Source organism: Zosterops lateralis (assembly GCF_965231275.1).
Source record: "Zosterops lateralis genome assembly, chromosome: 5".
NCBI lineage: Eukaryota > Metazoa > Chordata > Aves > Passeriformes > Zosteropidae > Zosterops > Zosterops lateralis.
Genome location: NC_139766.1, coordinates 61,353,672 through 61,497,850, shown reverse-complemented (window position 1 = coordinate 61,497,850; position 144,179 = coordinate 61,353,672). Strand labels below are relative to the sequence as shown.

General features: G+C 37.9%; 1 protein-coding gene across 1 annotated transcript; it reads left to right on the top strand.

Annotated features, from left to right (window-relative positions):
* Positions 1–57,493: 57,493 nt before the first annotated feature.
* On the top strand, positions 57,494–132,163 carry HHIP (hedgehog interacting protein; the record flags this gene model as incomplete). Its single annotated transcript, XM_083861022.1, has 13 exons — positions 57,494–57,760; positions 64,697–64,892; positions 72,027–72,183; positions 73,045–73,246; positions 105,804–105,955; positions 106,396–106,569; positions 107,415–107,558; positions 108,437–108,558; positions 110,616–110,739; positions 111,100–111,230; positions 111,822–111,903; positions 122,123–122,271; positions 124,637–132,163. The coding sequence occupies 13 exons, from the start codon at positions 57,494–57,496 to the stop codon at positions 124,828–124,830; spliced, it is 2,094 nt and encodes a 697-aa protein (XP_083717148.1). The 3' UTR covers positions 124,831–132,163.
* Positions 132,164–144,179: the final 12,016 nt, after the last annotated feature.

The following is a 144,179-nucleotide window of genomic DNA, read 5'->3' as shown; positions in this document are numbered from 1 at the left end:
AATCCCATGCCAACCTTCTTTGTGTGTTGCATATTTCAAGAATGATCTCTGTAGAGACTTGCAGAGAACAGTGCTGCAAGGCAAACCTTTTTAGAACAATCTTCAACATCTGGCCTAGGTTTGTACTCTGTGCTGCAGCAGATGTGCTCCCTTCTGTGCCCCATTTCTGAGACAGGTAGGTCACAGCCAGCTGCTTCTGTTTGCTCTCTCATTTTCACGGGCTACTTGAGACAGAGATAGGAGTAGAGCCCAGCACAGAGCATAAATGTTTCGTGCCAAATGGAGCGTTTTGCACCAAAGGGAAATGTGGGATCAGAAGTATAACAAGTCCAGAAGGGTAAGCAAAGAGTTTGTGGCTGAAAGCAGTGCGATGTGTCAGCGAGAGAGAACAGCAGCCTTGCTGGCACTGCTGCTGGCCAGAGCCTTAATCTGTAAATCACTGTGCAGCCAACATGTCAAAAAAGTTTGGCCACCCTGGTGAACAGGCATCAGGCAAAAAAACAACCTACTGTGCAAACCTCCAGCAACAACCCAAGCCAGTGTGCAAAACACTGGCAGTCCTAGGAAGAGGAAAAGCAAAATGGCTGAAATCCAATTGCTTTTAATCAAGAGGCCACAAGTGAAAAGATCCTGTCCTACAATCTTAAAAGAGAAAAAAAAGCCTCAAGAATATAGTCTGCAAATTTCCTCATCTCCATTTGGGAAAGCACTCTAGAATTTTTGGCACTGAGATGAGAAGTCAGTAGCAATTTAACTAAAATGCCAAATGTTACTGCCAAGTGTTGGTAACTATTTCAAGGTACAAATCCATGTTGCTCTAAAAGCCTAAACTGCTACCTTCTTCCCCACTATCATCACTAGTATTTTATAGCAATCATTTAATCATGCCAGAGAGGTTCAGATTTTTAAACAAAACTAGAGATCTGCATACTTAAAAGTTCTTTCCTCCACTCCTGTGTGTGTAGTCAGGCCAAGTTATGTTCTGTGACTCATCACACCTGGAAGCAGCAGACGAGGTGGGGTGCAATCTCCTAAGAGGACTAGTGACTTGCCTTGGGGAAGAACTCAGCATGCTTCACTAGGGCAAATGCCCTAAAGAATCACACAGCGAGAGAAACATTACATAGAATCAGTCAAGATTTCTCTTTTCCTCCTCTCCTTACATAAATTTTGGTTTTCTAATTGAAAATGCCCATGCACTTAAACAACAATTTCTCATGGAAACATACTGAGCTTTCATCAGGAAGTTAAATCCTGGCCAGGCAGAATTTTCCAGCCAAACTGAAAACCTCAAATTTGCACAAAGACAGGATATGGGACACACTGATTCAAACCACTGATTTAATTTGAAGTGACAACATACAACTCACTCGTGAGCGTAAGAGCAGGGGGGCAGGCACTGATCTCTTCTCTGGGCTGACCACTGACAGGACCTGAAAGGGTCAAAGAGTGCTCTAGAGTTGTGTCAGGGGAGATTGAGGTTGGATAGTAGAAAAGGTGGTTGGGCACTGGCTCCCCAGGGCAGTGGTCACAGCACCAGCCTGACAGAGTTCAAGAAGCACTTGAAAAATGCTCTCAGGCACAGGATAGGGCTCCTGCAGTGTCCTGTGCAGGGCTGGGAGTTGGACTGGATGATTCTTGTGGGTCCCTTCCAACTCAGAATATTCTGTGATTCTTGATAACTTAGACTTCCCAGAAGAACATCCTAACTACTCAGACACCAAATCAGTCCCAACAAAATTATTATATTTTGGGAGAAAACTCCAGCTTATTAGCTGCAGTATTTTAATAGTACTAGACCAAACTACGGTCTAGTAGCATGAGAGCTGTCTTTGACAGAAAGTACACCAAAGTTACACTCATGTTTTCATTGAGAAAACTAGTCAAACTTCATGCCTGAGGCCTACTCAAGAACTGGTTTGGTATGGATCACAAAAGTACACCCTGAAAGTTTCTGTTTATATTATTTACTATGAGAAGCAGAAATATTTGAAGTTAAAAATAACAATGTTTTTGGATAATTTTAATATTGGGTAGCTGAATCTGTTTACCAGCAGTAGTAAATCCTATGCCTACTAAAGAAAACTGCAGGTTTGCAATAAAGGAAACAGAAAAAAACAAGTGGGGAAATACTGACATGAAACACCAACCAATTGCCAACTTGTTTCTCATGGGAAATCTTTCTGGAAATTGAATTTGGCTCTGACAGTCTCTTCTCTCATATATACTTGCTAATCTTTATTAATGTACCTCCAGTAACCTGAAGAGACTACGACTTTGAGAAAGTTAGAAAGATGGCTTTGTATTACATGATTTACAAACAAAAAATTTACATCTCCTACTGTGACTTAGGGACAGCTGTGATTTTGTTGCCAGGCATGTATTGGTTTAATTTGTGCCATTTGAAGAAGTCAATGTAAACCTTCAAGAATCAGGCTAAAAAGATAAAACTTTTATTACTGAGGTTATAGTAGTTCTGACTTGATTACTGTTCTTAAAATAACACCTTTCTGCTTATGAAATTATTTACAGAATTACAGTACTTGTTTGAGAGACTGTTTTCTGGCTATTTGCAAGTAAATCCCTTAGTTGGCTGCTGAAGTAAAAGTTCTAAAATTTAACCTCTTAAGAAACAAAGTAATCCTATAGCTTGAGATTGAATAATAGGAAGAAGCCTGCATGAGCTGCTCCATTCTACAAAGCTTCAATGTAAATGCAAATGTGCGGTTAAAAGAATTATCTTTCAGCAGCACCAGCCTCCAAATTTGTCCTTGTTACAGGTTTTTATTATATTCCCTCTCATGGGTGAACTCTGTTTTCTCTTTTAACAGATGACTGCCCAGGGAAATGGCAAGGACAACTCCAGCTCCACTTTTCACAGCAGATAAGGAAAATGTAAACACCATTACTATGACCATAACGGGCATCCAGTGCTAATTTGTAAATGAGATGAGAACCTAAGACAAACACTAAAAGCCAGATGGTCAAGTTGCAGTATTTTAATAGTCAGATTTCAGGCTTTCTAAAATGTATGTGTCATCAAGGTCAGAGCAAGAACACACCTGTCACACAGTGCCAGCATCCTAATAAATACTTTTAGAACTTGGTTCAAAAAATCCCAAAGAGTTTTTTTATTCAAAGTTAGCATGGATAAATAATACTGAGGGAATGTAATTGTTAGTACAGACTTTTTTTCCATGCCAACTGACCAAGATTTATTAAGGTAGGCTCATGCTGGCATAAAAAAAAATACTCTAAAAGTATCAAATAAATAATATTCTTTGAAAAATTTGTAACACCCCAACATTTTGGCTAACATGCAAGTGCACACAAATGAATCAGACCCTGTTTTCTCCCTGAGGAGATATTACTTTAACTTAATTGAAAACCATAGCAGAAATGCCATGAGGATATGTCATTTTTCTCAATTTCAATATTAAGCAAGTGATATTTTAAATTAAGGAGCTGAGTTTTCAAATAATTTATCACATAGTGCTTTCATAAACATTGAAATTTGAAAAAGGAAGGTCTTACTGAGAACCCTAATCCATTGTATAAAGCACAGAACTGAAGAAGTATAACTGGTGCTTCATTATTTCCAGCAAATTCAGAAAAAAGATGTTGAAAGATTCAGATTTCCTCTAGTATAATCTCCTTTCTTAGTCACCTCTCAATGAAGCTTAAATTAAAACACTGCCAGGCTGAAATTACCACTGGCAATTATTTACTGGGGTATGGTTTGAATCATAAGTTTTAAGCAAGACAGATACCAACATAAGGTATCAATTCTGCAAAACTCACATTTGAATAATATTAAAGACAACTATGAATTTTTTTTAAAAATAGGATTTTTTTTGTGCATCCAAAGTCCACACCTGAGTCTAAATGGAGTCATTAACAGGTCTTTTTGGCTGCAGTTCTTTTAGTAGTTGCATCAGAATTCAGCCTCATTTTTACTAGGTTGAACCAAGAGTTTCCATTACTACTAGGTTTTACTGTCTATACTATCAGCTGCATCCACCTGGAGCAGGGCTCCATTTGGATTTATCACCTGTCTCTAACACCTTCATGCCTATGTACACCTACTATTTCCCAAAGGAATTTGATGATCATAATGATATTAATGAAAGGGACTCCATTACATCATAATAAAGGCTCTAATAGACCACTGGAGCCTCATGCAGACTGCACAATGGGGCATATAAAAGATTACCTCGTAATGAGAATTTGAGCCTCTTCCTTAGCCAGAATGCTACACAAAGTGGGCAGCAACTTGCACATTTGGATCCAATATGCACATGTTCCTTTTGGAAATTGTCACATATCCCTGGCTAAACAACAGGAACTGTCACAGGCTCTTCCTACAAAGTGGTCATACAGCTTTTGGATCATTACATGAAAAATAGGAAACAGTTTGTTTCTCCAAAATGGGTTTTGGAATAAATCAAAACCTCTGGTATTGCTTCCTGCCTGTTTTCAGTAATGTCTTCCTCCCTCTCCCTCAGTCATTCACCTTTGACATTCTTTCCTTCTCTTCCAGCTGCCATAAGCAGTTGTCATCTTTCCTCTAGTTTTCCCTGGAAAAGACTCTTGCTTTCACCAAAACTGAAGAATGCAACTACCAGACCAACTTGTTTCTTCAGAGCTGTAAGTCTTGTTTAAAAATCTTCGGAAAACAAGGCAAGGCAGTGAATTATGAAAATCAGGTGTTGGTTATTTCTATTCTGCTGCTAAGAATGGAGTTTGGGTTAGTGCCCCATCAGTTTCTCCCCATTTAAAAGTAAGTCAGAGCATGATCCAGCATGAAATCATTGTGGATGTTTGTAGATCAGACTAAATGACAGACATAATTTTTAATGGTGATCTTCTTCCATACTTAACACCTCTCTTCCCTTCACAGAGACTACTGCATGAATCATTCAGCCTCCTTATCCACAAATTTAATATTCATATGCCTTCCACCATTTCTTGTGGTTTGATGTGTTGTGGGTTTTTTTTTTCTGAACTTTCAGGTTAAAAAATTCTCTTGAATACTTACTGCCTGCAAAGACAAAAATCATATACTACCTCACAAAAAGGTTATTGACTGCACTGTGAATATTATAAGCTTACCTTAAAACAAGTGTGAGAACAGACAGCACTCTAAAAATGGCAGCAGAGGACCCATTGCATAATTTAGACATAAGTCCAAATATAGCACCATGGGCAAGTTTGTAAAATGTTCTATTCAGAAGAGCCATGTGAACTTTCATAGTGTAAGAAGCTGTTCTTAGCACATTATTATTATTATAAAATACACAATCTTTGAAAATAAAGTTTCGATCAAAATGAATGTCTTGCTGGCTCTCAAGTCAGCTAGCTGCCTGAAAAATGCTATCTTTGGGGGCTACATTAGTTGAATGGAAGCTTAGCTAAGAGACTGCAACTAATTTCTATCCTGCTTTAATAAAGGTTTAACAAAAGAAGTGCTTAGTTCCCACACTGTTTCTACAGTGAATATAGTCCAAACGTTTCCTCTGTCTTTTTTACCAAACACAGAGCAGTGGCTACAAAGCATAAATCAAAGTGTAAGTTCTCTTCAGAGTTTGGCTGCTCAATGTGTTCACTTCTAGACCAGCCACTTTTATCCTTCCTCCTCCCTAATTTAGTGTTTCCCCTACCTACCTTGACAAGGTATTAACACAGAAGTTCTTTTACCCCCTCTATTAAAACAGTACTCCTCATTGGTCTAGCGAAGCTTGCAAAACCACTTTCATCTCTGCGTAGCCTCCTAAGAACACTTAGTATTCCTCAAATAATAATCTCTTTGTATTATTAAGCCTGTTTGATTGATTGCCCAGTGTTGATACTCAGTATTTTATGGTAAATTGTGTGGCCTGTCACAAAATCTGTTACTTGTCAACAAGTAGGCCACCAGCAGCAGCATGCCAAATGTTGTGGAATGACAAACATAATTACGCATGGTGCTCTGAAATGCATCTCACAGCTCCAGTGTGGAGCAGGATTACCCATTTATTCAGTACTATGAGAAAAGCACAGCAACAGACATGCAGGGAAGGAATCTGGGAATATCTCCTCAGAACGCCAAAGGGAAGTTTATTACAGTTTATAATACTTATAATCACACTAAGATAAGCCAAGAACCAGCTGGCACCCATGTGGGAAGGCATTTAATATTAAAGCACTGCACAGCTACCCATTACCACACAAAGATACTGAGATTCTGCAGAGGGAACAGCAGAGAGCAAGGGGAAAGGAGAAGGGTATATGAACAGTGGATGGAAAGCATATTGCTTTCAGCTAGTAGATGAAGCACATTAAAGAAACAAATTGTGTGGGCAGACAAAGACACAATGAAGGAGAAGGAACATCAAAAGCACAAAAGGAGGAGCAATAAGAGGTCATAAAACCAAGTGAGTCAGATGCAAAGGTTCAAGCTATTGGGGAAACCCAGAGGAGCAACTGGAATGTGCTTAATATATTCCATGTGAATATATGTCTGCCAGCTCCCTTTCACCATCCTCTGTTTCCCACAGCCCACCACACTTCTGTGGAAGAACCTGCTTTGAAAGGCCTCAGATGGAGGACTTCCCACACACCCTATGTGGCTCTTCCAACATACCCGATGCATAATTCACTTCACATATTTAGGGCCTCTTTACAGAATCTGGGATGAGGAGACAAAAATATTAAAAAAGAGGGAAAGTTGAACATATGTTTCAGTGAAGTCCAATAAGTCCTGTAAACAAGTACTGTGTGTACTATTTCAAAACTATTGTCCTATGAAAACCCTTAAATTAGAAATATCTGGAACGCAACAGTAATGGGATCTGTTCCCTCTGGCCTTTATAATCCTTCCTAGCTTACACCACCCACTCAATTTAATGCTGCTCTGTCATAAAATTGGCAAAAGTATATGCAGAGGTCAAGATAATATATTGCTACAAGATTGTTTGAATCACATTTCTTATTCAAGAGTCTAATTTCCTAATAAATATCCTAGTGATCTGTGGTTTTGACTCTTACATGTGGTTCTATGAATACTAAAAAGAAATTGTCAAGTGCACAGTGAAGACTGGGTGGGCAATAATGAGTGATAATAGATCTAATGGCAATGGGGAACTAGCTGGAACACCCTCTTCATTCCTGGGTTTTCCTCATATTTGAGGTTTTAGAAGTGTAGATATTTTCAGTATGCACATTGCTCTGGGTTGTTGGTGGGGGTCCATTAAAAGGCTTTTGGGTTTTTTCCTGATGACCACCAACCACTGTTGTTCTCAGTGTTTCACTGGCTGAGAAATGTGGTCCCAAAAGGGGAAGCATACAGTGCTCAAATCCAGTACCCGAATTTCAGTCCCTCTAGGTATCTTTAACCTCTTTTTTACTCACTTTGTTTCATTCGATCTAACTTAGTTTTCACAACTCCTGTTGTGAATGCTTGGTGGCAGTCACTACTACTTCACTTGGATGAAAGGAACATGTTTGGACAATCACAATGCCATCATAATGAAGAAATAACCTGTCATGATACACCATGGCTTTTCAATCCCATGACCTAGGACAGCATCCAGACAGCACAGAATCAACATTTCATAGTGGTATAATTAGAGAGGAAAAGGAAGAAATCTCCATAGTACTGCCTGAAAGCCAGACAACCCAATCAATCTCTTGATAATGGATAATTTAATCCATTTGTTTCCATCTAAACTTATAAAAAATTACTGTGGTCAATCTTACGATTTTTTCTGTCCCCATACAGAAACAGTACAATATATGACACATTGTTTCTGGTAAACAGTGCCTTATTGACATGTTATTTTACTTCCATTGCTCTTTCAATCACAGCTAGCATGCCTTCTTTCTTAAATGCTGCTTTTGACCAGATCCCCCTTCAAAATTATGTGGGGAAAAAATATCAGAGTTCTCATCCAAAGCAGTCACTATTGCAGATTGAGTGCTAAAGATTGTATTCAGTGATGGCATGAAATAATTGTTTTAGACTGCAGAGGCATAGATCCAGACATCTCCTTTTTTTCTCAGTAGTTTGATACAGACTGAAGATTTTCATCAAAACTCAATCAAGACAAAAAATCAATTACACAAGTAGACTTTAAGTAGAAGACTGGAAGAAATCAGGATGTGCCTAAGGAAAAAGCATGTGCCCAAGGAAGACTACCGTGAACATTTTTCATGTTATGTCACAGGTTTTGTCTCACAACCCTACTGAAATTAATTGCAATGAACTGCACAAACATCTAAAGAGAGGCAGGGTGTGGTCTATTTGATCACAGCCACTTCTGAAAACTGATGGGTTGCACAAAGATGACCATAAACTGAAAATAGATTACTGCATCTGTCATGCTCCCTGCAATTGCTGCAACCAAGGACAGCAGTCTGTGCAAGGACAGATGCAGCAGAGAGCATCCTGGCAGGCTTCCAGCTACAGCTGCCTTTCCCATTCCACTGAAAATCTCACCACCACAGGATATCTCTTGATTTTGCGCTTTTTTGGAAACCTAGACTCACATATTTGTTGTAAAACTGCTTTCAGGTTACTGATTTTAAATTGCTGTGTCAGCTCTGGGTTTTTTGCATCACAGCAAACAATCTCACAAAGTAAGTACAAGTGAAACGTGAGTTACGTTGTCCCAGAACCTAAAGAACTGTAAGCACATGGCAAATAAAAATAGATTTCCCCGTGTCAGTATTTTTCTTTGCAAAATTATTTACATTACACTGCAGTTCTGCAGAGACAACAGTGACAGTGGCTCCATTTCAGTTATCCCTAAAACTGGGATATAAGGGTAAGCCATGTGTACAAGCCATACACTTTAAACAGTTGTATTGAAACAGGCTGCTTCATAGTACAAATGCCTCAAAACCAAACTACATCTGAACTGCCCAAATCCCAAATCTAAGCACATCAGCATTGCCTTAGAAGCATGTTCTCTTAAGGAAGCAAACACAGGCTTGACTTTAGTGACATCAGTGGAGTTAATCACACCCCTGTGTTGGTGCCTCACTAAGTAGCCTTGACTAGTGCTGAAGACAGAACCTCAGGTATTTCTACAGGAACTATTAGGGCAGGAGTAAGCAGTAGTTTTAATTCTGAACTTTGATCCCTTTGCTTGAAATCCACTGTCAAAATCCATGTAGTCCAGTGCCTGATGCATGAAATTCTACAAATAAAAGTATTACGAGATTTGCAAATCATCTGTTTCTTCTCTGTTTTATTCACCAATACATGCATCCCTGTTTTATATTTGATTGGAAATATTTCAGGTAAAAAATATGTCTATTAATTAGTATCCTACACATAGAAGCAGAAGCCCATGTTATTATTCTTTTAAAAGATAATTTGAAATTTTATTATTTTTCTGAGTGTTAAGTGATACAAAACTCACAGTTCTTAGTGTGAATATTGCTAAACTCAGGAATTTAAAAAATAAACAAAATGAGATTTCACAATTTAACTAGTAAGAAATCACTATTGATGAAACAGTAAACTCTAAATCCTATTAAACCCCCCCAAATCTTCCATTAAATTCAGCAGCAGTGTAAAAATCAAATGATTAGGCTTTATTTAAACTTTAAAAAATGATATTTTAAAGTATATTTTCCTAGAGAAATACTACAGGGTAGTGCAGCAAACTCGAAACTTTTGATTTCTGGCAATATTTTTGCTTTATCTCTCAATTAGCCTGGACATAGTATTGCATCAATGTTCTGTAAATTTTTAGAGCCTTTTTTCAAACAATTGTTCTATAGCAGCAGATTGTTACCTTAGAATTAGTAAAGCCCATTAGAGTGTCTCATACCATGCCTGTCATATCCTGGAAAAAACTGTCCTTTTTTCCCCCAAAACAATTACTTTTCATATGCTCAATGTACACTTAAACGGCTTTTTGGAGCATGGCCCAAAAATTAATAAACCTGAACTCCATCTGGGCAAACTCCAGAACCCTTCAAGTTGCTACCTATTTCTCCTTTGTTTCACAAATAAAAAAATGGGCATTGAAGCACTTCTGTCTCACATGCTTCTGTTATTTGGAGAAAGTCAGCAAAGGGTAAGAGGTGCTGGAACAGCAAACATGGCCTTTGTACATTAAGCCCAGTATATTACTTTCTTATTTGAAACCCACTAGTGTATTGCTTGCTTTTTTCTTTAATTCAATAGATGTATGGGCATTCATTTGAGTGAAAATATTCCCCAGTACAAGACCAGAGACATGACAATCTTCATGATAGCTATAGAATGCCATTCTGCTTTTCTCTTTTATACTTAAACTCAGTGGTAGAACGCCAGGCAAAAAAAAAAAAAAAAAAAAAAAAGAGGCAATCACTGTATTCAGTAGCCACAATTTTAGCAGGACTGTATAATTTTGTTCTCTATCTCTCTTATGAGATGGAAAAACAGGCATTAAATGAGAAACAAACTGAAGACTAGTATGATGTCCATGACTTCCTATACAAAGAAAAGACAGTGCAAAGGCTACGAAAGGTACATGGCCACGTGGGCAAAGACTGCAGATCCAAGAACATGAATTTCAATTAAAAAAAGAACCCTTATTTTTCCTAGCAAAATAGAAACAAATATTGGTTGGACAAATATTCACTCTCCAATAAGTCAGGTGGTGAAAAATGAATTTTTAACCCTGATTCAGCAAAATTGGTAACTTTGAACACGTGCAAAAATTATTAATCATCATTCACTAAATATGTGATTAACTGAATATATGACTAGAATTAAACATCACAGTTATTAATGGGGGACACTACAACTCTCAGCAAAGAGTAACTGATTAAATTGGCACCATACCAATATGCAGAAATAAAAACAAAAATCCCATTCCTGATTATGTCACAGATGGAAAATTTTGCCCAGCAATGACACCTTAATTAGTACCACTGTCAGCTGCAAAAGGTCATCTATTTTCAACTGCAATGGCAGCATTGTACAAATTATGGTTGGCAGACTGGTATCTCTTTAATCAAAATAAAACATAAAGTGATCCTTAGTGGACCAACTGCAGCTGTCCAATCATAATAAACAAAATTCCTTAGTTGATTTCTTTTTCTCGATCTATGTTTTCTTCACCTTTTCAAGAAATTAAATGGATATAACAGAGATGAAGGAAAAGACTTTTTAGGCTGATTTGTGTATGTGTTGGATTATCTCAGATACACAGCTAAATCTGGGTGTTAGCCTGAAAATTCTGCAGTGTCAATTTCAAAATAAATAATGGTAATGGTATTTTCAGGATCAGCTATTTTTTTTTCTTTCATTTTCATTGCCAAAGCATTTAGACGACCCTGTTGTACTTGTAAGGTGGTGAAAAGATTTACTTCTACACATCTGTTGTTTCTTGAGAACCTCTTGCATGTTGCTTGAGAACATGGAATGCAAAAATTAACGTAATTAATCTCAATGCTGCTAGGATGTGAAAAAGCACATTAAGCAAGGCTCCTAAAATAATGGCATTACTAATTAAATACTCAATTTGATATGTTTACAGTAATTTTCCCTAGGAAATGCTGTAGAAAGAGTAAATAAAGCATGTGTTTTTTCCAACCCAGATTTGCTTGCACTAGAACCAAAGGCCTTAGTAACAGAGTAGCAGTTTACTGAGATATCAGATTCAGACAGTATTTAACTAAATATGACATACACATTCAGTACCAAGCATACAACAAAACACAAATCCTGCCTCTAAGGTGTGAGATCTGGTCTACTGTAATCCAATAAGTGATAACAAGCTTTTGATAGCCATTACAAATGTGTTATTGCATTATGAATGGCATTCACCTCACCTAACCGTAATAACAGCACTTGCTCTAAATGTACAAGCAAAGCTCCATTTCTAGTGGATTCAGAGAGATGGGCACTTACACACTATGATTTATCCTACCCTAATTTGAGATCCTAGATAGGACTATGAGCAAACTTAAAACACAGGCAAAATTTTGATTCAACCTGACCCCAACTTGAGCAGAATTAAATCAGTGTAATTGAGAATAGAAAGAATGCCAATGGAATATTTGCTGGGTTTAAGAATTTTGAAGTTATTCTGTACCTTCTTTTGAGACACACTCTCCAGCTGTGGTTTGTTCCTTTAGAGTTATTTCATAAACTTTTGGTCATTATTCACAGCTAAGAGGTAATGACTAAATTAATGTCATAGCAGATCTCCTTTTAAAACTCTCAGGCAGAGAAAAGTTTTGTTGCAGGTCTCAGCTTAATCCTTCTTCTCAGAAGCTGCTGGGTTTTAAGCACTTTGATCTTTTCCTCAGCATCACCTTCCCAATACTCCTGTGTCTAGCATCCTTAACAGGTCAGTCTCAAATGTTCTTAGGGTCCTTTCCTGCAGCCTCCGATACAGAGAAGTAAAATGTCCCTGTGTAGCAACTCTGCGCAGCCATTCCTTAACTAAATATTTTCAGTCAGATGAATATTCATTCCACAGTGATTCCTAGCAACCAGCAGGGCCTTTATGGATTTTTTGAAGATAAATACCAACAACAAGCTTCCTTTTCCACAATCCTATATAAAAAATACTACTAACTTGCCATTTCAAGTAAGTTTTCTCACCTTGCTTTCTAATGTACTTTGGTTCAATCCCAGATATTCTGCAATGTACTGGCCCAGGAGCTGCAGGTCAGTAACATGGTTTGATAAGGATTAGCTAGAACTCAGAAAAAAAGGATGATACACTAAAAAGAACTTAAAATCATGATGCAGCAGACTTAAATTCCAATCCTAGTTTAATACCTGATTTGCTAGATGGTCCTTTTTTGGCTCCCCATTCCACAACTTGTTCAGAGCTATGTACCACACCTTAAACAAAGAACATCAGTTTAACTGGCTTTGTGGCTTTGCAGCTTTTCTACTGTGCCCAAGACTGCACCCCAAGTCACACCGTGTAAACAGGCCAGAAAAATGAGTGGTACAAGCTACAAAGTGAGGCAGCAGTCACTGGGAGAGATTGGTACTGTCACAATTGATCTATTGCCTGAAGGCAAGGAAATTTCTCAAAGGGAAGCTGCTAGAGGAAGAACCATCAAGGTGAGGTAATTCCATAGGACTGATTAAGCCAGTGGAAAGAGTGCTGCACTCAATGTATTTCTCCATATATTCATCAAATTCCACAAACACAGACTTTGCAGGGTTAGGTAATGTCTGTTCAAGGCAATGGTTCTCAGTCATTTCAGATGTGCAACATGCTTCAAATAAGCTTAAAATGCTAAGGCATCATTATGCTAATTTAAGAGTCTTCTATCAGAAAGAATCTTATGTAAAACAAATTAGTCTTCTCTAGTTTTCATAAAGACCGCAGAAAAAGCTAAAAAACCACACATGAAGTTAATGGCTTTATGTCTGATGATCTTCTCCATCTAAAAGATTCTTTTCATAGTAGTGACTCAAAAAGTGTACCCAAAAAATCCGCAGTTTCTTCTGCATGAAGACCTCCCAGAAGCTTCTCCTATTTGTTTCACAGCTCTTTAGTAACTTATTTTCTGACTATTTTTTTCCAGTTAAAATCATATTGACACTAGAAGTGTGAAGATGAACATTTTAACCTGTTTTCATAGACAACACTCTTCATTATTATTGAATTTTTCTCTTAAAAAGACTCCTAAAAATGATTTAATTAAACAAAGTTCAAAGGTAGATAATGATCTGTTTGATTAAAGTATATGAAGAAAGACAAAGGATTTTGTATTTCAATTGTTGTCCTCATGAAGGAGAAAAAATTGATGATTTATGAAACCTTAGGTGGTTTCACAAAGGTTGAATCTTAGGAGGCCTTTTACAGTATTGTTCAATTCTACAGTGATAAAATAAGCAAATTTTAAAATATGAGAGAAGTTTTAGGGGGAAAAAAGGATAAATTTGACAATTACATCCTGCTCCTGTAAATGTTTATAGTTTTAACATATTTTGATCTACAAACCTTTTCTTTATACCAACCACAATAAGAGTATTTGTGAAAGGACTTCATTGGCCTCACAGAAGCTGAAGTCAGGGTGGAGGTGATGCTAGATGTTTGGGAGGGAAATACAAGATTCCATTGCACTTGAGCATGACCTAGTGGCTGGTGCATTGAGTGGCATTTATGGTAGAAACAGAAAAGACCACTTGTCTGCTCAGGGCAATTAACGTGTGTGCAGCAGCTCACTGAGGACTGGATAAAGGGAAAAAAGAGTGGCCAGGAATGAGGTATGTAGATGAAAGACTCACACTCCCACACAAATTGGCCAGTTGGGACTCATGTGCCTACTACTTGGACCAACCAAATGCACTCTATTTTGCAACTAAATTAAATGTTCAAACAGATTTTGCACAGAGGATCAAAAGCTGTAAACTTTCTCCTTCTTTCCAATGTATTTAGTATAAAGCCTATTTAAACTGCATAAAGGTTTAACGGGCTAAAAAATAGTTTTAGTAGCTCACAGTTTGTATCACCATTAAACCAGAGGTTGATATTTTTACTACTCTGTATTTAAATTTGGCTTCCAGTTAAACAGCAAGTGAAAACTGTACTAGTAAAATAAATGGTAGAAGAGTATATAATCTATATTGTTTACATGTTCAAATCATATCTATAGTTTGTCCAGGAAGACACTACACTTGTTCTTTAAACTTATGAAATAGTTTCCTCAAAGTCAGCTAAATTGTTATTTAACTTGAGTATCCTGGCTAAACTATCTGCTAAATGAAGCAACTGACATCTGTACCTATTCAAGAGTTATTGATACTACTTACACTATAAAAATATAGTGTGATTACCTTCAATTTAAAAAACATTAGTTTGCCTTAACCATGAAATATCCCACTGTAATATGCTCTACATATTCAAGGCAATAAAATACAGAGCTGTTTGACCTGTACTATTCAAATTAAAATGGTAAATGGAAATGTGTATTATGCTTTCATTACCAATTTTTAGCTAAATCCCTCGAAATGTAAAACAAACTCACATTAGTGAAGCCAAAACAACTTTAATACCTCTGTGTCAACAGAATCTGAATGCTTGTTGATAATGACTGACAGATAAAGATAAATATATGTCAAATCTTGTAACCCCTCATCCTCTTTATCCATGTCCTAGATCATCAAACAGGCTTTTGCACCACTCCATGTTAGTGGTCAAAACACTTAAGGTTTCCAATCATTAAAAAAAATACTTACATGGGCATTACATCGACCTACTTAATCGCTCTTGCTACTCCCTGACTGTCATTCAACCACAAAACATTCACCTTGCTATCCAGATCTGATCCACACTAAAGATGAAAGTCTTGGCTCTGAACTACACTTCCATTCATGCTGCTGTCTTCTCCCTTAATAAATCAAGAGGATTAAAAAAAAAAAGGTATAAATTTAACAGCTCAGTCACACTTGTCTGTGTTTCAGCAAGATACATCTTGCCCTCATGATGACCCTTAGTTTGAAAACTCAGAAGCAAAAGGAGTAGATATGTAATTCTGCTTGTAAATCATTAAAACCAGGTACTATTACTTAGACTGTGAGATCAGATTTTAGTCCAAAATTTTCCTTCAGCTGCCAAAAATCACATAACATAAAAGCAGAAAATATACAATTTTAGTGATTGGTATATTCCTCTCTGAGTAAACACGTGTCACTTTAAGAAGAACAGAACACATTGGGAGTGAGTAAATATATTCCAAAAAGAACTAAAATAACATTGTCTTTGGTCCTCATTCCTGAATGGGACATACTGAAAAGTCCAGGGGAAAAAAAGTCAGAGACTATGTCATCTCCTGTTTAACTAATGAAAAATTATTCTCAGTTGAGATAATTCTTCATAATGTCACCCTACAGAGTTCATAAGTCAAATTTATATGCAGCCTTTCTGGATGAGCAAACTGCACAAGGCTACTTACTGTACACAGGCTGCAAATAACATCAACCAAGGGAAAGGCAAGCCTACTGCATAAAGCCACATAGGAAAGAAGAGAAACCTCCACAACAGGAAGTTGTGGAGCTGCCTGTGGGGTGGAAAGCACATGGAACTAAGCTCCCTGCCACCCACACACTCAAATTTTACTGGAACCAGGTACAGTATCTTGTATGATTTCCTTCTGTGTCATTGCTTCAGTAACTTTCCTGCACAGGCCTGCATACATAAAGAACCTACTCTGTTAATTTGCTTAGGGGAGGAAGAGAAAGAGAGGAACATTTTGTGGTAAGGAATAATGCCTTCCTTTCCCCTACCTCCCTCCCTCCCCAGCTATCATTTTGTTTTAGTTGGATTTGTTATAATGAAATGGCCAATATTCTCCTGCACAGAACATCCACAGCTATGTAATTGTCAGGCGTCTTCAGGTTTCATGTGAAGAGAATTAGGTAGAACCAGTAAATCCATCTCAGAAAAGTAACCCCTGGATAGCTGTAGTGACAGACCAATATTTTCATAATCCAAACAATATCTAGTCATTACATAACAGTTTCTAGGAGGGAGACACCTATACCTGTGTTACCTCCATATTTCTGCCCAGAACCTCCAGATTTTAAAGCACACATTGACTTGGCCTTCAATCCCACACGTAATTTGCAGCTGGTGGCAGGAATTAAAGCCCACACTGTGCTATTGCTTGTGCTGGACCGCACCCACATCTGCAGCAAGGCCCAGCCTTTCAACACCTTTTCCACACTTCTTACAGGAAGACAGACAATTTCTTCTGCAGTGGAACTGAATAACTGCAAAAGAACTCCAGCGTGTCCACACAAAATCCAAGAGTTGTGTGGAGTACACAAATAAGAAGAGCACATCAGTGTTAGCTGACTTGTTCTGTAGAACCCTCACCACTGATACTTGAGCAAGTGCTTAGGTAGGCAACTGTGGATGGCTTTTTGCTGTAAAAGGACAGTAGGCAAGGAAAGAGGATGAGAAGAAAGCAACCACAAATGAGCAAAGAACTCTGATTCATGAATGAGAAAACACTGATCTTGGCAGCATTACAAAAGTAATATTTTCACTAGAATGAACTGTTCTCAAACAATTTCTCCAATATGTTAGATACAAACAAGTTCTGCTTCAGTATTAGGCATGCATGTCTTCTCTTTCTACCTCTTTTTTTTAGTTCCAAACCCAAATTTATTGTGGCCAAAATTTAAAAAAAAAAAAATCCTGTCTCTGTTTGCATTTTAGCTGTGTTTCTCTCTCATGGTATACCACAGCAGTGATGCAGTATGACATCTCATTCTAGAACACTATTTCCCTTTCTTGATCCTTCTCTTTTAACAGTCCCCTGCCACAGAGAAACTACCAGCATTTAGGAGTTTCTACGGCAGTAGCATTTGGCTTTGGAAATGAATGAGATTATCTTTGTCTCTCAAAGATATTAGTAAGTCAAATATTAATGCTTTGACAAACTCATAGTAATCAATAACATGTTACGGATTACTTAAACCACAAGTGAAACATAACTGCCTCTGGGAGGAAATGTGGCAATTGTTAAACAGTGGCTAGCTTCAAAAACACCTAAAAGTTTAGACAGGCAGCAAAGTAAAGAACCAAACATAAGAGAAACTTGAAAGGAGATGCAGATAGGCAAATCAAACCTGGAGCTTGGTCACTATTAATGCCCCTGCTTTTGTAGGTACAAGTTAATAACTGCATATGATGAACATCACTAGTTTGCAGGTCTGAGAAAATCTAAATCAGTAGTTTTCTGAGGGGATGCAGTTCCACACATTTTCATGGGGAAACTGAATATGGCCTTCTAATTCCAAAAGCACTGCATTAGGGGACTTTGGTATTGATTCAGATGAGACATCTGAAATTGGAATTTTTGTTTATGAGGCCAGCCTGGAGAGAGAGATTTTGAAAATTATGTACTATTTCTTTACTGGTAAACAGTGGCATTAGCAGCAAAGAGCTTCCCGTTGGATATCATGAGTGTGGATTCTCATTACGTCTTGGGGTAAGGGCAGGACTTCCCCCCCTGCTTTGGCTACATCTAGGAAGTGAACTGGAGTTCAGTGAGTCTGGAGCTGTAAATAGGGTTCACATCCTTACTATGGGAAAGCTTTCTATAATGTTTAAAAAATGGTTTAAATCCTGCCCCTGAAAAGACTCTACATATCAGCATTATGACATTGAAAACTTGCACTCTTATGAGATCACACAGAAGCATCTGAATTAGCTTCCTGATTTAGAGATTTCTGAAATTCTTAGACATTCCATAAAGAATTTTTTCAGAAAATGAATTTGATAATGTCCTAAAAAGTATGATAATAAATTGACTATTCCCCATTACATTACACTGACCGTCAAAAGCCTCTTTTCTGTGGCTATATTTCTTATTAATTACTTGAAAAAGGTAGGAACTAGAGAAGTCTTAAAATGCCCATTGAAAGCAGTCAATATTCCTGGAAATATTTTAGCATGGTGTTGTTGAACTCTTGGTTTTCATTGTAAATTCAGTTCAGCTCTCCTCTTATCTTTCTCTATATCAATATTAAATTTAACATGACAAAAAACCCCATGTGTAATGTTTTTGCAAGAAAGGGACATGTTTCAGATGTGGGAAGTTCATAGATTTAAGCTCCTATCAGGCAAATGATTTGGATCAAGAAAAATTACTCCAAAATACTCTGTGAACTATCAGTGAGACTTTGACCAAATAGCCTGTTAGATCATCAGTGTAAAGTAAAATTTTAATGTTTTAAGAGATTCGAAGAAAATAAACTCAGAAATAAATGGCTATTAGAAAATCAGATGAAAGTGGGACTAATGAGGCTACCACAAATACACAATTTGAGTGGGTTGGTTTGTTTTTTTACAGGTGTCTTTTAAATGTATTTATCTGAATACTGTCAGGAAGTAAAACCTGGCAGAGGGAAATTTTCACTGCAGGGACTTCATGACTGTGAGATTAATTGCAAGGAGTAAAATGCCTGATAAAGAAAGGAATACACAGTATGAAAATAGGATTTTGGATAAAGATACCTGCTTATCCATCAGAGAATTTCCATTGTCCTTATCACCACATGATTCCCAGCTGTGGAAGTTGTTGCATCAGCCCTCTTGTTAGAGGGTAGAAATGTATGAAAACACAGACTTGTTGTTTATCAGGGCATGAAAAAGGTCCTGGTTTATTCCCCTTCACAGCTCAGCCATCCTGACTCCAACCATTCCCTGACTCTGCCTGCAGCAGCTCCTGCTGTGGGTTTCCCTTGCAGCCTCTGACTGCTGGTTATTTCCTGCTGAACTCCGACTGCAGGGATCAGTGTGCAGACTGTGACTGCAGCTTTAACCTGGCTGGACTGCGACTGCAGGTTCCAACAACAGGCTCTATCTGCAGACCCCCCCCAAAACTACCTACCAGCTGAGATGGATGAGCTCTTTACATGGCTAAGGAGGAAATGACCAAATGTCCTAAGGAAAATCACTATTGTCAGATCCACAAAGTACAGGCACTGAGAATTTTGGCTGGAATCTCCCAATATTATACAACAGCAATCTACCACACAGTTTCCTGGCTAGGTAATAGCAAAACAAGGGGTAATACTTCACCTGGCAGCAAGGTAGCATTTTGCATTGCTGTACAATAAACATGGGATGGAAAGTATGTCCTGAGTTCAGAAAGGAGCTTTGTTATCTAGCTTCCATAGTGGGTTTAAAACAGCAAACTCGCTGAAAATTTCTGGAGTTATAGACTCAGAAAAGCTATGTAGAAGAAGAGCATGTGAAGAGTACAAGTAAATTTAAGTAAGTGGAAATATTCACATAAAAAGCTGCAGATTCAAGAAGATACCTTATTAGTCATGCAAAGCTAATTAAACACTTTGTGACATTTCATATGCAAACTCTCTGATATCACAAGTCCACTCAAGCAGCATCTCAAATTACAATTACATTTGTCTATGTGTGAAGTAAAACACACTGCACCGTCCATTTGTAGCAACACAAGTGAGCAGAAAACACTGCAAGACCATAAGGGAATAAATGCCTCATTGGGTGTGGGAAAAGTTCATCCAGCCCACTGTTCTGTTTTCAACAGTGACAGGAAGTGCTGGGATTTGGGGAGAGTAGTCAAGCCTGGGCCTTGTCTACAGGTACCTATTTTTAAGGCCTTGTTTTAATGACACCGCCAATAATGCATGCTGTTGCTACCCATGCTAATTTATTAGCTATCATGAGGTTTGTAAGAAGCCATATACCATTATAAAAAACAGACTCTCTTGCAATACAAAGCAATAGGAATTCTTTAGATATTTCCAGTGAAAATTAGTCTGAGCAAAAATTAGCCTTATAAAAAATACTCCCAAAATTGATCTGATAGCACATATTTGAAAAGCACATATGTTAAAATGCCACAAATAGTTTGATAAGTTGAGTCACACAGATATATTTAATTTATGAATGAATACATAAAAATGTCGATTTAGATCATCATTTGAACACTGTTCATCAGCATTTTAGATGTTGCTTCCATTTTACAAGTGCTGCTAAAATACAATGGAATTTCAGATGCTCTCCTCATTGACTTGACTCATCTGTTATGGAAATCAATTGGGAATTCTTCTGAATGTCCCATTTATGAGAGAACAATTTTACCAGTCCATTCTTGTCTCCAAAAGCCAGAGTTCCAGTGCAGTAGCTTGCTGTTGTGATTTAAATATTTCCATAAAACCAAATGTCATATTTTTCTAAGAGTAGAATATGTAGTGAAAATTGAAAACATGTTATAAACAGACTGAATTACTGTATAATTAAGATTTCCAAGAAGACAGACTGCAGGCTAGTCAGCATTTTAAATATGCAGCAATAATAAATAATGGGATTGTTCATGCAATCGCTTCCCAATAAATACAAGTCTGCTAACACAGATCCAACTGACATGGATCCGCTGTTTTATGACTTTTCTAAATCATTATTTCTTAGTCTGTGATTTCATTTACTTTATCACAAAACAGTGGAATACAAAAATAGTCTGTCCAGGTGAAGTTTTAAAATAGAATGTAATATACAGAAGCTGTGAAGCTTCCAGTGCTCAGAGTCACAAGTGCAGGGGGCTAAGCATGGAGGTATAGAACACTTTTCATTTAATTCTCTTTACATATTAGTAGAAACCCTCTGGTTTTATATTCTGCCTCAGTAAAATACAGTTGCAGTCTTCAGGCTTCCTCACCATTTCTTGAGTTGCACTTGTCCCCTGAGAATCCTTGTCTACCTCAATGGAAGTTTTTACTCATGTGAACTGTAGCAAGATGATATTTTAATATTTGCTTAATCTGACTAATTACAATGCCTTGCTTTTGGCAATGAAGTAGGAGCATCCTTAAGAAGCCAGTATTAAGAGTATTCATAGAATCACGGAATCATTTAGACTGGAAAACTCTTCTGAGATCCTTGAGTCCAAATGGTAAATCCATTTAATTAAGTTTTGCTTCTAAGTCTACATTTTAATACATTAAAGTTCTAGTGGAACTGTAGGAATGGCAAGTAAACTGACTTGCAGTTTTAAGCTGGCTAAGGAGCAGACCTCATCCTCATACCCTTGCTGGGTTTATCTGGAGAAGAGCTACCAGTCAGTGCAGTGCAAATAGACAGGAACTTATTGCTGACATAAACTACCAAATAATGTTTTGTCACCAGAATAAAAAGTGACATATGCAGGGTACTCCAGGGATGAACTGACTGCAAATTCTAAAAACTAATGACTTGCCTGAAAATGATCCTGTAATTTCAGTGAACATAAACATTGTAATGATTTTTAAATCACTCCAGTATAATGATAACTCTTTTGTCCCAAACATAAGTTTATACATAAGAATAAATAATTACCAGTTCTCATGCTCTAACACATTAAAAATAGACAGGAGTTATGGTTGTTATTTCATTTTAACTGACAGGGCTGATGTTGTTCTTATAAGTAATTTGAACATATCACTGTGTATCACTTTGCTTTTAAAGTACAGAAAGAAATCAAAAACATGGTTAAGAGCTTAGTCCTGTCATTTTATTAAGGCCATGAAACATCACAGAAATTATGACTGCAAGCTGTTGTAACAGTAGGTTGTAAAATGCCTGTTATCTCAGCATACTCTTTACCACACATCTCAGGAGATTCATTATTCTCACAATCACCCTTCCCCAGCAGTACAACCTCCTTACATGACACCTTCCTCCAGAGCAATGTCTGATCAAGTGCACTTGTGATTTCTTTCTGTGAGGTGATCTGGAACTGGATAGTCCTATATTTGAATAGGAAGCCACTAGAGTAAACAAGAGGGTTTGCTTCAAAAGGTTCCCATATTAAAATATTAATCAGAGAATTCAGGGGCGTTTTATAATTCAAACTCCTAAACAGGGCCATGTCTGTCTCTTAGGGATGTTGTAAAGCTGGCCACCACTGTCTATCTGCCTCTGGCAAGCAGGCAGCAACTCGTCAATTTGTAGGCCCAGAACCTTAACAGTTATCACTCTTCACACCCAGGACCATCACCACACTGGCCAGGACTGTATCTCTTCCAGCAGTCTGTTCCTAGGACCATTCTTACTGTGTCTGGCACTTCAAGATGTATTAAAAATATAAAAAAAAAAAAAGCATTTATTTCAGATGTGTACATGACAACATGTAAATACAATTGCCTTTGTTTCTTCCAACTGTATTTATTCTTACTTCTTGAACTACTAAATCCTTTTAATAGTTAATAGAAGTAATCATGTAGAGAATCTGCTTTTTCCTTTGTGACCATGTGGGATACAGATCGAAAATGTAAGCAAAACTTGTACTTAGCAAAGGAAGCAAATGTGCAGGTGCACATGGCCATTAAAAACAGCATCATACAAAATGTGACAAAGCATATGGCAGAAAAACACAGATCCAGCCAGAGCCAAAGCCCACTGAAAGTACTCAGATACTTACCTTAAGTACTTCTACATGGAACAGCCATTTAAATATTTCCCATGTGTTCTTGGTAAGGGGTTTTTGGACAATCAAAGGAAAATTATTCTCAACTGTGAACTGCCAAATAACAGGTAAGAATGTTGCCATGAACTGTGATACACTTTTGAAAGGTGAACAAGGGAAGGAAGAAAAAACAACAGTAGGGTCCACATTGCTAGCTGAAAGCAGCTTGGATGCAGTATGTTCTCTTGCTACTGTGCAACAAAGAACAAGAATTTCTGCATCTTCTGGACATTTCTGAAGATCAAAACAAGATCCAATCACTTGAACTGAGTGTTTTTCCTTATTTTAATGCATTCTTTCAAGTTTCCTGCTACATTTCTGCTTTGTGAGCAGTGAAGATGGGGGAAACTTTGTTTCATCTCCTTGGCATGACAAAAAAATCCCCCAAAATGCATATATGATCAGTAAAAGATATTTAGATCTACCAAATTGTGCTGACACAAGGAAACAAAATGTAAAGTTTCATTTAAAAATACTTCCCTATTAACATTTAATACTTTCACAATTTGCTTCTTTTTTGCAAAAAACCAGTACGTAGCAGGAACCAAAGAACCCTTTTTTCACAGTGATAAACTGAGATAAAAGTTGGAACAATTCACTACTGACATCTCCATGATGTTTAGTCAGAGTGATGTCATACTTTAATAATATTTTTCCAAACTCCAATTATTGCTTATAAAGGCATCCAACAGAGATTAACACCACACTCTGTATCAAGTGATAATCTAAAGACTGCCTGACAGTGATTGGCTCAGATTTCAAAACTCTTCTGAATAGAAGACAGTAAACATACTGAGATAGTTTTTTTCCCTACAAGATAATTATTCATAGAGGCTCTCCTTTATCAACACAAGGAACTAGATGAAGAGAGTTGTACTTGTTGGTAAATATTGACGGGTTCCATTTACTCACAGTATCTGTCTCTCCAGAAGTGTTTTGTTATGAAAAAAACTACTAAAGTATGGTGTGGAGAAACCCTGCACCTTCTAGTACCACATTCCCTAGCAATTTTTTCAGAACTATTTTAAAGTAATTCTGTCTCCTCAAATAATCAGCTGTTGATGATGAATTAATTCAATACTCCAAATTAAATGTTTGTTTTAATGTAAAATTTATTTCATCTCTAATTTGCATATTTTGTTATGTCTTTTTAGCTGCCAAATTTATAACAACTGATAAACAGAGCCCCCTAAGGTATTTATTTCAATTAAGCTTGGCTTCAGGGTGGTCCTTACTTCAGTTAAAACTAGAAAATTGATGCATGATTTTCCAAAGCAAAAGCCACACCAAGTTGCAAAAAAATAATTCGTTCTAACATTTTACAGTTTCACTGATGTGCGTTCACAGTATTTTCCATATTTTATTAACTGTTTATGTATTTTAGTTCTGTATTTCCAACAGCCTATAAAAAAATCTTTAAATTGGCTGTAAGAAATGGTACAGCTGACATATCCTTTAACTTTTTTTCTGAAATAGATTCTTTCACTGATACCTCTTATAAGCAAATATTATGTTTTTAAACCCCCAATTCTTACAGAAACCATTGATGCATTAAATACAATTATAATAAACCACCAACACCTTTTCCAGTTAAGTGTCACCAGACAAAGAATAAAGAATCAAACCATAAAATTTAAGAATAGAGAAAATACAGTTTAGTGTTTAACTGTAAATGAAAATATAAATATAAAAATATAAATATTTGTCTTTAACATTCTGCTTCATTTAGACAATTGTATTGTATTTGGATAACTGCATTGTACGAGGCTTGACAACATAATCAAAGTTAAAGTGATTAAAATATCTCTTTTTATTTTTTTCCTTTTTTCAGTGCTTTTAGATTAAACCTGTTAAAGTTAGCACCACGTTGCACACTGGAAACACCTGGGTAAAAATGCTCCTGTTTGGATCAAAGACTAAAACTGTATGATGACAGTCGGATAATTATGGTGCTGAATATCCTCATTCAGAGAAACAACAGATTTTAATTCCAACCTCTCATCCACAAAAGTATATGCTGTATTTCAAAGAAATAATTTGCTTTGTATTTAAATGCCAATGTTTCAGAAACCCAAGTTTTCAGACATGCAACTTAAACAGAACTACAGCATTTACCGATGTCAAAAACATGGTATGGTCAGTTTATGTCTTGCCACAGTTTTTAGAGCAATAAATCCATTTCTTTTTAATGGAGCCAAATAGACATTCATCTTAATAGTTTTCCATAGAAATAGAGTCTCAAACGATATTAAATAGTTTGGTTTGTTACATAATACTCTTTCTGAAAGCAAGTATTAAAAGTTTTAGCGCTCACACTTAAGTAGCATTCCTAGAGAAATTAAGGAAACAAATTTTAAGGCACTTTCTCTTACTGAAATTTACTTAAAAAACATAACAGGAAAATATAGAGGAAATTATAAAAAAATCCTGCATGTTGCAGTGCTATTGCCTTAGCAAGTGTCTTGCTGAAAATAATCAAGCCTAGTGATGAACAGTGAAACAGACTTCAAGATGTATTACTTAAGCTGTATTATTACTATTTGACATGACTATACCTCAAGCTCCTGAAAATTGGAGACACACTGTCCCATCATCTACACCAGTAATTAGTAACTGCATGACTTTATAAGCAATAATTTCCATCAGCTCATTTTCAGTCAGAAGAAACAAGAATTACTTTTCCAGACAAAAATTAAAACAGTACCAGTGTATCCTATGATATAAACAGAGAAGCTCCAGGCAATGCCAAAGAATGGAAGACATTAAATTCATGTCTCAAAACAAATTCTGAAAAAAGTAAACCCTTTACAGTTCTTAGCTCCCATCTTGAAGCACAACTTAAAGGGACTAAAATCAATAAATCAATTTCCCTAATCAGACTGGGAGAACTATCATGCCTAAAACATACCTCAAAATATTTATCACACCTTAAATCCAAATAAATCAAATGGGAAGTTCCATATATCAGGTAGTAAAAAACCCAAATGTACTACAAATAGCTGCAGTGGAGGAGAGCAACATTCTTTTAGTATTTTCAGTGAACATGACACAAACATTGGCCAAGCATGATACCTTCACTCTACAAGTGCTTATGTTCCAGCTTTTGACAGGGATGAGCCAGTTGTGAATAGCTGTAGCAAGCTTTCTTCTTACTGCAGTTCCTACCAGTATCACGGTGCTGTGTCTTCTGAGATATTACAGCTGGCAGAGTTATAAGGTCACCTCATCCAGCTCTTGTCCATTCAGAAATGCTTTGCACCTTCACTTATCCTTTATCACAAGTAGATTGAAGCAATAGGATTTCTCCTAATTAATAAGGAAATTTATGCTATAGGCTCCTTGAAAGATTTTTTTTTCCCCTTGATACATTTATCTTTCATGTATTCTACTTGTGAGCAGAGCTGTGAACACTCTCTCTTCTCCCTAGCCTTTCTTTACATCTGTACAATGTACAGTTCCTGTGTACATCCCTGTCATCCTTTGGTTCCTGCTGTTCATCCCCTGCAGTAATTCTGTATGAACTACGTGGGTTAGATAGTGAGCTCTGACAGGAAACAACCAGATCTCTGGTGTACATGGCATCATTCTAAGAGGTTTCTTGAAATAGACTTCTCACAAACTCCTAAGAACATCCTCCACACAAAGCACAGATAAGATGACCAAAATTAAGGTCTATGAAGGAGTCTGTTGAATAACAATGGCAGCAAATTGAGGTTAGTCATTTCACAGCCAAATAAGCCCTTCTCTGATTATTCCAGGTTATGAATATCATGTAGGAGAGCCAAATATTTAGGGCCAGATGGTCCAGTTAATTCCACACTTCATGACAATCATTAGAAAGGCTAAGGACTTCAGAGGGTGTCACACTTACACTACATGGCCAGATGCCACAGGACACAATACCCTGGAAAGGAATAAATGGCAGAACATGATTGGAATGAGGTAATTGCCTTTGAACCAGAACTTTTCAATTCTGTGTAAAACCCACTGTGATGACTTCAGAAATGAGACTTATCATCCCACAGAACTGAAGCCCACCTAAGAAAACAATTGAGAACACAGACTTGAGTGTTTCCCATGCTTTATAGACCTTCTCTCAGGTAAAAACAGAAATATCTGTAAAACAACATACACGTAGGTAACCATAAAGTTTGGGCTATGCGATATAATCCAAAGACATTTAACAGATCGTGACAGCTTCCTTAGTATGACCATTGCCTCTTCCCATTCTTCTCCAGAAAACAGGTGTTCAGCAGCTTATCGTAAGTCATAGAATGACAGAATGGTTTGGGTTGGATGGGACATAATCACAGAATCAATCAGGCTGGAAAAGATCTCTGATCAGGTCCATCAAGTGCTGCGAACAATAGTACTTGGTGGATGATACTTTAAGGCTCTGATGACAATAAGCCACAGAAGTTGAGGTCTAGTAAAATTTGCCTAAGAAATAATTGTGCTATGCATAACATATTTTTGCTACCTGAGAGCAGACAAATAGAGTAGCAGAATAACTGGAAATGGCTGCTGCCTGGAGAGCACTAAAAGAGATGTCAACTATTAGAGAACTGTGCTTGTCTCAAATATATCTCGAGGCTGGGCTGGAACCGATTCTACACAGATCCCAGAAACTTGACCCAGGTATGCAAAATAGAGGTTGGTATTACAGATGGTAATTATATTCATACCATATGTCCACTGTCATCTGGTGAAGGCACAGCTGGGATTAATGGAGCTTTCTAATATTTATTCAAGTCCTGCTGCTTGTCGATACCATCCTCAAAACGTTGCCTTTCCCCAAAATTCTTGTGTGGTCAGTTTTCAGTTTTTCAAATCCCCAAGGCACTTGATTTGTTCCTCTTATTATTCACTAGCCTTTTAAATTCTCCAAGTATCCTACAGGCCATGGATTGGTCAATGGCCTATTAGGCTCTGCAGTTAAAGAATCCCATGGACTAAGGGCAACACTCATCAAAGACTTGGATGGAGGTGGCCAAAGGCATCACAGAACTGAGGGTGGGCCTGTTCCACAACTAAGCCCTGCATAGCCTCAGTCTGCTCAGTAATTCTTTTTAATTCATGCCTCCCCCATGGGGTAAGAAAGCTGGAGTAGGTGGCCCACTGGTCCTCTGCCAAGCTTGTTTCCCCAGCTCCTACAAATGCCCAGAATTAACTAAGGGAAAATACACTGGCCAACTTACAAGACCTCTTTCCCCTGCACGGTTCCCCCACAGACCCTTCCTGTCCCATACCTCTAACACCAGTTTACTGCTCTTGCGTAGAGTCTCACAATCAGTCTCAATACCCCACCTGCCCCTTGTATCGTCCCCTGCGTGTCCCTGATAAATCTATTGCTGTTTCCTAGTGCATCCCGTCTCTCCTAACACATGCCTTCTGTGCCTCTGCTCCAACTGTCTGCTAACCCAAAGGCCTGGATGAGCATGAGGGAATAATGGCTTTTATAGTATAAAGTGGGCAAGCCTTGTTCCCAGTTTCAGAGCCATGGTTCTGATCTTCCTGGGTGGGCTAGTCATGACCCTGTCTTGACAAGAATTAAGGACTTTCCACATGGGTTGGGCACACGGCATGAGGGAAATTAATCAAAACAGGGATGGGTGGAGGACAGAAGGCTAAGTTGGCAGGGGAGAGTCAAATGAATGTGAGAAAAGCAACTTAGAAGGCCAGAGGACTTTGTAAATCGAATTCTGGAAGGCTATCTAAATTAGATGAATACTGCATCCTTGGGAAGTGGGATTAAGGTCAAGAGGAGGAAAAAAGGCAGATGACTCAGACAGCAAGACTTAACTACTAACCTTCACATAACTACCTAAAGAGAAAATCCTAATATTAATTTCAAGAATCTTTTCCAGGAAAACAAATTACTCACTCAGCTATATTGAATATATACTGAAAGCTATACTGAAAATACAATATTGAAAAAAAATATGCCTTATCTTTCAAAATATTGCAGTAGCCTCATCTCTTTACTGTCCTCTCCAAGGTTCCCAGAAATTTGATGGTCAGAAGCAGGCTGCAATTCTATGGGATAAATAAATACTATAGTCTCCCTATACCCATGAAACTATATCCAACGAAGAAATTGTCTGTGATATTATCTATATTGCATTTGTCTCAACAAGTACTTCTATTATGCCCAAGGAACTAATTTTAAAACAAGTATCAATGAAAAGCAAAATCAAGCATTTGCATCAGATATCAGAATTTAAAAGAATTATAGCATGTATTTGACCAGGACGCAGTAGGAATACTGTACAACTTTTGTGATCATTAGTAACCAAATAAAATAAACTTTAAAATTTTTTTTTCAAACACCAAGCCATGCTACATTCCCATTTCATTAAATATTTTGTTAATACATTAAGTTTCAAATAATTATATTTAATAATTTCACTGGTTTATGGATATTCAGTGAAGATTTTTTTCCCTTGGTAAACTTGTCACTACTATTCTTCTTTCAGCCATTCAATTTGACTCATGTTCAAACATAAAATTGACCCATCTTATATTAAAAACATGATGGTTTTTCTATAGACTCACAAGAGAACTGGAGTAGGCCCACAGAGAAGAAAAACTCCCTCCTCACTCCATGATACAGTGCATTAACTTCAGAATTTTCGGTTTCCTACAACACTTCCGCTGATTATGCTGTGCCCATTTACAACTTGTTAGTTCATTTTTTATTTCTCCATCCTCCATAGACCATGCTGTTGATCACCATTCAGGCACAGTTTCACAGCTAGTTTCTTTCACAATCCATGGCCACATCACCACCAAAAGGAAAAGTTCTCCGTATTTCATTAAGCCCTTGGCCCCTCTTGGCCCCTCTTTTGTGCCAGCACTTGATCAGATGGATTGACTCTATTCAGCTGAAAACTATAAAAATTAATTAATTAGTTTTCAGGCAGATCAGCTTTTTGATCTAACCATTTACACAGCTGCCTGAATGTTGATGCCAGCAGAAGAAAGGCATTATAACCCATTGCCTGGAGTGAAAAAGTGGTGGGACAGTAGCAGAATAGACTTAAACTGGTTTACACCAACTGTGAAACTGCAGCCCTAAAATCACATGGAACTTTGCTGAACATACTGATCACCATCTTCAACAGCACAGCACTTTGAATACTAAATGGTCAAGTAAATAGTTGTTGATATGACATAGATAATATGTCCAAGCAAGGAATTAACATATCACAGTATCAAGTACTGAATTGTGTTTTCATTAAGATGCATACTATTCTATATTGATCTTTACATTCAGATCTTACTGAAAAAAGGGAACTTTTAGATAAATTTTTGTGCCTCATCTGTTTTTTCTGTTTCATAAACACTAACATTTATAACTTGTTATTAAACCTTACCTAACAAAAAAATACCTGTATTGCCATTTCTTCACGCTGTGAAAAAGTTAAATAAAATTTATCCTCATTTTATTTCAAGTCCCTTAAAAATAATTGCTCCTTTTACTATACATGTACCAGTTATATATTTTGGAAAAAAATTAAAATATAGTACTTTGATCAGTCCAGCAATAATTAGTATGTTTGTGTATAAGTTTCATTTACTTCCTCACTGTTCATATGCTTTACTTGTTACTGTAATTTTTAGCCCCATTGAAGGTCCTAACAGGTAAACCTGAAGGAGTGTTGCATATGTGAAACAATAAAGATGTATCAAGTAATGTAACTGCCTAGGACACACAGCAGTAATTTTCTAAAAGTGTACTATTCATATCTGTTGAAACGATTTTGTTTCTAAAAGATAAAGTAGGTACAAACTCTTTCCTTTATCCCTTTCTTCTTAACTACATGATGCTCAGCATGGATTCCAACAATGTGACTCAGTCAATAATTTCAAGTCAGCCCTGCAAAATGCTATTGCAGAGCTCTGTTGAAAAATCAATGTTAAGTTTTCTCTAGGAACTGTAAAGACTATTGTCAGATATTATATACTTCTAGGGGAGAACTTGTCCCAATATTCTGATGAGATTTAGAAATCACCAGCTTCCTTCCCTCAAATATCACATTCCTGGCCATTCCAGCAAGAACTTTGCCTTGCTTATTTCTCCCATGGATTCTCTAGACTACACTACCAAAAAATAATTAAAATCACAGAACTACTTTACTATAACTGTTATCCTTCTACCCTACCTAATTTCTGAACAGACCTCTAGAACCTGCACTGTTATCAAGATACTGCAATCAGGAATTTTTAAAAAAGCCAAGCGAAAAAAACCAACCCAAAAAGCAACCAGAAAAGAGTCAGAAATGTCAGGTTTTCTGGCTGTAGTTTTTCCATTTCACCTTTAAATGCCAGAAGTAATTTGTCACTTCTACTGGATTACCTCATAGATGTTCAAAGTCCGCCAAGTGCTTTTCACTATTATTTCCATCAACCTTTCAGTGTGATGACTAATCTGCTGCAGAATTACGTGATGTAACACAATGGTTAAAAATAGTAAGGGATAGCTTTGCTTTCTTTTATTGCCAGTCATTTCAAGAGTTCTTCATGCCCTCATGTAACTTTCTGTCCTTATAAAATGAAAATTAAAGCAGCTTTCTGTCCTTCAGGAACAGTTATGCATCAGTCTGTTTGGTCACACTATATCATTCATATATATATATGCATATGTGTAAATATACACAACAAAAAATTATATACTGAGACTATGATTTGAAGCACTGAAAATTTAGAAAACACTGGAATTAATGTTGCTGGTACAACCCCACTTAAAAAGCTAAGAGTGACAGAGGCCTTACAAAAATCTCAGAAAAAAATGAATAATTCTGCTTTTGAAGAAGTATTTGAAATGTCTGTAACAAGTAGGGCTTGGAGCCATGCATGATAAGGGCAAAGCAATGTATTTAATAGCTGCTCATTAAGTGCATCCCGCGTGAGGTAGGAATTCTGTGGAAAAACAGTGTAATCTCATAATTAAATGTAAACACACGAGGGACCAAGTTTACTCCATCAAAACCTCCCAGGCTTTTTCTTATAACTTATCCCTTACTGAAGCTGTTATGCCCACTGTCCACACCTCTCTTGTTCTTGTCCCAATTCCTTCCGTTTATTTATATATATTTGCCTTTTCCCAGCCAGCATTCCACCTCTCTGTTTCCATGGGGGTTCAAAACAGCAAAAAGAAAAAGAATTATTTGTTTCAATGACTGGACCTAGATCCAATCCAGTTTCGAACAGTGCAGGAACACATGTGCAAAGCAGGAGTTCAGTTCAAGGTTATTATATATCTAAATAAGAACAGAGCTGAAAACTTGATTTTGTCACAGGTGGAACTGTGCAATACCATGAGCCTGCCCACAGCAGCAAAGTCATACCCCAGGATATGTTTGTCTGCTCCAAGCACTGTTGTACAAAAAGTTGGAAGTCATGCAATTAAACATGGTGCATACACAAAAGCTCAAATCAAGCTACACAGGTCATGCTAATGCATGAAGTCCTGTGACTTGGATTTGAGAACTCTAACACTGTTCTTTTAATACAGGTTGCGTGAGCATATGTCTGTGTTTGTACACAATATATTTCACAATAAAACCAAATTTGATCAATGATCTAGAGAAGGTGTGATTCACTTCTTACACTGCTTTACACTACTTTGATTTCAGTGTAGTTATTTCTGATGCATATTAATCCATCAGTAAAGTATTGCTTCTTTTCATACATGAGTACCCCCACACATAAATCAAGTTTTTTATACATGCAGTCATATAGGTACAGGTACCTGCACACTCAAACATTAAAACAAAGAGTATACAAAGCATTTTATGTCTACTACATTTTGTGTATGGCCATGTCTGACTGCATTTGTTCTACTGTGTTTTAGGGAAGATTATCTTACTAAGATCCTATTCAAGCTTGCTGCCAGAAAAATTTAGTTTAGCACTAAACTGAAAGCTAAACTAAGGCAATAAACTAAACTTACCCCTTACTCCCGGAGGAGGTCCAACAAAAAAATAACATAAAAGCTGCTTGTTCAGCTGTGGCACTCTTCTTTTAAAGCTATTATATGACTGCCTCTATTTCAGTGACACATGCTGCTGTCAGAAGGTGATAGTCGCTGTCATATTTATTAAAAGGCATTTTGGAACTAAGCAGTCTTAAGTAACTAACTGAAGACTGTGACATAAATTATGAATGGCATTATAAGACACAGAAAAATGGTTCTCAAAGTAGTTAGCAATGAGTGACCTCATTATAAAATATTTTTAGCAACACAAAATGATCAGAAAAATATTGTCTTACAGGGCAAAAGCTTCAAAACTTTTAAATGTCAAAAGGCATCACTCTTAGCAGTTGAATTTGATTTTGCCTCTCTTTGATAACTGAAAAGGTCCTGCAGGCTAGAAGCTTTCTGATAGCCATGCCTTTTCACGGGCTCATGAAAACAGTTTCATCCAACAGTTTCTGCATCTCATTAACTGTTTTTTAAAGTGTTCCTGATTGCTGATCAAAATACACAATAAATTATACTTTGTTTTAGCAGTACTTATTTACTATACCTTTTCTGAACGTAATCTTCTAATACATCATTTTTTATGCCGCTGCTAATTTACATTACAGAGAGGACTGTACAAAAGACTCAAGTGCAGATATGTCCAAGCTCACTTTAAACCACCTACAAGAAAACATCCTGCTGCATGGCCAGGGCCAAACATATCAGCTTATTTGGTCTGGAAAACATGCATGTTTCCCCAGCAAGATTTCTGCCAGTGGTTAAACCTGCTTATTTATACAGGTATTTGGGTACTTTTACATTGTGCTAGGTGTGCAGGTTTCATCTACACATTTCTGGTCCTGCCTGAATTTAACAAGACTTCTTGTCTTGGCAGCACTTACCATGTTGCTCTACTATAAACCTGAAAAGTGTATTTATTTTTCCCTTGGAGATAGCTAATATGAAATCCTGATATCACCCTAGCACGTAATTCTGATCACGCACATAATTAATGTTTATAAACACACTAAGCATTACTTTTCCCTTACTATACATAACACCAGTTCATTGTTGGGTTATTTCATTAAAATTGGGGCAGGTATCACAATATTTTTCCTTTGGACAGGAAAATACAAGGAAATCCAAAATTTCAAGGAATAAAATACAATTCAAATATTTTATGAGGCTAAATATAAATGTGATTGTGTCTATAAGAAAGGTGAACAATTACTTTGTAAAGAAAGGAAAAGTTGGGTTTGGCTGCATAAGAAAATGGCAGGAGAATGAGAGACCCTGTAGAAGTTACTGCAGGCCTTGACATTAATATAAACCACCAGAATCAAATGACTGTGAGAGCAGTGCTGATTATTTCTCTCTGCAAAGAGATAGAAAGACATGTTCAACACATATGCAGGCACAGAGATATCAAATCACACAGAAAGAAAATAGATGGATCTAAGGGAAAAAAAAAAAGAAATGAAAGCCTAATGTACTGGTTGCACTACCTAACAGTTTTCATGTTAAATTCCATTTATTATTCCTAAGGACTCCATTACCATTAAACTAAATAGCTCAATTTCTTTAAAGGACCATCCTATCAATAACCTATTTTGTGGGTAAGGACTTGGTTTCAAACCTGAACAACAAATTACTTTGAATGATTGCTGCTGACAATTGCTTTGCTTCATGCTATTTCTTGACATTGTGTCTGGGTGGCAAATAGTTCCTTTCCTCTGAAATTTTGAAATCTCAAAAATATTTCTTCCCCACATTAAAGTTAACCCCAGAAGTTTCAGAGTTTCCCCACATAAAAGCAGGGAAGACAGAGTCCAGAACAGCCAAAAGGCATCAGTTGTCATTGTCCTTATTTTAATGCCAGAGCAGGAACTTGAAACTCAGTTTTCTGCAACTCAATCCCAGTGCTCCCTTTATTTTTCATATTTTTCATTCATTTTTTCTTTCTTCTTAATTCCTAGTAAAAGTGATCATGAAGTAGCATTTTCAGGGAAAAAAAAATTATCCTTCCTTAACAGCTTTTATAGAAACATAGAAGAAAAATAGCCAGGCATTTTGCTAGTTCTTAGCATAACAAGCAAAACAAGGTATGTGAAGGAATGTAATAATTTGCTTGATGAAAACGTATTTGTTTACATCAAGCTGAGAATATTAGTCTAGTCTAAGGTGTAAGTGTAAGGATGTGAACCATTCTGTTGAATAAGATATTAAAATAAATCAACATACTATTAACAACTATTCCAAATATTCCAGATTAAATTGGAAGTGAAGAGATCAGACTAACATTATTAGCCAAAGAATTTTCACCACTCATATGAATTTAAATTATTTAAGCCAGTTTCAACATTTGAAGAACTTTCCTGCTCTCAAGGGAGATATTAAACGTATACGTCAGTTATTCACAGATTGCTGCTGCTGCTAGTCACCAGAATCTGGCTTTAATTCCACACAGTTAAAATTTCTCTTCAAATTAAGAGTGTTTAATTCACTAAAAACATATCCAAATCAAACAGAAACTAAATAAACTTACTAATGATAGACAATTTAAAATGATAGCTTTTCTTTAGGAGGAAAGGGAGGTGCCTGATTATATGAATTATCTGGAGAGTGAGCTGTGATCTTACATGGTAGTAATGAGCACATAGCTTTCTAATTACTTCCTGAAACATTTGCACACTGAGCTGATGGAACCTGGAGTCCACAGAGCAAAGGATATGACACTATAGGGAAAAGGAGGTTACAATAAACATTTGGATGCAATTTGCATGGGTGTGAGGAAAAAACCTAGGTCATGATGTAGCAAAGAGTTCAGTAGTTTTCATTTCCCACCCTTCATACATTTTAGGGCTGCTTTAGTGCAGCACTGTTCCCAGAAGAAACAGAGGATGAGGTAGCGGTCTTGACAATTCAGTCTGCCTTAGGCAGGGCTCTTGTTTGTTGTCTCTCCTTGAGAGACATGGTTTCAGAATGGCAAGCAGAAGATGTTATGTTGTTCATTTGTTCTTTCATTTCCCCAGCCATTAATCAGATAGGCAGGGGCTTGCTCTTCTGTTCCCTCTGAAATTCTCCTGTACCATTCCTCAATAAGCCTGGCTACCAAAGGTAGCTTTCAGAGCAGTCACTAGCCATGGAAAGGACCATCATTCAAGTGCTACCTGACTACTTGAGGAAAGAGGGGTTTTATACTCAAGATCTAACACATTCGCTGCAGATACTGAAGCTGACCACACTATGAATTGCCAAAGAGGTTTCAAGGAATGCAAAGTGGTCCCATTGCTATGCAAGAATTCATTTACAGTTGTATTTATTGAACAGCAGGGCAAGTCATTCCTTTTTGATTTCTTTCCTGAAATGAGACCAAGTGTCAGCTAGGCTTTAGCTTGTCTGACAACCTTTATTTCATGCAGGCTGTCAGATACACATGTTAAAAAACTTCTAGTAACAACTCTGGTTACCCTCAAAAGGCTGGGTTTTTTTCTAGGAAGTCCTGTTCTACAGGTGAATCTGGAATTTTCTGTGATGTTAGGCAAATAATGCTGCCTCTAGGAGTGTTCTAAATCTGTGTGTGGTTATACACTTCATTTAATGGATTTAACCTCATTTCTTTAAAAGAACCAATAAAATAGCTTCATTATACACTTCTACCTGTATTAAAAAATTCCTACAGCTGTTTACTGAGAGGGTCTTCAATCTTCCGTCTTTGAAGGAAGGACTTAAAATTTGGCAGGATCCTTTTCACTGTCACTCTACAGTCTCATCCCATTGCAGACATGCTCTAAACTTCTGAGAAAAATCAGGAGTGAGCACGTGGCTCGATGAAAACTTGCTAGGGGCTATCAAGCAACATTCTCTACAGAGCCTGTTTTCACATTTTGTCTTCCAGACTGAACAGAGCATTTCCTTGCAACAGCTCCTCATGGCTGCCAGAAACAATTATGGCACTGGGCACTGGAACAGAAGAGAGGCAAACAGTCTTCCTGTGTTCTCAATGTTCTTCTTGTTATACACACAGCTCAGAAAAAGAATCAATTGGGTTGGAAGATGCAGTGCTTATAAAAAAAGTGAGTGAAAAGTGTATGTGGAGACTCAAGAGGAGAAAAGCAGAAGGGGCAAATGGCTGGGAAAAGTGTGAAAAATATTGATTAGTACTACTAATTCCAACTTAGTACTACTAAGTACAACTACTTCCCACAAGAACCTGGAACAGGACACACAGTGCTCAATTTTTAAGATTCCTCTGCTGTAGGTATCCTGTTGAGAAAGTCACTGCTGAACAGCATGAGTCTTCTCCACACTGTGGTCAACCCACAAAGGAGATGACAGCTTGCAGCTGTTGCCAAATACTTCATTTGAAGACACGCAAAAGCCTCTGCCACAGGTCAGTAAAATCTCTGTTTAACAGTAAGATAGAAGCCTGGGTACCTCCACCTAAGAACAATTCTATTTTTCATGAAGGTCTTAATTCCTTTACTACATTGTACCTTGTCAGATAGGATGGTACACTAAAACCTAGATAAAATATGACATGCTGCAAAGTCTTACTTGAAGTTTGAAACAGATCAGCATTGGCTTCACTTGTACAATCTTCAATTGCTTCCTTGTACAATCTTTAAATTTCTTTAGTTTAGTGCACATAAAGAATCTATTTTTTTTTACATGAATATATTTGGGATCCCTGCTTCATTCAACAGTCAGGAAACATAGTGTTTAGGGAACAATTAAGGCCTAGGCTTTGACTAAGGACATTGTCATTAGACTTCTGCCTCATTTCCTCAAAAAAGGCAGACAGTATCCTGAAGTGAAGCAAAATCAAAGATTGGTCTTCTCTTCTGAATGTGAATTTAAAAGTCTCTGTTGATCCAAATAAGAGGAGATCCTGAGGGAAGGAACAGCACTCTAACCCTTGAGGGAACAGCCTGTGTCAGGAGAAAGGTGAGGGAAGAGAAAGCAAGGTCTCACTCATGCTATGGAAGACTGCTCTGTTGGAACTGTTCTGTCTCTGAAGTCTGCCAGAAGACCTGAATTCTCTCAACAGTGACATAAGTCAAGAAGATCTCTGCTTTTCACACTTCAAGCTCTATAAGCACCTCAAAGCCATATGAGCAATCAGGCCTAAAATCTCCTGCAGTCTGAGGAATAGGCATTCATGACAAAACAGGATTTGCTCTCAGTCTTTCAAGTACACAGCTATTTCTGTTGGGGCATAGAAAGAAGCTCATTTCACAAAATAAATTATTTCTTGTTTGCAGGAAACTCATTTAATATAGCAGCAATTGCACAGAAAATACCACATGGAAATTAGTTACTCAAAACAGGGTTTGGCTAGAGGTCACAAACAAAGCAAAAGGGGAAAACATTGATTATGCAACCACAAAGCTATGCTGTGTTGTCAGCTCAACTGAGGTATATTTAACTGGAGCAACACAGCTCCATATACGGATACGGCTTGCCTGAACAACAGACACTGTGCCCTCTGGGACAAAACACCCTACTGCCCAACAGGGCTACTAAGATAGGGATTCCTGAATTAATTAAAATAAAGTTATTGGCAAGATTTGCTGATATTCCTGTAAACAACAAGTGCATGCTAGGAACTAGGATGTAGGGCTAGAGGAACCCAAAAGGACTGAAATACCCCCAGCTTTCATGTCAGTTCAGAAGTAGCCAGGAGAAGAGTCTCTGCACTTCTGCAAGTTTAGTTAGGAAGCAGGTGAATCCTTAAGTCTGTCTTCTCCATTAAAATCTGTTGCACCAGAACATAAAAGTAAAACATGTTTTAATTACACCTCAAATAACTTTGGAGATACAGAATGGATTTCAGCTTTCTTTTGGACAGCTGCAATTACATGTCATTTCCTCACAGAACTTAACTTGAAAAGCACAACCAGCAACTGATTTAGTAGCCTATGTGACTCAGACAAGAGAAAATATTGCAAAGAGTCCTGAATTCCCACAATATTAAACTCATGAACATCTCTCTTCAAGTCTGAGGATCAGATTCTTAAGGTCCTGTCTGCGTAAATGTTGCTTACACGGCTCTTGGCTAAACAGAAGGACCACAAACGTTGCATACTATGGAGCCACTCAATATAATCTGAAGAGAACATTTCCTTCAGTGTAGCTGCAAAATGCCATAAATAGGCATTCCCTCTGCTTCCTTACAAAGAACAAAATCTCAGACTTGGCTCAGTAAGACATCTACTTCACTTGGGGGAGAGAATCCCCTTAATTTCTTTCCTACAACTATGACTATGTAATAGAATCAATATTTTAAACAAAAAGGATGAGTCTACATTGTGCTCATTCTCTCTGACTTCATTATCTGCAAAAAAAGATTACAACACTATGCTGGACGAAATTCCACTCCCTATATGCCCTCAAGGATAAGTTAATTCACAGCAAGTAAGGGGACACAATAACATGGAAATCAAAGGGCTGTTGTAACCACTCTCAGTCCTACTTGCCCCAAACAGTTCACAGCCTAGAAACTAAAGGAAAGGGGTTTTTTTCTTTTCTATTGACTTGAACAGATTAAAACTGTCATTCAAATTGTTTAGGTACATGCATTATAGTAATAAGGGATATACATACATAGTTCACTCTGATACGGAGACAATTGATGCCTACTGCAATTGGTAAGACTGGAGATTGAGTGCCCACGGCTATTCAAAGTATAGCGCTGCCAGTTCTTTCTCCCTTATTGTCTCTAAATTGTTATAAAAAATAATAATTCATATGTCAAAATAACACTCCTGTAATGAACCTGTAACATGCAATCTAGTCTCAGATAAAATGTTCCTTTGGTTTTGAATAAAGAAGACATTTTCATCTATTTTTCTCTTCCTTCAGACAACAGTTGAAAACAATTAGCAGATAAAACATTTCTTGCTCTTCATTCTTTATATGCAAACACCACAGACACAGTGAAGATACTAAACAGTATTGGTGCCAGTAGAGACCAATCCACCACTCATTGTTGGTTTCCATCTGGACACTGAGTCATTGACTGACTATCTGCCTAAAAGTCCTTCCACCAAATTAATGTCTTTCACAATTTAGAAGCAAGAATGTTGCAGAGTCGAGAGAGATGACATCAATAGATCATCTTTTGTTCACTGATGCAGTTAATGCACCCTTGAAGGCTGCAGGATCAGCCATGCACAATTGGCCCTTGGTGAATATTTGCCCTTGATGAAGCCACACTGAAGCCACCCCAATCTAACTTCTGTAAAATGTTACACACCTTGTTGGTGTTTTAGTTAAGGATGTGCCTCTGTCTTTTTAATTTAATAAAATTCACAGTACTCAGAGGTGTGATACCACTTTCTAACATAAAACTTCCAGGAAATGTGGCTTTCAAACAGAAAAATGTTCCAGCAAAGGTTACACTGATTGTTCACTGCAAATAATATGAGATACTACAGAGGATTCACTGGTTTCCAGCAAGCAGCAGACTGCTATAATATACACCACTCAATCATAATCTTTGGGAGCCAGTGAGGGGTGGCCAGAATTTTGGAATTGCTGACAAAGCTACTAAAATGATCTATTTTGGAAATTGAGTCCTTGCACATCTTGCAATTGAAAAGCCTGTGATTCTTTTATAGGACTGTTACTCCAGAAATGCCAGTGACAGACTATATTCCGCCTGTGATTGTGATTTCATTAAATCAGGGTAACAACCCTGAGAATAAATTTCTGTTAGAAAACATGAATACAAACAGAAAAATCTAGACCCAACCTTTGTATCACAGTAAGATGCAAAAATTTTGACAAACCACTGTTCAATGGGTAACTATGACCTAAATTCCTCTAGTTGAATATTTTCTGCAAGCCAAACAAGGAAGAATTTACCAGTATGAAATATACCCCTTTTCAAACCCATTGGCTTCCTAGGACTTCATTGTTTTATCCATAAAGCTTTGCACCCTCTTGAAATTGCTTTAATTAATAGTGTGTGTCTGGTACCCAGTAGAATGGTTCTGCTGCCATTTCCACTGCTCCTGTTTTTTCATCATGCGTAACAGAATAATCACTGCTTGTTCTCAGTTCTGTGCTACTTTTCCTGGTTTTCAACCAGCTCCAAATACTTATTGCAAGTCTTTATTGCCTCTGATTCGCCATCTTATCATATATCATGTGTAGCTTCCTCATCTGATTTATGTATTTATTTCATTCATAAGCCTCTTTCATCCTCCATTTCTCTCTCCATGAACACTTCTAAAGACATGAACCCTGCAATTATTCACTAGATATACTTTATGTTTGTCTCACTTTAACTTTATCACTTTTTAAGTATGCCATCACATAGTCCTTCTACAATATGGCTGACCATAATCGAGTAAAATTCAGTTTCACTAATGAATAGTTACCAATAAGAAATCAGGAGGTTTCTTGCTGTTCCTGTTAGATGCTTCAATTCAGTTATTTATTCCTGAATAAAACTTTTCTCTGAAAGTTGGCATTTGTCTAAATTACTTCAGCTGTTGCCTTCCCTTCCACTTTTCTGTCATCATAAGTCATCTCCTAAATATAAAGCAACATTAGGGAAGGCAAAGGAAGACCAAGAGGGGTGTAGGACAGTGCAGTAAAGTGAACCAAGCAGAAACAGAAGGGAACCATTAGCCTGAAGAATATGGGAAGAAAACTGAGGAGGGGATGAACACCAAAGGAAGACAGGACCAAATCAGTGTGAAAAAGAGAGCTAAGCATAAAATGAGAAAAGAAGGCAAAGGAAACAAAGACTTGGGGAAAACACTATAGCCATAGACAGCATCAAGATTAGACAATAAGAAAAAACATGAAAAGAGGAAACAGAAAACAAAGGAGATTAATCAAGACAAAAAAAAAAAAAAAAAAAAAAAAGCAGCCCTGGGGAGATGATCTGCATGAGAAATAAGGGGTGATTTTAACCAAAATTGGAGATGCTTGGTATAATGGGGAACACTACAGACCAGAGTAGGACAATAAACAGAACAAATATTGTAAAATAAATGAGCACAGAGTGACTAGAGCAGTTGTGCTGCAGTACACTCTAAAGCAGAAAGAGGTAACTTATGAACATTAACCTGGTGTTTCTCTATGACTGAAAAGGAAAGCAGGATGCTAAAGGGAGTAAGTATGAAACTAAGATCGAATATTATGGAAGGTTTTTTTGCTATATGCTCTTGATACTTCTGTGTGCTACAGTATATTGAATAAGGATAATAAAACCACAGAGCTCTGCTGTCATCACACAATGATACATGGTAACAGTAAATGCACATTTTACATTTGGGTATATTGCTCCTGATTGCTTAGTTCAGTCTCTTGCCAAGCTGTAGTCTGCCCCATTCTTGCTCAACATTATAAATATTTTTTATGGAAATGGAATACACATCAAAAGGTGATATAATTGTTTTATGAGGCACTGGTTAGACCTCATGCTTAGTAGGGTTCATTTTGCTACAAAAAGGCAATTATTGTACAACATAATGGAGTACATGGGATCAGTTCAGCCTTTGATATAATTTCTTATGAGAAATTGTATGTTGGCAGATGCACTGATTTCAAGTGAGGCACCAATCTGCATCTGAAGGCACAGGATTATAAAAAAAAATAAAATAAAAAAAAAAGAAACCTGCAAAATAACCAAATTAAACCCTCTGAAATGATATTGTCAATCTGACAAAATATACTTGGTTCTTAGGGTGCTTTCAATGCACAGTGTTGGTTATTACCATCATGCTCATCTTACCTCAGGAAAAAAGAGTGACTTGACAGATGCAAACCCTGAGATAATCCCATGAATTGGTACCATCAGCTTTGTTGAAGTTGATATTAAAATTCTAACTAGCCCCTACTGTCCCAGGGCTTAAGCACAGTTTTCCTGTCAATTTGTCTATCAATCTAACCATGAAAAATGACAGTGGTCTAGTTCTTTTAGGGGCAGGTGGTAGCTCCCACTTGTAACATCCTCTTTGAAGATTGTTGAAGGGATAACTAAGCCCCCTAGACAAGTAGCTGTGCTGGGGAAAGGGAGTGTCTAGTGCCAATCTCCTTTTCTGGGTGAACATGGCACAACAGTTAGGCTTCAAGCACGGGTACATATCTGAGTAATAGATAACATGTGCTTGTGAGGGCAGTGCATGCCCTTACAGGCATTTCCTAGCTCCTCCTTGGCAAATGCAGCAGGCCAGATGGAACTGTTCCTTGGGCTGCCAGTTGGACCACCCTGGTTTGCACCAAACAGGATTTTAAAGAACCCAAGGGGATGGAAAAAGTCTGAAAATTAGCAACTAAAAATAAACAGGAAATGAAGGCAGAACCGTTTCACATGAAGTGCCATAAGTAAACGAAACAGAATTGTCCAGTTGGAATTATCAAAATTATGAATTTAAGTAAAAACATTGTGAAGAGTGAAAATAATGCCAGGGCAGAAAGGAAAGGAAGAACTATATTTAGTCAAAAAAAAAAGCTAAACAAAGTGAGAACAACACTATCACTAGAACCACACCTGGATATCTTCAATGTGAGGTAAAGGGATGTGAGCAGAAGTATGGCATTTTGAAGGTCTGAAACGTGTTAACTTCAGCAAGTTTCCTGTAACCTCCTTTGGAATTCCTTATTTAGCAAGCAACAGATTATGTTCTGTTGCTTGAATTTTTTTTTTTCCATCAAGTAATAGCTCTGAAAAATTAAGGCTTAGGCCAAGTACATAATGGAAGCTTGTATTCTATAATTTGTAAGGATGAGCAATTGGATAGGAGAAAGTCACTGCATAATAACAACAAGAATACTTCACTACTCACCCAGGATCAGCTAAGATTTAATACAGATTTTTTCCAGATGAATGTTAAGATACTGTCAGTCTGTGAGGACACACCATTTTCAAAAGACATTATTTAATGGAAATACAATGCCAACGAGAAATAGCACCACCTACAATTTGATAATACTGCTTAAAGCTCAACAAATCACAAGAATCTCTCAAAAATACAAGGCACAATCTTCTGTTCAAACTAGATGATCAACACATGACCTTTTCCTTCCATAGGCTCTGGTAGTGCAAGGAGCTGTGAAATTGCTTTCTGATTATTCTGTTTAACAGTCACACCGATGAAATGTAACACAGAAAGCAAAGCATAAACAGATATTATTTAAACAAGGTATCATCTATGACAATATTAAGATACTGAGTAAAATACTTCAATATGCAAATCCTTTTGGTATTTCAGTCATCTGAGACGTTGAGACACTAAAGGCTGTGTTTTATAATTTTGGAGTTTTACACAAATGCAGGCACTGGAGCACTTTCATCATCTAAACAGTTCCCCAAGAAATTTAAACACAGTGAAGCACAATCAAGCCTTATCAGATAGCTTATTAAGTAGGACTTGCTGGGATACTTGAACTGTCAGCCAAAACAACACAAGCAGCCTGTGTTTGTGCAGCAGGCCAGGAGCCTTGAAAAGCCTTGCTCTTTGGCAAGGTGAATTCCACTGAGTAACACTTGGTTCTGTGGAGTAGGTGGGAGCCAGGGAGGGAAACAACAACAACAGAACAAAAAAAAGGGACATTCCTTTCCTGCAGGACATAGAGAATGTGAAGCATCCAGGGCAGCAAACTGAAGAAGAATCACTTTAGAGTTCTTTGGATTTGGTGCACTCTCCCTACAGTTGATGCCAGCAACGGAGTCAGAATCTCAGGTGTTTCCACACCATCTCTGTCACCACTTTTCAAGGCAGCTCCCTCTGAAGTGTCACCAAAGGAAGAACCTCTCAGTGGTCAGGCTTGTCTACCAAATGTCTTAAGTTAACAGGTAAAACAACACAAGGTTTCTTTTTTATTACTATTATAAGTCCCATAGCTACAAGTGTAATCTTTTTCTGGTTCACTCTGTCTTATGAGCACCAATAGTATTTCTATATTTGGAATTTAAAGTAATGTGTAGAAGACAAATTCAACACAACAGAGGCTGGCTAACAAAGAAGACATCATAAAACCATTTAAGAGGGTGGAAAGAAATTGTATCCTGAATTGTTGGCAAGCCACCTTCCTTTCTTTTGCTATCAAAGTGCCACTATACTTTAACATCCTAAAGTGAAAATGCACAAAATGGAGCACAAAGCATTTAGCATTTTGTTGCTGTTTTCTGGGTATGTTTTTTTTGCCTCTCAAGGAAAATAACACAGAAAATAACTGGGGCAAATTTGTAGTTAGAAATTATTCAAACTGAAATCAACAGAGACATGACAGTTTCAAACAGCCAACAGGCCTCCTCTTCTTTTTCAGTCTCAACTGAGACTTGAATGTGGCCATAAAAGGATCATAGGAAGTCCCAGCACAGAATTTCTGTGCCTCGGACATCAAGGACAAAAATCTGACTCTGTTACAGGTATTGATGAAGCTTTTTCTTCTTTAATTCTTAGAGCATGGACACTTCATAAGCTAAGAATTTTGCAAATTTTCAGTAATTTAGGAATTTTCAAGCTCATAGTGAGTAATGGCTTATGTTTTCCTTTCACAAAGTTAAAATTTAAATTAGGACCTGAACAACTAATAAGTAAATGTATCAACCTATTAATTTAACATTTTCTTTTTTTAAAAAAATAAGATAAAATCTTTACTAATTTACTTAGAACTATTCATAAGAAAAAACCAGGAAATCACCATTTAGAATATTATCTATAGCACAGAGTTCACACCAGAGTTCAACAAGTCTCAATTACTGCCCAGAGATGTTTAATTTAATAATAGAAGGAAACATGCATTTTCTCCATATATAACAGTACCCTAATAAATGTTCCTTCTACAATCTCCATATTTCCTTAGTTTACTTAAAATTTACTCTAATGCTACTCAATAGACTACTGTAATATGAATTAAATAACAAAATCAAATGCAGATTGCCAGTGTGCAGGGCAACATACAAATACATTTAAAATACAAATGGAAAACTAATTTCCAACAGGCTTTAAACAAAATACTAGAGTTATATTGAACTAACTTACATAATGAAGATTTTTAAAATAATTGTATTCAGCTTTTGCCTTCATTGTGTTTTATTACAGTACCATGACTGTAGTAAGTAAATTTCCAAAGGCAGGTGATTTAGATGCTGTTTTACCCATGACACCATGTGAAAATAAAATTAATTTTGATGAACATTGTACCAAAATGTCAATACAGGTCCTACAAATAGTGTTCCATAGAAATACTCATTTTTTTAGTGTCAGCTAAAGTGCTTAATGAAAACTAATTACCCATTCTCAGTATGAAGCATCGATGGAGTTGGCGGTGGAATCACACTTGGGTTGCAGCACTCCTCACCATCTCAGCCAAAATCCACACAGCCAAGGGTGTTGGCTACCTGTAAGGCAGTGATTTCATCACTTCCAATTGTCTCCTTTCTACAGATATGTAAACAAATCAGAGCATCAACCTACACAGCTCTTTGGAAAGCTGCATTTCCACAAACAAAAAAAATTCAAGAAACTGCAGCACCACAGTATTTTATTCTGAAATTGATTTTATTCTGAAAATGTAAAACTGTAACTATGAAAAAAGAAGGAATCATTATCATTCATTTGAACAGGAATAGTTGAATATTCATGTGCTTCTGACATATATTGATACAACAGATCCTCAGTTCTTTTCTATCAGAACAGCAATAAATATTCCACAATGTTTATAAATTGTGACTCACCAAGTCATCAAACCTGTATGACAAAGCACAAAATCTCTCCTTTTTTTGTTGCTTTATGTTGAAACAGCTCCTCAGAGCCCTTGATACCAATTTAAAAAATGCATGTGTATTACATGTAGTAATTCAATAACACAAACTGTAGTGTTCCTTTCTATTTTGTGGGTTGCCATACACAAAGACTGTATATTACATGCCAAATGAAGCAATGAAACATTATTCTCATTTAAACACTACAGAAAGTTACAGCACAGCCTGGCTAAATAATTTTCTGGGAAGAGCTTAGGTTTGGGAGTGGAAGAAAAATTTTCTATTATAAACAGTACTTAGCACTTAAGAAGTGCTTTGCATTTCCACAAGGCTCCTCAAACAAGTATGTAAGGATTGTGAGCATTGTACAAGTAAGGTCACTGAAATGGGCATCTGTTGTAGTCGAGACGGCCACTGCACTCCGAGTGCTTTCAATACAAAACTCAGGGGGCTTCAAGTATCAGCACCACATTATGTAGACATCTTACCTCTTTTATGTAGCAATCCTATGGGCAGCTCCACACAGCTCTGGCTCTTTCTCTCCTTCTCTCTTTCTTCTGCAGTTCTGGCTCACTGCTTTCTGTCCCTGGCATGGCCACCTCGCCCTGTCTGTCCCTTGTACAGTGGCTTTACCTTACTGTCCCTCACACAACCTCCTCTCCCTTCCTCCTCACAGCACGGCCAGCAGGCACCAAAAGATTGCCTACCAGCTCACTCACTCCTTTATCGTACCAAGCTGTGAGGACAAGGCTGTTCCCACTCTTTGGTAATTAACACAGCTGCAATACATTGGCGGCAGGATTGCCTTTAGTACTATCTCTATCTGTCTTACCACAGAGGCCTTTTCCTCTTAGAAAGATTTAAAAAGAACTGTTTCCTCAAGCAAGAATCAGAATACACTCCAATGGTTTGTTTCAGAGCAAACCAAAACCCATGGCTTCCACGTGGCTCAAAAGTTAAATGGTACGTGAAACAATTTTATTGTCCTATCAATGCATGACTGAAAATATTCCGTATTAATACAACATTAATGAGTAGAAAAATAAATATAAGTATGTAAGTAAACAAATACTGTATAGATAGATAACTAATATTATTGCACTCACAAGAAATAAAGTATCAGCTGAAGATCAGGTCCAGAAGAGAAGGATCTCCACAGTGAGGGGAGGATCAAGAGGGAACAAGGGGTAATGACTTCCAACTGACCGAGGACAGGTTTGGGTTGGATATCAGGAAGAAATTCTTTACTGTGAGGGTTATGAGGCACTGGAACAGGTTGCCCAGAGAAGCTGTGGCTGCTCCATCCCTGGAAGTGTTCAAAGCCAAGCTGGATGGGGCTCTGAGCAATCTGGTCTGGTGAAGGACACCCCTGCCCATGGCAGGGGGTTAGAACTGGATGATCTTCAAGGACGTGTCCAACCTAAACCATTCCATGATTCTATGATACGAATTTCAGGGGAACCTGTTGAATGGGCTCTGGATCAAGTCACAATGGAGAGGATAATGCATACATGAAGGAACCTTGATTTCAATAGTCACTCTTCTTTCTCTATTTTATCACTAATTGTTCTTCTTTTCCTTATTTCTTCAATATTTTTTCAGTTATAGTCTAATTTTATTATTATTCATAAATCTTAACATTCTACAAAAAAAAATTACCTAGTTCTACCCATCAATGAAAGAATCAATGCCTGCATTGAGGAAGGATGTAAAAAAAATTTCATAATTAACCCATTTAAATGTTAAACCTTTTCAGAATTCTCTCATCTTACTGGGTGGATCTCAAGATACAGTGTGGAATCATCTTCCATAAATCTCTAAATTAAGGATCAGTAAGAAGGAAGCACAAGACTGTATCCCCATCAGGTTATTTTTCTAAAGGTGTTCTATTTATGTCCTACATGACTCCCTCCCTGTAGGAAAGCAGAGAGGTAAATAACTCATAATTACTGTGTTATCTGGTCAAAATTGCATTCTTAACATCATGTTCAAATCTGCATTAAAACTTTAAAACTCTGTCTCATATACAAAAACAGTGGAAATTTTAGAATTATTACCTGCCCACTCAGCTCTGTCAAAACAATTTGATTGTGCAGACTTCCAGACTAGTTCACTGATTTCTTGGTACAACAGCACTCTCAGGGAACATGCAGCTGTCACTTAGAAGTGTTTCCCAAAGTTTTGTCTATACAGATTACCTCCTCCTGAGACATGCAAGTGCCCCTGGTGTTAAAGTTCAAACCCTTTGGAAAGCCATGCTTGGCGGAGCGATACACAAGCCTCCCAGAAGAACTGAACGTTTGGTGTGAGGTTCTACTAAAAAAAACACAGGTCCAGAGAGAACAACCCACACAGTCCCTCTGCTCGTTCAAGCTGCCAGAAGCACAGGATTCAAATGTCCTCAAGAGCCTTCCTCCCTTACATATATTCAGATAAGTTTATCATAAATAGTTCCACAGAAGTACATCTCAGACTCTATATTAGAAAAAAATTACTGCTGGAACAAAGAATTCCCTCGTGAATATCCAGCTGGCCCCTGAGTTTCCAAAAAATGTTGAGTGGCAATAGAAACTCATCTGGCTCCCACTACTACTTGACTGATTTGCTAGCAAGATTCAACAACTCGTCCATGACATAGATGTTGTCCTGCAAACAACGTATTTCCATATTAAAAATCATTAGGTATCATTATTCCAGTGCATGGGTCTCAAAAAATTGATCCCTCATGAAAGTCAATACTATACCTAAGTGGTGACCTATACCTACTAATCTTCTCCCAAACACAGGAAGTAGTCTGTAACTTTGTATAGTCCCTGGAATGCTATGATTCTGTTTTACAATTTAGGCCCTATTCTAAAAAATTATATGGGGAGTAGGAAAAGTTAGAAAGCTGGAATAGAGATGACTTTAAATCATCTTCTTGCCCAAATTAAAACCAAATCTCTGCCGTAAGGGTTAAGTGCAGTCTGTTTACCTCATTCAGACAACATCTAGTCTGCAGTGACCATTCCTTGGGAAATTAGGGATTCCCTCACATCTGTAACAAATTACATGGAGCAGTACAGCTCATCCTTAAAGTTCATTTGATAGTGATTGTAATACTTGCCTTAGGTTAGGATGGAGAGCTTAACTCAATCGCTTGATTATATGAAGAATTTCAAATGCTGCAGAAGCCAGGCTGCATATGGAAGTTCTGGGATTGAGGACAACTCACCTGGAAATCAAGGCTGTTATTGTTCATATCCTACCACAGACAGACCACATTCATAGGGAGAACACTACTATCTAATGGAGAAAGAAACATGCAATAGACTAGAAGGAGTTTTCTATTAGAGCTGTCCAGGAACAGATGGTTCCAGCATCTGCTATTGTCTCTCCTTATCCTGGGTAATTTATTTATTTTTTAAAATGTGGTTCGGCCTTAAGTTCAGTCAAAGTTCATCTGGCATCCACATCAGTTTACATCTTTATCCAAAGATCTTCTTTGTTCATGCATCTTACAGTCAAATGAAAGAAATTACTCACACATTGCCACCTGTGTGTGAACCTACCACCTACTTAGATTTATTTCTCACCAAAGTTAACGGACTCTTTACCTCAAGGTTTGAAGAATTTAGACAGTCCAATCTGTCTTTGAAGACCACATTCCTGGCAGAATAGTATCAGGCTGCAGAACCAGGGAGTCCCAAAACCTGATAGTTTGACACTACTCTGTGCAGCTGAAGCAGCTTTATGGCCACACCCTAAGCTATGGTCAAAGGAGTGCTGGCATTCCCTTTTAATTACTGCGAACCTGAGGATGTTTTTTTGGTTAAAGGTTCACTATTGTACATAATCTAAGATCCATATGCTTGAAATTTGCTGTGCATCACAGGAGTGTGAGGTGGAGCAAGCAGGCCAAACTGAGTGACTCCAGTGATGGATTCCCAAAGAACACTATCTGTAAGAATTAGCCTTTTACAAAATCACCTGCTCCCAAGAGCTTTTTCCTTACGTGACTGGGATCAGGCTACAGCTTTAATCCTCTCCGGACTGATCTCATCCAGTCAGGACTCAGGCTGGTAACAGTGTTCCCAATGCCCCTTCAGGGAAACAAGATGAAGATGTAAAGAAAAGAGAGGGTAAAATTTGCAACCACGGGTCAGTGGAGGCTGGACAGGCACTTGGAGACAATGGCCTGACGTAGGTGTGACACTGCACAAAAGTGCACACTGCCTGCAGAGCTCATGTGTGACGCCAGAAATGTGAGGCAGCGTTTGGCACCACTCGGAATCACTTACCATGGCAGAATGACTGATTTGGGGCAGGCTGTGAGCACGGGGCTGAGGATCAATGTCAGGTACAGTGCTTCCCCTGTGTGCCAGGGCCCTGGGCAGATGTGAGAACACTGCACCAAAGAGCAATTGTAACAGAGCTGAACTCCTTACTTTCCAAAAGATAAATTAGGGTACTGAACTAGAGACATCTTTCTGAAAGCTGCATCACACATACGAATTGGACACCTGCTGTTCCAGAAAAATATGTGGCAATTGTTGCTGACTTCACTGTTATTTTCCATCTGTGAGAGAAAGTTTTTTTATTGTTTGCAAAGTAGCCTCAAGTTAAGGTAGCATATATGCCTGATATGTACAAATGCTGTACACAGTGCCTTAGCATGTATCATACAAAAGCTACTATGAAGAACTTCCCCAAGCTTCCATACCAAATAGGAATTGACTCACACTGATCAATGGAACAAAGGGAAATGCACATGCACTGCATCAACACAGGGAAAATCTGTGAGATCCTGTCTGACATCCCAGTCATTGGGCAGCTCACAGCAGAGCCTCATGACCATTTACTTTTAACACTGCCAGGGAAAAGTTTCCATCTCCACACTCAGCAGGCTACAAAGAATACTAGGCATAAATATTTAAGTCCATTATTTAGTCCTGGCATGCACAATATCACTTATTCAGAAAGACCTTTATTACTTTGGTAAGTATTACAAGCATTTCAGAGTTCCCCTGTTGACATCTTAAGCAAATTGTTCCTACAGCAAGTTATGGATACTTCAAACACCGCAGCAAGGCAGAGCATACACGTGGCTTGTAAACTGCAATACAGAGTGGGATTACCACAGTCCCTGGCAGGGAAGAAAGATTTTTCCCACAGCAGCTTCTTTTGTCTCTTTGTAACACACATAAATAGAGACTGGCTGTTGAGGTGAATTACAGCAGGTAGTGAAAGTATGCAGGCTGTAGGCAAGAGGGCCTCTTGAGTCTTCATTCCCTCACAAAATGCTTTGCTTTATCTGCCTCCTAGTTAGACTGGCCCTCATTGCAAAACTGGGCACATGTAATTGAAGGTTTGTGTTAGCAGCTGACATGATGTGCTAAAACAATCTGCAGGTCTTAATCCCTGATGAGCCAATCAAGTGGAGTTAACATCAATCCAATACTGCCTTTGTACACAGATGGGAATCGGGGTTTTTTGAAGTCTTGTTTGGAAAGGAGACGCATTAGCTTACAGACTCAAATGGTCCAGGTGGCTTCAGCTAGGTTAGAAGTTTTCTAAGAGCCATGGGGAAATCCGTGGTAAAGGCATACCCTAAAACCTTTCTGTGACTGTCTGGGCATCTATTTTCCCATAAAAAATATCCTAACAAGTCCTGTTCATTCATGCCACACCAGCTTTCACACCTTGTATTTGCGGTATGCAAAGACAAGCAACATGTTATTCTCAGCCCCATGAAATGATGTGGGCTATAGTATAGGGTGGGGAGAACCAACCAGAAATGTTTTGACTGACTGAAAAAATTCTGTTACATCACAAACAGAAATATAAGCAAAAATATAATGGTTTTATAAATTTCTGACTAACCACAAGACACTTTAATGAAACCATTCCAGCAGTTTTCCTTCTTCATTACCAGAGGAGCTGCTACAGCGAGTGGACTTGTGGAGTTCACAGCTGTGGGGAACTCCTGCCATTAAGACTGTCCCAGAGTCAGAGTTTCCTGATATTTCAGTTCTCTGCCCTAAAGCCACAGGAACCCCAGCCCCAGTGAAGCAGCCCAGAGCCAGAAAAAACTCTCAGCTTCATTTCCAATGGGACTCTCAGGACAGTTGGGCTTTCACCCAAAAAAAGCCAGAAGCACAGGAGCCCAGACTGCCAAACCTTGAAACTCCTGCCCAAGTCCTCATTCCAAATTTCCAGATTCCTGTGTCTCTGTCCATCTAGCTGACAGAAAACAGGGAGATGGGAACTTGAAGTTTCAGGAGCTGCAGCTGAGGCAGAAGCCTCAGAGCTTGGGCTCTCAAGCTTTCAAGCTTGGTGTTGTTTCAAAGTAATTTAAACAAACTATGTGACCTTTAGAAAGATTTTCTGCTTTCCTCTTCAAATGAAACATTAAAAAATCAAATTAAAGGCTTTTTTTTTTTTTTTTTTTTTTTTTTTTTTTTTTTTTTTTTTTTTTTTTTAATTGAATCTGGAAATGGAACTCTAGTTTTGAGCATCAACAGCACAGAATCCATGACCAAGTGTTTCTTACTGGTCTGTGTTAGAGTAATCCCACTAAGACCACAGAATTTTAGAATATTTTAAGTTGGAAGGGACCCGTAAGGATCATCAAGACCAACTCCTTGCTCTTCATAGAGCTACCTACACTGAAAAGGAATCACCTGCTTCACAACACATCCTATAGTTTATACAAGGACACAGTGAAAAGTGTAATGGTAATGAGATATGGAGAGATTTCACCCACAAGTAAGTGGTTCTGAAAAACAGAAAAAAAGCTTTTTTTCCTCTTTACAAAATAAATGTGTTTCAGAAGTTCAACTCAAATTCCAGCTAAAATAAGAGCAGAGTCACTCTCCCAAAGACTGAAGTCCCCCTGCTTTAACTAGTTGTGTTCTTGATACACTGGGGTGTATCTGAAATATCATAATTTCTCAGAATATTGTCATTTCATAACAGCATAATTTCCAAGCCTGCTCCAACACTGCAATATTCATCCTCATGGCATGCCAGGTATTTGCCACCAGTGTGGAAGTTTGGGATTTAGCCCTGATGAAGACATATCTCAAACTACATGGGATTAGCTTTTCACAAGTTAGGTGACCACATGAGAAGTTTCCCTATGAATATGTAAATCTGTGCCATCAGACAACATCTGTTGGTAGTTTAGGGATAATTTGATACTACTGTTTGCTTCTATCAAACCTGTGCCATGATATCACCTTGCCCAGCTTCTGTTCCTATCTGCAAACTCCTGTGCTAACTGTTTTTCCCAAACCTGACTCTAGCTGCTACACATAACTACACATCTCCTCTTTTTTTCAAACTGCTGGGCAGGTTTTGTTCAAATTGCTGGTCCATGGGAGTTTATGGACCTAGAATCATAGAATCATTAAGGTTGGAAAAGGCCTCCAAGATGACCATGTCCAAGCTTTGACTGACACCACCACGCCAACTAAACCACAGCACCAAATGCCATGTCCAGCTTCTTGAACACTCCACAGACAGCGATTTCACCCCTCCCTGGACAGTCTGTTCCAATGCTTTAACCATCCTTTCACTGAAAAATTCTTCCTGATGTTCAACAGGTCTTCAAACATGAAAGCAAGTTTCTTGGTGTAGCTGAATTCCCTTGCAATACATGTATAACATAAAATGATTTGAGAAACAGTAAGTTCAAGGGCATGCCATGATCAGCCTTGCACTCTGACACATTCAATCCACATGATAGAGGTACCCAAGGATGTATCATTAGATACATAATAAAACTGATTAATTAAAGTAATGGTGTAACTAAGCAGAGTCTATTTATCTCTCAGGAAAAACTAGAAGAAAATCTACATTGAAACAGTGTGGCAGAAACAGCTTCCCTTTTTAAAACTTTCTAACCCTTTCACACATAATTGCACTGTAACCCAAAGATTCTTTTTTATATCCTACAAAGATTCTCATCTACATGTGAAGAAATAACAGAATTTATTCAGCTCCCTTATGACATCACCATGTTTAATTATTTCTAGTAATGAGCTTCATGTGACAGAATCCAGACTGCCTTAAAAAACTGACGTGCTTATTATCCATATTTCCTATGTGTATGTTTTTACTTCCTCAGTATTCCCTTATCTCTGTTTATCAGAGGCTGGAAGTCACCTGAAATTAACACTCTGAACTGGCATATACTAACACTGATCTTAACTCTCCATCATTAAGATAAAATAAAATTCTGTATCAACCAAGAAACATACTTCATTAGAAAAGAAGCCAACTTGTTTTTTTAAAGAGTGGAAAGGAACATTAAGATCAAATCAGGTCTTCTTGCACAAAACCCCAAGAATCAGCAATTTCTATTCAGAGGTTTTAAAGAACATTCAATCTTCAAGTCTTGCTTATACATATTTACATCACCCCATCACTACAGAGCTTGAAGTTTTGAGCACTGTATATGATACAAGGTCAACAGTACATTCCCCAGAAACTTAGGGAAGTGTCTCCATCATAGATCCATGTAAAATTTCTGTGTAGAAACAGCTGTTCACAAACTGTCAGTTCTTTCTTAGTTTGGCAGCTTGATCTAAACCCTATTTTGGGAAATCTTTCTCCATCTAATTAATACACCTCAAACTCTAAGAACTAGTACAGATACTTATGCCTACACAGGGAAAGAGACACACAGATGTCCTGCTCTGACCTTAGGCCACTACAGCTCTCTCAGTGTAACCACCTGTGAGGGTTCTGCTTGGGAATAAAAGTGACTTTATTATGACGCTGTTATTCTGCTGTATAACAGAATCACTTTCATTTCAGAATAATCTACGAAGAGATTTCCAGAGTAATGGAAAGGGCACAGCTGTTGTCATAGAACTGCACTGCTACAGTTCTGCCATGTCAGGTTGCTTATGGAACAAGTTTGTGTATTGCAAAGCAGAACTCTTCTTTAAAACTACAAAGCAAGGATACTGTATCACAGGAATACACCCTTATTTCACCCACAAACATGAGTGATGAAGGCCAAGCTGCACCACAGGCCTTCCTTACTCGTGTGGAGGTGGCTCAAGCCTTGGCTGGGAAAACCTTCCGTCAAATGAGTCAGTGGCAAGACAAGGGGTAGTCATGAGCTGCCTTCAAAAATGCACTTGAAGGGAGAGGAAAGCATCTTTGTGTCTACTCAGTGATCTATCTGATGTGCTATTTATCCATGCTGAACTCCTATTTAGTTCAGCGCAGCTGTTTAAGAGCTCAAGTGTAAATATGAAGAGACTCGCTTTGTTTGGTGATAAACAGGGCCTAGACTGTTTCAAGACACAAGTGCATGTAAGGAACTTAATGCAATACTTCTTTCCCTTTCTCCCTCCTAAGGAGGCTCTTTGGGTACACCCCAATTTTTCCTCAGTTTCTGGGATGAGCAGCCCCTCCCTGGTAAACACACCTCTGACTTTGGTTATGCAGCTGCCCTTTCTCTCCGAGTCAGCGGCTGTAGCTGCACCTGCACCTCAGCCGCCTCTGAGGGCTTGCCCTGGGCTGGGGGTCTCTGGGCTTCCATCTTTTCCTCCATTTCACCCTTGTTGGCCCTCCCTGTCTGGATGGCTCCTGGCCTCACAGGTGCTTTCTCACCGCCAGGCACTTGGATCTTCTGCTCTCCCCACACGGGTGTCCCGTTCCGGGCCTCCACAGGCCGCTCCCTCACACCTCTGGAGACGGGTGTGTCCCACCAGCGGGCTGTACCCCGGCCATCGCGCCCACACACACACACCCCCCACGGGTCTGCCAGCTGGCGGCACCTTCGGGGCAGCCACGGTGCCGAACCCCGCTGGAAAAAGGCCCCGGGAGCTGAGGGCAGCCTCACGCTTGGCCCCTTGGCCTCTGGAACCTTCCGTGGCGTCGGGGCTGAGCCGTGGGGGCAGCGGGCGGGGGGCAGGCCCCGAGCCGAACGCCGAGGGAGCCCCGCTGGGCCGTCGGGGGCGCAGGGCCCACCTGCGGCGCGCCCCTTCCGCCGGGCACCGCCGCCATCCCACTGCCATCCCACCGGACAGGGGAGCGGCAGGCCACCCCCTCCCTCTCTCTCTCTCTCCGCCGGCCCGAGGGGAGGCCCGGCTCCCGCTCCCCCGGGGGAAGGGGGCAGCGGGACCCCCCGGCGGGGGGATCTCCTCGGGGCGGGGCCCGCCGCTCTCTCCCTCTCTCCCTCCCTCCCGCGCCGCTCCCGGTTCCCGGCGCGCCCCCGCGGGCGGCACGCGCGGCCGGTGATGCCGCCGGGTGACGTGCAGGGCGCGCGGTGGCAGCACCTCCCCGCGCGCCGCTTAAAAAGAAGAAGAAAAGAGGGAGCGAAACATGAGAGCCCGGACGAGCCGCAGCCGCCGCCGGCAGCAGCAGCAGCAGCAGCAGCAGCAGCAGCAGCGGAGGGGGCATCGCCCGGCCCGGCCGCCGCCGCAGTCCCGCCGCGGGGACACCCTTCCTATGGGACGACAAGTGAAGGGCTGGTGCCGCCGCCCGCTGCCCGGCCCGCCCCGAGCCTCGGCGCTTCGGCGCGGCAGCGGCAGCTGCTAAAACCCGCGCCGCCTGCACCACTCGGCCGGCTTCGAGCATCCTCCCGCCGGGGCTCGGGGGCTCGGTGTCCCCCGCTCCTGCCTCTCCGCGTCCGCCTGTTTGGAAGAAGCGGGGGCGGCCGAGGTGCCGCTCCTCCGTCGGCGCTTTAACCGCTACTGTTATTATTCTCCTCCAGACTTTCCCCTTCTGGGGGAGGGAGGTGGTTTCCTGATCTGAAGTGCAAAGAAAAGTCAGTGGGATTCCCCTCCTTCCTTCTCCCCCCACCCACCCCCCCACCCCCGGTTCGGGTGCATTCACACGCTCCCTCAGGCATGATGCTCAAGATGCTGCCGTTTAAGCTGCTGCTGGTGGCCGTGGTTCTGTGCTTCTTCGAGGGGGATGCCAAGTTTGGGGAGAGCGGCGCCCGGAGGAGAAGGTGCCTGAACGGGACCCCGCCGCGGCGGCTGAAGAAGCGGGACCGGCGGGTGCTGTCCCCGGAGGCGCCGGGCGGCGGGGAGGCGATGTGCCGCGGCCTCTACCCCCGCCTGTCCTGCTGCTCCCGCTCCGAGCCCCACGGGCTGCCCCACGCCGAGGCCAAGGTAGGCACCAACTGGGGCTGCGCCGGGCTGCGGGGGAGCCTTTCGGTGTCGTGTTTTGGGTTTTTTATTACCATTTTTGCGCGGAGCCGCGCACCGGCGGCGAACCTGCCGCGTTCCCGGGCGGGCGGGGGCGATGCCGCGGCGGGGGGCGGCCGCTCCTGCCCGGGCGGCGGGGGCGCGCCGGGATCCGGGATCCGGGAGCGGGGCCGGCGCTGCCCCGGGGGGCGCGGGGAGCCGGCACAGGTCCGCGCCCGGAGGGGACACGGCGGGGAGCGCTGTGCCGGCTCTACCGCCGGCTCTGACTCCCGGTTACTTTTTGTCCGCAGCGCCCGAGTTGTGGCGGCGGCCCCGGCGCGGCGGTGCCGCAGGTACCCGCGGTGCCCGGGCAGGAGCGGCCGCGGGACGGGCGGAGGAGCCGGGCGGGCTCCCGGCGGCGGAGGGGCTGAGCGCTCGCCCGGCGGTGCCATCCGGGTTGGCTTTTTTCCTGGGTGAAAGATCGTGTCCAGTTTGCTCCACACGCTCACTGCGGGAGGGGGGTTGGATAGCGGCTCGATGCCGGGGTACCAACACTCCGTGCTCTCCTCTCCGGCCGCCTCGGGCCCGTGTGTCACTCACAGTTCGTGTGCCAGCGCCGGCAGCCCCCCGGAGTGTCCGCTGCGGAGCTCCGGCTCCCGCCCAGTGTCTCACCAGGTGCCGGGAGGTGCTCTGCCCTTCCACAGTACCTGGCAGCCTCTCTGCCCGATTTCAAGCTGCGGTCATGTGAAGAGGAGCACCTCCTCTGCTCACCGATTTCTTAAAATTGCCAAGTTCTCTGCATCCTTTAGCAAGTTAAATTCTGCTTATCAGCCTGTTGCTTAGTTTTTCAAAGGCGTGGGTACCTAAGCAGGCAGGACCGTGTTTGATAAGTTGTGCTGTGCTGGCCAGTGCTGCATCCGGGGGAACGCACAGGGGGGGAAGTTGCTGAATAATGTCATTAAGAATCACTGCACATGAAATAAACAATCAGGTGTCCTTTTAAAAAAAATATTACTACTTTTCCTTTTCTTCCCCCCTTTTTTTTTTTTTTTAACATTTCATCCTCCTTCAGGTTTAATTAAGAATTCCTCAGTTACAACTCTCTAGTTGTCAAGGTCTGAGAGACTCTTGGAAAACTTGTGTTTCAGTCTCGCTGGCCCAAGCATAATAAAAAAAAAATACCCAGCCTGAATCGAATTTTTATGCTCAGTTCACGGTAGATTTCACTCCATTCTCATGTAAACAGCTTCTACGAATCAACATATGTGTCTGGGTGGTATCTCTCACTTTGTTTTGTAACAAAAAGCCATATTGCATCATTTAATTTGCTCAAGTCATGCAAATAGGAAAAAATCAATAGGACAAAAAGGGGTCGACTTATCCTCCTCCCCACTAAACTGCTGCCCACACACAGAGTCCTGTTGCTTATGGCAAAAGAATAACAACAACACCATTGTGTTTGTTAGTTGGTTCACTAATGGGTGAAACTGGAGAACATCATTCTCCTTCAGTCCCCAGCTCTGTCCAAATGTTCATGCCTTTTGAGGGAGCATTTGTCCTACCCCCTCTATTCCCAGATGATTGAGAACTGTCTTACTGCAGGTTTTCAGCTGCAGATCTCTCTTTATTCATACCATATGCAGCAGCAGTTTGAGATTCAAGGCAGATATATTTCTTCATGTTGTCTAGAGACAGTGTCATTAGGCTCCTGTGTGATGATTGAATTAAACTATAACCACACACAGATAACCTGAAAGATCTAGCTGGGGAAAAAAAAAAAGAAAAAAAAGAAAGAAAAAAAAAAAAGGAGAAAAAAAGGACTGGGAAATATGTCCTTAATTCACCCTGTTTGCAATGTCCCGGTGGCATATATGCTACTGAGATTATTCAGTGCTTGGAGACCCTTGTGGTAATTGGTTGAATGCAATAAACTGGAAGTTCAATTTTGGTTAGTTTTCCATCCCCAGGCAGTTGAAGTGTTTATTCTCCTCTTACTATTACTTTAAAAGATCTTTTAATTCCTTTTCAATGTGTTTTTTTCTTACTGACGGTACTAAAAACCTGATGTAGATGTGAGGAAGTGACCATATATGCCACAGTGCCTATTTCTGAGCTGTTCAACCCGTTTTGTATTTTCTTTAAAATATAAAATACATTTTTTAAGGAATGTTATTTTACAGGGTTGTAAAATCAGACTTTTTTTCACCAAATATTAATTTTTATGGAACTCACAAATCTGCTTTATCATATCTGATAAACATGTGTTTTCAAAAATATGTCAAAATACATGTCATTTATACTTGGCAGAATCGGGTGGTCACTCTGTAAAAGCCATGGCAAAGTATTATGGTATACATTTGAATGTAACTTTTCTAAAAGCACATTTTTTAAACTGTGTTCTGCTACAGTTCCCAAACCAGCTCTTTTAAACTCTATCAGCTACCTACATGATGGAGTGGCCATGCCATTAGCAGAAATCTGAGCACTGCCATCTTTAAAAAAAACCCAAACCAACAATTAATTGACAATGCTCAGTCGACATTCTAATAAGAGCTTCTTGGTTAAGATGCTGGGTCTGTGAGAATTTTTGACCAAATTATTAATCTGTGCTTATAAATGAAAACACCACCTGCAGTTTTGGGAACAATAATGGATCTACCGTAAAGAACAGATACAACATTGCACTGGCTTAAGTAAAATATCTGCATCCTGTTGTTGACATTTAACTCTTTTATTTTTCTGGCAATATCCCCTTGTTTATGAAGGGCTACTACATCCCAGCCAAACATTGTAATATCAATTTTTCTAAAAGTTTGCTTACAGCCTGACAGGCAAAGAAGTCCTCTCTACCTTGGATGGTTTCACAGCCAAGGCTGTCAAGGAATGGGTGAAAAGTAATTGTTTTCAAGTGTGCCCTTTTACAATCATTTGTTTGCTCTGGCTCTTTCATGAACAAAGGCTATTGTTGAACACATCCAACTAAACAAATAACTCATCTTGGGGTCCCTTTAACAGCTGCCTTAGTACAATGATCTATTTAAATATTACCCTAAAATTGAAACTGAACTCTTTAATGACATAATCCAGCACTATAATACAGAAGAGGCATATGTTCAACTCAACAGCTGAACAATCTCGTCAGCACATGATTTTTAGACATAAATGCTTGTATATCAAATATGGCTTAATGCAATGACTTATTTCACTGTTTTCTTCCTTTTGTTAGCATCAACATTCTCCTGCCTTTCTCACTAGATATGACAAAGTACACAAAACAGATGACAATATTAGTGGTAAAGAATTTCTGTTTATTGTGTCATCTTCTGTTTCTTCTTCTTTGCACTCTTCCTTCTGTTGATAAACCAATTTGGTATGCTGTGCTTTCCTGTACATTCCAGGATTTATCTTACCTTTAGTCTACCCCTTTTACTTTCATGTGGCTGGGGATTAAAGGATGATCTTACAGATGTTGTAAATTAGTCAGCAGCAGGCATAATCATTATTAGGCATGTTGCAATAAGTGTTTGGAAGTTTTACATATTTTCCAGAGCGCAGTTAGTTTAAACCACTGCGGTTTGATGGTTTCACATACGACTTTAAAAATTGAAGCAGGAAATTGGTTTACATTTCTTCAAAAGACCAAAGCCATTGTCAACTTTAAGGTCATTTTCAAAGTAGACATCCAACAGAAAAAGCTTCATTTAAATAAGTATTTCAGAATCTTCTTAGAACTGATTTAGTATACTCCAGGATAAATACATTATCGATTTACTGAAATTCAGAATAGAGACTTGTCCTATCTCCAAGCCAGCACAGAGTTACACATCAGACCTCACACAGAGCAAATGTTACCACCCTATTTTGCTTGAGCATTCTAAAAGTTAAGTAACATTGTACTTGATTTTCAGATAATTGATTGACTCTCATTCCTTAATCTTCCGATTAGCTATTATATGACCAAGATTCATTCCAGAAATTACATGAGGGGGTGAATTCCTGTGGTTAATTCCTGGATAGCAGCTGCTCAGGGGGATTAGGATCCTTTTGTCTTAACTTTGAGGACTGAAATGTTGGCAAGCCTGTATCACCAGGCAACGTCAATTACGTTTTCCACAAGAAACAGTAAATTAGCTTTGCCATCCTGTAATTTATTTCCCCCCCTCCCTGTTCACAATGTGTTCTGGAGCCTTCCAGCAGAAGTACAGTTTTCTATCTGCATCTCTGTGGAGTTAATTCAATAAACACACTGAATATTTACCTAGTAATACCTTGTGTTTACTTGTACTTCTAAACACACCATCACACTGTTACCACAAGAAAGCCCGAGATGAACTCCCTGATGAAAACTTCTGAGACTTCTGCAAACCAGGTGGTACTGCTGCATGTAGGCAAGTACTTTGAAGGGTCTGTACTCACAGTCCTTTCTTTGATGGAAGCACCAAAATGGGTCATTTCATCCTTACTTCAAGACACAAGTGACATGATGTTCTTTAAAAGTAGCATTTGTGGATAGTGGTTTTGCTCAAGCCCTGTTGGCTTCAGACTTTGTCCTGTTTGGCAGCCAATTATACAGGCCCCTTCCCTGTATCAGAATCTCAGCATCCCTTAGGGAAGTCCAGCTAGTGCAGAATATTGCCTCAGCAGCATGGATTGCTGCAAGCCTGTCAAGTCTCTTCTCTACTACCTGGACTGCAATCCTAGGCAGTATTCAAGTTCAGCATTTAGTTGTTATGTATTTTGGTTATTGCTTATAGTAATTGTCATTATATTTTTAGTTCCCATCTTCAAGATTTACCATATCTAGAATAACATCTGAAACTCAAGAAAGAAGACTAAGGTTAAGAATTCTACTGCTATAGCCCAAATGGGCAATCTAGGGCAATCAAAAAGGAATCTAAACTTTTTCAGGAGAGAGAAGCCTGTGGCCATGGAAAAAATTCCCAAAAGAATTCAGGACTAACGCACACCTTTTGCCATACATGCAACATGCAATTAATTGATTTCTGTCTGAAAGCTTTTTTATAAAAAATAAAGACAAGTCCTTTGCAAAATATATGAGACAATTATATTCTCAAGGAAGGTTTGAAGAGAGACAATAAACGATATTTGGCAGATGTTAATCACATTACTTGCCTGCAGGTGCTATGAAGCTTAGGATACTTTGACAGCAGATAGTCTGAAGAACAGAACATTTAATGCATTTAGTGATCCTGGCAAACTTGGAGGAATTCTTTTTGAAGCCAATGGCAGCACATCCAGAATAACAGTAGAAGCCAAATAGTGTTCTTCTAATCAGTGGTCCAGCTTCCAATACTAAACTTTAGTGCACGTTTCCGATGGTCTTTTGACAATATGTGTATGGTAAGACTAAATTTTCCTGGATAGAGTTTGCCTTCTAAATTAAAGTGGTTTTAAATAGGATGTTGTTTAAATGTATGGGCCATATATTGTGTAATATTTTGAATACAAATCTGTTTTAAACAATTGAAGGGCCATTTCTCTCAAGCATTTGAGGTCTATGTAATTATACTCTGTAAATAAAAAAGCTGAGTTCAGACTTGTGTTATCTAAGTACAGCATCCTAGCAGACAGCTGACCTATGAGACAGCAGACTCAAGCATATCCAGTGTTCCTGCACTAAAACACTTATTTATCAAAAGTAACTTAGATAATTCTCTTTAATGTTACATGGCAAGGGAATGACATTGGAAAGTCCTTCTGTAAATCGGCTCAGAGATACAAACTATAGAAAGACTAAAAATATTTTCAAATGTGTGACTTGCAAGTATTTACAAATTTCATAAAATACATGAATTTACCACAGCAATATTTCTAAACATAAGTGTCTTACAGTCTCTGTTTATAGCTGCATTATATAAATGGCAGAAAGAACCTGAGCTTTGTTTTTGCACTGATCAGATTCAGACCCTTTCAATGGAAAGAACACATTTCCCACTGCTCACCATTGGGATGAATGATCAAAAAACAATCCATGTGGTTAACAATAGATTAACAAAGTGCACTGCATTCAAAAGCTAATAAAGACAACTACACTGTTTTCCATTATTTTTCACAATTTGATGACATTGCACTCCTTAGGCTCCTGTGTTTGCTTCAACACATCATCAGTTGTGGTTTCGTGCCTCTTTAAGTGCTACGCATGCATAATATATGCTTTTTTTCAGGACAAAGTTACAGTTTCCATATTGACACAAACAAGACATTACAAATTCTACTTTTGCATTTATAATAGAAAAATATGTCTGAAAAGATAAAGGGTTTCCCACCTCCAAATAGCGTGTATTAGAGAGAGCAAAAAGCAGGGCAGCATTTAAAGCATGAAAAATCCATGGCACCTGCTGAATTCCACAGCAGTCATTTCAGCAGCCAGGCTGTGGTGTCCTATTTTACAAATACCTAGATATGGTTTTCCTGATGTGTTCTGATGGGAGAATTTTAATTTTTAGTCTCTAAACACTTGAGTAGGCCACCTTACAAGTTGGGATTTTAGGTATTTCTTGTAAGAGAAGCAGGTAGGCCTGCTGCTGTAACTCCCTCAGATAAATGATCCCTCAAGTTCAGAGACTGCCTATGTGATGGCAGGCACGGGTCCTTAAAATAACTTGAGTACTGTTATTCTTATCTGAAAAGCAAGCTCAGATAGGAAATCAAATAGAAGATTCTGTAAGATTCCTCTATAAGAAATTAGAGAAATTAAAATCTCACTGTACCAATGGCATATTGCACATTTCATAGTAATAACTTTTGCACCTCCAGAACGGTGACATGAAACTTGATGCATTGATAATGACTGTATTGGATCCACGAGCATTGTTTATGGCATTAGGCCATGCAATCTTTCTTTGTGTAAGATGGAGACACAGGTCACAGGTTTACTTGTCTCTGGTTTGTGGCTTGCAGGTCCTTTCTGTTACCAACAACACAGAATGTGCGAAGCTACTGGAGGAGATCAAGTGTGCACACTGCTCACCTCACGCTCAGAACTTATTCCACTCACCTGAGAAAGGGGAAACTCCTGAAAAAGAACTAATGCTTCCCTACCTGTGCAAAGATTATTGTAAAGAATTCTATTACACCTGCAGAGGTCACATACCAGGTAAAACTCATAACAAAATATGGGGCTAAAGGATGTCCTGATATGTTGATATTGCCTGAGCAGTTATAGATCCAGCTTTTAACCAGGAAAAATCCCCACTGATATCCAGGGGAATTTACCCAAGCAGGGGCAGAATGTCTTCACATCAGATCTTGTGTAGGAAGGTAAATACTTTGAGGGTTTTCTTGCCACCCTCTTGTTAAACTCACCATGAAACGCACATGGTTTGATTGTTGTCAAAGGCACCTGAAATTATTACCTTTGCTTAAATATTAGTGTGTTCATTCTAATCATGCAGACAAGCAGCTGGCCATCCAGAAGGCTATTCTAAATGATAGATTGCTTTAAAATGCAAGAAATAAAAGGTCCTGGGTGTTTGCTGTAGCCTCTAAAAGCTGATGAGTAAAGTGTTTTTTCTGGTTTTGTTACCCTAGAAACTGATGTTTTTTCCACTGGGTTTAAAGCCCATTGAAATCAAAGGGCCTTATTTGATAGACTTCTGTGATCCTTGAATCACTTCCAGTGTGCTGTTAACAACTAAATTCTTAACTTACCCAACACTTCCTCAGTGTAGTCTGTGGAGTTAGCTGGACATAACCAAAAGCAGAGTTTGCCCTGTGTTGTCTGAGGCAGTCACCAAATGTGTGCTATCACTTGTAACTATATCAACAAAATAACCGCAGAAGATGGCTCTGTTAGAAACACTGTCTTAAGACACTATTATGTTAAATAACATCTTTGGTATTCCCAATAGTAAATTATTTATATGTTTAAGACTGTCATTTTTAAACTATGCTTTTTTCCCTGTCCAAACACTACTTATAAACAATGCCACACAGGAGAAAATAATTAAATTGGTTAAGATTTCTTTTTTTTTTTTTTTCTTTAAACTAGCAACACAGACTGGAAAAAAGGACTTGATAATGAGATGAAAAATGAATTTGTGAATAGTCACTTTTAACATATGAACACAGCTTTGTAATATAATATAAACATATTTGAGTAAAGGGGATAGTTTAAGTGGATGGGATTTGGAGGACATTTTTTTAATTGCATGTGTACAGTGTGTACTTGTTTTCTCTGAAACCCCAAGAGTGTGGGGGTTTTTTTTCAGTGTTCTTTTATTGACTTGAGAAAACATTTTGAATTGACTTACTTTTTCCCTTTACTGTGGTTTAACATGTATCTCAACCCATTCAAATATGAAAATATTATTATTGTCTTTATAAACTAAGAGATGTTTCTAAGTCTTTCTTAAACCAGCTGTTTCTTGCTCTTTATCACATTCCCCAAAGCAAAGCAGAATAGATCACAGTTGCCAAGACTGCCTGCTGAAGAGCGATAACAGATTAGATATTCTAAATGTTTGGCCCATATAAGAAGTCAGCACAAAGACATTTTTGACATGAGTTTGTAGCTAGCACAAATGATTTTCATATTCTGCAGAGCAAGACCCTCAGAGTTGTTTTGTGAAATTCTGTGTTTACGAGGACACAATTTGTTTAATTGAAAAAAGTGAAAGAGAGAAAAGGGGGAAAGAAGGAGGAGGTGGAGGGAGGGAGAATGAGAAAGGGCTGAGCAGCACAGGAGCTACAGCCACAGGAACCTCGCTCCTCAGATCAACATATGTGGTGACGAATGACAAATTTATTTTTCTACAAAGTTTGTGTATATGTAAAACTGCTGAAGTGCATCAAGATGTCAAGTGCTTTTTGTGACCACCCAGGTTGCCTTGAAAGATAACCAGATGAAAGCATAACTTTAGCACTGGGCAGAGCACTGTGCTTTGCAGGAAAAGAGCTTACATACTTTAGCATCAGTTAAAATAGGATTTTTCCTACATCAATCAGATGCTAATAATCATTCTAAAGGCTTGTCCTGAAAGTAGGTTGTACTAACAAAAACTTGTTGCATGCTTACATCCACCAACAGGATTAATTTGGTGAGTTGACTGGTAGTCATGGTTGTTGATACCTATTCTAGGGTTTCCCAAAGGTATTCATTAAGATTCATGTCCCTCTTTTTGAGATGGCCTATAGGATTTTAATATAGTTTCATAGTCATGTTCATTCTGAAATATAAATAATTAAAATGACTTATCTGGGGGTTCTATTTTCCTTGTCAGACTTGTATATCTGTAATAATATTTATTGCAAAAGAAAGGAAAAAAAAATAGAAAATGTGGAAGCTATATTTTCAGCTTAGCCTGGAGGATTTTACAAAGAGTTGAAAATTAACAGGCCCCCAAACCCAAGGTCTCTGGCAATGATTCACTGTGCATTTGTTAAAATGTCAAATAATTACTCTTCCTCCATTAGGGAGTGCTAATTGTTTCTGAACACCAATACAACGGAGTTTAACGAAATTGCTGACTGCAAAAATAATTTTATCCCTTAAGTCCTGTGCAAATGAGAAATATTATTATTAATATTGAGAATATTATTTTTAATGTTTTAAGACAGCAAGCATCTTTTCTAAGATTGAAATGTTAGCAATACCTATTAACCAAGAAGGCTGAGAAATTTTTTCATGAGTTAACTTCAAAAATTCATTTATTGTTTTGTCTCCTGCAAAGATGAAAACTCTAGCAGATCCTTGGTTAACTCTTTTGAAGATAGCAGTTTTCTCACCAGTTATGACTGTATCAGGACTTCCACTGACTTCTTGAGGAATATTGAGAGAAAAAGTTGACCCTATTCTTTAGTCAAGCAGAATAATATCAGAAGCTGTTAGGACTGTATGGATGAGAGGAGGCTGTAATGTTTCACGAAGACTTTGAGATTAGAGCTTTTCTGCTTCATTCCAGATAACTGTTCTGATTATTTCTCATCTAATCTTTACTGCAAGCCTCAGTTTAAGGGATTATTGATGGAGACCCTGGAGTTAAGTGATTTAATGAAGTGTCTTCAGTCAAAATGAATTTTAAATTTTCCCTTTCCATAAGGGAAGACTGTCTAATATTTATTACTAATGTAGCTAGTAAAGAAAGAGCTGATTCTGCCTTTAGACATAGGCATAGACTTGATCCATGCCATTAGAAGTGGCATAATCTAAGGAACAAACCTGTGCCACAGCCACAGTGCCATCCAAGGACGTGGGAGAGCTTTTGAGCTATCTGGCCTCCATTATTTTCATTTGAAGAAATGGATTCCAGATGATTGTGGGTGAATTCAGATCCAGGCCCAGATCTGAATCCAGACATTACCAGATGTTTGACAGGATTTTTCAAGCACCAAACAGGGTGTTCCAAAATGTTGGAATTCTAGCCCAAAACATTGGAGTTCTAAGAAATTCTACAACTCACAGAGCACTTCCAGAAATTCTGACATGGCTGATTTATAGTCACAGTCAACATAGTCAACCTGCAGAAAAATAGTAGTGGCTGGTAAATTTTCTACTGATAACAAGAGCATGAAGAGGATGTTCCTGCCTGTGTGCAGGAACCTGCAGTGTCTGAGCAGGACAAAAAGGTCACCTATCCCTTGAAAAACAGTTGGAAATGAGCTACCACTGGAGTTAGTACACTTTGAAACATTTCAATCTGTCTGAATTCACATCTTTGATTTGGTTTTTACTGACAGTTGAGAAGACAGGAGAATTTGGGGGTTTTGTGACCAAATTCATATCTAGCAGTCAAAGGTGCAAATCAGGAAAAAAAACCCCAAAGGTAAAAGCTGCTTTGACAGAATGTTGAACTGTATGCTCAAGGTCACAGCAGAAATAAAGCAGGTGAGCCTGACTTCCAGACACCCTCAAAGGCAGTGCAGGTTTACTCAGATGAGTGGATGATACTCAATCCTGTGTACAATGCAAACAGGAGGGAGTGAACAGGAACTGGACTTGCTGCAAAGACTGAGACGTGCTACCATGGCACTGGAGTTGTGTGTCAAAGAGAAGAGACAAGGGGATGGGTAATCAGGGAATCCAGCAAAGTGGAATTTGGTGAAGGTAGGATAGGAAGGGAGATACAGTGTGAGGAACAACTGGCTGCAAATACAAGTGGAGAGAGGAGGTGGGGATCAGCTGGGAGCAGTTTTCCTTTGAAAAGGCTTTTAATCTTGCAATTTATTCCCACAGTGTTTTATAAAGGCGAACACAGAAAGCCTTCACTGTAGCTGCCTTAACTGAAAAGCCTCTCGTTGGATTCTTGTTTGCAAGACAGAAAGTTTAGCATAGAAATGCAAGCCTGTGCAAAATCTGACACTTAAACATGATGTTTAATCATCCTTTGTGATTTCAATTTTCTTTGTTAACACAGGCATTGCTCTGTCAACACGTACACAGCTGGTAGGAAATTTGTAATAATATGTATGAGTCTTTTAAAATAAATTAGTAAGTACAGGAATTCACACAGGACCAAGGGTTGCAGTCCCTATTACTTTTTTTTTTTCTTTTCTCCAAACAATTCTAGTGCTTAGGGGCACTTGTCAGGGACCATTCTTCTGGACACTGTACAAACTCTGAACAAAATGGAAAACTGTACACTAAAGACCTTACAATCTAAGCATGAGAAAGAAGATAATAAATGGCTACAAGCAGATAGGAGAGTAGAAGAAAATGTTTCTCTAAATGTCCTCCATGAAACTGTTAGTGTGTTAAATGAAGCATATATAACACATGGAGATTTTTTTTTCCTAAATTACTATGGTTTTTATAGAACAAAATAGCAAAATTCCACCCTTAATGCACAGGTGAAACTGTATTTACAGAGGTTACATTCCTTCCATTAATGCAACATTTTTCATAGTTTAATTCCAACTCCGTCTAACTCCACTTTTTTTACAAGTATTTCTAATGAAAGGGGTTCATAAGCCTTATCCTTCCTTAGAATCTGCTGATGGGTTTACTAAACAGCAAAAGGCAACTGCAGTGCACCATCCACTTTAGTGCACAACAAAATATTTCATGAGGCAAAGGGATTAGTCTTACATTTAAGAAAAGGCATTGCACTGGTCAAGTGAGTTTGCATCAGATTGTTATTTAAAATGGACACGTACCAAGTAAACCACATGATCACAACCTGCTCTGGTTGTTATCTGCTAAAGATAACACTCATACCAAGAGGAGTTTATCTTTAGTAAATAGTGTATGATATACTTGGAAAATTCTAGAAATTCTTAGGAATCATACACCTCTAATTTGCTATTGCATTTTTTTCGAATGACCCACTGTGCCTAGATAAATAAATTATTAAAGACAAATCCCTGTATTCTTAAGTCAAATAATTCAACAGCAAGATCTTAGATTACCTTTGATTTTGGCATCCAATTTACAAGCCTTGGAATACTACTCTATGATTATATCAGAGTTCCTCTTCAGTTGTTCCACTTGAAATTACATCTCCCATTTTCTCCAAATAACTACTATAAATTAAAAGCAGCTCCTCAGAGATGAAATTTAGTGAAGCTCCAAATCACAGTAATTAAACTTTTACACCACAACACACTACCATGTGTTTCCAGATATTATTTTATAGAAATCAAAGGCAGGCTTTGTCCTGTCATTTTTCCAATATTTTTAAAGGAAGATGTATATGAAAAGAAGTATAGTTGGGTGGGAAAGGCTTTTCACTCCACAAGAATTCTAGGATCCAAAAAATTTTCCTATTCCACATAAGGAAGAAATTGAACTCTTTCGAAATTTTCCATGAAGAAAGCCACAGAGAGACCACCCCAGGATAGCTAATAAAGTCGTTGTTAGGACATTTACTTGGGAAATGGGAGACTTAGGGTCAAACTCTTGCCTGACAGATGAGGGGCATTGACCTGAATATTCCTCTTCCTAATGAAACACCCTAATTACAAGACATTGGAGTATAGTGATACAAGGTTTGCTGTCTGGTTCTGTCTTTTTCATTTAGACCAGAAGTTTGAGCTTGGACCAGAAACATCATGTTAAGTAAAATTTTGTCAAAACTGATAATGTTTTTGAAAAAGCTTTGCTTGTAAGAAATTGGCATTTTCCAACGAAACACAGCTGTCCCTGATCAGTTCTTATTGTACGTTGTAAGCCAGAGGTTTTATGGCCAAGATCTATGGATTACTGCATCATTCACAAGTGGTAAAGCCATGCATAAATTAGGCCTCTAATTCCAATTAAGTGCTAATTCCGTGTATCCTATGAGTTATGTCCTGGACTATAGTACATCCTAAGACAGTTGCCAGGAATGCAAACAGGAACGAAGGTAACTTAAAACGTATTATCTTAACAATGTTCTGGTAAAATAGTACATGTATAACTAGCCAGACTCTGTTCTCTTAGATTTAATACTCCTGATTAAAACCTGGATAGAAATGACTAGAAATAGGTTTGTGAACAGAAATAAATTTTTTTAAATGTCCTTAAACATAATGCAAGATAGCAATAGGATTAGTGGCAGGGTTTTTCTTCAAAGGCTCTCATTTTATCAACTTTGTGTTTCTCTGGGTCTTCAAAGTCGTTCCCATTTTAGCCTAAAACCTAAGGACCACCATTCATCCAATGCAGCATGAGCCATATCCCCGTTTTCAGGGGATGGGGCTAAGGAAGTAGACTTCACCGTGGGACACTGCTCAGCTACTTTAATGCTGGGAGTCAACCAGAGGCCAGCTGGATGTCAACACGGTGCAGTTTTCAGCACTACCTCCCACTTCTCACCTCTCCAACCAATGTCCTTTGCTGGCAGCATTCCACAAATTTTTTACTGCATGTCTTTTACCAGAGTCTCCACTGAGATTTTGACTAGAACTAATCACTTATTTAAAAAAAAAGTTAAACAGAAGCTGGTCAGGCTATTTTGCAGCAGATACTACACTTGATTTATAGGGTTAAAATTAGGGAGAACTGCATCACAGCTTCAACTCTGAACTTTGTCTCTTAATTTTTTAGTGAGCAAGTTGTCATGTCATTTTGAATGAAATTTAAGCACACTGAAAAGGAGGTTTAATACAAATACAGATGAATAAACTGTAAAAGGCAATGCTCAGTTTGTGTTTATACATTTGTGTTTACTCAGAGCAGACTTTTTTCGCAGATAGTCCTTTGTTTAAAATGACCTCTTTTTCCACCATAATCTATTTAAAGATGAGTTTGATGACACAAAACTGCAGACATGACAACACACTAAATATTTGTATGCTCTTTTGCATTTTTAAGGTTTCCTCCAAACTACAGCTGATGAGTTTTGCTATTACTATGCAAGAAAAGATGGTGGTGTGTGCTTTCCAGATTTTCCAAGAAAACAAGTGCGAGGGCCAGCTTCTAACTCCCTGGACCACATGGAAGAATACGACAAAGAGGAAGAGATCAGCAGGTTCATAAAGATAAATGCTGTTTAATCTGAAGAAAAACAAAAAAACAAAAAAACAAAAACAAACAAAAAAAAACAACCTAGCAAAGCTTGTGGTTTTCACAGTGAAACAGCTCAGTGTGTGCTTACGCTGAGCAGCTGTGTTTTCCAGATGTGTCTTTCTTTTGCTGCTGCTAGTGTATGTCAAAAGAGAAAGTTACACGAGCTTCAGCACTTCAGTACCATTTGATATTTGCCTTGCTGAAAAGGTGTTAGAATCCTGCTCTGATCCACCCTGTGGATCTTGGTTATTGTCCAGCCCATGGATCATTTGTAGTTCTGGGAAGTAATCTGTACCTAAATTTAATATTACTAAACAACTATGATAAGTTTATTAGTAAAATATTTATATTTTGATCTTCAAATTATTTCATTTGTGGGTGTTTTTTGGTGAAAATAATTAAATTAGATTATTCCATCATAAGTCATTATTTTAAAATTGATTTTAGAAGCCAAATTTTATCCAAGTGATGAACTTTATTGTGTTTATTTTATGGTAGAAATTCTGTATATCTAAATTATTCTCTTCTTTGGCAAATCTTTTTCCCTCCCCTTGTTCTATATTTTGGACCTAAGTTTATTTAATGTTCTCTTTTTTGTATGCAGACCAAATTTTCCTCAAGTGAAGCTCAAGCTGATTTTCTGTATTATGTGCTTTCATACATTCAAGGAAATAGTTTATACACATTAATATATAAGAAACCATTTTATTAGAAACCTGTTTTTAATATGGCTGCAGAACAATAATTTTATCTTTTAGGGACACTGTTGTGTCATGGTTATGAGAAAGAAGAAAAGTCTCACTATATCTTTAAATTTCTTTAGAAAACACAAGCACAACTGCTTCTGTATTCAGGAGGTTGTGAGTGGACTAAGGCAGCCTGTTGGAGCAGTACATTGTGGGGATGGATCCCATCGCCTCTTCATCCTTGAGAAGGAAGGATACGTGAAGATTTTCACTCCCGAAGGAGACATACTCAAGGAGCCTTTTTTGGATATACACAAGCTTGTTCAAAGTGGAATAAAGGTTGGATTTTATACTTACCTCTACCTTTTTATATTTTAGCATGTATATGGCAGGAATGGGAAGAATATTTTTTAGATATTAATTAAATTTAAATAACACAAAAGAGTGATGACAGGAGACACCACAGTTCTTTCTGGCAAAGTAGTGGGAAGGGAAAACAGCATCTTGTAACTCTTATCAAACTTTTTTCTTTCCCTTCATTTTTTTCCTCACCTTAAATTCAAATGAAACTTCAGCACCAGCATTCCACAGCAATATCTTTGTATTTTCATCCTTTGGGCTCATTTCCATCCCATTGACTTCAGATGAGTTTTGCTGTGGTGCCAGTGGGAGCAAGTTTGGCTTAAGGTCTTCCCTGCCCTCTGGGTGCTCAGTGATGCCTGCGGAGCTGGATACAGGAGGGGCCCTGGGAATGCTCAGAGATGGCCTGGAGAGGAGCAGCAGTGCTCATTCCTTCTCGGCTCAACCCCAAATGTAGCAAAAGCTTCCCTGGGTGAGAGGTTGCTTTAAAACTGTGTATATTGGAGGGGCATGTAAAAGTGACTGACCCTGTAAGTTCAGACATGAGGGTTGGTGGAATGAACAACTTCCACTCTTTTCACTAGGAACATTTTCATGGTCAGGGCAGTGAGTGGGGAATGGGCACTTATGGGAATATTTTGGAAGGTGTAGGTGAGAAATTACATCTAGTTATGGGGTAAGTACCAATGGAAAATTCATAAGTCTGTTGGAAGATATTGGATAAGAAATGTCTGGAATGCTCTCAAGTGTTGTTCCACATTGATCTCCTGTCACAATTCAGAGTGGTAATGCAAGTAAAATCCAGATATATAAAGAAGTTCTAGGTTGTAATCAGGTTATGCCTAGAACAGTCAGGACTGTGTATCAAAAAGCCTTCATGGATGAAAGTTATATTGACATACTCTTGACAGAGGGATCTTGAATAATAATTGTGACAAACTAGATCAATTTGAAATTCATAGCACATTGTAACTGATAATCTTGTTTCAGCTATATGGGCAAGAGGCCAACTAGGATAGAACTTTCTGAAGGAGAATCTCAGAGGTTTTTAGTGTGTTGAAAAAGAGAGCAATGAAACATATTGCACCTTTTTCAGGAAAAACTCCACTTTATATGATTATGTACATTGCTGAATGCTTCCCTTTCTGCCTCTGCAGATAACCATTATGTTCAAGACATTCAAACAGCAGGGACTTATCAGGGTCGTTTTTGAACAATCATCTGTTTCCTATTTCTTAACCAAAAGTTCTGATCACTTGTACTTGTGGAAAACTGACTGTGAAATTTCCACAGAACTGTTATTGGTCCCAAAGAAACCTTTCTCGAGGAAACTTTTACAGCTGCAACTTAGAGACAAGGCTAAATGGAAAACTGATTTTCCATGCTTCTGAACAGGCACCTGATTGATATGACTCAACAGGTACCCTCAGGATCGGAATCAACTTTCAATTCTGTTTTAAATCCATGACCTGATCTTTTTAATCTATTCTAACCAACATATAATGCTCTACACTGGATCTGTTCAACTATAACATTTTGTGTAAATAATTAATGTTTCTAAGCTAGAAAGTCTAATTCAATTCCCTGAGATAACAGTCCAGTGACTGAGGATAATTGTATTGCAGTGTTTAATGCAGCCTGGCAAGAACGGAGGTTAATGTACTTTGCAGGTAAGGAGAAAGGGAATGTGCCTAGGAGCAAGACTCCAGCTTTTAAGCAGAAAGAGTAAAGAATTTGTGGAATGAGTACATAACATAAAATAATAAATAAATCAAAAACCCCAAACCCCATATAACCAAAATGGTAGTTTTAAAACAAGTGTTCTTAAACATTTTTACATTTATCCTCTGCAGTCTGATTCCTATAATCGTTGTCCATGGTCCCTTACCCACAAAGATGGGAGATCCCTGTGGCAATGGCAGCATTGTCCCTTCTTGATGGAGCATTTGGTTTTACGTACCTGTTACACACTTCAATACTAGAAATCAGTAATGGAGAATACTCTGTGGATAGATGATTTTCCAGCAGGCAGTGCAGAACAGTCAGCAGTTAAAAAAAGTCTCAACAAACCACTATGTAAAACACTGCATCAACTTGCACAGTGCAAACATCATGGAATGTCTCCTCTGTGCTCACTCAGGAAATATGTATATTTGAATTTGAATGTACACGCTTTAAAGAAAACAAAAACTGCTCACCTCTTTTCCAGCCTTGGAGCAATAATAGCAAAAAAAGGCAACCAATTTTTTTCCCTAAAAAGAAGTGTAAAAATATTCTCTCTTATACTCAACTGTCTGAAAACATCAGCTTCTGCTATTTTCTTTCTGTACTGAAATACAAACAAATACTTAACTCCACTGACAGTAAAAACAGCAAAAATACTTTTTCAGACTTTAAGAGACATATGTTGTACCCAGTAAATAATTAGAATAATGACAATGACAATGCTAATTCTAGTAATGCAGCTGTGGTTGAATCAAAGGTAGTATAAATTTATGCCTCTGAGAAGAATTTTGGACAGCTATCCCAGTAAGATATTTTTTAATGCCAATAGATGGAATAATATAGTGGTGGCTGATTTTGTCTTCCTTTTTTAATGTCAAGAGAAAATTTAGCAGTAATAAAATCATTACGTTGTTGTAAAGCAGCAAATCTGTTCCAAAGAATCAACTTAAAACTATATTGAGGCTGATAAAACCAAGAAACTGAAGTGATATATTTCCTTCATAAAAATAATTTTGGAGGTTAGTTTTGATCTCACTAATATATTTCACTCGTTACAGCACTGGCAGTCAGATAAGGAGGAAAATAATATACAAAAATAGAGGAAGAGAGGTGATTGCATCATATAACAATAAGTCATGTTTCCCTCCTAAAAAGTTGCTTTTTTGTTTCTCTAATGGATCTACTGGTCCTTGTGTTGATAAAATTCATTTGGACTCACTAACAGTGCTGTGAGCAAGTTTGCAGGGCTTCTTCACAGACCCTGCTGCCCTAAGCACATCAGTAGGATTTGTCTGGACTTGCTTCTTGTCCATCACTCCTGGGAAGGTCTGTGATTATAAACAGAAACTAAGAAGAGTGCTACAACTCTTTGCCTAAGTTTTATTGGTCCATTGGCTTTTAATTCTCATTGAAGTCACTGAGGTTCTCTGCTTGCAAATTGTTGCTGCAGTACAATTACTGACAGTTACATGATTTAATTTTAAGGAGTTCAAATTAAAAGGAGCAGTGTTAATTTTATCTGCTGCCAGTATCTCAGAAGGAATTGGCACAAGTGTGGAAAAGTATTTTGAAACAGAGATAGATTCCATGAAGGGATGATGGTGACTTGTGCTTCATGGTGGCCCTACTCAAGAGAACATTAGATTCAGGATTCCTGAAGACTTAAAAAAAAAAAAAAAAAAAGGCTTAAGAACCAATATTTCTTTGCCCATCTCCTAATTTCTAAAACTCTTTGACAGCACAGTTAGCAGGAATGCTTTTTTGATCTTATATTATTTAACATAGTTATTGGAAGCTATGAATGGATATTAATCAAGGATTTGCTAATTCAGCATCTGTGGCCTCCTGTCACCTCATCCCCTATGTCAGGAATGTGTGACAAGAAAAAGCCATGTACCCTGGTCTTGCCTCCAAGCTGAGCAAGGACATGAGTGAGACATGGACCTGTAAATCAAATCTAGGCCATGCACTTAGCTCAACTATTTATCTAGAAAATTTAGACCTGATGTGTCTGAATCTATTGTCATATTTTAGGCAAAATAATTAAAGGCTCCAAAAGTATCATGCAAATCTGATTTTATCCCATAATGCATCAGCAGGGGAAAAAAAAAGTGTCAAAACATTCCAAGCACTTGGATTTAATGATTTCCTGCGATACTGAATATGCTGTTATTACAAGATGAGTCCAGTCACCTGGTACCCAAGATTGTATCTAACTTACAGAAAAATGGTCAATGTTGTAGCAGTTCTCCACTTTTCATACTCCTGTGACTATATTTTATCTTATTACCTGTATTATTTCCTAAGTTTTGGAAACGATTAAGTTAGTAACAGTCACCATAAAATGTAGTACAACCTATTACATCAATTTTCACTTACTTTCTTCTCTCCTGAGCCCAAAAACCTGTATTGGTCTAAAATATATTGGTCTAAAATATATTGTTCAGAAAGGAAGGCATCAAGGTACGATTTGGCAACAACAAAAAAATCAGGAGCTTACCACTTCTCTTGGGAATTAAATGCTATAATCACCTTTCAGGATACTTTCTGAAAAGCTAAGTAGCTCTAGGGCTGCAACTAGAGTTAGTCCTTAAATCATTTTTGTGGTCCTTCCCTATAATCATTCAACTTCCCCAAAATCCTTTTAAAACTAAGGACCTCAGAACTGTACAAAGTAGCCAAGTTTACATCTTACTGCTGCCAATGGTAAAATCAAGTCCCTGTAGTTAGAAGGTAATTTTCTACTTATAAATCTACCGACTGAACGAGCTCTTTAGGTGCAGCATTGCAGCAGGGCTTCATGTTCACTTGCTTGTCATCCCTGATCCTTAGGTTATTTTCAGTTCATTGCTTCTTTTTTGTTTGTTTGCTTTTTTTTTTTTCTTTTGTTTTGTTTTTGATTGTGACTAAGCTCTGGTGTGTATCTGCTGGCTACAGGGTCATAAATTGTGCAGCCAGCAAGAACGGCTGCACTCTGCTGCCCTTTGCCTCACACAGTGCTGAGAGCAGAAACCCCTGCAAAATGGGTGTTCTTAAATTTGCCATTATGTAATTACCACTGGCACTTGTGTAGAGATTCGGTTATTTATTTTTTTTCTAGCTAGTAGTAAAATATTTCTCATGCATCTCATAGTACCATGATAAAGGGCGAAGTCTCTGAGGAAGGAAAGGGCTGGGCAGGGGAGGGAAGGGAAAAGGGACAAAAAATCTCAATTAAATGGTATCAAAGATCACTGTGGAGAACATGAGTTAAACACACCTCTATCACCTTCTTCTCTGATCTAAGACTATGGTTTTCCTTGTCAGAAACATTTAAACAGAATCTTCCCCTAAATATTAAGCCATAGTCACCTTCTTAGTTCATCTTGCTTTCAAATTAATATCAGTAGGACTACTTTATGTGACTTTTTTAATTCCCAAGGTTTTTAAAATGCTATGTTCCTATCTAATTTCTTGCAAATATTTTAACAGTCAGTTCTCTGTGCAGGAGGAAAAACTCCATAGAAATATCTGATCATTATTTTAAGTGTATGCTCAGCAAATTTCCAAGTAATAGCCTCTAGATGAGTTAAAAGTTAGATATATCTCTTATTGTGTTTTGGTAGTTTTTATACCAGAGTGCTTTCAGTCCTGCAGAATCTTATTAATGAGTGTTCCAGTGATTCAGGTAGGAGTTTTCTAGGATGCCATGAAAACTACTGTGGAACACAGCAATTCATATATTCAGTATAAGATTATGGGAGTAGACTGTCAGGCTTTAAATATGTTAACTGTGCTGCTCTGAGCCAATTGGATATTCCAGAGTTTCTCAGGATCAAATGAGCATCTGGTTGTCACAGGCATCCTTTTGATGGAACGCATGATTAGTAATGAAACATCTACTGTGCCTTCATGTTTGTGTCAAGATACTGGAACAGGCTGCCCAGGGAAGTGGTGGAATCACCACCCCTGGAAGTTTTCAAAAGGCAGGTGGATGTGGCACTTGGGGATGTGGTTTTAGTGGTGAACATGGTGGTGCTGGGTTAATGGTTGCACTTAATAATCACAGAGTTCTTTGCCAAAGTTAATGATTCTATGATTCTGTAACATTTAATCCATGAATATGTATTACTCAGGTTATTCAACATATAATCAAATATATATATTTTATTAATTGCCACTGCCTCCAGCACTGGAAAAGCCTGCTCCAAGAAGCTTGTAAGAGGTAGCACTGTCTTTGCAGTGAGGAGTGGCTACAGAAAACTACAGTAAGGCCAGAGATAAAACCTTTTTAAAACTTAGTGTGGAAATCAGATTTTTTGTGTTATTTGCGGAATTTCTCAGTTCTCACACTGATAGAATTTCTCACATAGTCCTCTTGACTGGATGTATACATTCATTCTTGCATCTTGTTGATGCACAGACAGATCTAAGTTAACACATGCACTGTCCATTGATACCCACAGGATTTATGTTACTGACAGAATACCCACAATTCACATAATTCATGCTAATCCTTACATCCAAGTCCAGCAACTTCAGTTTATTTTCCTTTGAACACTTACATAGATGAAGCTGAAATCAATGAACCTTTCTTGAACTTTTTGCCCTGACATCACAACAAGCTGCGCTCTCCCTCACTAAGCATTAGCTTGTCCTGTCCAACAATGCTCTCTGCTCCCTTGAAAGCCAAATATTTAGTGGCTACTAAATTCGTGACCAATTAGTCCCAAAAGGGATTATTTTGATGTCTAGAGAGAAAGGGGAGCAGTGGAAGGTTGTATTTCTCTCTGGGCTGCACTGGAAGGACAATTAAGAGATCCTATTTGAATTTCTTCCTTCTTCAACCCAATGGGCCTGCAATTCTTCAGAGTTATTCAGAAACAAACTATGAAAACTCTGGAAAGTAAATCCTCATTGTTCTAACAGACCAAGCTCTCATCTCTATATGAACAATAGGGATAGTCCTCTTAAATTACAATGTTGGGGCACAGAACATGCCATATGTGTATGACATATATTCTAGGATGAACAAACCAAGATTTCATTTTAATTCCATTCTACAATTAATTGCACCAGTGCTGCATTCTTATTTGCTGTCCTGCTCCTGTACTTCTAAGAGTAATGAAATGGTAAATGCATGTAAGATATGTGCCCGTGCCCAGGCCCAGGCAGGGGGGCAAGGTGAATAAAATCACTGACATATAACAGTGATACACTTTATATATATTCTTGGGTGTCCTGGAACTCCTCTTTCAGTGTATGAAAAGGGAGACTCTAGCCTGTCTTTGGTGAGAAACTGAAACACTACACTGCCTCTGTGGCAAAAATGACTGGCCTTGGATTTCTCCTGGAGACTGCAGAGGGAAGTGATGAAGACTATTTTTCAGCAGGTGAAGTGCAAGTGAAGTGATGTCAGGTCACAGGACATGGGGGTTTCTCAGTCATCCAAAAGGTCAGAAGAACAGCAGTCAGACCTATGGCACAACAGACATAACTTTTTGAGGCCACACCTCACCTGTGACCTGCTCACTAGGCATCACGATTAATTGCTTTTTAATGTCTTGACATAATTGGAGCAGAAAACTTAGAAAGAAATAAGGGTTAAGGTGGGCAAATGGCCAAATGTGAAAAAAATCAGGACATTTTAAAGATAGAACACATAGAATATCATTGGTTATAGTGACCTTAAACAGTAACAATACAGACACAATGCACATAACACAATAGTCTCCATGAGAATTCAGCCTTCTTCATGAAAAGGAAGACTTTTTTAATCAGGGTTAAGTTCTTAGTAATTTTCGAGAGGGTGATATTACTGTTGTGAGGACTTAATACACTTTAACTGTGTTCAGAAACTGTAAAATAATGTGTTTTAACCGAAGATTGTATAGTGGCAGTGAAATGTGCCTGGATTTCTCATTAACCATTTGTTTCTAATCCTAATAGGGGCACAACAGGCCTTTGAAAGAGGTTGTATCTTAGCACCATATAGCTTTGTTGAAAATAAAGTTTCTTACCATCTAAAAAGCATGTGCCAAAAGCTCCAGAGACCTCTATTTTTGTGTGAGAGACTGCACTAGATAACCATACTTGAGCTAGCAATTGTGGAACAGTGCAATGTCTGTCAGGTTGTAAGCTGACCAGATGAAGAATTGTCAGTTTATTCTGAGGAAATTTGAATCAACAAAACATAATCGTTTCTGTTGATTTTGGGTAGCGTGTCTCAGATTTGAGGAGCTGAGAGGGGAAAGAAGATAATACTTTATCATTTTACATGCACATGTGTAGATTTTAATGTTCTGTGTTTCCTTGAGAGGAATCCCATGGTGCCAATTAACCTAACTTATTCCAAAACAATTCTCTGTTTGGAAAGAATAATTTTCATTGTGGGTGTTCCATGAAATTGTATGCCTCATACCCTGTTATTACTGAGATGTGTGCAGTGCAATTGAGAATGCCAGTTTCTTTTCCATGCTCTGTATAGATTATAGCTGTATCCCACACACAGTGCTAGATAATCCCTACTTTAATTTTGTTATGTGTACAAATCCTTTTTGAACATTTAGCGGTTTAAAAAATGTAAAAATCCATCATCTTCTAAAACTACATTTGTTAAAACCAAAAGCTGAATTTAGAAGTGATCAAAACCAATGAATAACATGGCAATTATCTAATTAAAAGGAAATTATTGCGTTTGCTGAAATATAACAGGCAGATCATGATAGCCAACACAAAATGGCAAAGAAGGAATAAAGTTACGCAGAAAATTCCATGGTTTTTAGCCAACACAGTTTCAACCACATGTTTTTCTTTAATGGGAGGAGGTTTAACAGTCCACTTAGGCTCCAAGATTCATCATCCCTTTAAGCTCTTGGATACCCCAAAAACTGTAATGAGGTCCTAAGAATCCTTCAGGGAATCCATGGTGTACTGGAGCTGTCAAAACCAGGCCTGTGTCCTTGGGACTTCTCTGTACTTTCCTGTCCATCAGAGCTATGATTTCCTTTTGTTACATCCCTTCTACTGTGCCACACAGAAAAAGGGTCTTGTGTTTGTCTTGAAAGAGGTGAAAAATTGAGTAACACATTTAGTTTCATAGTTAATACAGCCCAAGTGCTATTTCTATATATATTTCCCCTAGATGCCACAGAACAATTTTCCTTTATATCCTCTTACACACATTTTCTCACAAGCTCTTAAGTCTTATTCCTTGGACAGGATCAGCAAGTTGGGTTGAGGGAGGAACACTTCCTCCAAGGAGCACTGGTATATTATCATGTTTTCCACCCATTTTATCCCCTCTGCAGTAAAAGTTGGACAAATGATCTGCCCCTAATTAATGGTTTATATATAATTTTAGCTTTAAAAAGCAGTCACAACTAATTTTTCCCATTACCAAAAACATAAAAAGCTCGAAAAGACGAAACCACTTAGTAGCTGACACTTATTTTTCTTCATTGTCAGTGTCTGCCTACATTCTCATATTGCTGGAATTTTTAAAGAAATTATTCCATAAATCTCAATAAAGTAATATTCTCTCTTAGATTTAATTTGGAAAATGGAATATACAATCTGTGGGAGAGAGGTCTACAAAATACTTTCAACCATTTGTTTTTAATTTACAGCAGATACTTTTTAAAACCTTGATCTATCTTCACTGGCTTTGGATTGCAATCCCTACAGCTGAATTGCAACAACTTTAATTTATGTAATAATCATTATTTTTATGCTAACTGAATGCCTTGAAAAGAAATAAAAGAAGGAGTAAATCACCCAAAAACTTTTATATTTTTGGCATTCTTAAGAGTTTGGTGAATCTCCATCAGCTGGATTCTCAATCACTCTCACAGCCCAGAGACAACACACAAGTGGTAGTAGCTGCATGGATCTGAGTTATGCTGTAGTGTAAATGAGAAGAGGTTTTTTTAATAGCAAGTCACATAAGAAAAGTACTTATTGGGCTCTTCCTTAAAGAAAATACATACTTCTCCACAACAAATTGGATGCTTAATTGTTAGTAATGAATGTAAAATGATGATGTACACCTCACAGAGGCTTTGTTGAAGACATGACCAAGCGCTGTTGACTCTCTTTATCAATCAGCAGACAATGTTTGGGGCTTTTAAAACCTTGAGCACTTTAAAGATCTCATCAAATCAATAGAATCTTGCTCTGATCAGAAGAGAGGCGATGTGAAACAGTGGCAGCTTCCATTGCTGCTGTTTTCCTTCCCCATAATGGCCTTACAAGATATGACAGGACAATATTATCAGGACAGGATTGTTCCAGTGACTTTTTGAGGGAAAGAGCAAGAAGTCAGTGAGTGCTCTCATGTAACAGACAGGTGTGTGCCTGTGTAAATAAGCCAGAAGATCAAATAAACCTTAACAAGCCACTTACGAGGTTACTCTGCTTTGCCCCTACAGTGACTTACAGATCACAGCCCTGCCAAACCCAGGGTAGTTCCAAACATTGTGTCCGAAGTCTGAGGCAGCAGACAAATCAAAAAGTAGGGAATCTAAGGGAACTGCCTCACAGAAACCAGTCCCTGTGGGGTTTTACCCCTCTGCTAGTTCTCCCTCACTGGAAAAAAATCAAAATTATTTCACAGACAAGATCCATGTTTCTCCAAAGGCCTGTGGGGTTGGGAAGGCTGCAGGTAAATCTGGATCAAACCCTTTTTTTACAAATGCTTGGTAAAGAAATGTGTAATGGATTACTTAATTTGAAAGTAATGTCATCCTTGAAGCAGAGGCATTGAAAACTGTGGTTTTTCTGTAGTTTAGTGAGTCAGCGTTTTGTAACTTGTAACATTTTACAGTTCTTGTAGAGATACATTCTCCTTACAAATTATATGGGCCATTAATTTTTTTTTCTTTTAAAATAGTATATTAAACTTATATGGTACAAATAAAAAATTGAAAGGAACATAGTTCTATACAATCTACATAATCCCCTATTTTGTATAAAATGCATATACATTTCATCAATGTATATAAATTTTATTTTATTTTACCATCTGCATAAATATTTCAACTTCCAGGACAAAGGAAAAAGAGGTAGAAAATGACTAAGTGAAGTGAACCTAATTTGCTCCTTATTAACCTAGTAACTTATGAAATCACTTTATATGAATGGCCAAAAAAAATTCATGAAAGAAAATGACTCTCAATCTGAGCAGAACTAAAGTTATTTTTAATAAGGCATAAGAATTCCTTTATATAATAAAACAAAAAATGTACCTCCGACAACCCATGAATAATTTAGGTGAATTGAAACATAATGAACTAGAATCCTTGGTTCCTTGGTACTTAATTTTATTTATTTGATTTCCTTAAGTGTTGTAGTTCATTGAAGTAGAAATTACAGATGGTTTCATGAAAGTAAAGAGAATGTCTTATGCATCTGTTAGAAGTTCTAAATATGCAGTGAAGGGGAGGTTTTTGGGGGACAAAACAAAACAAAAAAAAAGCTTCAAAACTGAAGCACTGGGTTTTAAAACATAATCTGCAATGTGTTGATTTGGCTAACAAATGTGTATGGCTACTGAGGAGCAAGTGCAAAGGGTATTGCTGTGTTATAGTATCACTCTGTCTGGAGTATTCAGAGAAGCTCCCAAGGCTGGGCTGCATAAAACTTGCACTTCTTCCATTATGTTTCCTTGTTTTCTGTGTGAATTCTGCCCATTTACAAAAAGGTAGAATAGTGTTTTCTTAATGCTGCCCTCAAGCACACAATTCCTCATTTGATCAAAAAATAGTGGAATTAGGATTTGTGTTCAACTGATTAAAGGTCTGGGTCCATGATACTTTGTTTCAGTTCTAGCTGTTTGAAACTTTATCGTCTTAATTTTGAGACTGAACATACACTGTGTTGTTCTAATTGCACTGGCTTTTTGCAAAGAACTTTGTACTGTATTCAGCCAAGTTACAGGGTTTCCAAGATCATGGTCTTGGCTCAGGATAAATGGAGCCAATGAGCTAAACAAATTCCTGCTTTCTTGGTTCTTATAGTACAAGAAAAATGGAAAGAGCAGGATACTTTTACTGCTTTGTACAAGTGAAACAATCCTGGAAACTGAAAAAATGTAAGTTAGCTGTGTTTATGTCAGAAAAACACAATATTTTAGAAAATATTTTTAGCTTTCTTTCAAAACGTGAGCCACAAATTATAACATTAATGAAGCAAACATTTCTTTCTTGGAAAATTTAAGAAAAGTTTGATTTAGCATCATCAGTTTGGGATTTTAAATATTGAAGAAATTGTGTCTAGTACAGACCAAATACTGTGTTCTCATAATATGTAATAGTAACAGCTCTGTGTTGAACGAGGAGACACATGTCAATATTTGTTTTAACTTCTATTATGGAGAATGCTTTTCTAATGAGATAGATTTTAAAACTAGGGTTGAAATAAATGAGTAATGGAAAAAAAAAAAGAGAAGGGACTTCTAATCAGGAAAACAGTGTACATTCTTTCAAAGTCATGTTTATAAGTTCAGAGAAGCAGTGGATCTAGTTCAAAGACAAACCATATTTCAATCTGCTTTTCAGAACTACCATATAGTTCACTCCTAAAGTTTGTTTTCAGTTGAATCTTGGCCCAACAACAACTGATTACTTGAGATACATTACTGGGCATCATCATGGGCTTTCAGTTGTAAGGTATCACAATTTCTATGGAATACTGAAAGGGCAAACCTAGTCTTGATGCAGATCTTGAGCAAACTATATGAGTCAATTCAGGAAGTTAACGTGGTTGAGCCACTAACTAAAAGCGACCATAATATAATTAAGCTCAAACATCCTCCCATGGGAATGCACCATAAGGTAATAATATTACAGTACTTTTCAAAAAAGGAAGATTTTTATATTGAGGAAGTTAGAAATAGCCTGAAGGGGAAAGTTAGGAAATTAAAATCCATGCAGCATGGAGGTTCTTTAAAGGTACCTTATTAGACTTGGGGAAAATATGTATATACTGGAACAATCAGGAATCAAGAAGGTGAGAAATATTACGAGGAACAAGGGAATGTTCAGGCCCCCAAAAATAATAATCCTATAATAAAATGGAAATCCAACTCAAGTGGCACTTGAATATAAATTCAGAACACCAGAGTAAGGGTTATATCCTGCCATTGTTTCACTGACAGAGTAAGTAGGAGTTTCCCATAAATATTCATGGTAAAACAACATTCTGAGGTTTGAGAGGAAATTTAAAGGACAAATAGGGAAAAATACAGAGAATTTTTAAAGACATCATGATAGAAGAACTTCCTCAAACAAGGTGATGATCTTTGGCAGAGGCTGGTTAGGTGGACCAATGGAGTATAAAAGCAAAAGATACATTTTGATTTCTTTCCGTAAGAGAAACCAAGAAAAGCACATCCTATAGTTGGTGTATAACATCTGCTGCTTCTCCACCTGTAGGATGAGAAGGAAAAAAAATAAATAAAAAAAAGGGGGGGAGAAGAAAAATCATGGAAAGCACCAGCATAAATTAGCCTGAAAATAAGTGCTCTAAAGCACAAACTGAAAATTTGAGTAGTTAAGGTAATGAAGCTGTGCTATTTGTCTTTACAAAATTTCATCTTTGAGTCTGGCTTTAAAAGGACTCTGAAGGTCATGCTGCAAATAACAGAGAAGGGAGAACAAAAAATCCTAGATGAAAAATTAGGAGAATTGTGAAATTAGGGCCAAAAAACCATCTTGTTTATATATTAATTTCTTGCCACAAACAGAACGCTGTCAAAGAATCTGTAAGATAATGAAGAAAAAGCAGTTTATATTTCTAGAAGTTTTTATGTCGTGTTTCTGAAGAAAGTGGTATGAGAGATTGCTGCTCATGCAATAAAAACACCCTGTTGTGGTTCCTACTGCACTCAGGCAAGAACTGCACTATACCAATGCCTCTGGACATATCTCCATTACACTTCTAAATGAGGAGTGAAAAACAAATAGAAGAAATAAATAATCCATATCTTTAAAATAATTTTAAAATGTGTAATCTTGTATTGCTTCCAGAAAATCAGCTGTTATTTTGAAAAGTTCCTAACTAAGTGTCAGAATTTGCTGGTGATACAAGATTGAGTGTGTTGGAAGGAAGTCTAGGGAAATATTTTTAAATATAAGTAATGAAATAACATAGTAGTTCAATATAACATAAAGAATCTTTCAATACACAAAGAGTGCTCTCACCTTGTTCTGTTCTATCCTGGAAAAAATATAAGAAGTGTCAGTGACACTTCAAAAATCTAACCAACTATAAAAAACAGGTATTGAGCAGTATCTAAAAGAGATATTTGGGTAATGAACGCTGTCACTATTTAACTCAGCAGCATCCTCATCAGTACAGCAAGATACAATTGAGTAAAATAGTATTGAAAAGGGTTTTGATGGCATCTAAAAAACAAGATCTAGCAGAAGTAGGTGGAGTAATATATTTCAGAGAAGGCAATATTGCCTTTTCATTCTGTTTTTTCTTTGATGAAAAAGTTTAACAAATTGAAGTGTCACACTTGAAAGGAATGACATTTGAGCAACATAATCACTGGTCTGTTACATGCTGCTGCTTTGATGGTTTCGATTCAGCACCAATTAATGGAGTATTTGCCTTTAGCTTTCCTGCTACTATGATTTATTATGCAATTGTTTATAAAAAATACAGCACCCATATAGCAGTCCTGACAGGGAATTGGGCCATCTGTCAATAAAACTGGGTGCAGGTAGGTCCTATGTCTGCTGGTGTGATAGCCTATAGAACAATGATTATTAATCTTTGCTTCAGATTCCTTGTCCAGAAATAACGTAGTGTTAGTGTTTGTTTTCTGTGTGGGACAGAACCAAGCATCTCAAAATTAGCTTTTATGTAAAACTGGTATGCTGCAAAGCTTGGTGACTTGAGAACTCATTTAGGCTACCAGACTCACATGTACAGGCTGGTTTTTATCAGGGCTGGATGCAACAGAAAGCATTTCCAGGAATTGTCAAGGTACGGTCCTGGGGAAGCTTATAGAATTACAAAATATTGGACACAATATACAATATTACAATGAAATCCAGTGAGGCAGCTTTAAAGGCACATATAAAGCCAATGGTCCTTGCTCACAGAGACCTGCTATGATACTGCAAGAAATTAAATATTGTTTGGTAAAAAAGGGACTCATTGCTCTATGTAGATCAAGGACATTCTCTAGGATATGCAATTTACAGATTCTAGTCCCTGTCATGAATCAAGTGCAGAATTCCTCTCCTGATTCTTAGGAAGGTTGTTTGGAAACCTTCTCAGGTCAAGACTAGAAATTCTAGTAAAAACAGAAAAAGAAAAGGTGAAAAAGTCCATAACAACAGAACAAGTAACTTGATAGGTTAAATCTTTAGATTTGATGCCTGAATTTTTTTAATTTTTTTTACCAATTAGGGTTTTCTAACAATACCTGCCACAAAAATGTTTTGCCAAAAACCCTAGACTAGCATAAGAGTCACAGACTCTCTCAGAAGACGATTACATTGGGCATGTCATTCTCTAATTTCATTGCCACACTTAACTACCCCACTTGCAGAAAAAAGTCCCAAAGCCTTCTATTCCCTGGGCTGAACAAGCCCCATTCTGGAGGCCTCTCTGCAGAGGACAAATGCTCCAATCCCCAGCCCCCCTTCACTGTGCTCATTGTGGTGTAGTGACACCACTCTGTTGCTGAGGGGCTGCAGAACTCAGAACTACAGGTGCAGTGTTCTCTTTGCAGCCTCCTGAAAGCAGAGAGGAGGGAGGATGACGGGTTTCTCCACTGTCTGTGCTCTTGTTAATCAGCCCAGTCTGCGGCTGGTTTTCTCTGCTACCAGGGCACTCTGCTGGCTCATGTTCAATTTGCTGTCTGCTGAGACCCCACACTCCCTTTCAGCAGAGCTCTCCCCAGCCAGTCAGTTCCCTGCCTGCATTGTTGCAAATGTAATGGGATTTGGAAAAGAAAAAGTCTGCAGGAATCTCTATCTGTAGTTCTGATTCATTCCTTCTGGCTGGGCTATCCAGTCAGAGGTAGTTCTTCCCCAACACAACAAAGATCAAGGTTTCTGCTTAAAAACTAGAATCTAGAGATAGCCCTCCTGAGATATCTTGCTTATCCTTCAGTTCCCAACTATAAAACTCATCAAGCTGCTTTAAATGCTGTAAGGCGTAGAACGTGGTATCAGGCTGGCTTCTCTCTGTCTTAAGAATTGCTTCAATTCCTCAAACAGCAGTATTCAAATGAAATTTGCCAAGTGTATGGATGTGCATCAGAGTTCAGAACTGATAGATGCTGTGATGCTGCTGACTTAATGGCTGTGAACTGCAGATGTGCATAGAAGGGTGTGAAAGAAGCCTCGCCACTCACGCTATTTCCACTGAACTGTCCTTTAAGGGGTTGATTTTCAGAACTCCTAATCACGGCTGTAACCAGATACTTAGACTTGAATATTTATTATATACGTAAGGCATTAAATACTTATTGTGATTTATAGCTTGGGTTAGGATGTTATTTTTAAATAAGCCATGTAAAGTACCTTCAATCCTGTCCATTCACACACACATGAGGCAGACTCCAAAATCATGAAATTGGCTTAAAAGCCACGTGCTTAAAAAGTCCATTTGAAAACAGGGGGAGTGGAAATTCACTGCCTCCTTACTTTTTAGTTTGATTTGTGTTCTCAGACTTCTTCCTGCAATCAAGAAGTCTGAAGGTTTCAAATTAAAAAGCTGAAAACCTACTTGCAGTGCTTTATTCTACTAATTTCAGCTTTCAATACACCTCTTATAATTCGCAAGGCTTGTAATTTAATTGCAAGCATTGGCTACACGACATACTAAGATGTGTGCACACAGCTATGTAGCTGAAAATTCCACAACATAATGAAATATTAGTTGTAATTAACAAGAGACTGGATTGCTGAGGTTCTGTGGCATGCCTACAAATGTTTGAGCCCACATTCCTTCCATACAGTCAGCTCTGACAAGGCTCATAAGTCCCTCATGCAGTGAGACTGTGGGAAGAGCCCATATGGGCAGAGAGCAGGGGAACCTGCTGGTGTTCTGGAGAATGTCTGCTTTGTTTCAATCTTCAGAGCAGAAAGGGCAATTTTCATATTACACTTATTACATTTCGTGCGTCCCTGGGAGATTTTCCTCTATCAGTTCCAAGAACAATTGCAAGGAAATATTTCTGAGTTTATGAATTTGTAGAGGAAGTGAATTTACCACTTTTAAATATGTTTAAGCAGTTACATTTTTATTCCTCAGATATAGCAAACTGTGTATAGCCTGTCATTTTTTCAGAAGTTACTGTTCTTTTTTTCCTAAGGGAATATGGTTTCTGTAGCTTTAGTGGGGCTCTATTAATTATTACATACCTCATGTTTCTAAAGAAGAAATTATGTTTATGCCAGCTATTTTTCTTTCAGGAATTGTTCTATTCAGTCCTCAAGTATAGATTGCAAATGTGTGAATTTCCTATTCCTTTTTGGTGGGGAGGGAGGGTAATAGAAAATGTTGGCATTTATCAAGGAATAACATATCAGTGTATTACAATATTCTGACAACTCAAGTAATTTTTTCTACTTTGAATTTGAATAACTGTCACATTTAGCTAATGTCCATTCAAATGCAAAAGGGTAAATAATGACATCATTTAAAACAGATGCCCAAGTCTTCCAACAACAAAATCAGGAATAATGAATAATATTTACTTAAATTTCAAGTTTCTATTAAGTAATGCAATGGACTGTTTGAAAAAGCTGTCAGGGGTCTTTGGATTAAATTGGTCCACATCATTTGTGTACTGCATATCTTTGAAAGATGACTTGAAAGATATAATCCCAGTCAATAATGCTGTTACAAATTAACTCAACTGGTAGATATTTGTCTAAGCACAAGGATGCTGATGAGCCAGTCATGCTGGAGCAACAAAAAAAGAGTCCATGACTCCTCTAAAACATTTTTTGATTCCAAGAAGCCTTTGCAGACCAACTGTGATAAATATGCATTTGTCACATGGAAGGGAAAATTGTTTCCTACATAAAACAATTATGATGATGCTTATTTCTCTTAGAAGACAGCAGCACCAAAGAGCTTTCTTCATGTGTCCCCTAAAATTCAGGACTGAAACTTTGGTTCTTACAGACAATCACATTTTTGACAAATTGCTACTGCTGTCCTCCTATCATTCCTGGACTGTTTGGGGTTTGGTTTTGTTTTGTTTCAAACAAGCTACAAGGATGGCTTAACTTCAGAAAGATTTTCTTAATGAAATCCATTCCACCCAGAAGGTGTTCTCTCTAACAAATGAGAAACATCACTAAATTTAACCCAAAGTCTGAGCATATGGAAAGCTACATAGATGATGTCAGACATTACAAATATTATTTGTACTTGCTAGTTTACTTCAAGGGAAATTATGAGAATGACATCATAATGATGACTGACTAATTTTTATTAGTGTTTTCTCTCTGAAACTCTAGACTTAGAGTTATAAAGAAAAACAGCTTTTAAAATGCCGTATCTGTTATTCTTTTCTAACACATTGTGATTTTCTTATTTATAAAAGATATTCATATTTTAAAATACCATAGATACTATCAGCTCTTATTTTACTCTCTTGACATGTCAAATTTTTTTTTGTCAAAAATAAAAAAATAATATTTAATGCTCATAAAAGATAGGAAATGATCACATCTTCTTTTAAATTAATTGCTGCTTGGGTTGGCCTACGAACCTATAAACTCTGCTGGAAGAGTTGTAGCTAATTTCTCTGCAACAGTTTCTTACTCTGGGAATGAATTATGCTGATGAAGGGGTGATGACCAGCTTAGGAATAGCGATATGTTCCTGCAGTCAGCAAAGACAAATCACAGGGCGCCACAACTCTGGAAACATCCAAAATCCACAGAACCCGTGGAGCTCTATTTTACAGCAAGAAACCTGGTAATGCAGGGTTGTGTAAGTACTGTTTGCAAAGGTCTCTTGGTTAATTTTGCTGAGGACCTCTTGCAGGATCAGCTCCAGCTCTGCAGGTGCTCTGTGCTATCTTCAGAGCCGGAGGCAGCAGCAGCCAAGGATACCTATAAAAGAGTGTCTCCCACGGCAAGGCAAGAAACATCCTTCAAGCCCAGACAAAGGGTGTCCCTACAGGAATACTGTGAGAGTCATCAAGGGATGAGATACGATGGTTCCAGTCAGTAAGGGCTCCACAACTAAAACATGGTGGGTGGCACAGCAAGCCAGAGAATTGTGGAGAATTCCCATCCCTATGTTTAGGAACTTAGTACCACTGCATTCCTGGGCTCTTAATTGAGGACAAGATTAGGCCACAACACCACAAATCTCCATGACCCTATTAGCATCTTTCTCCAAATACTCTTGGCCCATTCAGCACCATGTTTATGGTTGACCTCAAAGGCAGTGGTCTTATCAATGTGTTCATAATTGAGCATGTTTATAGATGTTATACATTTTAGGACCTTTGTTTATCTATGAAGACTTGTTTTCATGAGAAATTAATATTTATGGTGTCGCAATGCTTACACACTTTAGTGTACTTTAAATGCTGTGCCCCAATGGAGCCATCATATTAATGAATTAATTTAATATGCAAAATTCAAGGATGAAATTAATATCAATAACCCCTGCCAGATCTGTATATTTGGCTCTGATTTCTGGCATAAAGTGATGCATTGTCAGTCGCAATCCTCACGTAGATATGTTTACATTAGGTGTGCAAAGGTGAGGTTCACAACATGACTCCCATGGCTGAGTTAAAGTCCCACTGGTAAAGCTTTTAAGAAATTGCTCCCTCAGTCTTTGTCACCTTCTTGCCTTAGTAATGCTGAGTGAGGGTCTAACTGCTCTTATTTCACTCCAGTGCAAAGCAGATAAAGTTCAGCAAATACCTAAGGCTTGGTACCATCATATGGCATTACAAATTTTTACTCCAGGAAATCCAGCAACATCTTCCATAAATGATGTGTATGTGAGTTCAAAGATATCCCAAAACAAGAGGTCTAGGTTGTATCAATGGCATCACTCAGCTCAGCACAAAAGGAAAGTTAGTTCTGAGACTGATTTGCAGAGCAGTTCTAAAGAGAGCTACACCACCATGTAATGGGCCTATGCTCCAAGGAATGCTCTCCTAACCAACCCCATTTGTAAATGATTTTCAGGATAAAAATGAGCATATGATCTGTAATAGATAATAAACAGCTAATCATTACATCACACATACCACATGAGTTAATATAGATACATTTATTAAACCTATTTTATATATGACTTATGTTAAAGAATTCTATTTTATCAAGGATTCAAAGGGATTAGAGTTTAATTTGTTATTTTAGTATACTATACCTTTAAATTGTTGACATATAAGTTGTATAAATAGAAACACCATAAATCTCTTAAAAAATGTACCATAAATTTTTTATGTACGACCTTTAAGTAACAGCAGTCTGTTGCATAACTCTGCAGGGGAAGTCACATGGTGGAAACCTCATATTTCCTTAAATTTATGGTTGTTTCTTGGTGGTCTAAAAGACTTCTTTCTTTTTTTTTTCCTAAAGTTGTAATCTTAGTAAATTGTTTAATGTTTGGTCTAATGCAGGTCAATGTAAGTTCTTATTTAGATTTATAATAGGAAATATATAATGTCAGATACCAATGAAGCCTGGCTAATAAAGTCAAGGATACCAGTGTTATGTTTCATTATAATGATGTGAAGATAATTCCTTTAGCTGCATAACCACCACGTTAGCTACAGACCATAAAATAATCTTTATGAAATCTCAGGGTAAGATTAATTAAGAGAAAATTCTCCATTTTTTTCCTCCTCAATCAGAAGCATTTTTGATTGATAAATCCCCTCATCAACATTGTATCAGATCTCATTTACTGACACCAAAAATCAAGTAAACGCTGAAGTGGAGAGAATTGGCTGCCTCATGTTATCCTGTTTTGCACTAGAAAAAAAAAATCAGTGGAGTTTGGGCATGTACCTAAATACTTGCTGAATTAGGGCCTTATTGAAACAAAACTTTGTATTTAGGTAATGATCGTTGCCATTACTTAGAAGAAATTTTACACTTTCCAACTCCAAAAGAGTTTAGTTTACACTCAGAGCAGTGTTATCAGCATCAACAGAAAAGGTCTGCCTCAAGTTAAATCATGCAAGTGAACATAAGTTGCGTGAACAAGAAGAAATTATTAGTGGTTTTCCACCTCCACTGAAATCCTCAGAATCCAAAACAGGAATTTACAACACTTGGCAGAATAAAAATTAAACCCCACTCAGAAATGTCAATATTTAAAATACGTTGTACAACCATAATTTAATGAGTTCTTTAAAAATACACACGGCACATACGTGTAGTTTTCAACCCCCTTTTTTCCCCAACAGTGGAATCGAACATTGCAGGCATAACAACATTAGTTTATTCTTTACTATAAAATAAATCCTTCTAGATAGTTCAAAGACCATTTATTTAAGCCTTAATATATGCAAATCAAACATGTGTGCACTGTTTATATCCACTCATGTTCCACTTTTGGGGCTACAAAAACAATTACATTTGATGAGACTTTAACCTACAAAGCCAAGGAAAACTGTGTTCACCTAAATGCTGGATTCAAGTGTATGTATTGAATATGTCCATAAGGCATAAGCATGAACAGCTTGGAAAATCCAAGCCCTGCACAGCCATAAATCCTCCCCTGAGAGGCAGATGTGCAAGGCAGATGTGCACGTTCCACAGGAGATGCAAGTGAAAGCAGTGCTTTGTGTGTCCAGCCTAGCAAAGGATGAGGGCAGGTCTAGATTGGACATGAGGCAGAAATTCTTGACTGTGAGGGTGAAGAGACACTGGCACAGGTTGCCCATCAAGCAAAGATACCCAATGGTGTGCCTTCAGTGTCTTCATAATGTTTGGTCCAACAGACTTTGGTCATCCTGTCTAAAGGTCTCAGGTTCAATGCTATGCAAGTTCAATGCCTACTGAAAAAGAATGGAAAATGAAAGAATAAAAATCCTCTCCTTTCTCTTTTTTGGGTTCAGACTTCTGTATAAACACTAAAACAATTAATACATTTTAAGTAAATATCTCCAGGAGTGCTTAACAGTGAGAAATCAGATATGTCAAAAATCTGCTGAAAACCAAATTAAGACCAAGATACAATAACAGCCATTTTACAGTCATCCTATGAGCACTGCTCAGTTAAGGAACAAGTAATTTGTAAAATGAGTGTCTTTGAGCCTGGAACAGGGTTAATCCAGAATCTTGACAGATATGAAAGACTAGCAAACCTTTTATTATCTCAATAATTTTCTTCAAAAAGAGCATTTAAGAGCCTGAACTTAAAGGAAGGATGATAGTACGCAAGGCTAGTCTGGAGCAGAAGGCAAATGTGCACCAAAAAGAGAGTCTGGAAGTTTTTCCTATCCATGCAAGGCACTCATTATCCTCACAAATAACAGAAAAATCAGCACTGCTGGGGCTTTCACAAGTAGATGAGGGTGTCAAGGGAGAGGCAAAAATCCATCCCGCAGGCAGCGAGTCTTAGGAACCTCAGAATGCTGGCAATGGCTTCGTTAGAAACCAGAGAGCCTTCCTATGCCAAGAACAGACACTAAAATCTCAGACAGTTAATGCAAGAACAGGACAGAGAGGAGTGAGAATATTCTGAGATTTTGAAAACATACTCTCACCAAGTGTGGACTGAAAGGTTCTCAGAAAGGGCCAAATGAAATATTTCATTTCAGTGTTGACATTCTTTTAACTAAAACTAATTTCTAAACTGAAAACAACTCACTGAAATAATCAAAATTCCCACTTTTACACGTTTTAGAACTGGATGTTTCAAGAAATTCAGAACTATTTCACTTTTTGCCCCCCAAATACAACATGTGTGACAAGCAAACCTCCCTTTCCACCAGGGAAAGCGGGGGCTTGGACAAATCAGCATTTTCCAACTCTGTCTTTATTCAGAGAGCTTCCAGCCATTTGCACTGAAGACATTTTTCATAGTAATTTACTGGTTGTCTTAGGACAAATGAGTTCTGAAGTTCTATGTCTGGATCAGCTATTGACGCACACAAACATATTCCTCCAATTATTCCATATGCATGCAGTGCCTCACCCTATTTCATTTTTATAACTGTGCATGCTTAACACATTCCTTCTTTGCAATGTCCAAAACTATCTTTGCATTCTCAACAAGAAACATATTTCTCATTCACACATCTTGGGCCAAACCCAGATGGTATTAGTTTCCTACAAGGGTATTTCCTGTATGTCTGAATTGTCAACACGGCTGTGGATTGCCATCATTCTCCTCTTATATACAGATTCTAGTCATGGAGAGCAAACCGTATATCCTCCACCACCCTGGTTTTTCCACTTGGCACATTTCATAAAAATATTCCCGTCTCTCTTCAAAATATTAATATTTTTCTCGCTATTTTAGTTGAGAGGCAAAGACAAGACCTATATGACGGATTCACAAAAAATGCTGGATTATTTTAGCTTCCTCAGGTGTTCGCAAAATATTTGTGGAAAATATCTGGATATATCTGGATTTATTTACTCCTCCTTTTCAGGTAGCTGGCAAAATACATATATTCTTTAAGACTTACTGAAAGAACTAAAATAATTTGATTGCTTAAGGTAATATTTAAAGCCAAGCTTAACTGCAGCAGGGTAGGTAAGTTGCTCACTGGCCTTTCTGCCCTTGGGCTGCTCAGCTCCTGGGGCACTGGGAGGTGGATGGGATTGGCAAAGAACCAGGCAGAAAAATCCTTGGGCAGTATCAGAGAATTCAAACACATTTTTCTTCCCAGCTCCCATTCAGTACCTTTTCAGAAATGTGAAGGTTCAATGCTTAGATGTGTTTCTGACCCAGGTACAAACATGATGCACATGCATGATTTTTGTTGAAAAAATGCAATCATAGCCTTTCTTGAATTATTTCTGGCTGCATTTGTACCAGGACTCCAAAAAGTGCAGCCCTTATATTTCAAGGAGTTTGATTTTAGATAACAAATACAGTTCCAATGCTCACATTCACATGTGGAAGCTTAAAACTCAGTAGCAGATGCTGGACACCTTAATGGGTTTTCTGTTTGCATTTGTGCCAATACAACGAGACCATTTACTTTTTGGAACAGCTGAATGGCCAAAGAATGTAGGTATAAACAATTTCAATACTGAAGTAAGAAGACATAGCACAGTGGCCTAGCCTTCATCCAGTAGTGCTGTTGTATGTCTACTGGTAAAATCTTGAGGAACACTTACAGAGCTTCTAAAAACAAAGTCTGACTTTGCCTGTTATGTTTAGTTTAATAATTACTGAGAAAACCAGCAACACATGCAACCAGCATTTGCTTTGAAGGTATGACACGTTATTATCAAAACTATGCTGAATGGTGTTTCTAAATATAGGCTGAAATATGCCTCTCCATGCATCCAGATTTAAGAGTCCAAAAGTTCTTTGGATATTAGAGAGCAGAACAGCATTTGCTTTATCACTAGGATTTGCACACACATTATTTGGCAGCTGAAAAATAGTGACATGTTCCCATCTTTTGGGGCCTGCAGGCAAAGCCTCATGTTCTACATGGGGTCTCTGCCCTCAGGAGAGAACCTCAGACAATATCATAGGTGGAATATAAGCATCAATTGCAGTAAACCTTTTCTTACCCTTCCTGTCTCTCTCATGTGTTATTATGCTACTTGAACTTCTATCCTTCAAATTGTCTCCCACTCCTCTACTTAAAACCATTCAGATAATACAATTTTCCAGTTTCTTACAATAAGAAAAGGAGATTTGAAATATCTTGTAGAAATCACTTTAAAGCCTTTCCTAAGTACCTTCAGAGCCTTAGTGACTAAAGCCAGAAATTTGCTTGAGAAATAACCTTCAATGAAGAAGATTACTTTTATATTTACAGCAAAGATGAGCATCATTTTATAAGCCATGGAACTCACTCTTCTCTCAAAACAGTGACAGAGCTCTTAAAGGCCACAGTATAATCCAGGTTATGTTGCAAACATGAATGATTATCATGGTAATACTTGGCAAAGAAATACAAACGGTGTATTTCTCTAGCCATTTATTAATCTCTGACTAAAGGTATCCTGTTGAAAGGGTGTTTTATAGAATTGTTTTAACCATTTCTTTTGCAAGATGCAATTCTGGCACTTGCTGAGCAAGTTCTAACATCTTTTAGCATACAGACAACAGTAAGGAAATGGAGACCAATCTAAGTGGAAATCTAAAGCTTTTTTCCTTCAAGCTGGCTGTGGTTTTCTGTTCTCCCCCAGCCCCACAATATTTGAGCACATAGCTCATATGAATGTACTGTTCCTTCTGCAATCAGAAAAAGCAAATATCTGCTCTGATAGGTGACAGTTCAGCACTGAGAGCCAAAGGAGAAAGGCAGAATTGTTTGTAAGAGTAATGTCATCATGACATATTCCCATTTGCATCCCTCTTTTTTGAAACTAGCTATTTTTAATGCCTACAATTAGACAGATCAACATTTCTGGTTTTAATTTAATGCAGAGAGTATGATAATTACTGTTATTCTGTTCTGAATTATATCCCTAAATTTCCATATAAAGTGGTCACGGTAAAACAGCATGAATTTGTTTTCGATTATCGGAGTATAGAATTTGTTGTAGGTTCGTTCATTTTACATAAGCACTGTCAAATTTGCTCTGTGTCACCATACATCCTTTTTTTCCCCCTCTCTCAGCAGAAAAGAAAATAAGTCTTACAGCTCACTTAAGTGCTGTAGACTTTTTTGTGGACATTTATTAAAATTAGCAGCTCAGGAAGATCTTTGCATGGTAGTAGGATTTCTATTTTTCCACAACCTATTTTTATCAATAGGAAGGATAAAAGTGACAGCAGTGATTGGCTGAAATATCATGCCATTTAAAAAAGTAACTTTTGTATTGAGTTGTAATTCTTAGAGTCTTTTGACAACTCTCTGCCATTAATCTGTATTTGAAACAAAATGAAAAATTGTATTGAATGTGCTACTGAAAAATAAAGATAAGTTTTATATACATAGTGAGGGAAGGAGAGCATAAGAAAACCAGAAGAGATGGCTGAAAAGATCATAGTCACATTAGAGCATTGGTAGAACAGCAAGTCACTAATAAGATCAATTTGTATTGTTTGTGTTTACAGAAAAATAAAGTCAGATAGCATCAAAATAGAGTGTAAGTTTTAAAAAGTCATTCTTGATTGGAAGAGGTAAAGCCACAGTTGTGGTGACTGGGAGAAAGGATTATTAGTGTCTTGTCATCGTGTCATGTATTTGTGAATGTTAATGGAACACAGTCTGTTCTCTGTGGGGCATCATCTGAGCCAATTTTATTGGACTGCCCACTGAAAGAGAGTTATAAGATTTGCCTTTATCACAGAAGTGGCATGGAAAGGTGGGTAAAGCTTCAGAGCAACAGAAAGGAGGAGGAAAAAATACAAAGGTCATCAAGTCTATTCTCCCCTATTAATGAAGGATTTTCATGGTCAGTAAATTTCTGAACACTTACTGCATTCTCATTCACTGGAAGGAAGCTTTCTCACTTTCCTGGAAGGCTAATTCTGCAGCACAATAGACCTCAAACCAATGCAGCAGAAAACCTGTCAGGGAAAGACAGTCTGTAGTGAAAGAATGCTGAAGAGGAAAAGTAGGAGAGCAGATATGCCAAATAAATAAATAAAAGACCAGAAAGTGGAGGCGTGCCAGGGAACTGAGAAGGAGCATGCTTATTTTTTACCTTCCCATAGTGGCCTCCGCTGGTGAACCACTCACTGAGTTGCTGGTGGAATGTAAAGCTTCCTTGAAAATAAATCCAGCTGGGGACAGAGGTGGAATCACCACCTGTGTTCCCAGAGGATAAATGCTGCTTACAGCTCAAGAGGCCTCTGTGGTGCAGGAAAGTGTGTAATTCACACCTTCCTGAGCCAGCTTTACTGAATGCAATAATCATCTGGTCTTTATTTGAATCTCCCTCTTCCGGGACTGCTTTCCACTGTCTTCTGTTATTCCAATTCTCCTAAAGCAGTGCAGTACATAAAGTTTCTCAGTCCAGATGCAGACCTCACATGGGCTCATGGCCACCTCCTTGCAAGCACACTCACAGCCGTATGTCACTCTGCCCAAAACCTCTCAATTATTGGCCGGCTCTGGGCAGTCTCAAAGCTTTCAGCTGCTCCCAACCAATAACTGGGAGAGTTGCGAAAGCAGGATTCCTGTTGTACCAGCAGAGTGTGAAGGAGGCAAGCTGTGGGTTTGTGTTGGGTTGGCATCTGCATTTATAAGTTTCATGTACTTTCTTTAGGAGGACGGGAAGAAAGAATTGTATTATCAGGGGACGAGGATTGTCATTTGGATTAAACTAAAGACTTGCCCAGCAGAACAGCAAAATCTGGAGTTGAGGAATTAAAAAAATAAGTACAGAGGACTAGGACTAGAAGTGAAAGGTCCTGCATTTAGTGACTGGTATCTTCAAAGGACTGTGAAGGTAAGGAAAAGAAAAAAAAATTATCCCCCCATGTCAAAATTTTGTCTTTGCTGCAACAGAAGTAAGAAGAAAAAAAGAATCAGGCTTTAAGTTCTAGTTCTATCAAACATCAGCACAGAAAACTTTGTGATGGTGCACTTTGGCCATTTTCAGCTAAATCCTGCCTTGCACCTAACTGAATAAAAAGCATCTCTAACTTCAGTAGGTTTTGTGCCTAAATTCCAAGTCAGAGTACAGCCCTTTAAGCATTTCTCATGTATAAATTTAATTGTAAAGCATTCCTGTACGTAAAGTTATTTTAAAGTCAAGAATTAAAATAGTGTATTTGTTGAAATCAGTAAAAACTAATGAAAATGTTTTTTAAAAAATCCTTAGATAACTGCAAAACCCTTTATAAACAAGGAAAAAAGTGAAGCTCTGCAACACAAGAGGAAAAAAGGAAATGCTTTGGAGATAGGGTCTAGTATGTAGACCATACTGAGCCATGACATCAGTGTAATTATTTTCCCCTGAGGTAAATGTCTTATGTTACAAATCCTTCCCTTGCCAGAGGCCTCAGGCCCCACAGATAGCAAAGCACTGGAGTCCTCAACACCCAAGGGGTCTCAAAGGAGCTCTGCTCCTGCAGCCAGACAACTTCTGCTCCTTTCATTCTGTGTTTGCTGTATTTCCACCAGTCAGGGGCAATTCCCTCTTGGGGAGCCCAGAATAGGTGGTACAGCTTGAAGGGCAGGGTATACCTCTGCAGCAGACCTTGGCAGGCTTCTGCTTCTGCTTGGAGTCACGTTTCTGTCCTGTGTTGGGGCCAAATTTCCAAAACATGGCAATTAAGCAAACACTTCCCACTGAGAAAAATACCTGACACTGATCTTCAGCCCTCCTGAATCTCATTCTGAAGAGTTCAGATGGTGCTGCCTGATAAGAGATTTTACCTTTCACCCATGTTTTTTGCAAATAAAACTCCTTAAGATCACCTGGTAAGGCATACTGGTTATGCTATTTATTACATAGGAAATAAACTAAATTAAAGGTGATGATACAACTTCAATTTACCCAGCATTTGTGCTATAAGAATAGATGAAAAAAAAAAATAGAGTTAAAATATTAAATCAGTGTTGAATTTGCATATTTTAAGCATAGCCACTTTTAGAAAAGGTTGTTACTCCATTCGAACATAAGAGTGAGTTGTCCAGACAAAAAAAGTCAAATATAAATACCATTCTATAACATACATATATATATATATATAAACACACATCATAATAGTACTGGTTAAGTCTAAATACTGTTATTTTGTAAGTATTATATAGAGAGTGCATTTCAAAATCAATTTTAAAGGAACACTTGGAATATGGTACCTACATTGTTTACTATTAAGCCACACAGAGTAATGGAAATAAATGGTCATGTCTGGTTTTGCTTACTAGCATTAATTAGTACTGCAGATACGTAATTAAGGGTCATACTTATAATATAATCTATTTTAAATTAAATAATTTTAAAATACCAGTTAAAGCATTCCTGTGTGTTTCTCTGTATTTACTATATGTAATAACACATATATTGACATAATTAAATGGCAGCATGTCTTAAAAATAAGTGCAGCATATGTTTCTGTATTATAGAAAAAGTATATTATCTTAATAATATAATAAAACTTTTGTCTGTAATATCAGAGGTATACCAGAATACATTTGAAAGCGCCCAAATTGGAAGCAGAGCCCACTTCTAAGTAGTGGTTACATGAAAATAGCACCATTCCATAAAAATCCAGTACTCACATGCCTCGCTTCTAGTATTCACATGCAAGTTACTTCTCTAAGTGTTAGGTCAAAATACAAAGTGGATCATTTTGTGCAGTTGTTTAATGTTTTTACAAGTATAAATATATTGTAGTAGAAATTACAACACAAAAAGAAGTATCAAAAATATCCTTCAGCTGAGAACACATACTGCTGCAATATACTTTCAGAACTGCCATAACGTAGCTAAACAGCCCTTCAAAAATGAAAAATATAGAAACACTTTGTTTTAATGTTTACTTGGCTTTGTACTGACTTTATGGAATTCTGATTAAATTATTTTCATGGTTGTGGTCTTACACTAGACCAAGCTGGGGTTTAAAGGACCAAGATTCCTGGCCCAAGGAGATCAGTTTTGAAAGAAGTGTAGTATTGGTGCAGAAGGTGTCCCAGCCATGAACAGGAGAGGGGAACGTACAAGCCACGGAGCAGCACGGGCAGACATCGAAAGTGGGAGCTGCCAGACTCAGTTACGACACGAATTTCACATTGGCTCCAGTCCACAGTGTGTTTAAGTAATTAATACTCATTTCAGCCAATCATCATTCTTTGTCTTCAACAGACATCCCAATGGAATACAAAGATTTGCCTCATTCTTCTTGCCCTTCCTTATACAACTGGCAAACATTAATGGATATTCCATCAAATAGTGCAGAGCAGAATCTCATACAAGCTGCTTTGTCATCTACAGTTTGCTGGTGCTGGTTTCATCTAAAGCGAAATTTTCAAAGAAAAAGATGTCAATAACCTTTAGAGCTGCCAAGAAGAAGATACAGATATTTGACACATTTTATCCACAAGAAAGACTGTAAAGCCTGGGATACTGGTTTCACATCAAAAGTCCATTGATAAAAAATAAAAATGAGGAATATTCTATAGAGAAAGTATGAGATTTTGTACATAATTATTTGGTGTGGTAGTACCAAAATAACTTCTCATAAGGGATTTTGCTGGGTATCTCTCCATTTACCACACAGCATATGAGACAACACTACAGAAAACTATACTTTCTGGCACATATAGGGTATTTCAAAAGCTGTGGAAATTGTGGCAGGGATTTGGTTGAGAAGGACAGGTTTGCCAGTTAGTGATAAAGTTGAAAATACACATGAAGAATCAGTTTCCAAAACCAGGAAAACTAAATATGGAAAAACTCATCTGGATTTCTAGTTGAACGTGAACCAACTAATGGCTTGATGCTGCACTGATTTCAGTATTTTGGAGGGATATTCACAAAGTTTTTATTAACTGCATGAGTAAATAGACTTTTTCAAACAAAATGTGCCTATTTGACTTTGAAAAACAGCAGTGTGACCTCACAAGGAGCAACAGAAACAATCCACAAAGTGATACTGCTCGCTAACAATCATGCAAGACAGCAATGAGTAGAAGTCATGGCCTGATCCTATGAATGCAACTTGCCATAGTTACTACTTTGCAGGTCCCATGTTTCATTCATTTTTCAAATTCTTGCTTCATGTGTACTTCATTAAAAGCTCTTAATTTAATTTTCACCTGTTTATGCTTTCAACAACTTTGCTTTCACACTGAGAGGGCTGCCATGGCATCAAGCACTACATAAAATCTTCAGCTCAGTAACAAAAAGATCTTTTCTTACTAATACTTTCAATAACTCACCTTGCATGGCAGTCCTAGTGTGACTCACTGACATTCCTGGGCCCTTAAATGAGTTGAACTCATCTCTCAGGAGAAGAAATAGGACTGTCTTTGTCTGGGCACAACAGATAGAATCATTCATCAGGAATCTTTGAAATATGCCTTTCTGTTCCCAAAGCAACTGATTTGCCTCCCTTTGCTTCAGACTTTATCAGAGCAACTTGGTCAAAACTCTTAGAAACTCAAACAATAATATCTACAATCAGTTCAGACTCAGCTGCAGAATTATTTTTGGCTCATAAGGGAGAAAGAGCTGGATTGGCAGTCCCTTCATCCATGATGACTGCAACTGATTTGGCAGCTCTAACTAGACTTTCAAAACTAACCTCTCTGATAACCCCCTGAAACTAATTTTTTCTAGCAAACAAACTAGCAAATTTTGTCTGCCTCTAAATTAGCAGGATCCAGATTTCATTGTACAAATCTGTTTGTATGGAAATCTCTTGACCTATTTACATCTCCTTTTCTGACTCAGGTTTCTCTTTGGTGGTTGTGATTAAAAAGGAAGTATGGCAATCATGTTGAATTAAAATAAATTAAAGCTGTGCACTTTCCCAATTAAACCCTTTGTGGGATGACTTTCAACAGGAAGACATGCCCATCCATCACTCTGAAGTGCAAATACATTCTAAAAGCTTCTTTCTTTCTTATAATTTCAAATTTCATAATTAGTTATCTTGGGTGTGGTTAGAGTTGCAAAACGTTGTCTCCTTACGGGTGCAGAGCTGCAGCAGTTGAATCTACAACAGAGTCACTGGTTCTAGTTTTGAAGGGCTGGCAAGTCCTGAGTCAAATCCCAAAACATCTATCACCTTGTGAATAATCACATATATTAATTGAATTTGAATTGTTAACTGTGTGCTGTGTTTATTTCTGTGCCTCAGCTTTGCTCTCTGTATTGCCTCAAGAGCAACATATTAATCTAAGTTTTATTCTTCATTTATACAAGTACCGTTTTAGGCATAGTAATAGTACATACATTTTTTAGAAGCTTTTTAGTAGCCAAAAAGAAAATAGCCTTCTATTTAAGTTCTATTTGCATTGTCACAGTACATTACATGGATTGGATGCTTAACATATAACTGTACTAATCTTCATGGCAAACATAATAGCAAAAGAAAGTTGTTCTGAGATTTTTCTATTTTTATTTTTAAAAAAATAACAAAAAATCTTTCCACTGAGGGACCACATGTAAAACTATGGTTTCTCTGCACACAGACCAAGGCTGCTTATTACCTACAGTACACCAGCTATGATGAACAGACCACCATAGTTGTGACAACTGATGTTGCTGCCTCCAGGGTAAAACAAAGGTTTACATATTACACAAGCAATTTAACTGTTTTCTAAACATATTGCCAAGACAGTGGGAGTTGGCAGCCAGCACTATGTTTTAGGTTTTGGATACTTGGATTAGAAGTGACTGCTGATTATAGACCTTTTTATTTGTCTTCTACGAATTACAAGCAACCTAGTAACCCAGCAAAGAATCCTTCACAGCACTTAAACTTGTCTTCATGGCTTCCCAAAGATTACATACACAAATCACTCCACAAAAGTGGCGTAACAGACTTGTGCATAGATAACTACAGAAGGCAATTGTCTTGTTCTAACTCTTAAAGACTTCCCCAAAGTGAAATGTTTTATAATCCTTTTTGTGCAGTAGTCAGGAAAGAAAGAAAAGAGTTTGGGCAAAGATTATCCACAAGAAAGAAACTTTTTTTTTTTTGGGTTCCAGCTGAAACACAATAAAGAACATAATTAACTTCACAATTCTTTGTGTTTTTCATTTGACTGCAGGGAGGAGATGAAAGAGGACTGTTAAGCCTTGCATTCCACCCCAATTACAAGAAAAATGGAAAGCTGTATGTGTCTTATACCACCAACCAAGAACGGTGGGCTATTGGACCTCATGACCACATCCTTAGGGTCGTAGAGTACACAGTATCCAGGTATCAGTAGAAGTCTAAAATTAACAAACTCTGTATTTCTCAGCAACTTTTGCACTTTATATTTCTGATTTCTAAAATGAATATGAGGTTTACAATGTATAAACTTGGGCACCTGTAGTAAAACTATTGTGGATTTTATTTCAAAGAGTAGTTTTGGAATGACAGTAAGCTCACTGGGTTTTTTTCTTTTTAAGACTTTTTTTCAGTTATTCTGTCATTTTTTAATTACTATTACTTCCTACTTTTTGTGTCTAGGCAGCAAAGTAATCGTTTGTGAATGCTAGAAAATTGAAATTTCTCAGAAATAACTGTTAGGCATTTTTCCACCAAGTTACAACATCCTCATCTCAAAGTATAATTTGAATGAGTCAAGTGTATTTTCAGAAAGAAGAACAACAATAGTGAACTGTGAAAACTATGTTCATATCTTTGACTTGCAGGAAAAATCCACACCAAGTTGACATGAGGACAGCAAGAGTGTTTTTAGAAGTAGCAGAACTACATCGAAAACACCTAGGAGGACAGCTGCTGTTTGGCCCAGATGGTTTCCTATACATTTTTCTTGGAGATGGCATGATCACTCTAGATGACATGGAGGAGATGGATGGTTTAAGGTACAAAAAACTTCCAGTGGATAGACTTCTATTATTGTGCTCAAAGGCTTCTTTGGCTCAGCTGAATTGCAGGTGCTCCTGTGGTTTTTAAAGTATTTTTAAAGTATAAGGATATACTCAAAACCCAGACCAGAGGGCAATTGTAGTACTTGGTTTTAAATTAATGGAATTAATTTAAACATCACATCTTTTCATGTTTATGAAAAGAGTTTTGGTGGTCTTCTTCTGCTTCTCCTTTCCTCCATCACAATCACAAATGTAAGTTAAAACATTTTATTTTCTTCTGTATCATATAATGAGAAAGTTCTAAATCCTTTAAAAAAGTGTCAACATCTCCATTCAAACAATACAGGTTTTTTTCTCACTTGCTTTCTATATAATTAGTCTTTGGATTGCATTGTGACTAGAAATCGTTGAATTCAAGGGTAGGATCCAAAGTGTGAGCAAAAAGCACTTCGTAATTACAAAGTGATTATATCCATAGTTATTCTAGATGACACACAGAATAAAAGAGTTTTATTTTTAAAGTTTTAAAAAAGCCTTATATTTCAGGGCCTAAACAATTTAGATGTTTGGAAAGTTGTTCTCATGATCCATTTGCTTCCCAACAACATGGTCAGAGGCATTTCAGTCTGCACATAACAAGGCAAGATATTTGCCAAACTGAATCTTTGACAGCTCTTCTAGTCTATTTTGGACTTTCATCCATCATGAAATCAATCTCTATGTGATTAATCAGTAAAGTGGGTCGTTTACTTTGCTGGTTCACTCTAGTATTATATGGATTAAATCTACCAGTAAAACACTTTTAAAAACCCAATTATTTTACCCTCCAACTCTCTCAGTGATTTTACAGGTTCTGTATTGCGCCTTGATGTCAATACTGACCTGTGCAATGTCCCTTATTCCATCCCACGGAGCAACCCACACTTCAATAGCACAAACCAACCTCCTGAGATTTTTGCACATGGACTCCACAATCCAGGCCGGTAAGTAAGTTTCAATTAAACTGAAATCACTCTGGAGCAGACAGTGTTTTCAACCAAGGTTTTTCTTTATACAGTCAGGCAGCAATATTTCAACAATAAAAGCACTCGTGAACTTTTTGATTCTTCCATTCCTCCACCTCCACACATTATGTCACAGTTAGAAACAAATGTACATTGGCAAAGGGGAAAGAGAAGAGCAATGCACAACTACTACAAGTCAAGACCAAAATGAAACAAAGTACAGAATTTTTAGTTTTAATTAGTAATAAAATTACTACCTTTGTGAAAGCAAAGAGCTTAAAGCAGAGAGGTGGTAAAGTGCAGCTGAGATGGGAATCTTGACTGGGGAAAAAAGGCACGTGGAAAACAAATGAGAACATCTGGTGATATCTAAACAATAGCAAGGAGGAGAACAATGCTTTAACTAAACAACACATAATTCAGCAAATTAGGTGGGTGGTAGTACTGAAGTGACATTTAAAGTCATGGTCTGAAAAAAATCAGGAAGTCAAATTGTTCAGATAAGGACTTGATTCTTGGACTTTTTAACAGTCCAAAATTCCTATACCATATAAGTTTATTTAGCTTAAGGCACTATTCTTTTCAGGTGCTATAGTGCAGACTTCATTATATCACAAGGGAAAAATGGATTTTTTTCACATTGTGTAGAAATAGTATAGGAATGGGAAAGTTGTATTATCTCCTGCATATAAATCTGACATTTCTCAGGTATTTTGGCTCAGCATGAGATAGGTCCCCCAAATGAGTAGACGCCACAAAGAAACAATAATACTTTAAAATGTAATGCTTCGTATTGATAATTATATGCTATGAAGTCACCTTTCTCATGAAATTTCTCTTTTTTTGTCATTTTAAAGGTGTGCTGTGGACCGGCATCCAACAGATGTAAACATCAATTTAACTATACTTTGTTCAGATTCAAATGGAAAGAACAGATCTTCAGCAAGGATCTTACAAATAATAAAGGGCAAAGACTATGGTAAGTTCTATCCAGGGTAAAGCTGCTGGCAACAGTCCTGTTCTATGTCCATGGAATAATATACAGAAAGCAGAAGAGAATACGTAAAGGCCTGTATAGCCATGATAGGAAACTTACAGCATGGATAGGATAGACAACTTACTGGAGATATAAGCAAAAAGTTCTATCTTTGCAAGAGAAAACTTCATTGTAGAAGCGGATGAAAGATACAGGCCAAAACCAAATTGAAATGACTCAACTTTGTTCTTGTTGGTGTAGAATATCATGTAAATGAGATTTAACAAATTTGACAGTTGCTAGTCTGTCAAAGATCTCACTGTTGCTGTATATTTTGGCTCATAAAGAGAATATTTTGGAATATCAGGAAATGATGAAAATGTATTCTTAGTCTTTCACAAATAACCTTTTAAGACAGAGAATGGAAACCTCATGTAATGTGCCTCTTATAATGGAAAAAGTGAGATAGACAACAACAGAGCACAACCAAACAGGGAAATGACTGAGCTCTGTTTAAATGTTACTAAAAATAAAAAACTTAGAAAAAGGCACTATGCTACTACTTCATAATAAATGACGAGTTTACATTAGATTGCAAAAAGATAAATACACTCAATTAGGGACTTTAAAATATTAAAGTGCTTCATGCTCTCTCTGAACCAGTATGCTTGCCAGTCACAATTTGTTTGATGTTTAACTGATGCTCACCAAGATCCCTTGCTAGTTCAGGCAAGCCAGGTGACACTTCCTCTGAGCTATCACCTGCCTTGATTGCCCATTTAGCAGCTTGTGAATTCCTGACAGTAACATGTGATAAATGCCAAATTGTGTAAAGGCATTGAGAACTGGCCTGTCTCCTGGAACGTAGCATTTCCCTTTCTAATTCACATCTCTAGGTTCTCCCACCTGTACTCCACTTAAAAGCAATGCAGCTGTGCTGGCTGGCACAACAGTACACAATAGCATAATGCAATTGTACTACTTCAGTTATTGCATGGATTTTCTGTGTCCATTTTATAAAAGCCAAACCAAAGAATAATATTTGGTTAACCACTGCTCCAATGGAATTTTGACTGCATCCTTATTGCAGAGTAAACTAAGCAATATTGTGTCTATCCAGAGCAGCTTGCCAGTATTAATACTAGGCTGTGGGTCAATGGCTTCAATAAAAAGAGTTCACCATCCTTTTCTCCCCCATAAAATTTCAGCTGTAACTCATGTAGAACAGTCTGGGAAATGCATTTATCAAAGACTTGCAGATAGCCCTCTGACTAAAAAAAAAAAGTTCTATTAAAAAATGGTCTGCTGCCTGTGGCTTTTTTTAAAATTATGCAGCTAGCATGTCAAATGGAGCCAACTTCTACCCTAAGCAGTATTTGATTGCATGAATAGGAACATGTACACTGAAACTTCCTTGAAGAATTGTTTGATAGGACTAAATTCTGTGGTTTTGTGAAATAAAAAAGGGGGGGAAAGTATAGGAGTTGCAACTACTACAGCAGCACAAAATAAATTACCATGAGAAGATATAGCCAGTAATAGTAGTGTTTTATGGGCTATAACACACATACCATGTTTAAAACTGTGATTTGGAAAGTTTCTCAAACCATTGAAAGGATTTCAAAATTAATTCTACTGAAAATCACTGGAATTTCTGCTGGAATCACTGGACTCTACAGTGAATGGGAGTTATTTTGTTCCTGAAGTTCAGGAGATCCAGTCTGCAGACTGGATTGACATATAGAAATTAATAGCAGTAATCATATTGATTTCAATGGAAGTGCAGCCTAATCTTTATGTAGTTTTATTCTCCCAGCTTGTGCACATGGAAGAAAGCAATTACAGACTCCTCCTTTTGAAATCACTAATGGATTATTTCATAAACAGACTTTGTTGTAATTTTCTAGGGTTTTTTAACATCTTATTTTTGGCAATGCAATCTTGAATTCTGAGGAATCTTTCAATGGACTTAATCTCTTTTCTTGCAGCAGTGACATTTTCCTAAATGTGCATCAATATGAAAAGGCATATGATCTAATGCTATGGTAGTTCTTTTACAGAGAGCGAGCCCTCACTTCTGGAATTCAAACCCTTTAGCAGCGGGTCCCTAGTGGGTGGATTTGTGTACCGGGGCTGCCAGTCAGAGAGGCTCTACGGGAGTTACGTCTTCGGAGACCGCAATGGGTGAGTTTGGTGTGAAACAAAACTGCGTGTGGAGTGTGCTCAGTCACTCAGCTGCCTGGACAAAGCCACACCAGCAGCCTTGTGTGTTGTGTCACTTGGCCAGTTTAGCAGTGTGGTAATGCAGGCTAGATTCTAGATCTGGGAATAAAATAGCACAGCATTCTAATGAATGGGGACATACAGAAGAACATACCTAACTCTTGGAAAAAAGTACTGGAAATCGTAAGACAAGAAACTGCACAGATGTATCTATGAAGCTACTTGCAGCTACTAAGAAGTGTTTGCTTATTTACCTGGACAATGAAAGCTCTCTGTTCAAAATGTAATATAACATTATTTTTTATGTGTTTTTGAATGTAGAAATTTTTTAACACTGCAACAGAGTCCTGCAACCAAACAATGGCAAGAGAAACCCCTCTGTCTTGGCAACACTGGCTCATGTAGAGGTTTCTTTTCAGGCCCTGTCTTGGGATTTGGAGAAGATGAATTAGGTAAATACTAAAAGAATTGCTTGTAAATTATAAGGCTTATCAGTAATTCCTGCTGCAATATTCATACTTATAATAAATGTTTAAAAAGAAGGTTATCTGTCCTTTGCCAAAGCTGTCTACACTGCTCTCAGCTACACCTCAGCAGCTTCAGAGGAAGAACTGAGAAGAGAATGTGTTGCTGGAGGGGACAAGTGTCTTTATTGTGTCTCACATACTGTGGACCCTGGCACTCACTATGACACAATGTATAAAATACTTGCTTTTATTTCCAGCATTATGGAATTAAGGGGCAAAGATATTGCATGAGCACACTGACCCCTCTTCTCCCTTCCTCAACAATTTATTTTTTAAATCAATTTTATACTACATGAAAGAAAAAACTCTCATGATAGAGTATTTTTCACATTTTAGCATCAATCTGGAGAAAGTGCTTATATAAATTTTCAATTAGCAAACGATTCTGTTGTATATTTCAGTATTTCTTCTGAATTTTTTTTAATCTCATTTGGCAAATACAACCAGATCACAAAAGTCATGAATTTAACATATTAGGAAAGGAGAAGTAATTTATTGCACTGTTTTCCCCAACAGGTGAGATTTACATATTATCAAGCAGTAAAAGTATGACACAGCCTCACAGTGGAAAACTCTACAAGATCGTTGACCCAAAAAGGTGAGTATTGCACTTTTCTTTGGGATTAGCCTTTCCTTCAATAGGTTAAAAACTGCAGTTCTCTTCATGTGGCTGAATTATGCAATACTGACATTCAATAAAAAGGAAAATTCTCAATGCAGGGGACTCCCTAAAAGCAAATGTTCCAGCAGCAACAAGCAGAATAAACTCACTGTCTCACAGGAAGTGAATGTCAGAACAACAGAGGGGTAACCAGCACTAACTTCTGGGAATTTTTACACTTTGACATTGTGCTGAAAGCTGCCCACTTTCCCACCTAGAGGTATATTCTTAGCATATTTTCATAGAGAAGCAGACCTACTTAATGTGGAACCATATGGACTGGTAGACGATGCTCCTGGTAGTTCTGAAGCCAAATGATTTGTAAGTACCACAAAAAGTTATGCAGCATCAGTGGAAGGCAGGTGCTGGAATTCTCCCCAGTGCTGCTGCTTCCTCAACTGCTGCTGTGGTGGGGCAGTGCACAACAGGAGCTGGCTCCAAAGATCAGCACTGTGTGACTATACCTGTTCTGTGTACTAAAAAGCAAGTACAGAAAATAACTTCATAGTCCTAGCCAGTGTCAGTTTGACCATAATTATGCTCTATGTTCAGTCTTTCCCAAACATTTCTTCTGTTGTACAGGAGATACCACCAATGGACAACAAGAGAGAGAACTCAGTTCTCACTAGGTCACTAGGCGTGAGTTGTCACTGGTTACTAATATTCAACATCCTTCCATACCCCTTCCATTACCTGTCTCTTCCTTGGCAGGCTTGGAGCACCAAGGAGGGAAATCCTCTGTCCTTGGATTCTGTGCCAGAAGTACACAAAATTCTTCAACAGTTCTTAAAGAACTGTTTCCAAAGGGCTTATAAATCCCACTCAAGTGATTTATAAAACATTGAATTAATAAGATTGTTCTAATTATTTAGACTAATTTACCAGTTGGAAAATGAGGATAAATGAAAATTATCAACCCAAAGTTCCTCAAGACATGATCTTTGCAGAGCAGCTGGAGGTATGAAAATATTAAGGAATGTGGAAGGACTGCAAAAAGCCAGTTCCCTGAATGACCCCAGGGCCCCAGCAGCAATAAGAGCTGATGACAAGCAGATAGATACTCACTTTAGCTGAGGGAATACCATGTTCTTCATGGTGGGTCTTGCTGCTCTATCAGACCAAGTTCTGATGTGTAAAAGTAGCACATCCATCCTGCAAAAGTATCAGAAACCAACACAAAATGAGACGGCCAACAGAAATGAAGTTTGTTGTATAATTACTTTGACCCCATCATACCCTACAAAAGCAGCTGCCTATTTGTTCAGCATCTACTTCAGCATGTTCCTCCATGAGTATCAGATACAGTCAGACTTCCATTTTTGGCTTTGCTGTTAAGGGAGGAATTTATTTTCTTGTCAGACTTAAATTCTAAACATTGTTAGTGGGATAACAAGGGAATACAACAAGAAAAATATGACATTGGATGCACACTGTACTGTAAGTTACAGCAGAGTCTCAGTGGTAGTGGAGTTTCAGTGTCTTATAACTGTACTATCCCAAAACTACAGCAAATAATTTGGAAGCAGATGTTACTGCAGGTTGGTGCAGTCTGTCAGTCAAGGTTATTATGTATGTTTTATTTATGCTTTCTGGTATTGAAAACATTTTTTTAGAACAAACCTTGCCATTCTTCCTGGGATTGTTTAGTCTGTTGGTGTATGGTTTTAAGTGAATTTTACACCCTAAATCCACTATTAGTATCTAATTACATGGGGCTGCCTTGTTTGACCTCAGCTTTTTGTTCTTGTTACCTCTTCCAGTAGGGTGGTCTTCAGCTGACATACCTGAAAGGCCAGACCTCCCATTGCTGCACTCACGGTTGGCTGTTTTCAGGCATGGAAAAGGGTCAAAACTGTGTTTGGTTACTGGTGAAAGTAACCAGAAAACTCTAAAATACTTTTGTAAATTGGCACACAGTTGAAATGAAACAGACTGTGGCAAAGGGATATAGTTTTTGGTAACACTTCTCAGAAACATAGGATAAAATTCATTCAGGCAAAGATTTGAGGTTTGTTGTCTTTCAGTCTCACACCATTGCAGCTTTTAAGGGAAGGATAATGAGTGACTTCCACAATAGAGCATTGCAGCTCTATTTAACATTCCATGAGAAGTTCATACTGCCCATGTAAAAAACTTAAAAATTCCATGGCTTTGGCAAATGTTCATGTAATGTTTTAGTAACAAAATATTGCTATTTACAAGATTATATTCTTTTGCATGTTACTATTTTGTTGCTTCTCCTCATGGTGTGCACCATACCAATACAATGAATATTCACATAAACCCTACCACATTAAGCTTTGTAGAACACAAAGTAAAGATGCTACAGGTGGACTGTGAGTAGCAGGTAAAAATAAAATAATGAAACTATTGATTTGTCATATCTTAGAAATTCATTACTTAGTAAAAACCCCTGTGAGAGGTGACCCCTAGCAGTCCTGTTAATTTGCAAAGAGAATCTTCCATGCCTAGAGCAGTGTAGAAGAACAAAATTATCATTCCTTGCAGCAGCCCCTTGCCAGAAATGAACAATTCCTTGCAAACCCCACCTTCTTGTGCTAGTGGTCATTTGTAAGCTGCTGCAAGCTTACAAAATTATTCTTTTTTTAAAAAATATAAACATTACATGAAGGTGCAGGATTTGATTTCTTTTGATCTTTTTAAAATCATAAAAACATTAAGGCTGGAAAACACCTCCAAGATCAGCAAGTCCAACCTTTGACAGATCACCACCTTGTCAACTAAACCAGAGCACTGAGTGCCCTGTCCAGGTGTTTCTTGAACACCTCCAGAGATGGTGATGCCACCACATCCCTGGGCAGTCCATTTCAATGCTTAAAAACCCTTTCAGTGAAAATATACTTCCTGATGTCCAACCTGAACTGGCACAGCTTGAGGCCTTGTTCTTTTGTCTTGTAGAGAACTACTGCATAATCAAACATAACCCTGACTCCTATTTTTTCTTGTCTCAAATGGAGCTTAAGACAGAAATCTATTTGAATATAGAAAAAAAAATCTAATTAAGGGGGCAGGTTAAAACATTTGAAGATCAGAAGTTGAGGGTAATCCAGAGAATGAGTACCAGAATTTCAATACACGGCAATGGGAAGGTCTCATCCTAAAACAATTCTTCAAGTGTAATAGAAATGAGGTGTTAAACTGAGGTGATGTATAACAAATTGATGAACATGATCAACACAGAAGTTCTGAACCCCACAATTATCAAAGCAGTTTGAAATACAGAATTCCAGATACACAGTAAAACTTTTGTTCAGTTCTTCCAAATACTTCATATCAATAACTAGATAGACTCCCACTGCAAGCACAGAGTGAAAGAATCCTTCTCCTTGTAAAAAGGCTGTTATAATGATACATTCATGCCCGAGAGCTCATAGACAATGAGGTGATTAAAAAACCCCTAAGTATGTGAGGTGCTGCAAACTATAGATATACTTCATATTGCCAAAAATCCCACAGAGAAATGAGTGTAGCCAATAGCATATTTAGTTTTGAGGATGGAGGAGATGTGGGCAACATTAAAAATTACAAGCACATAAAACTAACATTGGGCACATTAGTTAAACTGGCAGTTAAGAGAAGCTCTTAAGTTAAAAATGTCTCTGAAAAATATATCCATAGCTTGATGATTATCAAAAAACTCGTTACCACTGCTTTCCAGTGATTGGAAGTAGTAAGAAAATATAGAGAGAAAGACTTATGTTTTTCTCAGCTAAAAGGTAGGTTAGTCAGATATCCTGAAAGTCAATGCAAATACTAGCATTTTATAAATTGTTTTTGTGACCAAAAACCAAAACGTTTTTTTTTTCTAGTTTTCTACTTTCTGTTTCATAACTTTTCTGTCATGTTTTCTGTTTCTAAAAATACATACTATTATCAATCACAAAGGTATTGATGAGTTTAAAAGAAAAAAAAAAACAACCTAAGTAAACAGTAATGTAGAAAATCAAAAGATTCCAGTTAGTCAATAACAGAGAAAATAGGCAACAAACCCATTAGAAAAGAAAAAGTAATCATTTTTCTAGCATGATGAGAGGAGAAAACTAACTGTGAAAATGAATATTTAAATAAGTAAGACCTGTTGATAGGTCTATGCAGTCTGTAATTTAAACATTATTACTAGACCAAGAAGTAAGAAAATAAACTTTGGATGGTGGAAGAACAGCCATAAAGAGGCCTTGTAAGTCTTCTTTTAGAGCAGTTATAATATGATGACTTTAATTTCTAAGAAAATTACAGATAAAAGGAAAGATATTCAAAGAAGAGTCTAGAAATGACAGACAATGTAAAAGATTTCCTTTTAAAAGCTGTGTTGTGAAGTTTTAAGTGTGAAGCTTTAAGAGTTTGCCACCATCCATACAGTGATTCCAAAGGGGGATGAGTAATTGTTTTGACCAGGATGGCTCACTGAAACCAGCAGGTGATTTTTATGACAGAGGGCAGAGCCTGAGTAGGTGTTCCTGCACACAGAAGAAGATTTCCTCTTCCTCTCCTTGTAACACCTTATAGATCTGGATTTCAATGTGTTTCATATCAACAGCCGGAATAGCTGCTTCCCGTCGGATTGAAACTTGAACTTGATTCAAACCATCTCACTCCTCTTTCATGCCCCTCCAGAGTATATAATTCCACTTATCATCCTTTCCATCATCACCTTCCGGGATTTCCGCTGTCGGAGAGCATTTCCAAACAGACTGATTTCAGACACGAAGGGACAATATCTAGGTCATACCTCATTTTGATGCTGTTCAGGCTTTTTAGAAAACCATTAGTGATTTGATTTTTTAATATGAGTCAGGAGTGTTTGGTGGTATGACAGAAGAAAAGCATTTGTGAGAGTGAAGCTCTGTTTGAGACTTTAATTCCTGTGGAAATGGGAACACAGTTTTAGAGTAATCTGCATCAAGATACTCAGTTATGATGGGTTATAGATAAACTCCAAAGCTCCTACTGGAAACTCTCAGTAGAAGGGGCCAATTTTGTTGGTGAATGCACTCACCAACCCAGGTGGGCCATATGATTTCTTTCTCTTCAGAAAGTTACTATCCCTTAAGTCATTTGAGGGAATGGAAAGCCAGAATTAATGTCTAATTATGTTTAGTTTAGCCAGAGCATGCAAAATTCTTATCTCATTTACCTACCCACATGCAGTTACTATTCCCACAAGAGACACTAAAGAGAAATTAGAGCTTTTTGCGAATACCAGTCTAGAGAGTTTCACTTTACAGAAGTACTTCACAAAAACTCCTTTGTAACCACAATGGAAAAACCTAAGGATTTTTTTCAATCACATCACAGCTCACTGACTGTAAAAGTTTTTGTTTTGGTTTCATTTCCCCCCCCCCCCCCCCATTTTCTTAAAGTCTTTCTAGCATTGGCTATTAAGGAGTTCTCACTTTTTATCACTTTATAAGGAAAAAAACAGTTCAGTTTATCTTTTGCTTATTTTCTGGAGCCTGCAGGAAGCCTCTGCCGTCCTAAAGAAAGTCACACATAATAGAGCAGCTTTAGCCCAGTAAGCCAGTCGTTCCCAATTCATCAGTCAAAGTGTTATGCAAGTGGCCCCCTAAATTGATAAATTCCCACAGTGCCTGTTGACCCAGCTGCCAAGTGCTCATGCAGCAGGTGTTGTTTTCATGACCACCCTGACAGTAATACAAACTGTTTAGCAGTTGCATTGACCTCTTAGCTATTAACATTGATACAGGCTTCACTAGGGACTAGTTTTCAAACATGACAGAATTTCTTAAGACTAGAGGTCATGAACAAGTATACCATATAAGAATAAATTTGATATGCTGCTGAGTTTAAATCTTAAAAGCCGTGAGTTTTTTCCACATTATTCCCATGTAGTAAATCTGGAGACAAGTAACGAGCTTTTGGCATCTCTCCCAGGACTAAAGGTATACTTTTTAATTTTAGAAGCTGTACCTGAAGAAATGCTATATTTATTCTATGACAAGTAGTGAATTTAGGTTATGACAAGGAGTGAAGCGAAATTATTTTTTCTTGACATTTTCCCTTATAAAGGAAAAAACCTCAACAACTAATGCACAAATGTTGGTGATATACTTAAATATCATTCTAATACCTAAATCTTATGTGCAGGTAGTTGAAGCATAACATTCCATATATTTTGTATCAAGATTTCTATAGCAGTCTCTCTTGTTTGAATCTGATCATCCAGGAATTTTGTCTGCCTTTTTTTTTTTTTTCCTCCTCACTTTAGTAGAGAAGTAGAGATTTTTTGATATTGTGTCAAAAGCCTGGTGGAGGAATTATTTTCAGTTCAGTACCATTGTTTTACCACTGAGTTTGGCCCTCCATTTGCATTGATTTATGCACATCTGAGTTACAGACAGGACATACAGCAACTAAATCACTCTATGTGTTTAGTGGAGCTGCAAAGAGATTCACTAAAGAAAGCATGAAGTTCCTGAGCTATGCCAGGATGAGTTTTAATCTATTAAAGCATGTTAGACTTTTATATGCTTCTAAACAGTAGAGGCTGCTTTCTTCTACTAGCTATGGTAAGGCAGCACAAATTATTTTACACATTGCACAGTCAAGAATTCCCAGCTCACTGCTCACGTCAGTGAAGGGATCCAGCGAGGCCCCAGCCCCCAGTACAACTTTTCCTCCATGTTCCATACATTTAGAGTTGTTATACAGTTTCATGAAGGCCTGTTTTAACAAGCAAGATATACTGTACTGTACTGTATATATGAACAGCTCTTTAAGATAACTAGAATTGTACAGACCATATAAATAGTCATTATCAGCTACATTTTTGGCTGACTTTCTGCGGACCAAATAGTGCTCACTGTAAGAGTAATCAAGCTGTACCCTTTAGAGTTTTATAGATTGAGGGATACAAGGAAAAAAATTCTCTCCAGCCCAGAGTGTGGCTCCATCTATTCCCCTCCATTTTCCACATCAGGAGACACAGCGAAGCACTGGTTATATAAACAAAATCATGCTCCTGTCTAACAGTCTGTTTCAGGACTTGCGTTATCTTTGTGAGATTCACTTCAACTTGCACTGAGCCTGAACATTTCCACTCCTTCCAAGCCCTAAGAATGTAAGTGTGAGCACTATGGGGCAGAGGCTTTCTCTCAATATGTGTTGGTCCCCGAGCAGTGCTCAAATCCTGAGAAAGAAGCGTGGCTTTTCCCAGAGCACAGCTAAGGAAAACCTGCGATTCTCACACGTGAGGATTCCGCTGCAGCTGCATTTGTGTTCCTCTTCTCCTAAGGCACCCTGCCAACTAGAATTTTTTCCATCTTTTCTACTCCATCTCACCATTAATAAATATTATCCAAGGCTGATAAGTGCAATTTCTTGATTGATGGTAGAATAAAAGGCAAAGTTATATTCACAAGGCCTGAGAGCGGTAGAAAACTTTAAATCATAAAAGTGACCAGCCATGCTCAGCTGGATACAAAAAAGTGTGACTTCTGCCTTCCTAATTGCATACAAAAAGAACCATATAGTAGAGCACTATCACAGACAAATACTTCCCATCTATTAATAAAACAAATCATTATCTTCCCAAATAAAATACCTTTGTGACTTATGAGGTCATTCTTTGCTAAAGATATGCCACTGGAGCTCTTTTCCAAGAGATGCTCCAGGAGCCTGAGGTTATGTTTCCTGCTGTACTTGTGTTTGAGCAAGAGAAAGACAAGCCTCCCATTTAAAGTAACTTAAAATAAATGAGCTTCAAATAGTGACAGATAAAGAATATTGCATCCTATGCAGTTGGCTATACAGAAATAATTCAAATGTAGATTTTTTTTTTTCCAGATGTAGGAATTAGAAGACAGATCTTTTTACTTTAAATCTGAATGAGTCTCCACTGAAAATCATATTATTTTCTAGAACCATTTCCAAAACAGCATTTCATGTGAATATTGCTTTTTAAGCATAGGAACTTTCTTAAACAGATCATATGTAATACACTCATTGTTCATTATAGAACTGGAATTCCTTACAGGTCAAAAAAATTATGCATTCTGTTTAAAAGACAGCTGTGGAAATATGTAAACAGTAAAACTGAAAGGGTTTCAAATACGCTGCACCAAAGGTGTCAAAACATGTTTCAAAGCCCTTAAATAATACAGGACCTTCAGTCTGATTCTCAGAAATGCTTTGGAAAGCAGGACTTGGTGCTGTGCTAAAGAAGCATCTACACATTCTTTCTGTCCTTAACATCTTTGGGGAACTAATTCTTGCGTGTGGATGTTTAAATAATCAGGGTAGTAATTAAGACTGAGAAGAGAAAGTGCTATGCTGAAACAAACCAGTGGGCCTGTATTGTATTACTTTGTTTCAAGGAAAAATGCAAGAAACCCTGTAGTGGACCATTTACAAGATGCATGTCAAAATGGGAGGGGGAAATCTAAGTCCAGATGGCTACTCAGGGACTTGGGTACGAATGTTTATTTTTAAAAAAATTATTTTTACCCTATCTAATATTTCTTTGAATGGCCCCATTGTGTACAGAAATATCTATTTAAAATCCTAGTAGAACATGGGCTTTAGATATCTTTTGATATCTTAGTAGCCATGAGTTCAGCTAGTTAATTTTATTTTCTTTAGCTTAATTTCTTCCTTTGATGTTTCTTCTGTTGAAATGGGAGATAAAAAAGAAGGCAATTTTTTTCCCTCTTTTTCTTGTGTCACTGTTTTCTGTGCCTCCATCATACCCATTCTTTCTCAGACCCCAAAAACTATCCTTTCCTTTGCACAGGAGTATCAGTCTAGGAAATTAATATGTGAGAAAGTAATCACTGCACAAGGTGCTATTCCATCTATTTGCATATAATTGGGGTGTTAATACTGATGTCAGTATAACGAACAGTGGTCTCTTCTCTTCTCTTCTCTTCTCTTCTCTTCTCTTCTCTTCTCTTCTCTTCTCTTCTCTTCTCTTCTCTTCTCTTCTCTTCTCTCTCATAGAATTTTGTTTTGGTTTGTTTAGATTCTAGCTGGACCCTTAACCAAGGTTTCTCTAAGCTCTTCACAGAACTATTAGAATCTTTTTCCTGCCCATTTCAAGATTAGTATGTATGGCAGCAGTTAAGATGATTTCCTTGGGAATGAGGAATTTTGTATTTGTCACTAATTACCTTAATTTTCCATGATGCTCCTATACAATTACTTGATTAGATCATTTGGGAGATCCTGACATTCTTTTCGAAACTTGTACCTGTGCAACCAAACCTACAGCAGAGACAAAACGTGGTACGTCTGCTGGGAACCTGTAGCCTTTGGATGATCCTATCATCCTGACCAAAACATCCAGTGTCAGCAATATTTCAAGTCATCTGAACTAGAATTTCCTTCATGCATACATTCCACAGAATCACCTGATGATGAGTTTGGAAGGCACCTCTGGAGGGCACATGGTTCCTGCTCAAACAGGGACTCCAACAGCAAATTTCCCAGGACAATCTCCAGACAACATTTGAGTATCTCCCATGATGGAGACTCCACAACTCTCTGGGCAACCTGTGCTAGTGCTTGGTCACTTTCAGAGTGAAAAAGTATTTTCTGATGTTCAGATGCTTAAATAAGCATCCAGAATGTACAATCCAAATATCATTCCATGGAAAAATGGAAATAAAAAGCTGGCAGTTTAAAACTGAATTTGTAGACAGAGGAAATACTTCTGCAAAATTATTGCACACGTCATAATGCGTTGTAAAACGCATTCAGGTTACATAGAACTTGTTCAGGTTACTCTTCCCCCTTTCTTAGGGGAAATCTAGATCAGGCTAGAGATGCAAAAAAAACACCATCAGATGCTGCCTGCGATAAGCTGGCAGCTTTATGAAGATAAACCTTCAGCAAGCTGGTTTTGGCAGGTTCATGCTTCAAGAATTCTCAAGGACTATTGCTTAATCTTGTGGAAGATCTCTGAAGGCAGTTACATGAAATAATAGCAAATTGCACTGTATTTTTCTGTACTGTAACATATCATCTCTGGGCTTATTGCTTTGTCTGAGGAAAAAAGAAATCTCATGATTTGTCCCACTGATAATACTACAGCAGAGAATCAGGCCTTTAATAAAAAATCAAATTTTTCTTCTTGATCCCAGCTTTTAACTCTTTGCTTGGTTTGTATGGTTTTATTCAGGCCTTTAGTCCCTGAAGAATGCAAAAGAACAGCTCAGCCTGCACAGATACTGACATCTGAATGCTCAAGGCATTGTCGGAACGGGCACTGCACTCCCACAGGAAAATGCTGCTGTAATCAAGGCTGGGAAGGAGAGTTCTGCAGAACTGGTTTGTATACAGATTCATAGCAAAAAGTGAAAAGAGCACTGACATGTCATAATTGGCTTTTAATTATTTACTCAGAGAAATTTTCAGTGTATGTTGACCAATATATTGGCCTTCAGTTCTAAGACAACATTAAAAAATACTGATTTAACAAGCTGCAGGACAACAAGTCTTTAGATGAATGCAAGTGCTAAAACATCTAATGCATTGTGAGCCAGTGCAGAATGCAACTGATAGCACAAACATGACAACAGTATTCTTTTTTTTTTTCCACCAAGATTTTCAAATGAAAGGAGATCCAATCAATACATGTCCTTTGTTTGGACATTCAGCTTCCACTTGCAGTATTATCGCTGTCAGTGTCAAAGAGAGTTAACTTGTCAGAAAAGATGGTAAATCAGAACTGCAGGTCTCCATTGCATCTTTTGCACTTCACTAATTTAATGCAGATTTTTTAGTTTTGGTACATTCTTGCTTTTGATCCTACCAAATGAAATGGCTCCAATTCATTAAAGAGAATTCTGTCAACAAAACAGCTAATAATCAATGTTGTTGTGATCCGCTATTACAGTGATTTCATCAAGTCCTATCTTGTTGCTTTAGCTTTTAAAAGTCACTTTTGACTGTGATCAAACTAAGATGATGGGTGTGCCAGCCAAGGGGTGAGGTGAGCAGGCCTGGAGTGCCACAGCTGTGCCATCACTGTCTCAGAGGCTGTGCTTCTGTCTGAGCTGTGTCATTTTGGCCAGTGAAGATGTTCTAGAGCCAACCTGGGTACCAGGAGATGTTATTGCAAAGATTTTATTTCTCAGCATCAGCAGAGTCCTCTGACTGAGTAATATTCAGCAAGTTTGATCAGATGCCCACACAAAGGAATGTTAATATTGTGGCAGTAGAACTCAAATAGCACGGACTAAGAGAAAACAAGGATCCCACAATGGGTCATGGATAATTCAGGTTGGAAGGGCACTTAGGAGGGCCCTGGTGAAGTCCTTACAGGCTGGGGTGTAAATTTCAGCAGCCTCCAGGTTTTTAGTGATGTGTGGGAGTGACTTTAGAATGAAATGAAATTAATTAATCACTAATAAAGTATCTTACCGGCAAAGATTCATGAGCTGACCATCAGCAATGAAGCAACCCAGTAACCAAGGCAGGTAGAGAAATGAATGAGGTAATCTGGCCAAATATCCCAGCTTCAATTTTCCTCACTTGTCAGAGCCTTCCTGCATTTAGAGAATGAGACCCATTCTACAGCCTTTGTCAAAGTGGAATTTAAAAGTAAAAAAATGCCTCCCACATGAACATAAATGGGTCTTAAATAACCTGTCTTGTTTTAAAAATCACAGCTTTATGGGAGATGATTTCATAGACACAATGAGCGAAAAAGCCACAGAAAATACATAGACTAAGGATCTTCCTTCCCTGTATCCCACACATTGATAGAGATGTTCTAAGTTGAACCTCAAGCTACTATTATATTTTAAATAAGAAAATTTATCTTACAAGGTATGAGTTTCCCTTTCATGTAGTTAAAAAACTCTTGGATAAAATCAGGAAAACCTGCATGTCCACAGTGCATTATAAATATCCATAAATCCATATTAAAGTTCGTTACAATTGATAACATTAAGCCATATAACACCTGCAGAAACAGAAAGATATATTATGTACATTCTATATATCACAGTCCTGTGACTACCCCAGAAGAAAATACTTCCATAACTAAAGTTATTGATTATTCATTTTGCTAACAGTGGCTACAATTTAAAATAGGAGCTATATTTCAAAAATTGAAGCAAGCTGATTAACCTAGAACTCTTTAGATAAATCATCAGGCATCTGCTAAAGAGAGGGGAAAACTTTGAAACTTACATAAGTGATAAAAATGGTTGAAAAAATACTCTGGCTCTTTTTTCTCCAATAGGAATTCAATTTTGGTCCCAGCATTAAGTGGTTCAAGAGCAAAGGAAGTGCATTTGGTGCACTGCTCAGGTGCAGTCTGCTTTGCTAAGGCATATGTGTAGCCCAGAACCCTGAGTATACAAAGGAGATGCCTAAGATTCCTAAATGTAACCTGAATATAGGATTTGGACATTTAAAAAAAAAAATCTGTTATTTGACTTTATCAGTCTTTCCTGGGTGACATCCTCACAGATATACAAAATTACTTCCTCCCCCTAATATTCTAAAATTTTAAGAAATACACTTCCAACATTCCTAATATTTTATCCTTTCTATGTTGTTATTAATTTATATGCTTTACTAAGATAAGGTTAGGTAAGCTCTAAATGAATGTGTACTGTTATCTTTTTTCTCTGTTTGTGATGTTCTAAACAAATTGGAAAATCGCTGTTTTTTTCACCCACAGCAAAATGTGACCCAGCCTGTCGACATGGAGGTGTCTGTGTAAGGCCCAATAAATGCTTATGTAAAAAAGGCTATCTCGGCCCCCAGTGTGAACAAGTGGATAGAAACATCCGAAGAGTGACAAGGGCAGGTATTCTCGATCAGATCCTAGACATGACATCCTACTTGCTGGACCTAACCAGCTACATTGTATAGTTTCTGGGACTATTTGGAAACTCCACTTTCAACGGGCATTTGTTTTGAATCCTGTCATTTCTGAAAGACTGTTATCCTGCAACAAACACCGGTGATTTGATTTACTTTATTAATTTAAGTGTAATATCCACCACTGTGCAGAAAAATCCCTTGTATGTGTGTAAATATTCCTGCACGTCTCCACAGACGTCCCGATATCCAATATGTGCACACATACACACGCAGCCGCTGTCACAAATACGGTTTTGCAGAGAGTGGAATCTTTTTTTAATATTTATTTCTTCATGAGAAATAGTTTACGAAGCAATTCCACTGTAAAACACATTTTCGTCAAAGGACTTTCCTGATGTCTTAATGGATTCTTTGACATCCCAGAAATCTCATTCCTGTACCTATCTGATTAGAGCAGTGAGAAAGCAGTTTCCAAACATCGCTGTATAAACTGCTGGACTTAATAAAATCCAGTTGTAACAGTTTCTAAGGTAAACTGAACTCCATCATGAGACAATATTTCAGAACTGCTTAATGCATTCCTATCTAGGCAATTCATTATAAGACTGTAACCTTCACTTTCATCAATGTAACTCTATTACAGAATGTTATTTCTTTATCTAGCATAGATGCAAAAATCTGGTTATCGCAGCTTAATATCAAGATTGTTTCAAGTGTTTAATAATTAAATTATATTCGCATATTTCAAAACCAGTCATCCTAGAAGGTCTGCTTTTTATCATATATTTTATTTAACGATGGGCACTGGGTTCATGTTACATATTTATATTATTTTATTTTATTTTTATAATATAGACATCACCTAGATAAGACAGCTTTACCATGTCCTGTAAAATACTCAAGTTACATTTTTTTACCAACTTAATTGGAAAGATTGGGAAAGAGAGAGCAAACACACACACACTTCAATGTGTTGTGGATCTAATCTAGAAATGTACCCTTGTGTCAACTTGTGCTCATTTACACCGGATGAGAAAAAAAGCAAACGCCCACCAACCATAAAAAAAATTACAGTATGTGTTAAAAGTATCCATAAAGTGATTTTCAATGTAGCAGGACAGTGTAAGAGGTGATACACGGGCAGACTCTGCCAATGCCACACTGAGCGGGGTGTCTCGGGGTGAGAGCTCACACAGGCGTGTGCTGCCTGTGCACGGTGTCACTTGTGCAAAACTTACAGCAGCTCTTGCCAAATGCAGTTCTAAATGTTCCTTGGAGAGCCAATGGAAAACCAAGTCTTTGTAAATGTATCAATAAATGTGGTGTACATGCTGTAGTCAGGTTTTCTAAGGTATTAATTAATTAGCTGTATCTGCAGAACTGGTGCCCTCTTATCTCCAGCTCTACTGGCAGTTTCTTTGTTCGCTATTTACCAACTATCAGGTTTCCTTTGCACTACCTGCAAACTACCTACTGCAGCTTTTACAAAATCTTGCCTAAGAAAAGAAAACAGAGCAGCCCCAGTGTGCACATCCTGTGGTCCTTCGAAGCAGCTGCTCATGCATCAAAGATTGACAACACTTTAGCCAAACAGATCTAAAAGACTTTCACCACGTTACCCTCCAGTAGTAAAATCATCTCTCCAGGGCAGCAACACACAACAAATTTTCTCTTATAGAAATTTGTCAGCGTTCATTTAGTGAGTATTAAATTTGAAATTACAGCATAACCCATACTTGCATTTCTGTGTGTCTCACACATTCCAGCTCTGAGGAACAGACAATTACATTTGCCTTCCATCCATATATGTTTGCTGGGGTTTCGAGTGACCTCATGCCAAATGGAAATTGGTTGAGAAATCTTGGTTAAGTGCTCAGAGAACAATGGTCTGCATTAAAAAGTGCATGCATAATTTTGCACAATGTAGATTCAACTGACAGTCCATTGAAAGACATCTTGGGATTAAATGAGCATGAAGACCAAATTGCCCTCTCACCCCAGAAAAGGGTGGTCCCTTATAGTCACACGAACACTTCATTGGCTAAGCAGTGTGACCAATCTTAAAATGAACCCTGTGGTAGCATCTGTAGGTTAATAGCAGCTCTTTGTCTCCGCTGCTTTCTGCCTTTAGTCTTTTCCCTGAATTCCATCACAAAAAGTTTTACAATTAAAAAATGTCCTGACAACCATTTTTGTAAATTGACCTTAGCATCTAATCTTTCCTTATGCAATGTGGGTGACAAAAATGTGAACTTCTCATGAATGAGCCAGCTGTCTAAATCTGTCACATAGCACGGTTTTATTACACTCTTCATAATCAGCAAGGCAAGAAAGTCGTTGAAGTATTTTAGCAACGTTTAAATATCTGACAGAGATAACATCTATAACACTTTCTTCAATGAAATATATTTTAAAATAAACTTAGCTTTAACTCCACTGTGACATGTTATTTTCAACAACCAGCTGGGAAGATGTGATAGCTCTTTTCTCACTGCTTAGTGCCTTAAAAAATACCACAGATGGCACCTAAATTGGAGATTCACAATAATATATATATGCCACAGTCATGCAGAAAACAAAAAACAATGATCTTGGAGTTTTGATCTAAATAATAAAGACAATTCAGTTTACTAGTGGAATCTGAAAATAAAACTTCAGTAAGAGCTAAGAATTAAATCCAAGCCTCATTCAAATCAACAGCAAAAAAATCACATTGACTGTGCTGCATCCAGAAAATCACTTTCAAAATTAAACAAAATTTAAACAAAATTCTTCCGTTTGTTTTATTTTAAAAAATTCTGCTCTGAGATACTCCATAAAAACTTCAAAATTAGGAAATAATCTAAGTGAAGGTTAGAGGGAGAGGGGAGATAGTTTATGAAACTGCTTTGATTCATTTTTAAATCATCTTTTATATTGTGTGAAAGCAGGCATCTGCATTAAGCCCACATGTTCATAGGAAGTCCCAGTGGAAAAGAAGTATTCTCATAAAAAAAAAAAAAAAAAAGAAAAAAAAAAAGACAAAAAAAAAAAGACACAAAAAATCCTAGCTGCTTATTTATAAAAAGAAATTATACTATTAAAAAGAGTGAGCAAACCCCAGGCCTAGCCACCCAAGATGCTGATATAAAAAGGGCAACTGCAGTAATTGCCCTGAGAATTGACATACAAAAAAAAAAAAAAAAAAAAAAAAAAGGGTCTGTAGAAAGCCTGTTGCCAGTTAGGTCATTCTGCAGCCATTCTCACACAACCTCCAAGAGTGTCCCAGAATAAAACTGAGCTTATAAATGAAACTAGATAAATGAGGCAATTAGATAAGGGCCTCCAGAAGGGATTTTATGTATGTGTTCAAGTTGTCTCTGTCTCTGTGTCTCTCTCTCCTAATCTTTTATTCCATTCATTTCTTCCTTTATTCTGAGATACTGCCTCTCTGTTCCCAACACATTGTACATTTCAAGCATTCTTTCAGCCTTTCAGCTGCTAAAGGAGAACAAACATACCTGTTGCAAGAAACATGACTCTCCCTGATGCCTGCTAGTGTTAAACCCCTGCTTTATTATTTTGGGACAGAAAACTCATCTTTCTCTTTTTAAATGCTGCTGATCAGAAAGAAGGCACATTACTGGAATATAAGGAGAAACATCTTTACTTCATAGATAAGTAGGGAGACAATAAGATGTTACGCAAAATCAGCTCCAAATCCTTTCACTCCATTTCAGAAAAACAGTAAACTCATTTTTCTACTGCGCCTCAAAGCCTCCCCCTCTGGGAATAAATTTCTTCTGTTAACAGACGGGGACATAGATCCAAATCCTTTTTACCTTTAAATCCTCACACGTTATTCTATTTCATGCAAACAAAGTGTAAGTTAGGTATAAATAAGAATATAAATTCTGTATCACTGACATGACACCTCTGTGTATCTCCTTCTTTCACTCACTTGTCCACATTTGGTTTTGCAGCTCCTTCCTTTCTAGACCCACAGCAAACATCAACAATCTCTGGTTGCTGCAGGTGCTTATTATTTTTGAAAGTGCCTGATGGATGTGTGCATCAAAATCTTCCCAGCAGGCTGAGACTTTTTATCTTTTGGTCATTCCACAGAATTTTGTTATTTTATAGTGACTTCTAGCTCTGTGTCTTAGCTGGGCATTTACAGTTCAGGAGTACCAGCCTCATACAGCTCAGGCACAGACAGACTGAAGCTGGAGGAAGGCAGAAATCACTTCAGTCACTGTGCTTATCACAGTTACCCATTGCAATCCAGTCAACAGATGCCTTAGCTGAAAACCAGAATGATATCCCTGGCATGATGAAATGTAGCCTTTCAGTACACATTTTCTCTAATTTGGGTTGAGAAACAAGGACCTTTTCTTGTAAAATTATGCAAAATGGAGATGCTGAAAACATGGACAAGTAATTCCACAGGTGTAAAGTTGCACTATTTTGAAAATGAGTATTCATACATGTAATTCTAATTGCATCCATGAAATAGGCATTTATAAGATTAGTTCTACATAAAAAAACAAGTCCAAGGACAGCCTGTTCTGCTAATTTCTCCTTAAACATGTAAATTCTTAAGAGACATTAATGCATTTTAATTTACTGTCCTTTAGATTATCAGTGTATCTGTTTAATTAGTAATTATACCATTTTGATCTTCTGACTTAAAAGGTGTCCTTTATCTTGGAAAAAAAACCAGAAGGAAGCCAAGTGGTAAATAAAAAACTAATAATTTTCATTTTGCAATATTAAAAAGTAAAAGGTAACATTCTCATTAAAAATGCAACCAACCCTTTAAATTTGTTTCAATTCAAATTTGCAGAAAATTTGTACTAAATAATCTGAGTTCTGGCTACAAAAAACCTGATAAATATTTCCCTAACTAGTTTCAGGACAAAATGTTTTAGAAACAGTGCGGGGGGAAAAAAAAAAAAAAAAAAAAAAAAAAAAAAAAAAAAAAAAAAGCTGATTTTGCTGAAAAGTTTGTTGTTCAGTGGATTAAGTCATTTTTGGGATATAGGTGTGAAACAGCAGAAGCCACCTGAAAGCTTAGTACAGGATTACTTTAATCTTTGAGGGCCTGACTCCAAGCCCATTGATGTCAACTGATAATCTCCTATTGACTTCATTAGTTACAGGATTAAGTCCTTAAAAGATATCCACTTAGCTGGCAGAAGATCTTAACTTCAGACATCAGTGCACACATGACCTCTCCGTGTCTGCATCTGCAGCATTACACCAGTGTTTTGTGGAATCAGAGTGCAGACCCAGCCCTGCAGAAAACCCTACAGAGCTTTCCAATCCTCCTGGGTTTCCTTACAGCTACTGCCAGCATTTACACAAAATCTGCCTGACTTCTTGATACTTTTTTTATGTCCAGCAACCAGCTGAGGTGAAAGCTGAGTGACTCACCTGCTTCCCTGAGCTCTCAGTACTGAAAAAGTATAATCTAGCGATCATTCTATGCTACAGACATTCACAAACATTTAATATTCTGGCACATATGCAAATAATGTGTGTCTTTATCTATTGTCTACTGCACATAGGCAGGCTTCCATAAACAAAACTGTCAGACATTTTTGCACAGAGAGCAAAATTTTTGCACTGAGAGAGCTGCATTACTGGAGAAGAGTTGTATGAGATTTTCCTATTTATTTTTGTCTTGTGAAGAAGTAAAAAAGTAAAAAAATATTTTAAGTGAAAAACTGCTTAAGTTCCCAGGAAATTTCAGAAAGGCAGCATCATGTGAATATACACAACGGCTGTGCTCACGGTATTCTCGGAAAAAAGGCAGAGAAAGTTGGCTGGTTTGGAGACTGTTTTTTTTTTACGTAGGATACATTTTACAGTAAGACAAAAGGGTGTTTTGCATCACAAGGCAGTAACAAACAACTCCATTTTCTGAATGTTCCTAGGAGGAGCTGCTAAAAAGAAAATGTTCTAGGCAGTCAAAACTTGTGTGCAGAATGAACTTAATTCATATCAAGACATACCGAGACCAGAAACCACCTGGTATTAAGTCACCAGATGTAGCTTGTAGTGGTCTCCATTAGTACCAGAAACAGTAACCCTACCCTGTGAATTATCCAGAAATGCTATTAGCTATCCCCCACAAAATATACTGCAGAATTAAAACTTCAATTCCCCTCTGAGAACAATTAGGTTGTAATGGGAGCCAAGCAGAAAAGGAAATCACAAAACTTCTGTCACTCGAGAACATTACTGTAGTGGCATTCCTCTGTTCAATGAGTTTTATTTCATAGTAGCTGTCAGGTACTCTATGTACATTTGAAATGTGGGAAAATAGCTTAGAAAATATCACTCAAACTAGGTTTAAGCATCTTCTATAAACTGAATTATACTACTAAGCATATACAGGCACCGATCTAGCTGGGAGCACATAAGTAATTTTAAGCATATGAGCCTCACTGAAGTCATGTGCTTAACATTATTAATATCATTAAGTGCTTTCTTGGTTTGAGACCTTACAAGTCTTTGCAAGTCTACCTACACAGACTCCATATGCTATATGTGCATTTCTTTTTAAGGGGATGGCAGGACTGAAGTTCCAAACAAGGGAATTCAGTTGCTGTCTGTCACAAATTCTATATAACCTGAAATAATTGCATCTTTGTGCCTCCACTTCCCATCCAAAAATTAGTGAAATCAATCCCTGTAAAGCGCTTTGAGCTCTTCAAATGAAAAGTGCTATAAAAACTACAAATTATTATTATATTATTGAACACCATGTATGTATACACACTATTATGTAATATATAATATATGTATAATGCATATAAATTCTAACAAATGTATTTGTGTAATATCTGAGAAATGGAACAGTTGTATCTGGAAGTGATAAATACATAGAGTTGGATTTATTGTTAATCTGTGGATTTAATGATTTTTTTTAGACAAAAGGATGTTTAAGTGTATAATTGCTTTCCTTAATTTAATATATTTATGTAAATGCATGCCTGAAGTTCTGGTTAGATAGTTATTCTGTGTCCCTTAAGCTAATAAAATATATTAAACTTTATCTTACTATATAAGGTACAGCTGCTGCTTTAATTTCTTTTTTGTTTTAATATTTTTTATGACTAAATGCATAATTTAAAGTTCATGAAATTTTAATTTTAATTGGCTCTTTGATCTTTGCAGTAAAAGCAAAACACCAGCATTTTATATATTCTTTGAAATGTACACTAGTTTTATTTATATAAATTCTAAGATGCTTTCATAAAATGTGACTGAACACTGCTATTATTTTTGGAATGGGAAGTTTGGAATGGCGTTTCCTGGACAGAAAATTAAGACATCCCTATTGAAAAGATACCTGTTGCATGGCAAGCAGTATGTGAGTGGACATGCAGCTGGAACAAGGGGATTTCATGCACAGGCTTTGGTAGTACAGATGTCTTGGAGAATTAGTTCAGCAACAGTGGGAGAAGCATTGGGGCCATTTATTTGTTATTTATTTCATCTCTTCAAAGGAGCACGTCATCAAATCAACGTATGTTAAAATCAGAGGTACCATTTCCAGTGCTTTAAATGAGGGCCATAAAACATGGATGCAGTGTGGAATTCTTTCCTTTTCTCCCCATCCTAAGTCACAGTTCTGTTCCATTGAACTCAACACCTGAGCATACACATAGGAGCAGGGCTGGCTCCACAGATCAACCCCCTGTGTTTGATGATAAAAGAGAACAATTAATCATCACAACACTGAAATGCAAACCACACTTGCATCTGGGACAGCAGAAACCAGTTGGGACAGGAAGCACTGAAGAGCCAAGGGCTTCTTCACACACTAAGTTTACTTTGGTGGTGTGAAATGCTGTTAAATCAGTCTTACACATTTAACTTACCTAAAGCCTTTAGCCTGTCCTGTGTTTATTTCTTAAACTAAAGAATGAAGCATTACCAACTCTATGATATTGATGCTATCTCTACGTTTCAGATTGAAGCCAAAATAATCCTGAAATTTTCATGAAATTGTTTTTCCATTTTTCAGCTAGCTATACCATTAGTGATATGGGCTGGTGGCCAGCCAGAGAACTAGGATCCAAGGAAAATTTGAACTTCACCCAAATTTCAGAATATTTGGAAACTGTATTTTACTTCAGCTTTTCAATGAATAAATACAGCAGTTGCAGCAATGTTCTTTTAAACATTTTCTTGAAAATTTTCTTCATTTGAAGAAGTGCTCAGAACAAGAAATCAGCTGAAAGATGGTAAATAAATAATGAAGAAATTCACGAAGACTGTTTTCAGTTTTTAGTGGGACCTATATATTCATGTAAAGAGTAAAAAGAGTTCTGTGAGTTTTGTACATAATTACAATAAATACAGTGCAGTGAGTAGTTCTAGTGACATCATGAGTCACTGAGTTTGTACTTGTAATTTATTAAGACATTATGAAAACCCACTGACATATTTATAAGCCTTGGAATTAACAGCTACCTTTCATTCCTTTTACAACACATAAGACATGAATTTTACTTAGAGAATTATATACACTCAGCTGTGTACAGCAGGACTGTAATTCTACCTAGAGCTTCTGATGATATTCTAAACCAGAAGGGCCAAATTCTGAATCTGCTTTTGGATTTACCAAAGGAGGCATCCTTGGCCTCTTGAACAAAGCTTGTATGGTTTGCCAAAAGCCATCAGAACTTTCAAAAGGAATCCAAAGCCTAAATGCTCCTCCTAATTCAGGAGCATTTCATGTTAGTAATACAGTTACTACTCATATATTTGATTAAGTATTTAATCACTATTCCCAAAATATGTACTTAGAACAATCTTCTGTCTTTTAATTGCCTTTTTATTTCCACATATGGCTCTGTTCCTTAAATCCTTGGTTCTTTATTTGTTTTCTTATAGATATGCTGCTTCTCCCTTCTGTTGCACTAAATTCACTATGTATTTACAAGTGTTTCATGAGACTGATTATGGAACAAGTGCTCTTTTTCTGTTTTACTTTAATGAAAACACTAAGTAATGGATCAGCCCCTGGTAAATTAAAAATGCACCACAAGTAAGTAGGGTAGAATCTTTAGGACGCCAAAGAATCATTTCGGTCTATGTGGTTGGATTTATTTATTTTGGGGGAAGGGTTGGTTTGAGTCATATTTGATGACATGTCTACAGATGACATACGTCTCTGGCAGAACTGGGCAAAGTGGGACATAGCTTTGGTTTGGAAAACCTCACTCAACAGTGGCTTCCTTGTTTGCTTGTTTTGGGATGGTTTCTGGGGGGTTTTTTAAGTTCTTTTTTTGTTTATTTTTTTTTGTCTTTCAGACCCAGGACTACTCCTGGATTTTGCGTGAATTCCAAAATTTTGGGCTAAAACAGTTGAATGACTGGCTCTTACACTTGTTCAATATTCAATAATCGAAATTTCAGATATTGTCAATGTTTTAGTCATCTTCAACTGTTGCTTATCTTCCATTAGCACAAATTCACTGATACCAGTGTTTTCAGGAGGCAAATCAGGCTGAGCAGTGGCTTTTTCTTTTCACTCATTTTATCTCACTTTAAATACATTTCACTCAGAAGTGTCTGTCACATTGTCCCACAATGAAACTGGTGTCATTATCCTAGCACAGTTTTCTCCAGTTGTACACACTGGAGCAACTTCTACATGTCTCACCTTTCACCGTGCACATTTGATTACTTAGAGATAGACTGAGGGAGGGAATGTAGGAGTTCTATGCCTGTCCTTCATCAGAACAAGAGGTTTGTTCTCCTTTCAGTATTAGAAAACTGGGATTCTGTGATATGTATGCAAGCTATTTTCACTTCAGGGAAAAGGAACATACACGTGAAGCAAATGGCTGCCTTTGGTTCAGGAGATTTATAAAGAAGAGATCCCAACTGCACAAACTCTCCTGCAGTGGAATTCGTGCTTTCCTGGTCGGATGAATAGAACAGGTGCAGACACAGCTTTCAGGCCTTTAAACTACACCAGCCCAAATAAATTACAGCTACGGAGCATGTTCAGCAATTTCAAGCAAACATTAGAAATGCAATGCCCATGGTGCAGATAAAGTGCTTATGAAAAAGGTGGACGTAACATCTGTACTGGCACAGAACGCCTGTTCTAAAGTAATAGCTGCAAAATGCCTCCTATAAAGCATAAGACTGTTAGTACAGCTGCAGCTTTTAATAGCTATTGAATTTCTTGATCAGGGAGGCAGGTCCAGAGCAAGGGAAATGGACAAGTGAAACTATAAACTGCTATTTTACACCTATGAATGTAATATCAAATAAATGTGGCCGAACCCACTTTTATTTTTTTAAGAAATTCATCCCCAGAGAGCCTCGTGCTAGATCTTAGCTAGCAAGCCATCAGAAGGCACTTATGTCAGCCTAACCCTGAGGTTTCCAAGATGTATAGCTGTGCAGCCTACACACATATATATACCTCTTGCTTATTATATCTGTAACACAAACCTGCAGCCACACACACATGCTAATACCTCATGCATCATTTCTGCACTTACTCAGAGCTATTTGGTTCTAGATCGATGCAAACAAGCAGCAAAAAGCTGAAACAATAGGCAGTTTTTAAGATGGTTCTGCAAGAAAAAATTAAAGCAAAGTGACTGAGTTGCAAGGAATTCAGTATGGGCAGCATAATGCAACCAGTAAACTCATTACCATGTTAGCTTATTAAAATTATTCAAAAAATACAGCTGTCTAGTATTTTCTCAGGTTTCTTATTTAAATACCTTAGTAGTAAGATGAATTCATGTCTGGGAAGCCCCTGTAAATTACTAGAATCCTTTTTACTTTGCATTTATAATTACAGCTTTTTGTTTCTGATGGAACTTCTACGGAATAATCAGGTTTTCAGTATGCAGATAAACTGCACTTTAATATTTTTAAATCTTTTTGTTTTGCAAATTCTATTAGCCATGAAATGAAATCCCTCACATAATACTCAGGCAGCAGTGGTTGTTGAAACTGCAGATTCACCCGAAATTACCCCAGATGGAACACACTGAATATTCACAGACTATTCAGAGTTGGACCCACAAGGATCATCGAGTGCAACTCTTCAGGAAAAGGCTCATATGGGGATTGAACCCACAGCCTTGGTGTTGATGTGCTCACACACAGATTAGACAGGATTGGTTTGTTTGTTGTGTTTAGGACCACTTTTTCCTCCAAGAAAGGAACACACATATCAGTTTTCAAGCTGATAATGTGTGCGTCCCAGGCCTGTAAACCCTTTTGAGTCTCAAAGAACAATTCCATCTACCCAATTTCCAGTACTACTTAAATATCCTGGCACCTGAGCTCAATATGTTTCTTTTAATATGGCTAATTTTTTTTTCTGGCTGGCATATATGCTCAGAAGTACCCAAACATTATAGAGACAGATAATTATCTCCTTCTAAAAGCAGTGCAGGATAAGACATACAACTGCCAAAGCTTGCTTGAAACCTTGGAGAATCCTGAAAAGTTAGTCATAGCCAGCACCTCAATTAACTTCATGGGTGGTGGTGCCAGTTTAATGATAAGAACATCACTACAATTCACAAAGAGGTGGATCTAACTTCTGGTTACTTCCCAAGAAATTGTTTTGACTGCAGTCTTTCTGGTTGAATCCAAGGTACAGTGAAGCCAGAAGTGATAAAAAGCAGTGGATCAAAAGAAGAGAGGGAAGAGCAGAGTCAGAATCTTCTGGCCCAGAAAACTTACTTGAAAGTGTAAATTAGCCTACTAAATTAATCCTGCTAAGCAATTTAGATATACACACTCGAGGAAGCAGGACTGAGTGCCCCAGAGCCTCCTTCCAGGTGAGTCAAACTCCCTTTTCTGCCTCTATGCTCTGCTTTTCCAAGTGGTCTGTTTGCAACGGGCAGCACTGACAATGCTGCCTCTTCCACACTTCACTTAGCCCTCACTGGGGCAGAGTGAGGCAGAGAAATCTCCAAGAAGTTTTGGAAAAGAATTAAGGGAAAAAAACCAAAAAGTGTTTGTTTATAGGGAATAATCAGGGATTTTTTTTAATTATGACTATTTCACAAATTTAAAACCCCCATTTCATAGCACAGGCAGAGCATCTCCACTCTGGTAAGAGCCCACCTGCAGTGCTGCATCCAGCTCTGGGGATCCCAGCAGAGGAAAGACACAATCCTGTTGGAGCAGGTCCAGAGAAGGGACACAAACATGACTGGAGGGATGATTTTCATATGAGGAAAGGATGAGATAGTTGAGGTTGCTCAGACTGGAAAAGGAAAGGCTCTGGTGAGACCCTGCTGGAATCTTTGAGTTCTTGAAGGGGACTTGTAAGAAAGATGGGAACAAACTGTTGAGCAGAGCCTGTTGTGACAGGACAAGAGGCACTGGTTTCAAACTGAAGGAGGGTTGATTTAGATGAGACAAGAGTAAGAGGCTTTTTCACAAAGAGGGTGGTAAAACACTGGCACAGGCTGCCTGGAGAAGTTCTGAATGCCCTATCCCTGGAAATATTCAAGGCTGGACAGAGCAGCCTGATGCAGTTGAAGACATCCCTGCTCACTGCAGAGTGGTTGGATGGCACGGCCTGTAAGGGTCTCTCCTAACCCAGATTATTCTGTGACTCTGTGATTTACAGAGCAGAGAAGACTAAGCATAAAAAGCACAAAGCCATCAGAACCGCTTAGAAAACAGTGCCAACATAAAAATTATCAACTAAGAGCTATAAATTTTTGGTTTTCAAAATCCACCTGCCAGAGGAAAGTCACAGAGTAGATCCAGATCTGTTGATGTCCACAGATCATCCACAGGATGCTCTGCCTGTCCTTTCAGAGGTGCCAGCACACCAACCCAAGAGATTAAAATCTGATGAAGCTGAACAGAGACTTGAGGAAGACAAGTTCAGACAGCAATAGGCTTCAGTGGAGTACATGACTATCACTGTGAGTTTTGAGCTTCAGTCCCCTGACAAATAAACACTCCAACGAAAAGCTCAAAACAGCAGATTTGCCAGATTCTGGCAATGAGACATTAAAACCACACAGGATTGTATGAATTCTTTTGTGCATCTTTTGAACAGGTAACAAAGCGCTGAAGTGTTTTCTATATTATAAAAGGAAATGAAAGTGAAAACAAGTTTTTGCTGAAGTTTTGAGTGGCTACTGAGTTCTGGTAGACAGCTTTGAGTCAGCTGGAGTATGAGCAGTAGCCCAGTGGTGGCATCAGGAAGTCTGGGGCAGCAGAGAGACATCCCAGGCAAGCCTGTGAAACTCTGCAGGACTGCTTTAACTGTGACCTATATCCCAAAGTGCTTTCAGACACCTCATTCAGAAATGTATTCTGGCTGCTGCAATTACTGTTAAATGCAGCATAGGCACAGCAGAAGGCTCATCTTCAGTATCACTACTTATTTAAGCAGAACCCGTGATCAGAGATCAAAAGATAATAACTCAAATTAATAGGGATGAATTAATAATTCATATTAACCTTTTTATAAAGAGTAAAAAGAAGCAAATGAGATTCTGTCCACTGACTGTTTTGAAAACTGCCTGCTCAGAAAGAGCTTTATTTCAATTATCTGTAATGGGATTATTAGCACATTGTCCTCAGTAAGTTTTTTCTCAGAAATAGATAATGCTGATAAACTTTCCACAACAACTAAAAGAGACAAGCAATTTTAAACAAACTAATATTCTCTGCATTGCAAATATTTAGATTAACACAATCAGGGTAGTGATCAGCACTCCTATGAAATGACAGTGTACTATAGGGTAATGTTTGAAGTAAATAAACTGTATTTTTCCCAAGTAAAATATTTTCACCAATTTCAATTTAATGCAAAATTCTCCTGCATCTTCTGCCTCTATTTCTTGCTATTATAAAATAACTGCTACATTGCATTTCAAACACACAGATAGGTTAGCTATTATTACTTACCTCCTGCTGTTTATGTGGTCACAAAAGCATAAGGTTTGGCCTTCTTTCTGTTGATTCTTGGTGACCTAATATTTCAAGTATCATTTTGGCTACAGCACAGTTTTGCATACACAGCATTGTAAGCTGCTTAGCACAATAGAGAAAAGGGATCTGTAGGCCCAAATCCTGACATCAAGTGAAATGAAACTAAGTTTAATCTAAAAAATCAACTATGTGCTGTATCAGATGTGCACCCTTATGCATGCTAGTGTATTTAACTCTTAAAATTTTGCATCCATAAAAATTATACTTATATGTAAATTAGAGAATCCTTAAGCATCAGCTATATATGTACAAAATACACATTTATTAAAATATACTAAAGGGATGCCTCAGAAATGTAGATGGTTCAACATATTAAGTCTAACATGTCCCATCTATCAAAACAAAATAAGTGTTAAACTATCTGGGAGTTGTTATTCAAACAGAAAAATTACAAAACACAGAAGATGCTACCTGCAATGTCCCGTTCTCAATATTAACTGACCATTATATCACAGATAAGAAATGAAAGAACATGGACCAGGAGGTTTCATATCTTAAAAAAAATTAAGGCCAAAACTAATTTTTTCAGCTTGCTTCTGTCAATGAATGACTGTAAGAATTTCCAAGTGATATACAGGAGAATATTTGAGTAACAGGAATGGAATAAAACTCTGAGGAAAGGAATTAGGACCTGATTTTAAATTCTTAGCATAGAAAAATGATGTCTGAACAGCCTTGAAGGTCTGGCTTTTATTTCCTGATCCTGTAAATTGCCCTACTTGCCAACTTTATAAGTATAAGCCATTGGAATGAACACAGAGCATCTGCTTATGGATTTTTAAATTTCACTTATATAATACTTTCAGAATCATATCTTGACAAAAAAAGATTCTTTTCATTCCTGCCTTCCTATATGACATGACAACCTCTTCAATGTTCAGGATACAAGAGTATCCTGAGTTATTCAGCACAAATGTGTTTACATTTTTTCGGCGTATCAGTCACTTGCAGTAGTTTTTTCTTTCTCTCTCTTGATTAGTACATATCCTAATGCCTCAGCAGCCCAAACATGAATGTGAATAGATAAGCTAAAACCTGAGAATTTCAAGAGCAGTGAAGTGCATGCTTTCACCTCTCCCCCTTTTAAAAGTGTCAAATGCTTCCTGACACGCTTGGGTCCATGGAAATGGAACATATTTTCTCATTACGTTAATTAATGGCTCTGCTTGGGTGGTATAATTCAGTATAAATTTCCTTTAGTATTCTGTCATACCTAAAAGGGATCTTATTTTTGTGATGTCTTTAAATTTTTATGACTTCTACTCTGTTTAGTCTGTGTGTAATCCTTCTTTTGAAACCTAATGTCCTAGAAAATCTGCAGGTTTCTCTCAAAACTGGCACACTCTGTAGTTTACAGTCATTTCTTTTTCTTGCCTTCTTAGAACTCCCTGCAAGTCCTTAAGGTATAGTTCACAGCTCAGGGAATTTATGATTACATCTTCAATGTGAACCCAAGCACTGTGATATATTAAACCTGACAAGATGCCGTTCATTAATCTCTGAAATACGGCCAGGTGTGATGTAATGAAGAGAGGCTTCCAGCTCAGAGAAGCCTAACACAGCTCCCAGCTCAGCTTGATGGTGGCTTCCTTTACCTCATCTGGGAGAAGGACTGCCTGGGTGGGGACTCTCTTGGAAGCATAATTCCAGAAAAATGTGGTTTGGGGAAAATGAGACAGAGTAATCTCTTGCCGTGCCAGAGCTTCTCAAACAGCTCAGCTTCTGCTTGCCTTTCATTTCCAGGTTAGAACACTAACTTGGTCATGCTGTCTTGAACCACAACTTCCCAGGGAAACGGTTTGATGGGCTGGAGGTACATTTTTGTGTATGGAAAAAAAAAAAAAGAGCATTTTAATACTGGAGTCTCAGCTAGTGGAGAAAGCAACAGCAGGCTCAGAACACAGAGCAGCAAGAGCTACAATTTACACACACGATATCCTAATCAAAACAAGGCTATAATTTGGTTGTGACAATTTACTCTTTTTTTTTTCTTTTTTTTATGAATAATTGCATCATTTCAACACAATAAGAAAGGATAAAATCAAAACAGAGTAAATATAAGGAAAAGCTCAACATTCCCACATCATTAATTCAAATCTCAAAATAAATTGATAAATTTTATTACCCAATTTTACTTCATTAACAGCACACAGGGAATATATATTGAGTAAAACTAAGACTTTGAAACTCATCCCTGTCATAGCAACAGAAGAGACTTTTGTGAATGAAAATCATATTCCTGAGTTGAAAAACAAACAGATCTGTTTTTTAAATATGGAAATAAAATGTGGAAATAAGTTTTTATAAAGTCCATGATTTAGCATTTTGCATCCATGACACATTGAAATCCACATCCTAAAACAAGTTAGACTACTAAGTAGATCTGCTCTCTGCAAATCATAACCAAGTTGGTTATTGCAGCAGTGCAAATCTGGTTGATTTTCACAGGTACTTAATTTGATTATTTTATGCAGTTGCAAAGATAAATTTTGACAAAAAAGATAATTCCTACTATATCTACCCTGGAAACAAAAGACAGATCTTCTCAGAAATATAAGAATTTGGGCAACCTTTGTGCTACCTTTTGAAACTTCTAGAAAAGAACACAGACCAGGACTAGCCCCGCATTTTCTTCTGACCATGGAAAAGTTATGAGGCTCCTCTTTTTACTTGTCTATTTTTTTTTTTTTTTGGTTACAGTTGTTATTATTACTGAATTAAATTCTTGTTTATTTCAGAAGAGGTTCTTCCTAGATCTTCCTGACCTCCTCATCCATGGACAAAGTGAAAAACACAGGATAGACCAGTAAAAAAGATTGTGGAACTGGAAACAAACAGATCAGATAGCTTTGATTTCTATCCTAACATGCATGGCCTCAGTCACTGAACACTATCTTTAGAAGAGAAATTACATCAGTAAATAGACAGGAATACACAGAACAATATTATACCTAAAATTGTAAATGTCTAAAGAATTTACTGTATTTATGCTCAGGACATTCAACTAATTTTTGCAAATATTCTGACAATTTACTTTCAGAACTGATCAGGCAGATACTGATAGACATTCCCAGAAGGTGAATCATGTCTTTTACAATAAATCAGATTTTTAGAATTGTATTTGTGCATTAGATTGGAAATTTCTCTTTTGGCTGTGTTATCTATCAAGCTGGTTGATTATCACAGAATCATTGAACAGCTTGTGTTGGAAGAGACCTTAAAGATCATTGGGTTCCAACCCCTGTGCCATGGACAGGGATATCTTCACTAGACCAGGGTCAGAGCCCCACTCAGCCTGGCCTTGAACACCTCCAGGGATGGGGCATCCACAGCTTCCCTGGGCTACCTGTTCCAGTGCCCCACCACCCTCACAGCAAATAATTTCTTCCTATTATCTAATCTAAACCTGCCCTACTTCAGTTTGAAGCCATTCCCCTTCTCTCTGTCATTCCATGCCCTTGGGAGAAGTCCCTGTCCAGCTCTCTTGCAGCCCCCTTTAGGTGTTGGAAGATGCTCTCAGGTCTCTCCAGAGCTTTCTCTTCTCCAGCCTGAATAGCCCCAGCTCTTACCATTAATTTAACTATATATCTCTAATTTAACTACATTAATTGAATTAAAGATATAAAAATATTAAATGACTCACTCCAACCACTTGAGAATATCTTAAATCTTCAGAATTACTTTGAACTCACTCACAAAGAGAAGAAAAGGTGATGCACATCAAATTAAATATCCCACAAGAAAAATTAATTTAGCAACGGTCAAGGTATGTTGCAACTTCCTCAGTTAACATTGCATTCCTGCCCTGAATTAACATTACATCAATTCTGGATCAATTCCTGCCTTGCAAAGTAATTTGACACAGGAGTTCTTGCTTTTGTTAGAGGTGTGCCACCAATGCTTTATCCCGATCTCCCTCAGCCTTTCCAGACTATTGCAGGAAAGGCATTTGGCAAAGCAAGGAATGTTTCTTGTTAGATAAATATTTAAGAAAGCAACAATTGTGAAATGAAAGTACTCCGAAACTGACATAATATTCACCACATTTGGATGGGTTTTTCCCAGCAATAGCCAGATTTATCACATTTCAAAACTAAGAATAAAATTTAAATTCTCTTGATGCCTGGCTAACAATTTTCACTAAACTACTTGAACCCTGTAGGCCTCTGTCTGTACTAATGCTACATTCATTAAAAATTCATTAGATTCAAGCATGGATGGTACTGTACATCTGTGGTCAATCATTTCAGGTAAAGGTGGACCCAAATCCATGAGTGAATTAGTTACTTGATCTCATGCTGTGTAAAAAAACTTGGATCCATCATGAAAACAACTGGTAGAACAAATTAAGAATACCTATTCATACTTCAGGAAAACATTAAACCAAAAATTTTGTCCACAAGAATGACAATTACAGAAACTGGCTGCAGCCTTAGTCTTGCAAATCAGGAACCATTTATGGTTTCAAGCTGAAAGAGAGACCAGGTTTAGATTAGGTATTATGAAAACATTCTTGACTGTGAGGGTGGTGAGGCACTGGATCAGATTGCCCAGATAAGTTGTGGCTGCCCCATCCCTGGAAGTGTTCAAGGCCAAGTTGGATGGGGCTCTGAGCAACCTGGTCTAGTGGAAGGTGTCCCTGCCCATGGCAGGGGGTTGGAAATGGATGGTCTTTAAGGTCTCTTCCAATCCAAGCCATTCTGTGATTAAGTCTATGATTCTGTTCCATTCCAAATGATACTGAAGGAATTTGAAGGCTTAGATTCCTTTTAATGTTTTGAAAATTTTGAAATTAAGATTTATATGCTTTTTGAGACACTCGTCAAATTACTCACATAAGAAATAATGCACAAGATACTCTAAGCCAGGTTTTCCTCTGAAAAGTTCACTGATACATGGAGAATGAAATATACAACTGGTATTTTGTATTTCCACAGTCTTTATGCTTCCCCTGCAGTAAAATAACGTTCTGACATCTGTGTATTATCAACTATTTAAAAATAAATAATTAGGCAATAACTCAGAATACAATAAATTGTTGTAACACTTTAGGCTACTAGTCAGGAAAGGGATTCACACTTGATGGTCTTGGACACCGTCAGAAATACCCTTCATCACTTAAAAATGTGACTGTTATTCCAGATTCCAGAAGCAAAAAGACAAAACCTCTGTGAATTCCAGGTCTCTTGCAAGAGCAAGTGACAAGAGTTCTCAAGATCCTTCCAATGGTACAGTGTTTCCAGTGTCATTGGCCAAAAAACCTAAATCTCAGCTACAGAAGGAAATTAAGCTTTAGCTAATTACTTTTCAATAGTGCTAGAGCTGTTCTACAGATGCTTTATTCAGATAAATTAATAGCAAGTCAACACTGCCTTCTGCACATAAAATCTGTTGTTAAT